The following is a 144,179-nucleotide window of genomic DNA, read 5'->3' on the forward strand; positions in this document are numbered from 1 at the left end:
TTTATTAAAAAGAACTAGAAAAAGAAAATATAATGGGAAGTTCTCCGTCTCTGACTTCAGAGTGATTTTCCAAAGGGGATGTGAACTTAGAACTGAAGAAGGAATGGATCATGTGAATGAGCAGCAGGAGTGGACTGTGTGTGAAGTTTAACAGGGGCTTCGACAGGAAGACTGGAGTTTGGTAAAAATACACAAGCCAATACTCAGTATTACTGAATACAAGATGATATTCAAATCATTAACGGCCAGTACTACATAAGGATCAATAGGCTGGAATGGTAGGCCCATCAGAACGATCGCCCTCTGTATATAGCTAAGATACTGCATACCTGATCAACTCTGAGAAAGCCGCACCCTTTAGGTAACGCTACTGATGGAGCTCAGGGTCTCCTGCGTGCAGATGAGCACTAACAACTGCAGTCCTTCAGACGTCAATACAGCAGGACACGCTCCTAACTTTAAAATGGAAAATTGTTGTCTTGATCGCCTGAGCCTAAAAGATTCTTTCATTAACATGTTTTCCCTAGACTTTAAAATATCTCGTGTGTTTGTACTCTCCTTTTGAGGGAGGCCATAACACACGAAATGATTATCATAACTCGCTACCCAGACCCACAGAGAAGGCTTGCACTTCTCTTTCAAAAACACTAGTTTCTTTCCCAAGTTCTACTTACATCAATTTTTCTAAACTTGGAATATGTGTCTTCTGGTTAATCTCCAATTCTCCCAATCCATTCACGAAACAGTGCCACTTGTCCAAAATGAGCACTTCATTAGTTGTTCAACTTAAATGCACCCGGGGAACCTTTTCTTTCATTAAAAAATATGTATAGCTTTCTAAAATGTAACTGATTTTAACACTGCTGAAAAACTTTCCGGAACTGTCATGCTTAGCTTAGGGCAATGATTTACTTTGAATAAGATTCTGAATCCTTGAGACTTAAATATAGAGGGAAGACCCCCACCCCAGTTCTAATGATGACACCTTGGGCAAATTTAGGTTGAAGAGCATATTTTAAGAATAGATTGAGAAAAACTATATTTGAAAAAATGTTTTCATTGTGCTTTAGTACCAAAGCATTCCATTCCAAACGGGCTTTATCAGCATGCTGTTCTGTACTTCATTCCTGTTTTATTCTGTAGTTTCATCAGTTGCACATTAAAAATGTTCTCATAACTGCTTTAACATTCATTACCTATAAACTAAAACCGTAAACAAATGACACTCAATGCTGGCCATCCTCTCTTAGAAAATATAGTAGAGAACAGTGTAGTGTTTAATTTACTAACAAGGAAAGAAGCTGCACGATGTTGTTCTCTCTTCCATATTTTCTGTCATTGTTTCTGCAGACAGGATCTCATATGTAGCACAGGTTGCCTTGGGCTTTGAGTCAATCCTGGGCACTAGAATTCCGTGTGGACCAGGATGTCTGGTTTTGCATTGGCATTTTCACTTTACAGTGGCTAGTTTACATAACTGATGACGACGAGCCTCTTTGCTGCTGCCTTCTATCAGACACGATAGCTAAGGGTTAGGAGAGTGTCTAAGAAAACTGTATGAAAATGTCCCATGAACAAAAAAATTATTCAGTTGTTTGAAAAATATAAATCAACCATGAAAACCACCTTTATTTTAACATTAATAAATAACAGTGGGCTTACCAAGGATTTTAATTACGCATACTGAAAAGAAACCTTTAAATGAAATCAACTACTCAACACAACCCATTTAGGCCCCCAAATAAAACTGTATTACTTTAATAATTAAACTTTAAAGTTTCCAAAAAAAATGAAGTTCATTCCTTCACCATGCTTATTTATTCAGAGTACCAGCGATTTCAGTTTACTGACTCATTCATTCTCTGCAAGTCTGACGCAGAACAGGGGAAACACATCCATGTGACCACACCACCACAGGTCGGGGAACACTGTGAATGTAAATGCTTTATAACATGTCAACAAACAGATAAACGAACAAAAACAAACAAAAACCCCAAAACAAACAAAAACGCTACTTATGGCAAACAAGAAAGTAAAGATCCAAATGCTGCCTTGTCTCCAGTGCGACTTCAGCTGTGCTTTCCACGAGGGCTGTCAGTGCTCCAGAAATAACTTCTTCCTCCCAGCACAGATACGGTGACTAAAGCTAAGCTAGAAGAACTAGTTACTGAATGATCAAATAATCAATCATGACTAATACTGTTCTTGAAGACTAATGAAAATCGTATCATTAGATAATGTGAAGACAGACAAATCTGCACAACCTAATGCCTATAAATAGTAAAATCAAAACATAATACTTCCTTATAGAAAGTGTTTCATCTATGTAACTATAAATGTTAAGGATTCTTGCATTTTATAAACACAAGATGGGCTCACTTTGATGATACCAATTTTAAAATTTATAAAAATGTCTAAAAAATTTTTTCCACAAAAGTTTATACAGTTTAAAGCTATACACCATCCATAAATCTCAGAAAATGGGAGGGAAAAATCTTATAAGATCACATACAAAAGAAGAACTGAAATGTGATTTTATTTAAGGCAATACTGGGCTACTTCACAAACCACCACCTCGAATATTTACACTGAGCCACTACTAGTTTCTATCACATTGACAAAGGATATCTTAAAATAGCAATGTTTAAAATCTTCCATGTAGTAAAGTCTTTATTCACATTTCCATTACATTTCGGGACTTGGAGTAGCTATCTGATTAGAAGCAATGGAAACAAACAAAACTGTAGCTGTATGAATAAAACCAAGGACTCTGCTCTGGTTTCACATGAACACCATCCAAGAGTGGGGGATGGCAAATTCACAAAGCAGAGTGCTGTAATGTGCCTACTGTGCGAAACACCTTGATATCATCTTGTAAATGTTTTATGTTAAAAAAAATTAGCTATGGCAGTTCTAGTTTTAGTTCAAAAAGTTCTTAATTTAAAACAATAAAAGTTTAAAAACTTGATCACTTCGTTAAAATTAAAATTGCAAATATAAATGTATCATTTACTCATTTTGACTTACAGACTGCTGGTGGCAGCAAATGATTTACAATAATAAATATATACAAACATATCTACAAATAAAGAGTGCTGCTATACACGAGTGGTGATCTGCTGAAGACACCAATCACACAGATAATTCAGTAGAGTTCATGGAAAGGACAACTGGGTGACAGAAATTTGAGGCTTAACTCAATTATTTACAATAACTGAAGTATTGATTCTGTTCAAGTCCCATAGGGATAAAATAAAGTTCTACATGACAAATGTCATGGCCTTTTTTCTCACTTTTTTTAAAGCTAGGTTAATCCATGTCAACAAATTAAAAAGCTCACAACAGCATGCTTGATGGCTCTCTATTTAAAATAAAACTACAAATGATATGTATTTATAGTACATAAGTTATCAGTACTGCCCTCTGCCTGTGGCTTTACCTAGACTGAGTTCTTTTAAAACAGTCCTATCAGGATCATTTGATAGTACTTCAAGTTTTTTTAGACTGACAGTAGGTTTCATTTCCTGAAGCTGTTTTAGGACAAGCTCAGAGCAATCTTTAAGAGTCTTGTCTAAAACAATTTTTACATTCTCACTGCACTGAAGCTTTGAGGGATTGGCAAACTGTACAAAGATTTCACTTTCTTTACAGGAACACACATGATTTCCACCAGTCACAGCAGTCTTATCAACATTTTTTCTGGAGTTTGAATGGGATCCTCTTTTACTTCCACTGTGGGAATGGTCTCTGTCAGTATTTTTCTTCTGCTTCACTGCAGACTCTTCAAGAAACTTCAGAAAGGACGCTTCAAATCCCATAGGTTTAAAGGAGCTCCAATCAAAGGATGCAGGGTGCTCCTCGGTGGTTTGAACTGCTACAGCAGTCTCTTCCTCTTTGTGTGTTTTATTTACCACTAATGGTACTTCTGGCTCAGTTTTATCAATCTTCCGTTTCTTATTCTGCGTGATGTTCTTTTCTTTATAGACTCTCTTCAAATTTCCAGTCTTTTGTCTTTCTGATATGCAGGAATCATGCTCCTGAAAATCGTTGTTTACCTTTAAAGTGGTACTGACTTGGGTTTCTGTATTTGTGCTGTCTTCATTTATTAACTTTGTAATAAATAATTCTGTTAACTCATCCATTTCATCTTTTTCACCTTTCATGCCTTCTTCCTGTGGAATGCTAGCTGGTTGTGAGTTATCGTTTTTCTCTAACACAGATGAATCAGGATCTTTTTTATCATTCTTTTCATCTTCTTGCTCAGAGACTTCCTTTTCTTGTGGGTTGCCATATCGCTTAAAGACAATAAGAATATTGCGATGTTGTGATGTAAATGCCTTGGACAATTTATGACACTTATAATGTCTAATTATATTGCTTTCACTTGTAACAACTGAAGTACACCCTTTTATCATACACGGATACTGTGTAACAAATTTGCTTGTACATTCTGACAAGGCATCATTCCTAGCCTTTATAGAATATACATGCTTTCCACGTTTTAGAGAATAAGGCTTATCTTCTTCAATTTGCACTATTTTTGCACTTTTGCTTTCTAAATTACTTTTCTTCTTCCGCTTTGTCTTTGGCCCTTTCATTCCATCTTTCCCAAATCTGTTGTGTTTTATTGCCCTATGTTTAGACTTTGATTTTTCTTGGTTTGCTTTACTTGATATATTTTCCTGGCCAGTTAATTTTCTTGGCCGAATCAAATGAGCTTTATGCTTGTCATTATGTTTATTAAAAATGTGTCGGAGAAGATTAGACCGAGTGGCATATATCCTGTCACAGCCTTCACAATCACACTTGTATATGCCATCTTCTTCTGTCTTACTTGTCCTTGTTCCAATTCCATGGTCTACCTCAAGATGAACAACATAGCTCAGATATGTCGTAAAAGAAGATTTACACTCCAGCTGATCACATGGAAACTTGCCAACATCCACAGCTGCAGTCATGCTTTCGATTTCCTCAGGTGTCATTTCATGAAGTTTCATATAGTGCTGTATTAGGCCAGTAATTGCTTGAAAAATCCTAGAACAGTCACTCACCTGACACCGAAATTCTTTCATTGATTGTTTAGGTTCAGTTTCTTCACTTTCTTTAACAGCTTCACTTTCCTCTTCAACCTCTGCAGAAAATGTAGGAAGATTTGATTTATGTACAGCCTGGTAGTGAAGAATCAAGTTTTGCTGTATTGTAAATGCAGCAAAGCACCCCTGGTGAACACAACAGTAAGGTCTGTATGAACTGTATCTTGTTGGAAACTCAAAGGACTGGGAAACTGGATTCTTTTCTCTTTTTTCTTCCTTTTCTTTTCTATGCCTTTTATTTTTCCTTCCTTTGGTTTTTAGGTTTCCAAGATTTGCATTATATTGTTCAGTAGAGGCTGTGACAGGCTGTGAAGAACTTTCTGGTTTCTCAGGACTTTTTTTTTCTGCAAGTTGGTTTTCTGGGATTACTGCTACATTATCAAGTGCATCCTCGCCTGCCACTGCTGGTACCTCAAAGGCTGGCTGTGACTCAGTTTTTGCTTCCTCTGCCATGGGTAGCTGTTTCTTCACTTGATTAATCTGTGGAGATGACAAATTTTCACCCTGTGATTTCCTTCCATAGGGCCTTTTTATTTTTAGTTTTACCATTTCTTCTATTGTAAAATGATGTACCAACTGACAGTGCGCCCGGAGATTAGAGTTTCTTGTAAATGTTTTGGTACATGTAGGTACTACACATTTAAATGGAGCAAATTTTAACTGATTCTTCTTAATTTCAAGAATCATCTCTGGAGTATACTGATGAATCTTACCATAGTGTTTAAACAGGGCATCCTTTGTCATGGCACTGTAGTTACAACCTTGATTTTGACACACAAAGGGCTTATTAACTCTGTCATTAAGCTGAACATGTATCACTTCAGAAACTGGTTGGACTATAATATTTGGAGTTGATTTAGTAGGAGTAGGGGACAGTGCTACTGATTTGTTTATTAGCGTAGCCTGGGAAGGTGGAGCAGAGATGTCAGTTTCTAGTTTTAAGTTTTGCAAACCCTCTAAAATGTCCTGTATTTGATCTTCTTTATGTAATGCTTCAGACTGAGGAATGTTATGTTTTGTTGGCATTACAGTTAGGAAAGAGGAACACTGAGAAGAATCAGGCAACTTGTTATCCGGGATAGAGTTTACTGAAGGAAGTTGCATACTGTAATTTATCTGAGCATTCTGTGTTGTCTCACCAGTACCCTGAGATCCACTTTTTACCTCAAGTATTTGAGAATTCATAGCAGTTTTAATAATTTCTAGAGTCTTCTCAAAGTTTTGTATAACATTATCTTCAGAAATCTGCAAATCAGAACTCACTGGTGTGCATGAATTCAAAGGCATCATTCGGGAATCACCATTTTCAGTTTTTAATGTTAAAGGGGTTAACATTGTATGGGGCTCAAGACTGGCTTTACAGCTCTCTTTTACGTCAGTTAAAAACAAATGATTGTCAATGTTATTTAATTTCTGTGTGAGATTTTCCACCAAAGCCTGAGGTTCACAATCTGGAATCATGTCACGTGTGTTGGTATCAGGGACTGTAAGATTCTTCGATGCAAGTCCCATTGTTAAGTCAGTTGGTACCACATTTTGGGATGTATTAGATACAATTACTGCAGGAGTAACTTTTTTTCTCTTCTTAGATGCACTATTTCCTTTTTTATTTAAATGATTGGATCTTGTATTTTGAGGACCACTTATAACAGAAACATGAGTGCTATTATTGGTAAAATTTTGTGGTGGCTCAGTAGAACTACTGAATGAATTGGAGCACAAGCCATTTTCAATAGTTTTTAGCAGTAAATCATTTGTTGTAAAAATAGGCAAACTGTTACATTCTTTGAGGTTGGAAGTTTTGGAATTTGGTGTTTGATTCTGGCTTGATGGTGAGGTGTTTGTGTGGCAAACAGTCTGTAACAAGGGTGTCACCGTCGGACCTGGCATCCCCTCGGCATTTACTTGTGCTGCATCGGAGACACTGCCTATTGGAACAACCTGAGAAAGCATTTCGGCACTCTCAAATGTGCTAGGAATGCCAGCAGTTTCTAAAGCCTGCTTAATAATTTCACTGCCTTCCTGACTAACACCAGCATTAAAGTTACTCACATCACATCTAGGAAATGTACTTGGCAAAAAGTTTGGACGATTTTCCACAGAAAGAAGTTGCAGAAATGATGGATCTTTAAAACATGTTTCTGGATTACAGTTAGACTGTTGTGGCTGTTGCATATTTACTGTACTTGTGGAGAGAATCATGCTGGCCAGAAGGGAAGGCTGTCTATTGGTCTGTAGAAGCTCCTGTGCAATTTCTGCTCCATCCAGTGGTTTGCAGTAAGATCTTTTAGACAGGTGTCCACCGAGGGACCTGGGGTTGGTGAAAGCCCTGTAACACCTGCTACAGATGAATTTCCCATCTCTGATAATCGCAGGCCACTTAGCCCTTTTGTTGTGCTTGGGCTTCCTTTCCTTCCCATTTGGGCCCCGACCACGATCTTTCTTCACTTTCTTAGGTGCAGACTGTTGGGCACTGGTGCTACTCAAGTCATCTGCAGTACTGACGTGGGAAGGAAAAGCTCCATTTTCACTGCTGCCTCCTTTCAGAAAAGAGGAATTTAGGTTTCCTTCTGTCGGTGAGGGATAATGATTTGTACTACTTTCCAGTTGGGAAAAAACAGAATTATTCTCACTGTGTGCTGGTGAAGAGAAGAGAGAGCTATTTTCTGTGGGTAAAGGAAGGAAAGGATCTGAGCCGCTGTCAATATTCAAAGGCAAAACCGTTTTGGTTAGATCTTCCATTTGTGCTGGTAAGGCAGCATTAGACAAGTTTTCCATTTGTGAACATAACATACCATCTTGTACATGTTTATCCTGAGAAGGCATGTTTGGACTTAGGACACTTTCCACTGAGGGTAACAATGAAGTTGATACACTTGCTAAATGAGCTGGAAAAATGGAAGGCGAGACATGCTGCAACTGGGCTGAACAGGCAGGGTTCCCACTGGCTTTGGTCTGTGGTGTAAAAAAAGCATGATTAGAGCTGCTCACTTGTGACGGCAAAAAATAAACACACTTTCCATGATCTGGTGTACTGAGGTTGTTAGATTTCTGACCTTTTTTTGTTTTGCGCTGCAGTTTGAAAGCAGCATATTGGTCAGGGTGTGCTGTCTTCATGTGTTTTCCAATACTCTGTGAGGAGTTGTATGTTCGAGTGCATCCCTCGACCTGGCAGCTGAACTTCTGACCTGGAGCTTTTGGAGGTACTGATGGAGCTCCCAACGGACTGCTCAGGTCAGGCTGTGATGGGACAAATGCAACACTTTCTAGTGTCTTAAGAGGTAAATCATAAAGGCTCGATGAGGTTTTAACATCACCTCCACATTCAAATTTGCAAATTTGTGAACTGTCTTCAAGTCCTCCCTCATTTTGTACAGAAAAGGTCGTCAGAGTGTTCACCTGTCTTTCTAAGCTTTGTGGGTTAAGGTCACCCATCTTCAGCGATTCCGAGTTTGCTAAAGAATTCTGAGCAGTCTGGGCTTTGTTGAGGCACTCATGATCTTTCTTCTCTTGGAAACCTGGATGACGGAAATGGACACCAGCACCTTCACCTGGCTTATGCACATCTGTGATCAGAGGCTCACCAGTGCCTTCCATGGTTAAGTTTTCTTGCTTTCCAAAGTCATCCTCAATCCCATGGTTGACAGACACCTTGATGGACACGGCTACTTCATTGGTCTGAAGAACAGTAGTATCACCAGGGTTTCCCAGACCATCTGACAATGGTATGTCAGCTTGCCTGAGTTCAGAGGCAGAGATCTGGCTGTGGGTAGTCACAGCTGACTCCGCTTTGTTTTTCTCCCAATCGCCACTTCTGTCTGGTCCTTCGCTCTTTTCAATGCTGTGCTCTGACCTTCCTTCCCCAGTCGTCCCTTCTGAGTTCTGAGTCACCTCATTTCCAGATGGAGTAAGCTGGTCTTCAGGAGGCAGCACTTTTTCAGGTGCACTGTGGTCATCCAGATGCTTTTCCATCTCACTCTGAGAACGATAAACTTTACCACAACCTGTGAACTTACAAGTATAGGTATTATAATGTTGTGCTTCGTGATCATACAGTAAATAAGCTTGTGAAAAAATTCTGCCACATTTTGGAAATAAGCACTTTGCTCTAAAGACTTGATGCTCCTTTCGGTGGGCTAAGAGCTCTGCATAACTATTAAAACCAGCCTTACACTTCATCTGTATACATATATATGGTTTACTGCCACAGTGCATTTGTAAGTGATCATTGAGATGAGTGACGCTTACAAAGTGCCTTCTACAGTACTGGCAGATGACTTTTTTGCTTTGCATTTCAAGAAAGCGTTTGGCATCTTCGCTATCCTTATGGCCTTTCACGTGAGCAATTAAATTTTTGAAGTACTTAAAGCCCTTTTTACAAAACGTCACAGGGCAATTAAATTCATTAACAGGAACTGGTTTCTGGACAGGGATCACCTCGGGCTCGTAAGACTTATCCTTGTCATCATTCTCATCATCTGAACCATCATTGTCATTAAACACTATGAAATCTGTTGAATAAAGACTATTCTTTTTTATGGGTCGTTGTTCCTGTTTTGCCACAGTATTAGTATTAGTCTTTTGATTTTCATGGGTGGCTGTGATTTTAGGAGGCCTTCCCAATCTTCTTAACGGTTTCATAGCTGCTAGTCTCTCTTTACTAGACTGTTTAACATGCAGTGTAACATGAGGGACAAACGATTCTTTAGAATTAAAATTCTTTGCACATATGGGACAGCTGTAAACCCCATCTTTGTAATGTTTTTGAGCATGTCGTACTATTCTGTGTCCAAGGAACTCTTTGTCACAGAGCAAGCAGTACTGCATGTAGGCCTGCCAATTCCTAAACCTAGCAGATATAAACCCCCTATCTTTTAATTCTTTTATCTCCTTCTTCTTTTGCTTTTCATCACCAGTATCTATCAGCAGGCTGGAATCAGTACCAAGCCCAGCAGAAAGGCCGTTGACAGATGTGTCTCCCCTTTCACCCTGGTAGTCTACTTTCTCATAGACTTCACTGTCATTCAGCTCATCAATTGAGGACACAATAGACGCCTCTTCTCCCATGAGTGCAAGACACTGGCGTTTCAAGGTTTTCCAATCCCAAAATTCTGGATCAAAGGGCCACTGAGTTTTCAAGACAAGTAGGAGCTCACAACGTAGAGAGTTTGGTATTGGAAGATTCTCTTCATCATATTTCTGGTCCGGCTGGTTGTATAGCATTTCCACAGCATAGTATGCGTCTACTGTTGGCTCAATAAGAAATTCACTCAACTGACAAGCACGTTTAACTTCCAGATCCTCAGGCAATAAACACGAAATGGTTTTGCAAATTGATATTTTCACTTCAGTATTTTCTGTAGATTCCAAGCGAAGAGCTTTTACACATAATTCTATGCAGGTAGCAAGTCCAGCCCCTTCAGTCTGTGAAACAAACAAAGTACAGGAAAGGTTACTCTACACTATCAAGCACAAATTCTTTTTCTTTTTTAAATTGGACTTTCAAGACTGGCATGTGCTGTTCTTGAATCTTAAAATAGCAGCACAGGAAAAGACACCCCGCCTAAAATCAACTCCATGTGAATATGGGTGTATAAGAAACAAAGAAATCCTTAAAAACACAAGTAGTAAAAAATAAGCAGACTTGTACAAAAAAAATTTCACTTTTCCAATCCTTTTTATAAAGCAAAGATCAAGGGGATGGAGAGAAAGTGCAGCGCTAAGAATATCTGCTGTTCTTCCAGGGGACCCAAGTTCAGTTCCCAGTACCCATATCAGGTAGCTGACAACCAGAGTCTGATTTCTGATCTCTGCAGGAACCCACATGCGTATATATACACACACACATATATACACATACATTCATATGAATAAAAAAATAAAATACAACCTTCTTAATTCACTTACAAACTCATTCCTCAGACCCCCTAACTTGTTAGTAATCAAAAACAATTATTTGAGTCTTAAAAACAGGGTTTCTAGTGCTACCATAAAGTAAACTGTGAACGCATCTATAGAGTACTCTGGCATTCTTAAGGAGAGACACATGGACTAGGAGTCTCAACACTACATGGTAGCTGAAAGGGTTGTAGCATATATTCATTTATATTTACATATATATATATTTATATTTATATATATATATATATATATATATATATATATATATATATATATATATATCCATGTCTCCCTCTAGCAACAGATGATAAAATCTTTAAGGACAGGGCTATAATTTTAAAGTCTAACTTTAAGAAGTATGAGAAAATCTACACTACTTGAATGGAGATGCACCAAACTGCACTGCTGGGTGTGGTACATACCTGTAATCCGAACACTTGGGAGGTAGAGGCAGGATGGAGCAGAGTTCTAAGCCGTTACAGATCAAGTTCCAGGCCAGCCTGGACCATATAAGATCCTGTTTCAATTGATCAAAGCACACTATGATTATGAGGATATGCTACAATCTGTGCTAAATAAATATACTGAGTTTAAACTATGGCTGTCATCATGGAGAAACACTCTAGGCAGAACAAGGGGCCTCCATACAAGAAAAGAAGTAGGGATGAGGCAGTCACTTTCCGCTATCCCTCTGACTCATCTAATTGAGAGAGGAAAGCCAGACTGGTTAAGCTAGGGGTGTAGTAATGAGTTCCAATTAACACCTAGTTACCAGTGCTTCTAGTTCAGAGTTCTTCTGCTCCGCCATGCTGCTCAGTAAGCTAGATGTTAAGTAGCAACACAGCTGCCTGCTAAAACTGCACAGCAATAGCCTCAGAAACTCACTGCCCTGTTTCAATCATTGTTAACTGTGACACCCCGTTACAGGACATAAAACGATAAATAAATAAAGATGAGTTAACAAGGGTGAAGAGAGAGGATGAGCTACAAAGTGGAAAGTTACACTTTGTTTTCACTCCTAAAAGAAAAATTATTTCAGGGCAAGATAGATACAAAAAATATATTTAAGACTTACTGGCCAAATACAGACAATAGGAGATATTTTAAAAAGAGGATTATTTTTGTTTTTATTTCATCTTTCAAAAGAATTTGTACAGGATTGTTAAAAAAGTTTTGATGCTGAACTTTTACATTCCCTGCAAAGATAGCACTTTTAGGGCATTTCTTCTGTACGCATTCTGTAGAAAAGAGCTGAATCTAGGTTACTATAAGAAAGTCAGTAACACACCGCTGGGGGTAGCTCAGTGATGGATTCTGATCCTGGCAAATGTGCAGCATCTGCTTGTCAGGCTCTATACATGCATATGATCTATGTGCTCTAGAAGATGCTTTTAAATTTTCCATTACTATGTTTCTGCATTCCCAAAAGTTCTGAACCTTTTAAAACTTGGTCATTTTAATAGTGTTGCTCTTTTGCATGCTTTACTATTTTGTGTCTTTTTTATAATGTATTCTCTTTACATTACCCATACTATTAGACAAGTTAATCCTGTTTCTCTCATTGCTAGTGCTCGCTATGCATTTTTGTGTTAACGTGTTCTCTGAACGTACGTCTTCACCACGTGTTCTTGACAACGACAACACAGCACAGCTCCCAAGACCTAGATTCACAGGTGGTGGTTATGAGCTGCCAGGTGGGTGCCAGGGATCAACCACTAAGTCATCTCTCCACCACCCAATTATTTTTAATTAGGTGTTTGCGTACATGAGTTGCAGGTACAAGAAGAAACTAGAGGTTCTGAGTTCCCTGAAGGTGGAGTTATGATTGTGACCTGCCTTATATGGGTGCTGGGAACTAACTCATGTCATCCAAAAGAACAGCGTGTGCTTTTAACATCGAAGCCTTACCTCCAGCCCTAATCCTACTATTCTTCAGGGAAATCATGCCACAGTTTTCCTTTGTGGCTTTATATGCAGTTTATGACTTTTATTTATTTTTTTATTTAATTAACTTGAGTATTTCTTATTTACATTTCAAGTGTTATTCCCTTTCCCGGTTTACGGGCCAACATCCCCCTAACCCCTCCCCCTCCCCTTCTCTATCGGTGTTCCCCTCCCCATCCTCCCCCCATTGCCGCCCTCCCCCCAACAATCACGTTCACTGGGGGTTCAGTCTTAGCAGGACCCAGGGCTTCCCCTTCCACTGGTGCTCTTACTAGGATATTCATTGCTACCAATGAGGTCAGAGTCCAGGGTCAGTCCATGTATAGTCTTTAGGTAGTGGCTTAGTCCCTGGAAGCTCTGGTTGCTTGGCATTGTTGTACATATGGGGTCTCGAGCCCCTTCAAGCTCTTCCAGTTCTTTCTCTGATTCCTTCAACGGGGGTCCTATTCTCAGTTCAGTGGTTTGCTGCTGGCATTCGCCTCTGTGTTTGCTGTATTCTGGCTGTGTCTCTCGGGAGAGATATACATCCGGCTCCTGTCGGCCTGCACTTCTTTACTTCATCCATCTTGTCTAATTGGATGGCTGTATATGTATGGGCCACATGTGGGGCAGGCTCTGAATGGGTGTTCCTTCTGTCTCTGTTTTAATCTTTGCCTCTCTATTCCCTGCCAAGGGTATTCTTGTTCCCCTTTTAAAGAAGGAGTGAAGCATTCGTATTTTGATCATCCGTCTTGAGTTAAGCCTGCATGCTTAATTCTATCCTTCTCTCTCTTTTGTAAGCCTTGATGATGGACTCAGCTTACTTATGCAGGGCTTTTTACATGAATCCTGTACTGACAGCACACCCCTTCAAAGCAGTTCTGTTCCTGTTTGCATAGCTATGTCACAGCCCAGGTTTCTCACCTCTTAAACGTTCACCATTTACTTGGCGCAGGGATTTATGAACTAAACAGCCCCCTAATCTTAACTTAACATAATTAAGAGTTATGGTTATCATTTCTTGGGGAAAGATTTACCTGTTTTGATCCAGAAATTAGCTGAGTATTTATTATCCAAGGCTGTCTATCATCTATTATCTAGTAAGTTTTTCAGTGAAATGGTACTTCACAGGTTCCAGACAGGGAAGAATTCACACTCACTCCCTAATTTGAGAGGGTTCAACACTTCATCTGATCTCTATATACTTTCTCTGGTCTCTCAGAGGATACCCATCAACTCAAACTTCCTTTCTCCTCTCATCTATTCCTCCCTCTCCTTCTCCCTAACAAGATCTGATGTATCTCAAGCTTGGTCTGAACTATGTAGTCACGGGTAAGTGCAATCTGGGACTACATGTGTGCACCAGCCACTTCTGGTCCATGTGGTGCTGTAGCTCTGCATGCTACAGCGAACACTCAACCAAATCTACAGCCAAGCCCCTAGTGCAGGCTTTCTGAGCCAGTTATGAAGTTACTGTGTGTTGAATCCTAGGAGGGAGGGGGACTCTTAACGTTCGTTCTTGTGATCTCAGCAGCTACACAAAGCATTGCTCTACTCCATCCAGTGTCTGTGGCTGTTCTGCAGTAGAGGGTTCTTAAGGGTATTTTCCTGACCCACTGTAAGCAATAGAATAATTCCCACATTCCTGTTTACACTTTCTAAACTTGCATAGAGCCAAACGACCAAAGCAGTATAACACATACTAGGACACTGAAAAACAAAAATGGGAAATATTGCAGATGGTAAGAGCAAGTCTTTTGTCTTTATATGAACATTTAGGTTTCTCTAGATCAAATATGTCAAAGGATTAATAGTAAAAAAAAAAAAAAAAAAAAAAAAAAAATCAAGGCCAAAGCACCAAAGTGAAAGAAAAAATAATAAAATCACCGAAAGTGTCAAAATAACAAAAGTAAAGCTCTTATTAAAGACAAGTTACACATATTATATTAAGGAAAAGTAACTTGATTACTCTTACCTCAGAATTAATAACTTTAATCAGGAAGAAAATGTGATATACAGTCTTCGTTAACAAAGAAAGTTGGCGACACCTTTCTAGGTACACTTGCACTGACGGTTCTACCCTTTGCTGCAATTTACTCCAAAACAAAGTGAGCTCCCTTTGAAAAGAAAAAGTATGAAGGATAAACAGGAGTAATGCAATAATCATGAAATAATCATATAGTACGTCAATATAGCCATTACATTTGAAATTAAAACTAATGTTAGATTCCAATTCTATGGATAAAATTATGTCTAAATATAAGATAAATTGGCACTCGAGTTTCTAAAGAATAGAAATTAGATGCAGTTTCTTACTGTATTAATCAGCATTTTTCAATCTTTTAATAAGAAAACATGTAACACTTAAACAAGTTATGTAAAAAAACCTTTGAGTCACATTTGAACTTTAGACTATGTATATAAAAATACAAAATCTGTGTGCATAACATCTAACAAGGTATAAGAATTAAAAACATACCTTATCTAGCTAGGATTAGGGGTGTTCCTCAGGGATAGAACCTTCACTGAGCATTCAAATTACACCATCACCCCAAATAACAGCTTCATAAAGCAAGGATCTTCTACATTAAAATCTATCCAGAAGGTTGTTACTATCAGATGAACAAAACTACCAAGGATGTTATAGACGCCAGAAGGAAAACACGCATTTGTAACATAAAGGTTAAATAAAAAGAAAATTAAATTCTATACTTATCTGGTATTAACATTGTTTTCACACAAAATAACTAAAATGGTGAATGTGCAGGCTATACCCACTTTTTATTCCATTCCTCATTTAATCCCCCCGCTTCGGCATTTTCAACCATAGTTCTCAAGAGCAGCTTTTGCTAGTGTTACTCCTTACATACTGTCCTCTTCACTGCTCACTTAGGGAGTGAGACACCCACGGAGGGCCTAACTCAGAAACTTTTTGGCGACGTTCTCCCGTCTAGTTCTGTAGAAGTGTCATCTACTCTGCTTGTTCTAAACCTGAGTCGTAATAAACTCCTGGTCCCTTCAGCAGCATGCTAATAACAGCAGGCCACATACAGCCTGATTGGTTCTGGCACAATATCCAACTCTCAACGACAAGTTCTTCAAACCACATATTTCTAAGAATGGATCTTCTCTCTAAGCAGTGTCACTGGATGAAAAGGGCGCCTGCCATTCTTCCTCCTTCAGCATCTCTCTAACAGAATCCGTCGTTCTCTCCAAACAGCCCAAGCTTTTTACTGTACTCAAAGCATGTCCACGTTTACTGTACATTCCTTGTGCCTCATGCCGTACGCATAAGGAAGGCCTTGTATGTGCTATTGGATTACTCACCTAAGCTCTGTGACTCCACTGTCTTCCCCCATGAGTCCTCTCTAGTCATTCTCCAAACAACTCTCACCTGTGCTTTCAAACTGTTTAAACATGAAGGCTTAATGCTGCCCTTCAGGGTTGGTAAGAGGCAGCTTCTGTGTGTCATATAAAACTCACTTCGATGTCTTTTTAAACCAACAGTGATTCCCTAGACATTATTGACTCTCACAGTGTCTTATGCCCAGAATATCTACTTGTCCATGATAAACACGCTGTGGTTATCCATGACTTGAAGAGCAATCATCCCTGTATTTAAGATTTAACTTATTCACAAGAAACAACTACTCAGAAAAGTTTGCACAGCCATTTATTTACCTTGCCTGCTCTATAGTCATTTACATGCCGTGTGAATGCAAATATTCTTAAAGGCCAGGAGGCTATAAATCAGCCTGTGTGTAAGGACGAGCTTGCCACTGAGTGACAGCAGCTCATCTGGAAGAGTAAGACACAAAGAGCATACCCGAGAAGTCAGCAGGGAGAGCAGTCTCTACAGTACTAAATAGACTGGACTCCACAGGCTGTAAGTGCTGTCATTCAAATATACGATATGTAGGTGGAAATATACTCTAATCACAGGTGGGTACAAAGAGCTGAAAACAAATTTAATACTGTCTGATAAAATAAACCTTTTGAATTGTATTGTCTTTAATACAAACAGTTCCTAAAACTAAAATATGAACTATTTGATAATCAGATTGCATAGAATGGAATACCTGAAAATACACTTTTTGCTTTGGTAAGAAAAAAAGATTTTAAAAATCCCTAAATTATATAAATATTTTTTCTGTCCCCATCATATCCATTCCACAGTGGCCAACCCCTTAAAAAACTGAGTCAGTCAATCAATCTCAATTTGTCTGTGTGTGTGTGTGTGTGTGTGTGTGTGTGTGTGTGTGTGTGTGTGTGTGTACGTACTGTTTCTCTTTCTCTCTTTTTTTTGGGGATTGGGAGTTGTCCCAACATCCTTCAATGCCATTGCAGCCATGGACACCAATTACCCAAAGCAGCAGGTGGCAGCATGAATCATGGCGTCCACGCGGACTCCATAGTAGTACAGACCATGGGCATCAGCATGGCCTCCAGCAGCAGCACACAAAGGGCCAGGTTACTTTCTGTCATCTCTCCTGCCACCAGAGGCAGTGTTAATCATGCTCAGTGTTACTGCCAGACGCCATGTAGAAGTCTGTGGTCCCTATTGCTGCTGGAGGCCATCTTGATAATATAAATTCTTAAAATCTACTTTGTATTCTTTTAATTGTTTTTATTTCTTTTTTTAGACTGGGTCTCCCTGTGGAGTGTTGGCTGTCTGCAATTCACTATGCAGGCCAGGCTAGACTGGAAATCATAAAGATCAGGTTACGATTCCACAGAGTAAGGGGATTAAAGGCATGTGCCATCCCACCTGACCTCTGTTTTCTAATTTAACAAAATCTCTTTAGAAAAGGAAAGCAACTCACCAAGCACAGTACATATCTCCTTGCTGGAGCTGCCGTGACAGAAAGGCAGTACATAAAACAAGGGCGCTTTTCTCATCACCCTCTGATTCTAAATTACAGATCATTTCTAATGCATCTTTGCAATCAACTTCCGAAATCTATAGAAAAAGGAAACAGAAATAGGACATGAAGTGGCATTAGGAGATATATATATATTTTTTCAATGCACAGAAATTCTCATCAGTAAAACATATTAGGTTATACACTATTAAATGATAAATGAGATAAAGACTTGGCAATGGTTTTTAAAAAATAACCATTCCTTATAACTGATAAAATATTAATATAATATTCTGAGAGTAGTAAAAAAAAAAAAAACCCACAGGATCCCAACTACCTTCAGAAGTGCATGAATGTTCAATAAATAACAGGTGTTAATTAATCATAAACATCTTTTAAATTGGATCCATTAGTGAAAAGAAGTATACAGCACTGTTACTCTGTTACTGTTACTCTTTGACTCACTGATTCAAATCATTACTAAAACCAGAAGGCACAGAGAATGTAGTGGATATAGACTAGTAAACTGTCTATTAACCTTACGGGAAGAAACAATGCAGAATATTGTATATAACTGTATCACTTTCAAAGTTGGCCACTCATCTCTATTTTCCTCTCCATAGAAACTTACTCCAACTCAAAGCATTCCTGGAGGTTCATATACTCTAAAGACAGCCTGAATCATTTAACCTAGTACTTAAGACAAATTTAAGATGTATCACTTTATTATTTATACATATAAAACAGAATTAGCCAATGATGTCTACAATTTGCTATATCAATAGATGACGTTATTTTTGTTTCACGAAATAGATTTACTGTCCCCTGATCTAATGAGACGGTGAGAAAAGTAAAGGTCACCAGCACCGCGCACCACAGAACCGTGCGCCTCCTGCTTGATAACCTTTCTCACAACTCATCAACCAAGGTCAGCAGACGGATGTGTGTTATGTGTTTAAGGCTGAGCGAGTGTTCATATGATTTTAAGGTTGATCAGTAATAGTAAGGATGAAGGCTGTGACAACTGCACTGGGAAACTAGAGGTCTGGCATGGCGGTGCTTGAAGACAAATCTCGGCACTCAGAAGGCAGAGGGGCAGGAAGATCAATTTCTAGGCTAGGGTGGATTACAAAACAAAAACAGAACAAACACTAAGAAAACCACCAATTTCCTCTTTTGTGATCTAACAATGACTTGTTCTTAAAGATGTTAAAGAGGATTTTGTTTTCGGTTATGTGTATGTATTGGTGCCTATATGTGCCATGTGTGTGCCTAGCACCAGAGACCAGAAGACAGAGTCTGACTGATTCCTTCAGACTGGAGTTCCGGGTGGCTGTAAATCATCATGTAGACGCTAGGAGCCAAGTCTAGGCCTTTGTGCTTAATCCCTCACTCATCTCTTTAGCTAGCAACAATCATTTTAAAATAAGGATGGAATTAGTAGCTTGTTCTGACAGAATCCTAAACTGTGTGTGGTCAGACAGACCCAGGGGAAAGGCTGAATAAAGACTGAGTGTGTCTGGACTTCCTGTCAGTTAACTCCAGTACAGAAGAGGAGTCCACTACTCCTGTCAGACATGCTGTAGCAAATCTTTACCTGAGCTACCCCATTTACACAACCCAACAAACAAGGGACCAAAAGATATATGTTTATACAATCATTGTTTTAAAATATCTATAACATGTTAAACACGATGTCAGACATTTCATGTACACTATAATTATAATTTTCCCACTAGGCGGGAAGTGTAATATTTTACAGATAAGAAATTATGTTATTTGCTTTCAACAATTAAGAATTAGACCTACAAATCAAACCCTGTCTGACATCAAAGATCTAAACTCTTATCATTTTATTACATTATTTTATAAGGGTTTTGCTAATTTTAATTATTCTAACACGTTCATCATGATAAATGTCAGTGAGATGAGCTGTGAGTTCTTTTTAAAACCATTTTTATGGTTCTTTTTTTTTTTTTTGGAGCTGGGGACCGAACCCAGGGCCTTGCGCTTCCTAGGCAAGCGCTCTAACCACTGAGCTAAATCCCCAGCCCCCAAAACCATTTTTATAACATGTTAATAAGTCATGAGAGCAAACTACCTATTAGGGCCAGCTCTTCAGAATTAGCATAGGTAATCGACACTACCAGAGCTGAAGTTCACTTACCTAAATTGCTTGGAACCAGATTTGCTTTACCTTTCTGATTTTTTAAATTATTTGCATATATACAATGAGATACTGGGTTTGGGATCCAAATTTGAACATAAAATTTCTTTTCACATCTTATACACATTGCCTGAAGATCATTATCCCATGCAGTATCTTTAGTGTACCTGTGTCTTGCTGTGACCCATAACATGATGGCAGATGTGGAATTTTTCATTGGTGATATGTCTGTGTTCAAAAAGTTAAGAGATTTGAGGAAAATTCAGACCTCAGATTTGCTAACTAGGGATGCTAAAAGAGATTTAAGCTACTCAAAATTATTAATTTATTGACAGTCAAGACTTCAATACAGGCTTAGATTCATCTCAGTACTCCACATACCTAAGCATATTGAGGTCCAATACATTGCTTTTTACTTTTCATTTATTTTACATTGTTCAAGTTTTTAAAAATTCATTATCTCTTGACAATATGATTTATTTGAATCTCATCATAGTTTCTAAAACCTGAATTCCTGTTGAAAGCTCACATGGCACCAATTGTAGATTATCCCACAGTACCTCCATTAAATCAACTCTTAATATTTTAAGCATATGTGTTAATGCATTTATTCCTCTTTTTATATATATATATATATATATATATATATATATGTATGGGTACATATAGGGGAAAAACATATGTATGTGTATGCATATCTAAATGCACACAATGCACCAACTGAAATATCTCGAAATATCCTCAAAATATACAGAAACTTCAATTACAAGCTTCTGTTGCTACTACGGTTCTCCAGTGCATGTGGAAGCATGGCCGTGCACTAGCATTCAGAGGAAACAGCTCTGTGGCCCTGCTCCTCTCCTCTCCCTCTACACAGGCATCAAGGAGTAAACTCAGCTCCCAGACTTATACAGTATGGACCCTTGCTCAAACTTAATTTTTCCCTGATTTGCCAGAAATTGGACTCTTAAAAAAAAGGGAAGCCAATAGAGATAACAGAACTAAATTTAAATTAATAAATAGATTAAATTTGTGGCAGTAAAATATAATCATTTGAACAATAATTGTGTTAAAACTACAAAGTACAAAGTAATATAATTCAGAAATTACCAATATCCCAATTTAGGGACTATGTCCTCTTTTTATAAAATAGACCACATTTCCAATGTAAGAGCAAACAGAATGGTCTATTTGTTAAAGATATACTATGCTAAGTCCTCTTATAAAGCAGAAATATAATATCAAATGTAAATAATGACTATCAAATGTAAATAATGACTTTATTTTTATATGGTTCTTTGTTCTGCTTAATAAAAGTATAAAACATTTAAGTAGTACTTCATGTTTACCAATTATATTTTAAAATATATTAGTTCTAAATATACATTAATAGTCTCAAGATTACAGTGTGCTCAGCAAAATAAGATAGTTTCATACAGAAAAGAATTTAAAAGCCAACCTATCATCATACCTAAAGGAGTGTAAAAACATTTATAACTAGCTGCTATTTCTCTATCAACACTCTGCAGTGTCAGGAAAGAATTTCACAAACTGTTCTCAGAGGGCACATTCACTGCCACGTTTTTTTGTTGTTGCTTTTCTGAATAACCGGTCTCTACCCTATTTACAATGTACAGATTCTTTGTTTTAATTCTTGATTTTTTCTTTTAAAGACTGAGCATAGCTTGTGTTGATCTGGAGCTTGCACTCTTCCTGCTTCAACCCTCAGTGTTGGGGTTACAGGTCTGTGCAACCATTCCCATGTCTATCATATGCAGATTCTTAGAATCAAGTCAACCTCTGTGAATTAAAGGTATCCGTATACTATCAAGGATTCGAGAATGTTCACTTACAAGACAACAATCTAAATATCCAACTGTCTGGTTAAATAGACCACAAATCTATATTATGGAATTGCAGTTATTACTGAATGAATTGGAATGAGGTCAGTTAAGGACTGTGTGTTTTAAGTTTATAAGATATGTATGTGTATTAGAAATGTAAAAGTATTTTGGTTATATTTCAGAGCTGATTATTTAAGGGGACTTTGAAAAAAATCTTTTACTGTGTGTGTTGTGGGGGAGGGGAATGAATGACATGGTGTCAGTTAAAGTGGTGCCTGTCTTCCCTGACTGTTTTTCTGCCTTCACCTGGGTCTGTTGTTCACTGCTGTCCCCATGTTGTGATCCTAGGCACACTGGAACTACAGACATGATTGGTACCCGTGTTTGACTGGGCTCATGGGATCAGGTTCTTGCACTCGTATGGCAAACACTTTATGTACTCTCTGTACCCCAGAGAATGTGAAGAGGGAAATGATGATTAAAGAGAAAAGGGCATTCAAAACCTTTTCCATGTTTATTCTAAAGATAGAATCAACTGATAAACTGGATGTAAACTAAAGTTGCCAACTGTTCTATTACCTCTGCCAAAAATCTAAGAAAAGCTCATTATTTAAAGAAATGTTAGATGAACATCCTTTTTGTTTAATAGCCCTCTAGGTCTGCCATCTAACGGAAAGCTGCAATTACTATTGGGAAATAGCTCATTTTTTGCCCATCGAGTCATATGGACAAGAATTTCCTCAGGATTATCAATCCAGACCACATATGACTTTTAATTAAATCTATCCCCGAATTCTCTAAGGAACATGCTTTTAAAATTCAAATCTTACACACACACACACACACACACACACACCCCAAAAGTGAAAGAAAGGAGAAAAAGAAACAAAAGCTGGGGCTGGGGGAGATGTATGTCTGTGAACACGATTCCTAAAGGGAGCCATGTCTGGGAAAGTTTCAAGGTGCAAGTGACATGAGTACTTTTTCCTTGGGGCAGAAATAGTAAGTCTAGTTGACAAGTCAACTTTAAAACCTTTTCCCCATATGGGACAAGAAACAAGTTTCAAATACACCTCTAAAAACAGTATTACCAAATCTATTTCTAAGAAAAAAAAAAAAAAAAAGACTTTCACGAGGATTTATCGATGCACGGAGACCCTAAAACTTGATCAGCGTGACTGACACCCTTCCTTGGTTGGAGGACACGGAGGTCTTGGTGAGCCATGTTTATTAACAAGAAGATAAAAACAAACAAAATAAAGCAATTAACTCGACGTGTTTGATGAAAGAACTACCTAGACTCCCCAAAGAGAATTTTTCTGGTATGTATCTCAGAGTAGGCCAGGCTGCTGCTGCTGCTGCTTGACTCTAGATAATTTTACCAAGAAGGAATAGGAATTTCGTATTTCAAGGTTGGGTTATTTAATAGAAACACGGTTTTTGAGACTATGAGCTCAGTCTTTAAGTTCAAAGGTGATCTAACAACCATGCTCTTAGACAGTCCTCCATTAACAAGCCTCACTAGTGCAGACACTACACGCCATTACTGTTACTGCCCCCATTGTCTGTAGAACTCACTGTGCATTTGTTGCCACAGACACTAAGAGGCTATTATAAGAAAATTTTACATGTCAGTTAAATTCTCATTTTCAACTAACAGGAAAGTTTCAGTTTTAGATTTGCTGTCATATATGGTGACTGAAAATGCAAGTTGTCTGTGAAAATACAGGAATCGGTAAGGAGAAATAGTTATAGGTTAGGCTATGTCTAAACTAACTGAATAAGGTCCAAGCCTGAAAGCCTACGTTTTACTCCATCCAGCTTAGAAACTGACTGAAATCACTCTGGTTTTCCTAAGGCTTTCACCATATGCAAGAAGCTTGTTTATCATCTTAGTCCAAATCCTTACCATGTAGTTTCTTCGTTTTGCAATCACAGGAAAAAGCAAAGAGCTATTATTATACAATCTTTACCCTCATGTAACAATCTCCTGAGGCAACCATGGTTCTGAACTCTAATTGGGCTTCTCTGTCTACTGGGGAGTATACCCAGAATGTAACTGTGTTCTCCATATCATAATTCAGCCTTCCCTTTAAAGTATCAAGTCCATCAAAGAGAAAGGTACTCTACCCTTGGCAATTTCCACTGGTATACAATGAAGTATGATCCTGACCACCTTCATTTCCTTTCTCCAATGTCCTCATGTCTTAAAAAAAAAAAAAAAAACAAACAAACAAACCAATCCAGAGTCCCCTGAGTGCTGCCATGTGTGTGGTGAAGCTATTCACTGGAGCATGGGAATTCTATCAGTAGCCAGCACCCTGGCCCCACCTCCCCGACAGTCTCCCTCTCAGCAAATACACACTGCTAAAAGCTCCTTAGTAAGAGATGGAACCTGTGGAAATCTCCCCAGTCTATACCAGAATTTTGAGGAATCTCCACAATTCCTTTCTTTTTTATCACTCTAGAGTCAAGATATATAGCAGAAATATAAGATATTTGAAAACAGTGCTCATAGAGTGAACACTTACAGTTCAATACACTATTAATTTTTATGTAAATTCTTTAAACACAAACTACTATATCAACTTTTAATTATAAAAGTGAATGCATAAAAATAAAGAATTTCCTTTTGGGTAATGATTATACTACCAAAACTCTGTGCAAATTCTACACTTGAATACAAATGAAGTATAAACAGAATCTTAAAATGAAGCTAAAAATTCACATAAAATATGCAAATAACATTTAATTTTTGGATGGTATATTTTGTTATATAACATGTATCTAAAGACAGTCTACACATAGAGAGATAATTTATATGACTTCTCCCTAGTCATATTCTTCTTGTTAAATTAGTCTAAAAATATTCCTAGATGTCAAATAAGAATGAAGTTATGACATGAATACTGCCAAAAAACCCCACTGCCATCGCACTGTTAAGGGCACCATATTCCCTTTAGCTTAATCAAACAAACTCGTCACATAAATCAGAAGGTCCAATCTGCCCCATGTGATTCCAGTTGCCCTTACCCAGAAGCATGCCATGGCATAAGGCAATCGCGTTCCATTACTTACAAACTAAGGAAGTCCAAAACATCCTAATTAAATTTAATTTATCCACTTTAAAAAATAATTACTAACAAAAAATATACTCACCTCTTCAATTAGCTTTTCACTTGGTGATGATGTGCAAAGACAGACAAGGTAAGTCTGTTTAAAACTACCTTTTGTACCAATCTCAGGATGATCAGAACACAGCTTTGCTAGAGCGGTTGCTTGACTTAACTGATTTGTTTTGATTAGATGTTTAATTCTCATATCCAACAAGATGGGACCCTCAAAAGCTAAAAATTCATTCACTTAAAAAAACAAGACATAATATATTATTAACATTTGGTAATTAATTTGCAACACAAATACTTAAAAAAATGTAAAACACAGAAACTCAAACTCGTTCCTTTTAGCAATTTTCTACTACTGTCAGTAAGGCTATCATAAAATATCTGGCTTTATAAATAAGTAAAGGGCTATCATACTGCGCACCTTGAGACAGGGTCTTAAACTGTACAGCTTCGGATGTCCTGAACTCTCTATGTCGCCCAGTTTGGCTTACAACTTGTGACCTGCCTGTTTTAGCTGCCCGATTGTTAGAGGGTTACAGGCATGTGACGCCATACCAAGCTTGCCAACTTTTAAAGTTATAGCAAAGGTTTTTATACTTAAGGCCTCATTTAGAATGGACTCAAGTTTTGTTTTTTTGTTTTTTTTTTTTTCTTTCTTCTCTTCTTTTTTGGAGACACGGTATCAACAGTAGCCCTGGAAGGTTTGGAACTATTAGAGCAGGCTAACCTTGAACTCATGGAGATCCTCCGGCCTCTGCCTTCAGAGTAAAGATGTATACCACCACACCTGGCTTGAATAAACCTCTTGCTTACATAAATAGTTCTGCATCAAATTCTTTTAAAATCACAGTGAATTTCCCAATGCAGTTATTCTTTTTGTTTGTTCTGTTTTTGGTGTTTGAGACAGGGTTTCTCCATGTAGCTCTGGCTATCCTAGAACTCACTCTATACACCAGGATGGCCTTAAATTCATACAGATCTGCCTGCCTCCTCCACCTCCTCTGTGCTGGGATTAAAGCATATGCAACCACTGCTGGGCCCAAAGCAGTTCTTAAACAACCCAAACAGCACCCAACTACCCATGTAATAATAAAGGGTATTCGGACAGTCTTGAATAAGAAATTCAACAAATATTTGGTTTAACATTGACAATGTACTTATTCTTTTACAAAGGGGAATCCTGTCTTTTTAATTGATATTTTAAAATAAATAAAATTTGCACCAAAAAAAAAAAATAGTAAGAAGGGGGAAAAGTCTGCCAAAGGAAAAAATCCCTTAAATGTACTTGGGATTTTATTTTATTTCAACATATTATGGCTAAGACACTTAAGTACAATAACCTATTCTTCTGAAGCCTGTGGTCTTTTTGGTTCTCTAGAATATGAAGTCATTTTGCATCTGTTTTAACAAGTATGAATTCAAATCCTTCCCTTAGATTTCTGTACCTGGATAAAAAAATCATGTTTACACATTTCTTTCTTGCCTTTAGAAAACTCCTAGTAACCAGTAACTGAAATATTCTGTAGATGACATACTGTATTCTCTGTGAATTCACAGAAGATGTCTAGTGAGTAGCTGAGAGATGGTCTTTCCTTTTCCCATTCAGTTCCTGCCTAGAACCTTTTAATCTACCCTTTTCTGCTCTCCTAGAAAAAGTCACGTCCATAGGCATCGTGACTGTGACTCTTCAGAATTAAAGTCACAAATACTCACAATAACACAGAATTCCACATCTACACCATTGCTTACGTCAGTCTACACCTCTGTCCTACTGCCCCTTTATCGTTACACTGAACTAAAAGTTAGAAAGTATAAAGACTAAACACGGATGAATCAAATGTACAAATATCTAGTATCTTTATCTGACATTACATTTCTTTTTTTAGTTTACATGATCTTATTAGGACACTGATATTTCAATATATTTTCCATTGAGTTCATTACCAAAACAAATTCTAATAAAAGTTTTAAATGACTATTTACATAAAGTTAAAATAAGGTTATTCTATGAGTAACTGGCATTAAGAAAAAAGGAAATTTTAGAGATACAAAGTCTGAGAATTATTACAAATTCTATCATGGAAACTCATAATCAATAGGATTTGAAAAATTACTGTAATGAATGAAATTTCAGAGTGGCAAGTATCTACCAACCACCTCTGTTCACAACCACCTCTGTAACTGCAGTCCTAGGGGATCTGATGCCCTCTCTGTCCTCCCCAGGCAATAGATAGACACATGGAGCACATGCATACATGCAAGTAAAACACAAGCATAAAACGATGTATTAAATGTTGTCTTAAAAATTCAAAGTCATAGGCACTTATGTTTAAATGATGGGAAACAATGACAAACTTAGAGAAAAACAGGTTTCTAGGAGCACCGAGCCCTGGAACAGAAGGGACTTGGTATGACCAATCTCTGCAGCCCCGTCACTTGGCAGAATGAGTACACTGAGGCTCTCACAAAGTGAATGATTCCCTTAAGCCACAAAATCATCTCAGGACAGAACCAAGATTAGAGCGTGTTGTCTGACTTCTAACTTTAGTATTTCTGTAGGACCAGTGGGGGTAAAGACCTATCTGAGTCGTGTACCTATTTCTAATTTGAAAAATTACCCTTTCTCGTCAATGAAGAGGTGTGCAGTAGCACGACCCTCTGAAGGAAGACTGCACACCTGAAGGGAAGGCGTCAGATGAGGGCTCCGATTCACTGCACTGCACTGCTCTGCTCTGCTAACGTCACTTCTCCCAGCTCCTAATCGCCTTCCTACTTCACCTCAAGTCATCTCAGGACTTGGCACCATTCACTATCTCCAGTCTCCGCCATGGCTCTCCTACAGGACTGTGATGTTAGAAGAATGTGTTTAGTGCTCACAGACTTGTTTTATGTTCGTTATCTCTGAATACCTGAACAAAGTGCCAAGTTTCACTTTCTTCTATGCTTTTCATACCCACACACCATAAAAAATAGTCAAATTGTAGTTGTGTTTAGTCTGTGTACTTTCTCTGCATCTACACTTCAAGAAGAAAAAAAGGTCTAAACTGGTTTTAAGCTTATCAATATAGCTAAGTGACAAAACTGCAATCAATGAAATGTAAATAAAGAAAATATCCAATAAAAGAAAAAACAGCAATCTAGGTATATTAAAAATATACAGTTTAATTAAAAATATTCTTTCCATTAGTGACACTTTTATAGATATTAAAAAATTATCCAGGTGTAGTGACACACACCTTTAACCCACACACTTGCGAAGCAGAAGAAAGTGAGTATCTGAGTTAAAGTCCAGACAGAATTACAAAGACCTTGTCTCAAAAGAAAAAAGGAAAAGGAGGAGAAAGAAAAAAAAGATATTTTTAAGGACAAATAAACCATAGCACAAATACTGTTGTATGTAAAACAATTTGTCCCTTCAATCTTGAATTCCCCACAAAAGAGTGAGGCCAGCTTATTTATTCACTAAGCACATGCTCTTGCGCCGGGTCTAACAACTGTCTCTGTCACATCTTGGACGCACCGCTCACTCGTCAAGAACAGTTAGTCAGCAGCACACAACGGAAGCTCCGCTGGACAAGACGGCGGCATGTGTAAGGCTAGCACTTAAAAGGCTGAAGCAGGAAGGCTGGCATGTGCTAGAGGTCAGTAAGCTGAACACAGTAAGTTCTAGACCCACCTGGGGTGTACAGTGAGACCATGTCTCAAAAAAGCAAATGAGAAATTCCCGAGGGGAAAGGGAGGGGGTGCTGTATCACACAATATATAACCAACATCTACTTAGCTATGTTCAACCCAGAAACAAGTCAGCTGCAAAAAAAAAAAAAAAAAAAAAAGTTCTTCTACAAATGAATAACCAATATATCCATTCATTTAGTCCTTCTGCTATTCATTTCCTTCTATTCTACCTCCAACCACTGACCTCAGCCCCATCATAAATCACTAGACCATTGTAAGGGGCCTCCTTGGCTTCAACATCATTCCTACTGCTTCAATCCATTCTTATGGAGGAATCTAGACTACTGAAGTCTTTAGCTGCTGCTGCTGCTTGCTTCAGCTTTTTAATTTATCCTGATAATTTTACACATGTATATAATATATTCACTCCACTTCATAACCTTGCCCATTCCAAATGGAAACTTTTTGCAACAAGTACTCTTTCTATTTTCATGTCTTGAAAAAAAGAAAGGGGGTAGGGGCAGCTGAAGAGATGGCTCAATGGTTAAGAGCACTGACTGCTCTCCCAGAGGTCCTGAGTTCAATTCCCAGCAACCACATGGTGGCTCACAACCATCTGTAATGGGATCTGATGCCCTCTTCTGGTGTGCCTGATGGCAACAGTATACAGTGTACTTAAATAGAGCAAATAAATAAATCTTGAAAACACACACACAGAGACACCTACTGAGTTTAATTAGAGCTGTGGTCATTTACTGGAATATGGACAACTATTCAGGGCTGCATCACGGGAAAAACAAACACATATAACAAGGGAGTAAAGGCAGAGGGAGACTGGCAAGATGGCTCTGCGGGTTAAGGGTTTGGCAAGAACTGAGTTAGATACCCTGAAGTCCCATAAAGGTGGAAAAAACTGGACTCCACAAACTTGTCCTCTAACTCAATACGTGAGAGAGCATGCATGCATGCACACGCACGCACGCACGCACGAGCGGACGAAACAAGTTAAACCGTTGCTGACAGGTGGAGGCTGCACTCTATCCTTTCCAGGACAGTTAGTGGAAGGTGGACAGCTCCGGCTGAGGAACAAAACTCCCTTTTTTAATGTGTGGCCACTAGCAGATCTCCCTCCACCCCAACAAAGCCAATGTGATGCTGACATAAACAAGCTCACAGATCTCGTAACAGAACAGAAGTCAGGAGAGACTTTACCACCTACACCAAAGGATCATCAAGAAGTGTTCTTAAGATACAACTCAATGGACAAAGAAGAGTCTCTTCATCAAATACTGTTAAAAAAAAAAACCAACCCACATGCAAGAAGAATGACACTAGACCTTTAATCTTGTACCATCTATGAAAATTAATTTTAAAAGTATTAAAAATCTGAACATAAGACCCAAAACTATACAAATTCTATAACAAATCATAGGAAAAATTCAAAATGACATTATATTTTGAAATTATTTCTTAGCTATTACCAAAAAGACAGGTAATGGAAACAAAAACTAATTAGGAGTCTTTAAATTTCTGTGCATCAAAGAGAACAATCGATAAACTAAAAAGGCAAACGACAGAAAGCACTTACAAATCATACATGTGATAAAGGATTAGTACACAGACTAAGAACTTATAACTCAAATATGTTCCTATTTTAAATGGCTATGCAGTAAGGAGCTCTTTCTCTAAAGACGACATACAAACAACTAATAAGCATATAGAACATTAAAACTTAATCGGGAAAATGAAAGCCTAAATGACAACATGCCACTCCGTAACAGCAGAATAGGCTAATGAAAGAACTAAAGGTGTTGGTGACAATATGGAGAAACCAGGACTGTAAAATCTTATAACTTCCAGAGTAAACAGTACAGCAGCTGGTCAAAAATTTGCAACAAATCATCGTAAAATTCATCCATTTCTGGATAGTACCTCAAATGAACAGAAGGCATGACTTCTGAGATAATAGTTCCCAGGTTTATAGCAGAAAGTGCTAACTAGTTTTGTGTCACCTTGAATTAGGCTAGTGTCAGGTTGAAAAGGAAACCTCAACCAAGAATAGAATGCCTCTGCAAAACTGGGTTGTGGTATGTCTTGACTGACTACTGGGAGGGTAGCTCACATCAGATGGCCCCAGCTAAGCTTATGGTTCTGGGAGCTAAGAAAGCAGGCTGAGCAAACCAGGAGGAGGAAGCCAGTAAGCAGCACTCCCCCATGGCCTCTGCATCGGCTCCTGCCTCCAGGTTCCACAAGCTATAAGATGAAATAAAACTTCTCCTTCTCAAGATGACTTTGTTCATGGTGTTCTATCGCAGCAGAAGAAATCCCACTCGGCACAGTACTAACTAACCGTGAGGTTGAGGGATGGAAGCAGCATTTGAGCAAGCTTTACACTTTAAAAGCTTCCTTTGAGAAAGCAAGGAGAAAAGAGAATTACTGGATTCCACATTCAGCAAAAGGTTGACAAGCTGACAAGAAGACAACTAAATTATTTCAACAGAGAAGCACAGTGAGAAATGCTGAAGAATTCAGTGTGGCAAAGTTTTGTTTTATAATTAAATTTTATATTTAAGAATGGTAGAGAAGAAAAACAAGTTCATGTCTAAAGATATGCAATAAGTGTCAGAACTCAGTGCTAACGTGTAAAATATTAATAAAATTAAAACCCCAAAATGAAAATCATTCAAAATGTTAGAGCACTAAAGCTGAAGGAGGTGGTTTCAAGGGAAAGGCCTATTGCTCAAAATTAGGTATTACTTAGCACAAAAGGAGAATTTATCTCTTATGAATTGCAGTAAGACTTAAACTAACAACAAAAAGAATAATTTGAAACTGATAAAAACTATAATTAATGCTCAAAAAAAAAATGAAGCTGATGGTACATTTTCAAAGCAGCAAAAAGGAGATGTTTTCCTAAATACAAGTCTGCGAATGGCTTCTGACTAATTAATTCAATATGTGTAAGTTATAATTTTCAAATAAATTATCTCAAAACACATGAAAAACCCATATGAAAAACCTGAACTCTGACATCTAGAGAAAAATACAAAAGGAAAATCTCTATGATGCTGATCTGCTGTGGCTGTTTTAGATGAAAACATAAAAGACCATGACTCATGACTGAACACTGAGGAGCTGGACCTTTAATGGAGACCTCATCTACCAGTGGCTGTTAGCAGGAAGGCTAAGGCCGTGTGAAAGAGCACACCCACGAAACTTCTGACAGAGCATTTGTATGCTACAACTACTAACGTTCACCAAGAAAACAAGTCCAAAAAAGTAGGCGATGATATGAATTGATTCTTTATAAAAAAAAAAAATACAGATGACAAATGCACCTTTGAAAGGATATTGAGTATCATCACTCAATGCAGAAACTCAAATTACCATAAAATACTGTGTACCTCCTCAATACCTACCAGATGGCCCAGCTAGACACCTGCTAGTAAAGAGCTAGAGTCACCACAGTCATCTGACAAAACACAAAACTCTATACAAGTATTTTATTGGCCTGACATTCTCTAAGACAGCTAAACAGAGTTTACCACCAAGACCATGTAACTAAACTCTATGGATTTGCCTAATTCATGTGGAAACTCACAGAAACTTACATGTAACATTTACAAGTAGCTTTGTTTAAACCACTAAAAATGATGATGGCCAGGGCGTGAATCAATCACAGTACGTAGGTACAAGGACATCCTAACCAATAATAAAATGGATTACCTATTACATCATGCAGAGACACAGAGAAATGTTAAACGGATATTGTTATGTCAAAGACATCAAATGAAAAAGGCTGCAATTATTCAGTACAGAAAAGGCCAAACTACAGGCAGCAGCACGTGGATCAGTAGGTGTCAGGTTTTGGTGAGAAAGACAAATGGCTGATACATAGATGTATTTTTAGAACAGTAAATCTATTATGGATGGACATATAACACAGTTTTTGACAAACTATAGAACTTTATAGCAAAAGGAATGAATGTTAAGGTGTTTAGATACCAAAGTTTTGGAGGCGTGATAGTCCAGGAGTGACCTGAATGTGCCTAATGGTGGAGCTGGTTTATCTGCCTGACAGGAGCCTGGGGCTTGTGAGTTCTACAACTGAGAAAAACCAACTTGGGGAGGGAGGGAAGGAGTCTAGGTATCTGACAATGTCTACAGATCCCACACTAAGAGATGGAGAAACAATAACTAAGAGTGTAGTAATGCATTAGTACCGTAGCACCCTAACATATTCATAATGTACTACACAAAAGTTACTTTATCTGTGTGAATCTGTCCAGTGATGCACATAATTGTTTCTGATACTATTCTCCAATAAAAGAAGGGAAACATGCAAGACCATCCTGGAACATCTTGTAATAGGAAAAAGCAAGGAAGTAGCTCAAATAAAAACCAAAACCCACGATGAAAAGGTTTCATCAATGCAATCAGGAAATTCTCACCAAAAGCTAGAGGAATTTGAGCAACAGAATACTGTAGTATTAGACTCAGATCAAAGTATTATTAAATGTCCATGAGTACACACTAATGAGCAACTAAATGGGGAAGATATAAATATCTGCAGAATTCTGAACAGAAGACATATGGAGTCTCCTCTCTCAAGGAGGTAGAAGATAATTTCCTACCTCTTAGGTGTGGGATTTACATAGGAACATCCTTGAAAGGACATGACATGGGAAGAAGATCAAGCTCAGAGTATAGAAAACTGATACCCTGCTCTGCTAGGCAGACTGTTAAAGGTCACTTCAACAATAAGTCATGCTGACATATGTGATGACAGAATGGTATTGTCCCTCTGTGGTCCTTCTTCCAAAGCCTGAATCCTCATGTGATCATAGAACACTGAACAAGTTTCAATGAGGACACTGCACAAAATGTCTAAACCAGTACTCTCGAAACTGTCAAGCTGGTCAGAAGGGGGAAAGTCTGAGAAGCTATCCATCCTACCAGAGGGACTTAGGAAAATGACTAGTGTAGTGCAGTGGACTAGCCTGGATCCCGGGACAGAAGGACGCTGTAAGTAAAGACTACGGGACTCTGAACTGGATTCCACTGATGACACTACTTATCCTGGCTTGTTAATTTTGTTCAATGTACTATACTAACATAAGACATTAACACCTCACAATCACTCTATAAATGTGTGATTAAAAACAGTAAATGAGGCTGGCATTGAGGTTCACAAGTGTTAATCCCAGCATCCAGGAGGCAAAGAAGGATTACAGCAAGTTGGAGGCCAGCATATCTCAGAGAAAAAAGGCAATACCCAAATGATGCTTCAACACATAACAAGGACACATGCTCCACTATGTTCGTAGCAGTCTTATTTATAATAGCCAAAAGCTGGAAAGAACCCAGATGTCCTTCAACAGAGAAATGGATACAGAAAACGTGGCGTATTTATACAATGGAGTACTACTCAGCTATCAAAAACAATGACTTCATGAAATTCATAGGCAAATGGATGAAACTAGAAAATATCATCCTGAGTGAGGTGACCCAATCACAAAAAACACACATGGCACACACTCACTGATAAGTGAATATTAGCCCAAAAGCTTGGATTACCCAAGATACAATCGACAGACCACAGGAAGCTCAAGAAGGACGACCAAAGTGGAGATGCTCAGTCCTTCTTAGAAGGGGGAACAAAATATTCACAGGAGGAAATACGGAGACAACATTTGGAGCAGATACTAAAGGAATGGCCATTCAGAGCCTGCCCCACCTGGGGATCCAGGCCATATATACAAACACCAAATCCAGACGATATTGCTGATCCCAAGAAGTTCATGCTGACAGGAGCCTGACATAGCTGTCTCCTGAAAGGCTCAGCCAGAGTGAGACAAATACAGAGGTGAATGCTTGCAGCCAACCACTGAACTGAGAATGGGGTCCCCATTGGAGAAGTTAGAGAAAGGATTGAAGGAGCTGAAGGGGCTTGTAACCCCATAAGAACAACAGTACTAACCAACCAGAGCTCCCAGGACTAAACCACCATCCAAAGAGTACACATGGACAGACCCATGGCTCCAGCTGCATATGTAGCAAAGGATGGCCTTGTTGGGCACCAATGGGAGGAGGAGCCCTTGGTCCTGTCAAGGCTGGACCCCTGAGTTTAGGGAAATGTCAGGGCAGAGAGGCAGGAAGGGGTGGGTGGATGGTAAGGAACACCCTCATAGATGAAGAGGAAGGGGGGATGGGATAGGGAGTTTATGGAAGGAGAACCAGGAAAGGAGATAACATTTGAAATATAAATAAAAAATAAATCCATAAAAAACTATAACTTAATAAAGACATTACCAAGATGAAAAAAGCTATATATGATAGTAGATCTACAACTGATAAAAGTGAGAAAGAAATATAGCTTAAATAATAAATACAGTGCCCCAAGGATCTTGGCAAGTGGGGGAGACAGGATGGGTGGAGTACTGAAGTTAGCTTTAAAAAATTATTTATGAGGGACTGAAGAAAAAGCTCAGCAGTTAAGAGCACATGCTGCTCTTCCAGATGATCCAAGTTTGTATCCCAACACCCCTTATCAGCCTCATAAAAGCTCTAAAGGATCTAATGGGACTCTTCTGGCCTCCACAGGCAGACACACACATAAATAAAATTTAAAATAATTTTTTAAAACATCACTTATGCATTTAAAAGAGTTTAAGAATGCACACTGGGGACAGTAAGTGGTGCTGAAGAAGTGATTCTACAGTTAGGAGTTCACACCACTCTTGCAGAGAACCTGAGTTCAGCTTCCAGCATCCACACACATTAATGCCTGTAACTCTAGCTCCAGAAAGTTTGAAGCCCCTGACCTTCTGGGGCATACATATATGTACATAACCATAGGCACACATACACATATAAAAAACTTAAAATAAATTTTAAAAAGAAAACCAATCTTGTATGACTAGCAATTTCAATGACTTGCCAAAAACATATTAACTTAAGTATACATTATTATAATAAACAGGGTGACCTAAAGCTCATCATATCATATTTGGAATAAAAAGTAAATGCTGACAGAATGATTCAGTAGAAGAAAACAGATATAACTAAGGAATTATGACAGCAGATATCTATGCCGCATCAGAATTTTCAGATTATATTAGAAACAAAACTAAGCACAACAATTATATTAGCTTTTGACAATCTCAATTGCGGAGGTCAGGGAGACGTAAAGTACTTGCTGCTGAAGCATGGAGGACTTGAGACTGACCCTTAGCGCCTGCAGAAGTTGAGCATGGTGGTGCATGCTTATAAGCTCAGTGCTGGAGAGGAGAGAGATCCCTGGAACTCACTGGCTCAACAGTCTAACTGAACAATGACCCAAAAGTCCAGATAAGAGAACCTGTCTCAAAGAATTAAGCAGACTCTTGCTTCTAGGTCCTGGCATACATGTCCACTGATAACTATACAATATATGTGATTTGTGGGACACACACACAATTGCAGACTGCGGATGAAGCGCAAATGGTAGAGTGTTTTTTGTTTTTTGTGTTTTTTTTTTTTTTGACTTAACAAAAAATGTGTGCGTTTAGCAAAATGCTACTGAGAAGGTAATCCTTCATTGGATGCAATTTTACTTTTATTGCACTAGTTGTAATAGGACATAAAACTATAAGTTCAGGACTAAACTTTAATTCTTAATTCGGCCTCACTGAATCACTAAAAATGGGATTCAGAAGTCAACCCATCTCCCCCCCCGGAGCTGGGACTGAACCCAGGGCCTTGTGCTTGCTAGGCAAGCGCTCTACCACTGAGCTAAATCCCCAACCCCTTCAACCCATCTTTTTAAGCCTCCACTTCTTCATCTGTAAACAGACAAGGAACACTAACTAAACTCCACCTGTATCAGAGGGCCATTTTAAAAGTTATATATTAAATGACACATAGAAATAAACACTTGCATGCTATTATGAACTATATCCAAAATAATTTGGTATTAAAAATAAAGATGTCAGCGTTAACCTCTTAGAGAGTAATATACTATGTCAAAAGCAAAGAATCTAAGACTCACTACTCTAAAACTGTTGTCTAGGTAATGAGGTTCAGTCAGAAAGGGTGACTTTTGACTGTAACTCCAGCATTAAACCTAAATTCCAGACCACTCTCAACTATAAGATCCTACCTAAAATACCACCACCACCACCGCAAGTAGAAAGTGAGATACTTTCCACTTCTCTAAGGTCTCAATGCCACAGAGACCTGAAAGTCCTTGAAGGACAGAGTAACACTAAAGGGCAGGGTAGGAACACGGGAGCAATCAGGAAAGCATGGTGAAAATGCCAGAAGGAGGGAACCACTTGTCTCAAGAATGTTTAGAGGAACAGGAAAGCCTTCTGTAAATTTCAAACTATCAGTAGAGATCAGTAGCACTGGCTTATATCCCATCTCATGGCCCCATACCTTACTGTCGCAGTGATGAAAGAGGCATGCCCTGTCTACTGGACATGCTAACCTCTTATCACTCCAGGCACCTATTGACACAATACCTTAGGTTGTGGGGGAGAATCTAAACAGTGTCCATTGGTCATTTTCTTTCTTCTTATTTTACTTTTCTTGAAGAAAGGGCCTCACTATTTAGCCCCGGCTGCCAGGAAACTATCTACATAGTCCAGATTGGCCTCAGACAAAAATCTGTACCTCTACTTGCCAGGGTGATTTAAAGGAAAATACCTTAGAGACAACTGTGCTGCTGTTCTCCATAGTACAGGCACTATAGCACTCTAATTAGTACAAGTACTGGTATTGGTATTAGTATCTAGTTTTAGGACTTAGCCACCTACTTCAATGGAATATCTGCCAGTTTTAGTCTTACTGAGATCTTCATTGCCTGAGCTCATAAAACAAAATACAACTGAACAGTAATCTGAGAGGATTAATCTTAGAAAAGAATACTGAAGAGTTCCAGCAGAGACTGCTTGCTCTGTTTTCAGGAAAATCACTCACTGCCTTATTTCTGCTCTTCATCTGTTACATGAGTTCATCATTACATACAAATGATTGCTATCTGTCCAGGCACTGCAGAAAGAATGCTTCTGATGAAAAGAAGTTGAGAAAAAAATTTGCAATTTTGGTTATTCTAAATTCCTATAAATACATCTTCCTCCACAAAAAGTTTATGTAAGGCTTTAAGGTCTTCACATAAAAGCATACGAGCTTCATTTGATACATCTTGAGAAAAGACATATCCGAACAAATTTAAATATTTGTTTTTCATAGTTAATGACTCTTGCTTTCTTTGTCCCTCTGGAAATTTACCTTTCTCTTTATCCAGTGGTTCCTGGGAAAGTATAGTGGACAGGACAGCGTTTTTCCACACCCCCGTCTCCTGAGCCAGAGTAGCTAGGAAATGCAGCTCACAGCTGCCACTCTCCATCAGGGTCTCATGCGCTACCTAGAACAGTAAATAAACACACCACTTAGATGCTTGCAAGTACAATCGAATAAGCAAAACTGACTAAATGCATATATATTAAATAGGTAAGTAATCTTACCTGCACCAAGGTCTGAAATTGTTCCCACTGCTTATCTGATAACTCAACAGGGAGACACAGTAAAAGTTCAACACAGCTTCTAAAAAAGAAAAGGATACAAATGTTTATGGAAAATAAAAATAAAAAAATCCTACGATTAGAGTCTTTATTGATTATCTTAAATAAATCTATTTTAAATTAAATATTATAAGACATGAAAACACAAAGTTTAAGAAAAATTAATTATTGTGTTTGATTCATTTTTCAAAGTTCTACTCACAATGCCAAGCGTTCCAGAACCAAGGCTACACTTTCACATTCAGAGGTAAGGTATGGTCGAGCTTTAACATAACTTTGGATGGCCACTGTGTATACCTCCAGTAAAGGTAAAGGGTCTTCTGAAGTTTTCCATTTCTCTGCATATTCAAGGAGTGTCTGTTTTGGAAGGAATAATAAAACAGTTAAATGTAAATAAAAAATATACACTGACTGTCAATCAATGATGGTTTTTCTAACTGTTTTGAACAAAAATGTCCCAACATGTCTCCAACATAGCTCTATCTCATGCTGGCAGCTAAACTTGGTAATGTATCAATTTCCCAAGTCATACTGGTTTTGAAGGCATGCAAAAGCCATGCCATAGTTGAAGGAGAAAGACAAACATTCTATGTTATGAACAGACTAAAAGAATTCATGTCCAAACAAAAGTCCTTCAGAAAATACTATTAGGAACACATAATACTGAAGAGGGGAATAGGCATAGCCAAGAGAACAGACTAGAGAAAGAAAAGAAAGGAAACCATAAGGACAGAACAACAAGCACTTTGATGATACCAACAGCAAATGCACATGCATCCGCGTGCACACACATACTCTACTGACTAATGGTCTCACCTAGCCAATGAAGAAACACAAGTGAGATGAATGGATTGACAAACAAAATCTAGGACAGGCCTGATAGCACAGGCCTTTAATCCCAGGAGGCAGGAGCAGGAGGATCTGTGCGTCTTGACCAGATTGCTGTATACATAGCGAGTTCTAGGACTACAGAGACTTCACAAACAAAACAGCAACTACAACAAAAACCAACTTCCTGTTGTTTACAAAAAACATTAAAGATACCTTGAAGACAAAGGATGGAAAAATGTATCCCAAGCAAACGGGACCAGGAAGAAAACAGTTGTCACTATCCTAATTTCTGACAAAACAGGCTTCAAATGAAAACTAATCAAGATTTAAAGAAGGACACATCATCCAGTCAATGGAATTAACAGGGAGACTACTAAATGTACACGCACCAAACTCTGGGACACCCAATTTCATAAAACAAATACTACTGGAATTAAAGATGACGATTAGCTCTAATTCAGTACAGGAGGTGATTTCAATACTCCATTTTCTCCTATACACAGATCCAGATAACATCAGAATTAAATGACACCAGACATCAAAAAGACCTAGCAATTATCTACAGACTATTTCACCTAAATGCCAAAGAATATACATTCCACTCAGGAGCCTACAGAAGCTTTTCTAAAGTGGAACATATCCTGGCACAAGTCTTAACAAGTTCCAAAAAACTCAAACAATTCTGAATTCTGTGTCCTATCTGACTACAATGCAATAAAGGTTTAAAAATTCAACAGCAAATGAATGTGTAGTAACTATACAAACTCATGGAGGTCAAACAACATATTACTAAATGATAAGTGAATCAAAGAAATCAAGAAAAATTTTAAAATCCCAGAACTAAAGGGACATGAAAGCACAACTGGACAGACACTCTGGAACACCGTTCTAAGGGGAGTTATAGCTGTAAGTACCTACATTTAAAATCAGAGAGTACACAAATAAATGACTTGATAGAACTCAGGAATTTGGAAAAAACATGAAGAAATAATAAAAGTCAGAGTATACATTAATGGAATAAACACAAAGCAAACATTAAAAAGAATCAATGGGGGCTGGGTTCGGTCCCCAGCTCCAAAAAATAGAAAAAAGAAAAAAAAAAAAAAAAGGAGTGAAGAATCAATGGATCAGAGAGCTATGGGGGAGAGCGGAGGATGAGCATGATCAGCAGACCCTTGAACTAATTAACCAAAAGACAGAACCAAAATTAACAGAATTAGAGGTATGTTACAATAGACACAAAAATTCAGAATATTAATAGTTTTTAAAACTATACCCATTTAAATTAGAAAATCTAAAAGAAATGGAAACCATGGAAGAAAAACCCAAGAAGAGCCCAACAACTTTAACAGACCTATAACAAATAAGGAGATCAAACAGTAATAAAGTCTTCCTCGAGGCTGGAGAGATGGCCTGGTGGACAAGAATACCTTGCCTGCTCTTCCAAAGAGGACCAGCATTTGGATCTGAGCACAGAGCTTCCTGTAATCCCACTTCTCGTTGATCCAATGCTCCTTTTTGGCCTCCATTATGGTGCTCAAATACACATGGACATACATACAGACAGAAACACAGGAATAAAAACAAACACCTTAAAGCCTTCTGATTAAAACAGGCCTGGGTCCATAGGAATTCACAGCCAAATTCTACCGGAATTTCTACAAAGAACTACAAACAATACTTCTTAAATTGTCAAGAGAAACAGAAAGCATTTTTAAACCCCCTCTATGAAGGCAGTACTACCCTAATAACCAAATTCAGGTAAAGAAACAACAACAGAAAACTACAGGCCAATATCCCTGATGAACAGATGCAAAAATCCTCAATAAAATTCCTGTGTGCTTAATACAGGCATCAAAGATAATTTACCTTGATTAAGTTGGCCTTATCCCAGACAGAAAGGGATGATTCAGCATATGTAAACTAGTAAAGGTAATAAAATCACCCAAAGGGCAAAAATCACATGGTCATTTCAACAGATACAGAAAAGACAGCTAGCAAAGAGCCAACGTGCCTCCATAACAAAAGCCCCAGAAAAGAGCAATGTCTCTTTGAAGCCACTATGCAGTTCCCTTTGCTGCACATCAGGTAAGTGCCAAGCGTCAGTGCTGAGCGCAGCAGTGGTCCTACCGCCACATACTACAGGGAAGGTTAAGCTGCAGTGCACCAACAGCATAGCAGGCCACAAGTATGTGTCCCATGCTGTGCTTATGGACTAGAGCCCCACACCATGGATTCCGTGAGCTCAGGGCCCTTCTGGAAGATCATCACCAGGCCCAGTAACTCCTTAGGACAGCGGAAGGCTGGAAACAAATGGATCAAGGCACTACAACAGAAGGCGCAGAGCTGCTTGAGTTGGTACTGGACACTGAGAGGAAGGAAGCTGAGAGCTGTGACTGGCTGCAGGGCTTTGGGGCTGGTACAGTCCCTGGGAGGGGGAACTGGCTCTGAGATGAGTATCCCTCCTTATTGGCAAGATCAGAGAGGAGTATCTAGAAAGAAACATGAACACCTTCAGTGTGGCACCTTCCCCCACGGTGTTGGACACAGTGGTTGGGTCCTACGGTGCTACCTGTTCAGTGCAACACAGATGAAAACACAGGTGAGACCTATTGTACAGATAATGACATGTGACTGGCTTATCATATGTGCTTCCAAGCCTAACGCTGGCCATACCCACTTATAAACCACCTCCTATTTGCCACTGTAAGTAGGGTAACCACTTACCTGCAAAAAAATGGTACCCTCTTCCTGACAATACTTCTTCATGCCTGGCTTTGCTCCCTGGACCAATTGGAAAGCCAGCAGTATCCCACATTGATAGTGCCTGAGCTCAGCCAGCAGATGCCTCATGACAAGAACATGATGGGTATCTGTGCCTCCCATTGCTTTGTACTGCTGTGGTTCTAACTGACAACGCTACCGTGTTCAGGTACCATGTGTACACGTAGGAGGTGCAACAGATGCTTAACATCCAAACCTGAACAGCAGTGACACAGTGCAGTGGGTCCCCAATACTGTGAAACAGCTGTCTGAAACATTACACCGCATGGACTAAATATGTCTCTACCTTCCCTGGCAACTGCACCACCATCAAGGAACTGTTCTAAGGCATCTCAGAGAAGTTCACAGCAAATGTTCTGGTGCAAGGGCTTCATGCACTGATGGATAAAGACACAGAAGGGGTGGTGTTGTCCGAGGTACCAGGATACAAGGCAGAGGAGGAAGTAGCCTAGAGCTGTCTTAGCAGCTAAAACATGGGAGCACCGTGAACTCTATTCACGCAAGAGCTCGTCTGCTAGTCACGTCCAATGTTCATTTGCTGCCCTATTCCAACATCGCTTGTATAAATTCAACCATCAAACCAATTTCATGGTGTGAAGCCAAGTCCCAGAGAAGGCAGAACTTCAGGAATCTTCACCATATAAAAAATAAAGTCTATAAATGACAGGCCCACAGCCAACATCATCATAAAGAAAGAAACTTCAAACAGTCCCATTACAATTAAGGCTCGGAGAGAACCGCCCACTATCCACACTCCTTTTTGATAGAGTGAGTACCCAGCACATGAACTGAAGCAACAAGGCAAGAGAACAAAATCAATGAGAAACAAACAGGAAAGAAGTCAATCAACTCTATTTCCAGATGATAGAAAAGACACTCACATAAGAGATCCTAAAATTTCAACAGAAAACTTCTAGAAACGTCAAACACTTTTAGCAAATCTGTAAGAAACAAAAACCAACTTAGAAAAACCAGTAGTCTTCAATACACCAACAGCAGACAAACTGGAGAGCATCGTGGCACACTCCCATTCAGAACATTCAGACACATGATGGCACAAAGTATAAGTTATGGAACAGGTTTCGTCACCACTTGGCAATGTGTATAAACAGATCGGACTTGCCTTTCTCACAGCTCAGAAAGTTTTCTGGATGCCATCAAGGTTGTGTATTATCATATACTCCTAACTATTCAAATTAGAATAATTGGGTTTTATTTGAAGTCACAAAACTCAATGTATAATAACTCACACATATTCTTTCACAAACTGTATGGTCTTTATCTCACCTGGAAAGTATTCAGGAAGTCTTTACAAATAATGAAATTTCATTTTCAAAGCCTGTGACGAGTCCTATAAAGAGCGCAATTCAGCAAGATTAATGGTATGAGTAACTTTATTTTAGCATTAAGTAGTGCATTTTCTTGGAAGTTTATGCTAAGTTATCTATACATTACTCATTTTAAAGCAAATATACAAATAAACATCATCAGTACTTAAGGCAGAAAGAAAAAAGGAAACAAAGTATTACCTTGTACTTGAAAAATTGAATAGCCACTTTTGAAAACGTATGCACATAATTAAATTAATTTTTGTATATATTAAAATATATGTGAAGATTTGTATATGCTTGGCCCAGGGAGTAGCAGTAATATAAGGTGTGGCCCAGCATAGACTTTGTCCTTCAGTTCACTCTCATAAAGAGCATTTTGATAAAGTGTAGCAAGCTTAAAAAAGAAAAAATACAAAATGTTCGGTTCAAGTGTTAAAGGGGCACCAGGAAGTAGAAAGGACCTGAATCTTGAGTTCAAGGAGATAAGCAGATTAAGGGAGTGGTAACTTCAAGGCAGATCCCACCCTGCTAAGCTTATTGTTTATGTTTACAAAGGCAAGTTGATCTCTGAGTTCAAGGCCAGCTTGGGACAGAACAAGTCTTAGGTGAAGAGAAGCTAAGTCCAGGCACGGTGGTGCATGCCTTTAATCCCAGCATTCAGGAGATAGAGCCATGCGGATCTGAGTTCAAGGGCAATCTACAGAGCAAGCTTCAGGGCAGCCAAGCTTAGGCAGTGAATGAATTGGAAAACAGAAAGCTGGTGATAATGTAATAGAACAAGGGGGCCATGTTTCAGCCACAGCAAGCAGCAGAACTTGGCAGCTTCACCCATGTGGCTCTGGCTTTAGAGTCCAGAATAGAAGGGAATGCTGGGCTGGTTAGCTGAAGCTAAGAAATTGTCAGTGATTAAGAAGAGACCAGCATCTCTGAGATGAAATCTTCTGGGAAGTGTTTTCTAAGAGCACAAAGAAGCTGTGCTCCAGAGACAGTCAAGGTTGTACCTCATGCTGCAGCTGTACTTGGTAATGGGTAAGAATCACTCAAGTGGTACTGGTTTTGAAGGCATGAAGGAGTCATGGTGAGCAGCTGAGGCTTGGCACTATAGGAAGCCAAAAAAAGCCATTGGTGAAGGTGCAGCCTCAGCTGTAGTTGATGGCCCAGGACCGAAGGGGTCATGCAAAGAATTTGAGGCTTGGCACCATGAAGAGAGCCTATAAGAGGCAACTGGTAAAGTCTAGTTGCAGCAACAAATTAGAGATGCCAGTACCACAGGCATCTAATCACCTAGAACAACAGCAGCAGCAGCAGCAATGAAATGGGAGTCAACCAGAGCCTAGAGTGCTATAGAGGGCACAGCTGGAGATGGGACCCAAGCCCTTTTGAGAAGTCCCAGAAAATCATATATGGATTCCAAACATTGGAATAAGAAGCTGTAATACTGAGGTTGCATTGGATGTTCGAGATGCTAGAGCCATGAGATATTTGCTGAGGAAAGCTGCTGCTATCAGGAGTGGAACCACCCAAAAAGAAATGTGCTGCAGTCAACAAAACAGGAAGGAGTCTGAAGAGCACTTTGACATCAGACATGGAGATGCAGAATCTGAAATTTGCCCAGCTGTTTTTTGGACTTGCTTTGCTCCAGTACTTAACTCTGACGTTTTCCAATGGTAGTGTATAGTCTGTTATTTTGAAGGTATATAATCTGCTTTTTTATGTTGATTTTATAGGGGATTTTAATATCTAATTATGATTTCATGAGCTGTTAGAACATAACAAAATGCTCAGCAGAAACTAAGCACGCAAAGGGGTGACATATTCCAGCTCCATGGGAACAAGGAACTCCCCCACCCCAGACTCTATGGATCTGTGTGTCCTTTACCATGGTCCAGAATGGTCAATACTTTCCTGAACTCTTAGTCATTCTAACAAATTTTTCCACCAAATCAACTAAGCAACCAATCAACTAAACTATGTGGGCTCACAGAGACTGAGGCAGCAAGCACAGGCCCTGCCTGGGTCTGGAACTGGCCCTCTGTGAATGTTACAGCCCTTAACTTGATGGGTTTTGTGAGCTAAGAGTAAGAGAGGTGTGTCTAACTCTTCCTCCTTTGCGGTTGCCTGGTCCAGCCTTGAAGAGGACTTCGGCCTTGCCTTACTATATCTTGTTTTGTCCTGTTTCACTGATGTCTCTAGAGAGCCTGATCTAGGGGAGGGGGATGTGAGGGCGGGGACTGAGAGGAGTGGAGAGAAGGGAAAGGGGAAATTGTGGTTAGGATGTATTGTTTGAAAAAAGCAATTTGGGGTTGGGGATTTAGCTCAGTGGTAGAGCGCTTGCCTAGGAAGCGCAAGGCCCTGGGTTCGGTCCCCAGCTCCAAAAAAAAGAACCAAAAAAGAAAAAAAGAAAAAAGAAAAAAGCAATTTACTTTCTTATTCCATAAAAACTTTTTTCATTAACCTTTTACCATACAAAATTTATTCAAATTACTTCCATTTAAAGTGGAAAGACAACAGCAAGAACAAGTCACCTTGTAACAAATCTATTTACAAACTCCACCATAAAAGCTGCTTTTGAGCCTATTTTACATTCCCACACCCTGCCAGCTGCCACCAAGATTTTCAGCATGGTGTCTTCCTTCGGATCCCTTCTTTTACAACACAACTTGTCATACACACACTTGGATGCTGACTTGTTTTTCTTAAAGCTAATAAGGCATAAGAGCACAACTCAATGGTGCTGGGGACCTGCGTTCTCAGGACCTGAAGTAACAAAACCACTATACTACTCACCTACTTTGTGGGCCACATACTGTGAGCACAGAAAGTGCCTAATACACAGTAAGGGTGTCTTATCTGTGTGTCTTAAACCCATTAACTGTAAGTCTGACTGTGCATAAAAGAACCATTGAGGACCCACTAATATTCCTTTCATTTTTAAGAACAATAAATACAGTATTTTATTACATAATTTGTAATTACAAATACTGGGAGGATGGAGGGAGGGGAAACTATGGTAGGGCTGTATTGTATGAGAGAAGAAGCTAAAAGAATGTCAAAATTCAGAGAAAAAACAAAATCAAAAGCCAAACCAAACAAAAACAAAACAAAATTAAAAAAAAAAAAACACACCTCAAGAGGAGACTGTAGGAGTTCTTAACTTTGGAAGGGTGGACTCTAAACCATAGGTAACTCTGAAGACACACCCTTAGCCTGTGGAGCCTACTGCTAGGTAGGCAGTATCAGAATTAAACCAAACTAGAAGACATTGATTCAGTGCTGGACAACTACAGACTAAAAGCTAGTTGAAACGACCTTATGCTTTCAGCAACAGCAGCAGATGTCAAGAGGATTAATAAAACTCTGAATTAAAGAGATGTAGTATTATATAGCTGTGGTCTCAAGTAAAATGGAAGATTTAGCTGGAGGTTGGCTTGAGGCAAGAGTTCAAAACTTTCTTTAATGAAATAATGAAGCCTTTTTCTCAAAAATAAAATAAGTCAGCGTGGCAGTGCATCTCATGCACTTAGTACTCAGGAGGCTGAGGCTGGAGGTCACCTCAAGTGAAAGACCAACCTGAGCTACACAGTAAGTATACACAAGCGCGCGCGGGGGGGGGGTGGGGGGGAGGCTGGGGATTTAGCTCAGTGGTAGAGTGCTCGCCTACCAAGCGCAAGGCCCTGGGTTCGGTCCCCAGCTCCGGAAAAAAAAAATATACACAAGCAAGATATGCCTAGGTACATAAGAATACTCTATTTCAGTGGGGGAGGGGAGAAAAAAGAGCCAGGCATGTTGGCTTTAGTCCCAGCACTTGGGAGACAGAAGCAAGTGGATCTCTGTGCTCAAGGGCAGCCTGGTCTATGGAATTCCAGGACAGCCAAGGCTCCCCCCCCCTCCTCCCTCGCTCCCTCGCTCCCTCTCTCTCTCTCTCTCTCTCTCTCTCTCTCTCTCTCTCTCTCACACACACACACACACACACACACACACACACACACAAAATATAGAAAATTTAGAGTTAATGCCTATAATCTGTATAGTTTTAAGAGTTGACATCCATAGCAAATAAGTATATTGACAGCACAGTATTAGTTATTAAAGCACCCTTCTGTAATCTGTAATATCAGTAAAATGGAAAATATCTACAATATAATGTAACAAATTATGCCTTATTTAACTAAAAAGTTATTTAACCTACACAGCTTTTAGGGAGGAATAAAAAAATGATTAGATTCATTTCAGTAAAAAGTAATTTTAGAAGTCATTTAATCTAGATCTGGTCTTGGAAGTAAAATCCTGTAGTCCCTATTACTTAGGAAGCTAAGTCAGTAATATCATGAGTTCAAGGCTAACCTATTAAAGGGCAGCTAAGAACACTGTCTTGGAGAGTTTTACTGCTGTGAACAGACACCATGACCAACGTGAGTTTTATAAAGGTCAACATTTAATTGGGGCTGGCTTACAGGTTCAGAGGTTTAGTCCATTATCATCAAGGCAGGAGCATGGCAGCATCCAGGCAGGCATGGTGCAGCAGAGATGAGAGGCCTACATCTTCATCTGAAGGCTGCTAGGAGAAGACTAGCTTCCAGGCAGCTAGGGTGAGGGTTTTAAAGCCCATGCCCACAGTGACACAGCTACTCTAATAAGGCTGCACCTCCAAATAGTGCCACTCCACTCCCTGGGCTGCGCATGTTCAAACCACCACAAAGACCCTGTCTCAAATTTTAAAACAGGAAGTGGGCTGGAGACACAGTTTTGTCTTGCCTAGCATATCCAACACCCTGGGTTTAATCTCCATCACTCACTACTGGAAAGGACATTTAATTCTGTTTTATGGTGTTGTCATCAGGGGGTACTGTGATATGCAGTTACATGTAACAGGTAAACAGCCACAACATGCTGCCCATTCCCTCTGCAGCGTTCAAATGATTCTTCTGGCATTTTTGCTATAAAAAATATATATCTTCTGGTAACTTAGCTCAATTGTAAGTTGATGGAGTTACAAAGTAATCTTTACTTACAAAACATCAATGTAGGGGTTGGGGATTTAGCTCGGCGGTAGAGCACTGGGTTCCGTCCCCAGCTCCGAAAAAAAGAAAAAAGAGAAAAAACATCAGTGTATTCCCCTTAAGTCTAAGAGGCAAGTGCTTCTTCCACAATGTGCAGCTACCATTGCACTTTGTCAGCTGAAGTGGGAATTTCTAGTTTCCTTGCAGACTATGTTATGCCATGTGATGTTTCCTGGAGCAGAGGCTTGAGAGGACATAATGTTTGGAAATAGTGTAACACAACAGAGTGGACAGCGCTCTGCACTGATCCGTCCTGCTGGGGACACTCTGGCATTGGCTGATTTTTGCTTATCATGACTTCATAAAGAGATGTGCACCAAAGAACTTCGGGAGACTATTTCCTGCCACTTCAATGGACTCCTGTCAATAGGCAGAGCCTTGAAGTTTCTTCCGGATTCAGTGGCTGCTGCTAATTCAGGTGGACTGGACTGCTGACAATGAAGACTGGAATCACCCCAAAGAACTACTTGTAAACAGGTCCATATCCCCCTTGCCCTATTAGCCATCTTCCTCCCCTACCTCTGGCCAGTAGGCTATAAGGGAGGGCGAAGCATTTAAGAACCCTTACTAAAGTAGGTTTCGAAAACTAAGCCTACAGTAGGTTATGCTCCCTTACTTTTACTAAGAAAATTCAAACCAAAGCAGTTTAGACAGTAAGAAAGTTTTCACAGAAAGAAAACCTACTAAGAGAAAGAGCAGGTCCAAGATTACTTTTTTAAAACCCTGTTATCATTACCTGGTGCCTCCATCATTCAGGAGTGAAACAAATGGGCTTTTTACTCAGGTTTAACAATAACCAGGAGACAGTCACCTCCTTATGTGGATCTCTTTCAGGAACAAGGAAAACTTTCCCAGAAACATTAAACCCAGCTCCAGTCAATAGACTTTTATTTTCTGGACATGTCATCAGTCAAAAATACACCATGAACAGAATCACTCTGCCATGACTGGGGGGGTGGGGGTGGGGGTACTTTGGTGGTATAGTGCATGCATATATGTGGGATCCTGCAGTTTTTAAAAGAAAAGTTCAGAGGTAATGATACATCCAAGATACAAAAGATACAGTGTATGCTTGTTTCAACAGCAGTCACACATAGAATCCTGGTGGGGCTTGCTAGGAAACCTAAATGAGATCACCAGTGGCTTGCTGAGGGGCACTTGGCAAGGCCAAGTAGTAGTCTACCTACAGCATTCACAAAGGGGAGAAGCTCGACTGTGAACCAAGTCCATAGCTTTAAAGGGGTTTGGCTGAAGAAAGTATACATTGTACTCTATGTGGTAGGTAGAGCTTCCACTTGAGGAAAGAGGAATGGCCTCATCTAAGCTCATATACAATCAGGCCTCAAGCCTAGGCCATTGCTATTTTCAATTAAAACATCAAGGGGCTAAAGAAAGGGCTAAATGGCTAAGAGACTGTGCTGTTCTTTTATAGGACCCAAGTTCAGTTCACAGTGTCCACACTGGAAGGCTCACAACCAATGTGAATCCGGTTCCAGGAGAATCTGTGTGTCTGGCGCCACAGGCACCTGTATCGTGTGTTTATCCCTTCATGTGTACATTATTTTCAATGCTGCTAACTGGACTCAAGTGAAAACTTTAGGGTTCTTTGGAAAGTCAGTTCTGTTGGACAGTGTTTTACTGGGACAAACACGTGAAAGAGTGTTCCTGAAGCAGACACAGGTCAAAGGTTAAGGCAGACTTGTGAAGGAGCATTTCCTGAAGCAGACATACAGTGAAAGGATGTTCTGCTAAAGCAAGCATGTGAAAGGACACATGATGAAGGATTCTTCACTAATGACACACATGTATTGGTCTGCCTTACACTGAATAGCTGAGCTCCTTTTGTCTGGACTCCATTGAGAGTAACACACCAAAAACTTCTGGTGGTGTGCCTTGGCTTCTTGCTGCTTCAGTGATGGAGGCTGGGCTAGGCTTACTTATAGTTACCTGTACAACCCTTGCTGGTCTCCCATCTTCACAGATTTATGATTCACTGAGAGAGACATAGCTGAGAACTTTTTCCAGTGTTCCTGTTGGCCCTGGTCCCTCATGCTGACTTGTGCCAAGGCTGAGGCCTGGCTAGGTCGTGCCACTGCTGCTGCTAATCCAACTCTATATATCCATAAAGTGTTTTTGCACATGGACTGAGCTGCCACTATTGACCTATGAACTGAACTGCCAATTCCCAGACAACACAGATGGGAGTTACTTCAAAGAACAGGTCCACTTCCCCTGTATCTACTTTCCCACTACCTCTGGTGCATCATATACAAGATGGGGCAGTTCAAAACACAGCATATATAAAAGGGAGGTTAAAGTGTTTATGAACCATCATTAAAGTAACCTTTAACAAAATTAAAGTTACACTGCACTGAGATTCTTGATTCTCAGCTTCAACACTCTATGGTACGGGCTCCTCTCCCTTGCCAGGTCTCCTAGTTTTCTATCCTGTCTCCTCCCTTCATAAAGACTGGAAGAAAATGAGTCAAAACAAACAAACAAACAAACAGAAACAACCTACACTTACTACCAAATACATCTCTTAAATGAAATACTGGTGCTCTATACCTAGAGTATTATGGATATTTTATTTATGGGATGTTTACATCTTAGCAGGGAACACATTTGGCTTAATGAAGAAATGTATTACTTCCTGCTGCTACGGTGCTGTTTTGTACAGTACATATGGACCTCAGGTGTGGGCACTCCTTGTGCCTCGGCCTTCCCAGTGCCTGCACTTCAGGTTTACGGCACCTGCCCAGCCCTAAGACTTTTATGGTATAAACTATCTCTAGTTTTCTTCCCCCTCATGAATTTACAATTACTAACCAAAAACAAGTTACACTTCTAATCTTTTAGTAGTAAAGTGGAAAGAACAGGCTTTACTAATCAAATGATGCCTTAATTTTCTAAAGTGGATTTTCAGTTTTAAATGAGATAATTTTAACACTCAAGTGGTTGGAGAAAATTATATTATGCTGTGTTTTGAACTGCCCCATTTTGTATATGGTGCAGCTTAGTTCTTCCTTAAGTTCCTTTACTACATAGCTGTACCGTTAAAACCCATGTATCACACCTTAATCCCAGCACTTGGGGCAGAAGCAGGCAAATTTCTGTGAGTTTTGGTCTACATAACAAGTTTCAGAACAGCCAAAGGTATACACTGAGTCCCTGCTTCAAAAAAGGAAAACCAGGCCCTGGGTTCGGTCCCCAGCTCCGAAAAAAAAATTAAAAAAAGAAAAAAAAGGAAAACCGGGGCTGGGGATTTAGCTCAGTGGTAGAGCGCTTACCTAGGAAGCGCAAGGCCCTGGGTTCGGTCCCCAGCTCCGGAAAAAAAAAAAAAAAAAAGGAAAACCAACAGCAAAAATCACTTATTTTATGTCTTTTTAAAAAATGTTTAAAGTTGTACATGGTGGTGTTCATCTTTAATTCCAACAATCAGATATCTGTTTCATTAAAAGTTGGCATTTCTGGCTTTTCTGTTTTAAGAATGTGGGAGGTTTGGCTTTGGGCCCACACTGCATGCTAACTGATAGTGTGGAGGGAGGACTGCAAGTCCTCCCCTGAGACAAGGCTCGACTTTGAGTACCATACATTGTATATAGTTCTTTAAAAGGCAAACTCAACCCCTCAAAGAGTCTGTCTGCCCCAGAGCGTATATTATGGGGTCAACCTGAAACAGGACTAATACAAGCAAAAAGGATATGGGACCAAACTCCACCTAGAACTCAATGTTTCTTAACCACCTTTCATTACTTCTACTAGAAGACTTGTCCTTTCACCTAACTGTACACCATGCTCAGTTAAATTTGATACCAATCTCCTGTACCCGCTTATGGCCATAAGGCACAGGAACAGCTGAGGTCTTTGTCACTAAGAGCTTGTGTGTACCCCTCTGTAAAGTTTGCCTGCCGACTTTACATTGGCAAGGATTAAAACACGTACTTCCTGAGGAGGACATTACAGGCTAAGTTTCCACAGCTTCCTTTAGTTATCTGCAGAATCACTAAGAATTAAAACCACAGCTGTCTCATTTGACAAGTCAAATGGAATGTCAGAAACAACTCATATTCCAGTTTACATCTGAGCACAAGTTCCCAAATGTTTTTATTTCAAGATTAGTCTCTTAACATTACAAGGGATCTGGGACCTTCTTTTATATGGATTATGATGATTGATAGTCACTCAAAATGAACATTAGTTTTTAAATGGTCCATCTACAAGTTAAAATAAACTGACTACAGAACTGTAAGTAGTTATTTTTAACTAAAGATATGCTTTAGTAAAACAATGCAGAGTAAAACCACATGGCTCTCAGATCTCCAATGACTTACAGAGCGTACTGACATTGGTTTCCTAACTACGATCAAGGAATCTTTCAAAACTGCCACTGTGCACAAATGAAAAATGAACAGAATCTTACACCTCTGACTTTTACCCTCAAGCTTTTGATAATGTTATTAAAATTTATTTTGCTAGATGTGGTGGCATATGACTGTAATCCCAACGCCTGAGAGGTTCAAGGAGTTTGAGAGTACTCCAGACCACATGGTAAGCCGTATTTCAGAAATACCCAGAAAAATTATGTAATAGTTTTATATGGAGTGGTACAGTAGATATATTTAGAACTTCTACTTATAGCCCTCATTAGAAGTGTAATAATTTCCACAGGCCTACAGTAAATAGGAAAACTGGAATAAACCAAAGACATTAGGAATATAGATCAATGGTAGAACGTGTTTGTCATGTACAAAGACCCGTGTTCAAACACCAATAGTGACCACCCCTATAAAACAAACCGTGAAAACAAAAACAACTGTAAAAATCATAGGTGGTGGTATGAATGAGAATGTCCCACACAGACTCAGTTGTTTGATGTGTAGTCAGTCATCAGGAAGTGGTGATATCTAAGTAGATGAGGAGTTATAGCCTTGGGGGAAATGGGAGCTTTGAGGTTTCAAAAATCCATGCATGCTCTCTCCTCCCGCGGCCTGTGGATCAAGATACAGAGCTCTCAGCTACTTCTCCAGCACAATGTCTGCCTGTGTGCTGTCATGTCCTTACAATGATAGTGGACTCCTAAGTCTCTGAAACTGTAAGCCAGCCCCAGTTAAATGTCTTACTCACTTAATGTGTCTCACAGCAATACAGTGACTAAGACAGCATATGTAATATTAACACTCCAAGAAAAAAAGTGACTTTCAGGAAATTTTATGTCTAAAAATTGGGGGCTGACAAGAGGGCTCATTGGGTAAAGGTGCTTGCTAACAAGTCTGACAACCTGAGTTTGATCACTAGAACCCGAAGATAAAAGGAGAAGAACAGATCCGACAAGCTGTCCTCTGACCAGTGCACATGTGTCACACACATGCGTCCCCCCACAAGGAATAGACAGATAGAAGGACGGAAACAATATGATAAAAGCAAAAAATGAAATTACTATGGTGATACATTCTTGTCAAGCCAACATTTGGGACACAAAAGTAGAGGCAGGAGGACTAAGACCAGCTTGGGTTATAAAGATCCTATTTCAAAAAACAAAATTAAACAGAAAGTGCTTAGTGTAAAATTACCAAAGGACTCAAGAATTGGGAGCCCTAGGTGCCCACAGAATTAAGGGTGAAGAAGAGTTGACAATGAGAGAAATTTGGAAACTTTTCTTATTAGCCAAGTCTCCCTTAATTTGTTCCTTATCCTCTACAATGAAGAGACGCAGGCTAGACAGTATTCATGCCCCTCCCCAGCACAGTCTAAAAGGAGTGTGGACAAGACTGAAAGGAAGTGCCTCTTATTTTCCCAGTATTAAGTCAATGGTGCACAGCAAGAAGGACAGTTCTAGTCTCACTGCAGAACCTTTCATTGTTGATTGAGTGCTTTCCTGGGCTCACAGAGACTTTAATGGGAACCGGACCACTGGGTCCTATTTTAGTAAAAATTACAACAAACAAACAAACAAACAAACAACCTACAGCCAGGCTTGGAGCTTGAAATAAGCTTTTTAGCATTGTATGTTTAAGTGAGGACACCTAAGGGCCACTTGACATTTAAGAAAAGCATAACACGAGGAATTCAAACAAGATGGTAAAGTGACTGAGAGGGAAGCAGAGATACGTGCTGCAAGGGGAAATAAAAATACAAGAAACTGTACTATCAAACGGGTGTAAATCAATTTTATTTTTGAACAAAAAATATCACATAACAAAGAAATATTTGTAGGGAAAAACTAGTAAAAATGAAATCCCAACAAGAAGAATTAGAAAATGAATTGAGAGGGATCATCCGGTTACCACGTGGCCCGGGCAGGCTGCAGACACCCAGAGGCATGCCCACCCCCAGGCAACACAGAGTGGGAGGAGGAAGACATCTAGAGTGCAGTCCGATGCCCACAGAGCTACACCTAGGGGCACACTTGCCAGCTCTCACACCCAGACACACACTAGCCCAAAGCCCACCCAAAGCAGGAGCGACCACCATGTGCAACTATGTGGTGGAGAGGTAAGAGAGAAAGAGGAGCAGAACGGTTTGAGTATCATGAAGAGAGATGGAACTGGACACAAGAATGGAGAAGAAAAGTTTGTTGTAAGTAGTCGGCCCTGCCAACTGAGGCCATGGTAAAGTCCCATGCTACTATTGCAGGATGTCATGGCCATGCAGCAGCAGGAGTCTATGCCAATGTCCGTGGCTCTAGTACACTAGAGACTGTGGAGACATCCCTGGTCTGAGCTGCTGCCTGGGAACACATAGATTTCCAAGGGCTATGATCATTGACCCCGCCCTTCACCAGCTGCGGCACTCAGAATAATAAACCCTGCACCTCACCAGGGAGCAGGGGAGCTGGCTCTGGTGGCATGAGCATGGGTGAGCCAGCCCAGGGCTGCAGCCTTGGGTAAGTTAACCAGGGCAGTGCTGGAGAGCTCACCCTGGTGGTACAAATACAGGCGATCTGGCTGGCTCACCAACTCAGCTAACACCCTACTACCCAGGACAGGATCCACTGCTTGTACAGTTGCCTACCCCTTTCCCTTTATTTCTGGAGCATCTCTCACAGTTCCCCAAGGCATTGTTCACAATGCAACATCCTTTGACTGTGTTCCAACAATTAACACAAAGAATACTTCTATCTACAAAGAATAATTTTAAATGCAAGTGTAAGTCATAGATGGAAGAAAGCATAATAGAAATCGGAGTACCCCTAGATCCAAACTGTAACTGTCTGGGTGTGTAGGAAGACAAAACTAGAGTCACGTGCGCTCCTCCTACCAACTATCAGACTACTGACATAATGCACCCCACAAAACTGGAACTTCTTATGCTCTGAGAAGGAAATGCCCAGCGTCCTGCTACAAAACAGAAAGAGAAGCCTGTCTGTTGGACAGATGTCCATATCGCTTTGAGAACTTGTAAGACCACTACGATGGAGAAGATCACACCTTAGCCTACTTATATATATCCTTTCTCTCTATTTAAATCTAAACCTGTGTCTTGAAGAAGGACTTGGGAGCATGACTGATTTCTTTGTTGTTCTTTCCAATGTAGACACAGTAAATAAATTTTCTTCCTCTCTTCAACCATTATTTGTCTAACCAGGCCTATAGGATGGGTAGCCACCCCTCGATTGTTAAAGAGATATCAAAGCTCAGGCTCTGACCCTATCTATCAACTCTGGTCTCAAAAGTTATGACAGGGGCTGGGGATTTAGCTCAGTGGTAGAGCGCTTACCTAGGAAGCGCAAGGCCCTGGGTTCGGTCCCCAGCTCCAAAAAAAAGAACCAAAAAAAAAAAAAAAAAAAAAAAAGTTATGACAGCACAATCACAACTTCAGAGTCTGTCAGCCTTAGATTAAGCATCTTTAGAGAGGAACACAGATGTGGTGCTTATACTATCGTGTCTGCTAGTTTTTAGATTCGCTTTTTAAAATTTCATTGTATGTACTTTATGTATGCTTCAGGTATGCAAGTGCACACAGAGGCCAGAAGTAGGTAGCAGACCTGGAACTGGAATTATATGCAACTGTGATCTACTTGGAAGCTAGGATCCAAAATCAGGTCCTTCTAAAAAAACAGCAAGCACGCTTCCCCACTGAGCCAGCTCAGCAGACTCATATATTAAAGACAACAATAAAGTTCTTTCAATACAATATAAGCATCACATAAACTTCTTACTTATGTGTTGCTTCTTCTGGGGGTGCAGTAGGGGGTGAGATATGCTCTCACATAGCCACAGTTAACCCGATTCTCCTGCTTCTGTCTTCCAGAGTGCTGAGATTGCAAACTGAGCAAGCAAGCCCAGTTCTTTCTCTTTTTATGGAGAGAAGTTGGATAAAAGATAAAAATCTGTGCACTGGCTGGTTTTGTGTGTCAACTTGACACAAGCTTGAGTTATCACAGAGAAAGGAGCATCCCTTGAGGAAATGCCTCCATAAGATCAAGCTATAAGGCATTTTCTCAATTAGTGATCAAAGGGGGAGGATCCATTGTGGGTGCGGCCATCCCTGGGCTGGTAGTCCTTGGTTCTGTAAGACAGCAAGCTGAGCAAGCCAGTAAGTAATATCCCTCCATGGCCTCTGCATCAGCTCCTGCTTCCTGACCTGCTTGAGTTCCAGTCCTGACTTCCTTCGGTGATGACCAGCAATGTGGAAGGGTAAGCTGAATAAAACCCTTTCTTCCCCAACTTGCTTCTTGGCCATGGTGTTTGTGCAGGGATGGAAACCCTGACTGAGGCAATCTAGGTCCTATAGAGTTGAGATCATAGATGTACACAACAGCCCATACACTAACTACTTACCTCACTTCATTATGAATGTTACTGACCATACATACTTAGAGTCTAACTTCCTTTAATATCCCACAGATATGATATCCCACGGAAAGCAATTTAAGGGAAGAAAAATTATTTTGGACCACAGTTTGGGAGTAGTTGATCATAGTGGAAAAAGGGATGGTAGCAGGAACTGAAGGCAGCTAGCCTCTAGCAACTATAGTACGTCTACCAGAACACAGAAGAGAGAGGAGCGCTCACTTTCTCTTCTTTATACAGCCCACAACACAAGCCTACCCGTGACTGCTCACAACAACAAACGTTATCAAGATAATACTATCATAGCATGCCCAGAAGATAACCAAAATAATTGCTCCCAAACACGTCCCAAACGTGTCTCCTAGAGGATTCCTGAACCTATCAAGCTGACCATTAGCCATAAGCATCACACTGTGGAGGGCCATTAGAATGGCCCTCATGTTTTAATGCTTGGTACCCAGTTTAGTGGGAACTACTTGGAAAGGATTAGAAGGTGTGGTTTTGCTGGACAAGGTGTGTCACTGGGGATACCATTCCCAGTTAGCCTTCCCCCTCCCTCATGCTTCCAGATCAGAAGCAAACTCTCAGCTACTGCTCTAGCGCCATGCCTGCCTGCCTAGCGCCATACTCCACAAGGTGATATACACGGACACATCCTTTGTAAGCAAGGCTCTAATTAAATGCTTTACTTTATAAGCTGCCTTGGTCACTGTGTTTATTCATGGCATTAGAACAGTAATTAAGATACTTGTTGATACATTTCTGTTCCATTTCAAAGCATTCTTTCTACCATCTTCACAGAAACAAACTACATTCTGCTGACACAATTTACTTCTAATGTCCACTTTCACAAACGACAGTATTTATTGCAGTATTAATATACGAATAACCACTTTTTAATAGGTATAAACATCTTAGTCTTTCTGTCATTTCTGAAGAGAATACAAGAGAATCATTAGAGTACGTTCCTACCAGATAAACTGCAGTAAATGAGCATTTTTAAAAACACAAACACCAACACCTCGAAGCAATGCTAATGAAATTCCTCTGGGACGTTTTTTAAATAGAATTTGATAATTGCTTGTTAATTTCACACAAAAAGCTAAACCAATTTTGAAGAGCCAGGAATGAACACTTACATAAACAGACACCAAGAATCAACTGACAGCTACTGGAACTAAGACTGCATGGGCACAGATGACAGAGGAGATGAAACAGAGCTTTGAGAGGAGCTAAGTACAAAATGGATGGCTCAGCAGTGAAGGGCACTGGCTGCTCTTGAGAACCTGGGTTTGGTTTTCAGCATCCATATAGCAGCTCACAACCATCTGTACCTTCAGTTCCATGGAATCTGATGCCCTCTTCTGGCACTGCATGTATACGGTACACACATATACATAGGGCAAAATACTCACAAAATAATCTTAGAAAGAAAAAAATCACAAGGCTGGAGAGAGGGCTCGGAGGTTAAGAGCACTGTCTGCTCTTCCAGAGGTCCTGAGTTCAATTCCCAGCAACCACATGAGCCATCGTAATCATCTGTAATGAGATCTGGTGCTAACTTCTAGCCTGTAGTTATGCATGTAGGCGGAACACTGTATACATAATAAGTAAATAAACCAACAAACAAACAAATAAAATGAGGAATGTCCAAGTACCTGATAAATATTGCTGAATCTGCTACTCCTAGGCTACAGTTTGATTCTGGTGGCCCCCAAAAAGTAGGTACAGTCACCAATCCCAAACAGCAAATGGAAAAAACTAATGGTAAAACCCAGGAAAGGGACTTTAATCGTTATGGCTGTACTTGGAAGCAAGGAGATTGGCACCCTTAGTGTTCTTTGCTACTGTGGGGATGGGAGAGTGCGGGTGGGCGTCTGGCTAGACAGTGTTAGTCAAATCGTGGTCTGGTTGGTTGGATAAGAAAGTTGTTGCAACCTCCATAGTCTGACTCTTGCCATATTGTTTTTCCAAGAACCCAAGGCTCCTATACACAAGAACAAAGCAGATTTTAAAAAAAGATACTAAATATATTTATCATGTTAGGTACCAATCTATAGCATTTCCCCAAAACCATAGAGGAAATGAAGGACTTCTTAAACTTTTCATGTAATTTAAAAAGTGGCAGAAAGATACGAACTACATTAGAATTTAAAACTTCTGTGCACCAATGGCCCTGAATTATGGTTAGGCAGAAACAAGAGCAGCTGCACAGCTGCACAAAAGCTCTCCAGCGCTCATGATAATGGGCAGTATCTTTGGCATATGGACGGACGGACGGACACACACACACACACACACACACACACACACGGAAAGGTATGTACATGTTTCCCAGGGAAGCCTTAATGCTGTGACTCGCCTGCCTGCCTCACCCTCCTAAGCAGTTAGACTTACAGGCCTGCAGGTCAGACCCACAGACTTACTTCCTTTCAAACACTGATAAACTATATATATATATATATATATATATATATATATATATATATATATATGTACATGTATATACATATATATGGATTTCTGAATGCAATCAAAAAAACTCCAAAAAGAAAACCAAATCTGAAGAAAAGGCTCCGCCTCAGTTAGAGTACTGGCCACACTTGCAGGTCACCTGGGACTGACTCCAAGCACCTACGTGGAAACTCACAAGTCTTTAAGCCTGGGACTCAGCAGACAGAAACCTGTGGTTCTCTTTTGAGTTTGAAGCCAACTCCTAAGTAGGGAGTTCCAGATCAGTCAGGGTCACAAGATCCAAGGAGTGCAGATAATACCAAATGTTGGCAAAGATATATAAAAAATAAAAATAATAATGATGATGTGCCCATGCACTGTGCTAAAGAAAGTGTATAAAGCTTTAGAGAGTCTTGTTAGTTTCTTTAAGTTAAACATAAGTTTCCCATGCCTGTGTGTGCAGGACAACCTAAGGAGTTGTTCTAAGATTCTGTCCACCTTGCTTTTTCAAACAGTCTTAGTAAACTAGGTTTGCAGGCCACCAAGCCCCAGGGTTTTGTTAGCAGTTTTCCTAGCAATGGAATTACAAGCACACTACCATGCCCCACCCATGTTTGGGGTTCAAACTCTGGGGTTTGCTTTTGAGGCAAACATTTTACCAAATGAACTAACTCTCCAGTCTAATTTGCTACCGAAAGCAGCAATCCAACATCTAGTGATCTATCCAAAACCTAGTGACAAGAAAGAAATTTCAATATCCACTATTCAGAACCAAGAAAAGGTTTGTCAGTGATGTCATGTCCACATGGTTAACCATTATTCAGCAATAAAAGGAATGCCCAAGGGACCTGAGAGATGGCTCAGAAGTTAAGAGCACTCACTGTTCTTCCTGAGGTCCTGAGTTCAATTCCTAGCAACCACATGGTGGCTCACAACCATCTGTAATGGGATCCAATACCCTCTTCTGGGGTGTCTGAAGACAGCTACAGTGTACTCATACAAATAAAGTAAATAATTCTTTAAAAACAAAGGAATGTCCAGGCATGATGGTACTCACCTCTAGTCCCAGTGTTTGGGAGGTAGGGTCAAGGCCTACCCACAGTTCAAAACCTTTGAGGACAGCCTGAACTATACAAGACACCTTGTCTCAAAATCAAGATTATTCACATGCTCTGTTGTCATTTACGGGTTCATAAAAAGAGGGACTCTTTATGGACATTGTGTAATTTTATATATACCAAATCACCTCTTAGAACGACAAATCATTCTCAATTCTCAATATTAGCTTCAATTTCATGTGAAGACTGGGGACCCACAGATAATAGGTTCCCAAGCCCATCTAACACGTGGATATCTTACACTTTACAATAACTTAACTAAGCATCATCCACTTATTGACTACTATCAGTTTGTATAACACTTTTATCTCTTAAAAAGGCTGAATTTCAAACACAGAATAAAGCATTTAATAATGACTTGGTTGGTTAGGATTTAAGTTTAAGCACATTGTGTTATTTATATTTAGTACATCTCTAGCCATATGAGTTTTTGTGACTTTTAGGACTCAGATTTACATAACTAACAAACCCAATGGAAAAAAAATTACTTGAGCAAACATGTTTCAAAATGCAGTTTTTTTTTTCAGAAAAAATTAAATAAAATCCCAAGGTACCTGTATAAAGACATTTAAAATATTCTTAAAGTAGAAATACTTTAAAATTTTTAATTGTTGCACCATTATAATCTAGAATCAAAATGGAAGACATTCACATTGAAATCTAAAAATGAGTACATATCTATGAAATACAACTAATAAACGATAATTCAAAACTAGTTACAGCTCTATACTTCAAGGGAAAGATTTGTTTTATGTGTATGAATTTTCTGCCTGCACGTATGCTTGTGTCTCATGTACATGCCCTGAGCCCCTAAGCCAAAGGTATCCAATCCAGCCATGAACTGGACTTATGGGTAGTTGTGACCACCATGTAGGCGCTGGGAGCTGAACAACTCCTCTGCAATAGCAGCCCTTTGCTCTTAACAGATAAACCATCTCTCCATCCTTCTGTCCAATGCTTTAAAGGGGATAAAACAGAAGCACTACAGCCGAGGATATAGCTCCTAAGTGCAGTGCCAATGCACAGAAGGCCAGGGCAAGACCACAAACTCCAGGCCAGTCTGGGACTCACAGTGTCTAGAGACCTGTCTCCAAAAACAAAGAAAATGAGATAAAGTGAAATGAGAGAGGAGACAAGATATATGTGGGGGGTGGGGTAACAGCTAATGCTAAAAATCTAAAATCCTCAAGTTACGTATCACTTTCAAAAACACCCATGCTATCTCTTTCTTTACTATAGTTAATTGAATTACTGAATTTTCTACTACAGGATACACTCCCAGATGAACAGAAACCACTAGGATAAACAAACAGGTATGCGATTTTACTGACACATATTGATCAAATTGCTTTCAAAAAGTGGTTTCTCATTTCATCAAAGTTTGAAGTCATCTTTCTAGCAAACAGTGGTGTGTACCCAAGGACGACCTCACACTTCTGGCCAACGGCCTCCACTTCTTCAAAAGTGAACCACCTCCTGAGCCTAAATACTAATTAATGCTCTACACAAACCAGCAGTCCACTTCTACTATCCACCCAAAACCTGCTGACAAAAAAGGAATTTCAACTGTACACTACTCATAACCAAGAAACCATCTGTCAGTGATGTAATGAGACAAAGCCTACCATGTCCACATGGCTAACCATAACGTGCACACTCAGGCAGGTGCGCACTCAGGCAGGCAGACATTCAGGCAGGTGCGCACTCAGGCAGGCAGACATTCAGGCAGGTGCACACTCAGGCAGGTGCAACTCAGGCAGGTGCTGTAAATCTGTTTAACTTTTAAGGAAACTGGCAGTACTGGGATTATAGGTCTATAGCAGCATCTGACTGCTGAGGATCAAACACAATGTCCCCTGTGCTGGACAAGCTCTGAACCAACTGAGCTGTGTGTGCTGTCCCCAGATCTCCTTTGCTGACAACCGAAGAGTCTGATTTTAAATGTTATGAAGACTAACCTTTTTTTCATCAGCAGTTTTTTTGGTTTGTTTGCTGGCCCTGGAGTAGTGGAGTGACAGCTCACATTCTGCATTGCTGCATCTAGATCTACCACCAACTTTAGACTTACCTTGTGAACCATTCTAAAGACTGTTCTTTCCAGCCCCATATAAAGAGTTTGCTTTCTCTTTATGCCATCTGGATTTCTAAGTCTCCATTAGCAAACAACCGCAGACTCTGACATTATTGTTCAAAAACTCTGTGTATGTGAGTGAGCATATACATGGTCAAATGTTGCCTTTTATATGGTTTGTTTTACCTTCTGTATTTTTCTACTATTTTAATTTAGCTAGACAATTTAAGAACTAGCAGTGTACTTATGAAAGAACATCTGCTTACCTATCCCACATAAGGTTCTGAGTTTAATCTGTACCAAAAATACAATCAAATGATTTAAAATACTTTAAAGCACTAAATTGTATAATTTTGGTATATTTGAATGTACAATTATAATGACTATCCATCTGTTTACCCATTTACACTAACGGTAAGAAAGTTTTTAATAGTTTGGTTAAAAAGATTAAAGGTCACAAGACATCTGTGCAATTTCCCATCCATAATAAGAACATTCTGTGGTTTCAGTATTTGTAGGTATTTGTACGGTGTCTCAAAGTGACACGAGGCAAATGGTGTGTTATGTTATGCATATGACAGCTTTGCCTGCATGTACGTACGTGCACCGTTGTATAACTGATGCCCTCAGAGGTCAGAAGAAGGTATCTCAGACTCTCCTTCAACTCAAGTTACAAGGGCTGTGATCAAACATGTAGTTGCCTAGAACTAAAGCCGGGTCCTCTGCAAGAACAGCAGGTGCTCTTAAGCACAGAGCCATCTCTCCAGACGTGTACCACTGTGTCTAAATCCTCATCTCAACCCCAATTTGGTCAGACTTGTCACATAATTATTCTCCTCAGGAATTATTTTTTCTGCTGGCCATGATGGCTTATGCCTGCAATCACACCAGGTGGGAAGCTGAAGCCTAAGTTCAAAGCTAGCCTCAGCTACATGGAAGAAACCCTAGCTCAAACACCACCCCAACCCTAATAGCAACAGAAAAAAAGGGAATTATTATTTTTTAATCCTTGCTCTATACTGCTTCCCCCTCATTAACTTCATAATCTACATCTACTAACTCTCCTGACTTTGCTTTCACTCTCTTATCTTAAGAATACTGGGTAGAGATGCTTAGCAGTTAAGAGCACACACTGCTCTCTCAGAGAAGCCCGAAGTCTGGTTCCCAGCATTCATGCTAGGGAACTCACAACCTCATATTCACCTTCAGGTGAATCTGATGCTGTCTTCTGGCATTTGAGGATAATGCATTCATATGTATACATAAAGAGGTCTGCATACATTCACATAATTTAAAAAGAAGTTTTGTTTTTTTTCTTTTAAAGATAAAAGCTGGAGAGGTGTATGGCTCAGTGATAGACAGGCACAAAGCCCTGGATTCCAGCCCCAAATTGAGAAAGAACAAAACGGGGGAGGAATGTAACATAACTAAATCTCATTCTCTCACTGTTTTCAATGAGAAAGTTCTGTGAACAGCAATTTTCACTGTTTAAGGGCAGACTTCAGGTGGGTGTGGCAGCACAGGCTGTCAGCCCCAGCACTTGGGAGGTAGAGGCAGGCAGATGTCTGAGTTTGAGGTCAGCCTGATTTACACAGTGAGTCCCAGGATAGTCAAGGACAGTAAAGAGACCCTGTCGAAATAACGAAAGAATGAAGGAAGGAAGGAAGGAAGGAAGGAAGGAAGGAAGGAAGGAAGGAAGGAAGGAAGGAAGGAAGGAAAGAAAGAACGAACGGGAGGGAGGGAGGAGAGAGGTAGAGGGGGAGGGGGAGGGGAGGGACGGGACCCCAGAGAGCCCTTGGGTAAGAAGGGTTCCCTCACCCTTTTCCATATGCCATGTGTTCTTCTTCATCACTGCCACCAAGGTGCTTTCTATTTCCCACGCTCTAAGGAGTCTATGGTTTTTCATCCTGAACAGAGATGATAACTCAGTTTCCCACATCCAATATCCCATCCTCCAACTTTCCCAGCTCTCTGAAGATGAGAATACGCTTCCTTCTCCTGCTTTCCTCTGTCCTGTCAGACCTTCTGGTTGTTTTGTGTCGCTTCCTTCCTATTTACCTCATTTCAGCTTCTCCTGTTTTGTGATCTGCATTGTTTAGGGTTTCTACTACTGCAATAAAGCACCATGACCAAAAGCAACTTGAGGAGGAAAGGATGCATTTTATCTTACAGTTTGTCCATCCATCTTCCAGGGAAGTCAGGGCTGGAACTCAATAATGCAGGAGCTGATGCACAGGCCATGGAGGGGTACTGCTTACTGACTTGCTCTTTATAGCTTGCTCAGCCTGCTTTCTTACAGAACCCACAATGGGCTGGGCCTTCCCACATCAATCACTAATTTAAAACTTCCCCAAAGCAGTGGTTCTCGACCTTCCTAATGCTGAGATCCTCTAATCCAGATGCTCTTCTTGTGCTGACCTCGGGCATAAAATTACTTTCACTGCTACTTCATAACTGAAATTTTGCTATTATGAATTGTAATGTAAATGTCTGTGTTTCCCAATGGTCTTAAGCAATGCCTACGAAAGGCAGTTTAACCCTCAGAGGGGTTGTGACCTACAGGTTGAGAACCACTGCCCTACAGGCTTGCTTCCAGGCTAATTTTATGGAGGCATTTTCTCAGTTGAGGTTGTTCCTCTCAGATGACTTTACTTTGTGTCACACTGCCACAAAACTAGTCAGCATGTATGTGAAACTGAGAAAATTACACATACAGCATGTAATGTTTGGAAGCGCTAGAAAAATATAAGGCTCAACAGGTTAAGACTGTGTACTACTCTTTCAGGGGATCTGAGGCTCAATTCCCAGCACCCAGCACCCATACCATGGCGGCTCACTCTAGCTCAAGGGGTTTTGATAACCGACTGCTCTGCAGGCACAGTCTGTCTCTCTCTCTCTCTCTCTCTCTCTCTCTCTCTCTCTCTCTCTCTCTCTCTCACACACACACACACACACACACACACACACACACACACACACACCACAAAAAACCTTTACCTGGGCAGTGGTAACACATGCCTTTGATCCCAGCACTCAGAGGCAGAGGCAGGCGTAACTCTGAGACCAGCCTGATCTACAAAGTGAGTTCCAGGACAGCTAGGACTACACATAAGAGAAGCCATGTCTCAAAAAAGAAAAGACACCATTAAAAAATGATGAAAAAAGGGAGAATCAGCAAGACATATGTATAAACTAGAGAGATGGTTCTGTAATTGAGAACACCTAGTGTGTAATCAAGAGGCCGTTAGTTCAGATCCCAATGCTGGGCAAAGTACGGAGACAAGAAAAGGGTCACTAGGGCTTGCTAGCTAGCTAGAACATAAGATAACTCCAGGTTCAGGAAGAGGCCCTGCATCAGAGAAACAAGACTTATAGGAACCCTGTATCCCTCTTGACCTCCGTGTACCACACACACTCACACACACAAAGACAAAGACATTGAAGTCTCTGTATATTGTATATGAACAATTTGAAGTCCTTACATAAGTCATAAAAGTTATTTCGGTTGGGGATTTAGCTCAGTGGTAGAGCGCTTGCCTAGGAAGCGCAAGGCCCTGGGTTCGGTCCCCAGCTCCGAAAAAAAAAAAAAAAAAAAGAACAAAAAAAAAAAAAAGTTATTTCAAGGGGTTGGGGATTTAGCTCAGTGGTAGAGCGCTTGCCTAGGAAGCGCAAGGCCCTGGGTTCGGTCCCCAGCTCCGAAAAAAAGAACCAAAAAAAAAAAAAAAAAAAAAAAGTTATTTCAAGTGGAAACCTCAGGGTTCTTTGGAAAGTCAGTTGGATGGTGTTGTGCTGGGGCAAACATGTAAAAGTAGACACAGGTATAAACGGCTCAGGCAGACTTATGTAGGAATGTATGACTGACACAGGACAGAGGATGTTCTGCCCCCATACATGCCTCTACATGAAGAATGTCACGTAGCCTCAATTAGTTTATAGGACTGATTTCCTTTCTCCTGACCAAACCTGTTCAGCCAGCACCTGAGACCCCTGAAATGTTCCCCAATGCTATTGAGGCATTCTAGGTAACCTGAGCCCCCAGCCAGTGACCTTTGCCCGTCCTGGATGTTCCTACCTTCGGTGTCCCAAAACTTTATAAGCCTTCAATCACCCTAAGTAAAGTTGGTCTGCCTACTGACTGCAGGTCCTGGTGGGTTTATTCACTGTAGTTTCTCACAGGGCTTCCAAATTCCCTATTCAACATCTCTACTCTCTTTGCCCTTGTGGACTGTATTGGCCGAAGAGTCATGAGGGTGAAGAGGCTCAAAATAAAATGAGATGCTGTAAAATGAGAGCAGGGGCACAGCTTGGTGGGAAAAACACCTGTCAAAGGAGGTGGTTTCACAGCTGATTCCTATGAATCGGTCTGACACTGGGGTACTTCCCTACTGTTCTGATAAAACCCCAGTGACAAGGCAACTTACAGAAGGAAGCATTAACCTGGGCTATGATTCTAGAGGGTTAGAGTCCGTGATTGCAGAGAAAAGGCCTGGCAGCAGTAACCAAACAAGAGGAAGAGCTATCTCAGAACATCCTACGTCATTTGACACTCCAAAGCCAGCCCCAGTGACAGTCCTCCAACAAGTCCATACCTCCCAAATCCTGCTGAACAGTTCCACTGAGGTAGGTACTCAGACACAGGAGCCTATGGGAATCATTCTCATTCAAACCACTATGACTGGCTTTTTGTTGTTGTTGTTATGCTGGGAATTAAACCCAAGACTTTACAGAACTAGGTAAATACTTCATAACTGAGTTATAGCCCCAGCATGTATTTTTAAAAGTTCTGTATTAAGTCAATTTATAAATCACATATTTGATTTGCTTTCGAATGAAGCAAACTTTCCAAAAATAATGGTTAATATGACTGCACATAGTAAATTTAAATTTGGTACAAAATGTTAAAAAGATTAACTAATTTTAACTATGAATATTTAAACATGTTTGCACCTATACTACCAGCACTTAGGAGATGGAAACAGGAAGATCCTGAAATGAGTTCAATGTCTATCTCAAAAGAGAATAAAATTTAAATATTTAATCATCTCATTTTCATGTTAGCAGCTGCAAACTAGCGTTACCCCTGCTCTCTTATCCTTCCCCTGAATTACTTATAAAACCACCACTGAAGACACTCGATGTTTACACAGTTGTGAGAATGATGCTGGTTTTTGTTTGTTTGTTTGTTTAATTAGGAGACTTTAAGTTAAATTAAAGCACAGAAGCTAGTGCATAAATCAGCTATGCACTTCTTAGGAGGAGTTTCTCTGTAACTGTCTGTTACAAAAGAAGTTTCTTTGATAAATGGGATTTGCACTTATCTAATGAGTATCAAAATGAATACCCAGAAGGTAGTTAGGTACTAAGTAAATGATACAGTAATAAGTTCTCCTCTAGGGTTGATGTGGGTTCTTGGCTACGCTTACAGTTCCAAGTATATTGCGTCCTACTACTGAGCAGGCCTTAAGTCCAACCAGACATCTGCTGACTATCCCTATGATATTACCTCCAACAGCTACTGGGAACAGCCTGAGCCCAAAGAAAAAGAACCTGGAGTCTGATGTAGAAAGGTTGAGGTAGAAGCAAACTTTAGGGAAAAAAGGATTAAAGTGAGAAAGAACAAGTTGCCTCTTCTTCCTAGGACAGTGTATCACAACCTTCCTAATGCTGTGACCATTTAATACAGCCCATGATGTAATAACCACAACCCTAAAACTATTTTTCGTGCTACTATGAAACTGTAATTTTGCTGTTGTGAATCTTATTACAAATATCTGATATGCAGGCAGATATGTGACCCCTTGAAAGGGTTCAACCCCCTTGTGCTGAGACATATAAGTTGACAAATTCTGCCCTAGGGGCTTCTAATCAGTAGATTGCTGCCACCACTCTGCCACCTACTCAGTTCACTAACTCAGAAACCATTCTTCTTCCCTGGAAACACCAACACAGACATACTCAGGACAATCTGTCATAACAAAACAGTCATATACCACACTTTACAGCTCTTTTGCACTGCTAGTTCTGAAGTCAAGAAGCCACAGGCACCCAGGCAGTGGTGACACACAACTTTAATCCCAGCACTCAGGAGGCAGAGGTAAGTGGATCTCTCTGAGTTTGAGACAGGAGTAACTACCTTCCCACCCCCAGCACAGGATGGTAATTTGTGTAATTGTCAGACAAATTGAGTTGCTTTCCTCATATGGAAAAGGAGAATCATCTGAACAGCATATGCACACAAACTACCAAACAGAATTGTGAAAGACAGCCTACCAGTTTATGGTACAGCCCTGTTGTTAGGCTTCTTGATAGGTTTAACATGGACACAAATCTAAAACAGCCAGGTGGAAATGACTGGAGATGAATACAGTGTAGAATGCATCAGAGGCCAACCTGGTGTCTTCCCCTGCTATTTAAATGCAGGCCTTGTCAGGGAGAGAAAGGGAGGCAGGAAGGGAGGGCAGACTAAGCGACTACATGTGTTTGTAGGAGTTAATGTCCATGTGCTCTGAGCTCTGGAGGGGTCAGCTTTGGGAGCTATGTACCTTTATATTTTTCAGACAGGATTTCTCATTAACTTGAGGCTCACCTTTAGCCATCAGTACCATAATCTACTGGTCTTTGTCCTGCTCCCTGCCCCTACATTGATAGAATAACATACGCACAGTATACCATCTTTTTATATGGGGACAGGAAATCAAAATTCAGATTCTCACATGTCTTAGTTACTTTACCATGGCTGTGAAGAGACACCAGGACCAAGGCAACTTACAAAATAAAACATTTAACTGAGGGATTGCTTACAGTTTCAGGTGAGTCCGCAATCATCACAGTACGGAGCATGGCAGCACTCAGGCAAGCAGACAAGATGGTGGAGCAATGGCTAAGAGCTTACATCCTCACGTGCAAGTTGGAGGCACAGAGAAAGACTGGGCCTGGTGTGGACCTTTGAAACTTCAAAGCCCACCTCAAGTGACACATCTCCTTTGATAGAGTCAATCCTTCCCTAGTCCTTCCCAAACCATTTTCACCAACTGTGAAGCAAGTGTTCAAATAGAAGAGCCTCTGGGGGCCACTCAAATTCAAAGCACCACTGCCGAGCCACCTCTGCAGCAGCGGCGGTGTGATATTAGCATGTCCCTAAATTTGATTTGCATCAAGTTTAGCATCTATGTTTTTAAGAGAAATTGGCCTGCACCTTCATCTGGTTTTGGTATATATACTGATTTCTTTGGATGAACTTAGTAATGCTACTTTCCTTTCTACTTCATGGAGCAGTTTGAGAAATCTATGAAATCTTTAAAAATCTGACAGAAGGCCGACCATGGTGGCCTTTAATCCTAGCATGAGGCAGTTCAAAACTACTCTGATCTCTAATTGAGTTCCACAGGATTACACAATGAGACCCTTTCTTTAAAGGAAGAAATTGGACAAAGTTAGTAAGTGACTCCACCGAGTTCTAGGCTTTTCATTGTGGGAAGAGTCCTAGTTACATATTCAATTGTATTGCTTTTAATGATCTGTCTGTCTGTACACTCTTAGTGTAGTTTTAGTCGATCACATTAATTTATAAGCTGTCTTTTGTAGAGGACCTACGTTTGGTTCATAGCATTCACATGGTGTCTCAAAAACACCTACATCTCCAGTTCCAGGGCATCTAGCTCCTCTGTCTTCTGTGGGTACCAGGCACACACATGATATACTTTCATACATGTAGACAAAACTACTCATATACATAAAATAATTTTTAAAAAGTAATTTAAAAAACAAAGAAAATGACAAATGAGAAACAGGGGCAGCAGCCCAAAGTGTAATCGCAGGATTCAATATGCTGAGAATTGCCATGGCTTGAGGGAAACCTAGTCAGAATTCACTAATTCTAAGCCAGTGTAAAGCTATAGTCTCAAAAACACTTGTTTCCCAAAAAATTTTCCTTCTCTTTACCCATCCTGCAAAACACTGTATTGATCACTCTTTAGAGAGCATTAATTTTCTTGTAATACAAAGTTAGAGGGAAAAGCAACATTTTTCTTCTGAGGTTCAACCAGAAATACTAGAGGAGCACTTGGGAGGTGAAGTGGGAGGGCCAAAACCTCAAGCTCATCCCCCTCTGCTGCACAGCAAGTTCCAGGCCACACTGCCGCCTGGCTCAGAAACAAACTCCTGCTCTTGGTACTGTAAGGGAAGGTTTCTGGGGCTGAGGCTGTAAATCGCTGCTGGAGGACTTCCAGCAAGTGCAAGGCGCAGGTTTGGCTCCCCAGCACTGCAAAGTCAATAAAGCAAGAAACAAGGGTGTGAAGGACAGCTACAGAACACTTTTCTCATCCCTTCTTTTAATTTCAGACCAAAATGTATAGGGCAGCAGAAGTTTGCTCAAGTTTTCTTCTTTGCAAAAACTGACATAAGCACATTCGAAAAGGTGGTAATGAGAAGGCTAGGGTGACTCCATGACAAACTTCAAACTGGCAGTTCAGGAGACTAAGACTAAATCTGTTTCCAAGAACTGGGCAATTCCAAGTAAGTCCTGACCTCAGAAGCTGCCCTGCCACCTGGCCTAAGACAAGGACAAGGGTCAGCAACAGTTCCCAGGCCCCATGCCCCAGAATGCCCCTGGAGATGGAGTAAGATAAAGGTCACCTACCCTGGAATCCCCTAACATGCTTTAAATCTGGCCTGCGAGCTCACTTGGGTGTCTCCCTATGTTGGTAATGGGTGACCCCAGCACGCTGGACTTCTGCAGAATAAAACACTCTTTGTGTTCACATACTATTTGAGTCCGAGGCATCATATTCAGCAAATCATGGACCCTTACAGTATTTAATGTCTTCAGTATGCAAAAACACACTAATTATGAACAGCTAAAGTATTTTCCATGAACATTATTTAAGTTTTTAAATGATGACCAGTTATTCCCTCAATACCTAAAGCAATTATCACTAATTAAGAAGCAAGCTGTCTTATATTCTGATTTAATGTGTTCTTCACATTGAGATAGCCTCTAATAATCAAAATTAGGCTAGTTTCTTAAGGAATATTTTTACGCAATTTCAAACACTTTGCCCTTATATTTCTAAAAATTATAGATTAAAGCTTTTGTCCTTCTAGTCAAAGACTCTACCACCGAGTTGCATCCAAAGCCTTTTTCTGGCCTCCAAGGGCACCAGGAATGCACGGTACACATATGTACATGTAGGGAAGAAACCCAAACACACAAAAATAATCACAATAAAATTTAATAAATTGATAAACCCTTACTCTCCTAAATATCTACCAATAATTACCTAGTTAAACACAATTCCAGAACACCATTATTTAGGCAGCTTTTATTGTTGTTGGGGTTTTGTTTATTTTTATTTTCTTAGACAGTATTTCACAGTTTACACTGAGAGATGAGACTAATCATTACACCTGAGCAGGTAAAACACAAAGCCAAAGAGTTATATGATTTGCTATGAAATTATTATCTAGATAGTATTTTTGAGTGAAATAAACACACATAAAACAAGTCAGGGCTGGGAATGCAGCACAGTGGTAAAGGGCTTGCCTAGCTGACACAAGGCCCTACTTCTACCTCTCAGTATGCAAAAGAGAAACTATTTTGTAATTTAATGATGCTGTGTATCACAGCATCCTGGCATGTGATGGTCATGAAGTGGTAATTAAATTTTGTTGTATTAATAGTGTACTATAGTCTCTTGCATCTCCTATAATATCTAAACGTAGGTCCTTAGCTATAAATGATGTACTTTTGTCTTTTAAGAAATGCTTTACTTTCATTTTTACGTGTGTGAATGTATGTCACATGTGTAGATGCCCACGAAGGCAAGAGGACACTGGATCCCCAGGAGCAGGGGTTACAGAAGGTTATGAGTCACCCAACTTGGGTGCTGGGAAGTGAACTAGATCCTCTGGAAGAGCAGCAAGCAGTCCCTCCCCACCTGCGCTAGCCTTGAGCTCTCCTCCATCCCTCTTCTCTGGAATGCTAGGATTACAGGCACAAACCACAATTCCTGGCTTAAATGATTCATTCCTTCTCCTTTAATCCCAGAACTTGGGAGGCAGGGGTGGAGTGTGTGTGTCAGAGTTCATCTAAAGACTGAGTTACAGAACAGCCAAGGCTACACAGAGAAGCCCTGGTTCAAAAAACAAAACAGAACAAAGAAATTTAAAAATTTCTTTAATCCAGTAGCTGAAAGGCATATCCAGATGCTATCTGGGTGGCTGAGGTCAACCTGGTCTACACAGCAAGTTCTAGCCAGACAAGCACTGCAGAATGAGACCGTTTCAAAGAAGAAAGGAAAAAGAAAAGTTCAGTTTTTCAATTATGTCAGCTGGAGAGGGAATGTCTTATCATGTTGCCCAGGCTGGCCTCAAATTTACAGCAATCATCCCCTGCTCAGCTTCCTCACTGAAGCTGAGGGCCACCACTCCAAGCCACAGATTTTTTTCTTTTTATTATTTACTATGTAATCTGCATTGGAGCCCTGCTAGGTCTCCAGACTTCAGAACTGCTTTACACTTAGCTCTGCCAAGTGGCTGGAACTCAGTGGCAGACAGCTGTAAACAGCTGTTTAAATAATTGCTTGCGGGGTTGGGGATTTAGCTCAGTGGTAGAGCGCTTGCCTAGGATGCGCAAGGCCCTGGGTTCGGTCCCCAGCTCCGAAAAAAAAAGAACCAAAAAAAAAAAAAATTGCTTGCAACTGTGCTAAGTAGGAAGTCTGTTAACTCTCATGCTCGGTATAAACTATATTTAAATTTGTACCTGTTTCTAGCTGGCTATGCTGCTGTGACTTAGTTATCTAAATGCAAAAACCCCTCCCATTCACCGTTCCTCAACAGCACAGTTCTTTTCTGGGAAGAGGACAAATATCCAAGGACAGGACTCCTACAGCTAGCTATTTCAGGAACTCAGAGCCCAAGATTTTAAGACTAAATGGCACTACCACAAATAATGAGCTCTGTGTGTGTGTGTGTGTGTGTGTGTGTGTGTGTGTGTGTGTGTGTGTGTGTGTTTTAATGACAGTTTTAAAACTCCAATTTAATCTTTAAAACAGAGGCTAAGCTGAGGATATGGCTCAGTGGTAAAGCACTTGCCTAGGGTTCAATCCCCAATACAGTCAAAACAAATAAAATGTTTAAAAACAAAGTCTTGAAACAGTCACAATCAACCAGTCAACCAGCCCAGTGTACATCGTTAGCAAACATTATACCCAAGCAAACCACTCTTCAACTAAATTGGCTTCTTTTTCAGTGAATAATTATCTTAAAGAGCCTTTAAGAACCCTGCTGGAATGTTTCTATTTAAATTCCTAAACAAATAACTTCCCATTATACTGTATTCATCTTAGAAATAAAAAATACAAATCACATTCAAAATTACTTGTCGGTCTTCCAGAGATTGTTAGGTACTTGAAACCAGGAATCATGGCCACCCATAATAATAAGTAGTCAATAAAAGTACAGTCAGTACCATTCAAAACCCTCCATCTAGACGGCCAGATTTTATATCAGTAACTAGAGAAATTATTCTGAAACAATGTAACACACAGTCCCTGAGGAATCCTGTGATCTCACTGTAAGCCAATGTTAAGAAACTATGGAACATAATTAAATACTACAGTTACATAAAAATAAATATATGCTAACTTTCAAATAACAGGAAAATTAAAGATCTACAACAGGTTCTCTTGAAAGTCCATGTTCTACTACTCTGCACTCCTCCCATCAAGTAAAACTTGAAGCTATTTTTTCCTCTTCACATGCATAGCAGGGAAGGAGGGTGACATAGAGGCCACAGCCTTCGGCATCAATTAGAAATTGCTCATCCTCATAAGCAATTTCTAGTTCTGTGTGTTCACTGTATTCTCTAGCACAACTCCTGCTAAGGTAAAAATTCAAAATGTAAACAAATTCATCTTTAGCTCACACATCTACAGCTAACTAATGTTCTATAAGGTGCCAAGAAAATAAATTAGGGGTGGATACTGTCCTCAGTAAGCGAACTGGGAAAATCCAACATCCGTAAGGAAAAAAATCAAGCTGAAATGCTTTCTCTCACTATATACAAAACAACTCAAAATAGATTAAAGACTTCAGCATAAACATAAAACTACAAGAGGCCTATACATACTGGGTGTGGGCCTTTTGCATATAACTCTAAAAGCAAAAATAGGTAGCTGGTGTTACATCCTGCTAAAGGCCTCTGCAGAACTTTCTATACAGGAAAGAAACAAGAAAAAGAGAACCTTCTGAATGGAGGAAAAAGGGGTTTTACAAACTGTACTTCTAACAAGGCGTTAATATCCAGAATATAAATAATCCAAACAAACAAAAATTTAAAAAATCTAACTCATAAATTTAAAAAAAAAAAAGACCTAATAGGTTCTCAGAAGAATCTATATATGTATTTTTTTTTAAAAGTCCTGAACTCCACTAACTATTAGGAAAAATGCCAACTAAAACCACAATGAGAAGGCTGGTATCGAGGCTAGCTGATTGGAAATGATTGCTTAGTTTCTGCAAGGTCCTGGGTTCAAATGAAAAAAATAAAAATAAAAAGAGTAACACCATGGGATCACCTCACCCCAGTCAATGGTTATTACCAAAAAGATGAACTTAAAAACAAAAATTCCCTAAGAGCCAAAGCCTCAATGCTGGGTCCACATCCAAAAGAAATGAAATCAGTGTGTTGAAGAGGCGCCATCCATCCACGTCAGGATCAGTGGAGACTATTGAAAACAATCAAGAAAGGAAATTAACCAAGTGCTCATCAGTGATAAATGGATAAGAAAATGTGAGCAACGTACACATTGGAATTCTATTCAGCAATAAAATGGTGAAATCCTGTCATCTACAAAAACAGGGACTAAACTGGAAGACATGAAGTTCGGTTCAATGAACCCAACACAGAAGCACAAAACAAGTCATCTCAGTCATATACAGAACCAGAACTGTGGAGCCGGAGACTTGGGAAAGAGGAGACAAACGGAACTTAATAATAGTAGAAACTTACAATTACGTAGGATGCCCTAGTACATGTTAGAGTAACAGTAATCATGTAATGTGTTTTCCAAAATAGCTAGCTAGACTCGGGGATATATAGAATGACTTCATTATAAAGAAAACTATTGATGTTTTGAGGTGACAGAGCTGTCAATCACCCTGATTCACTATATAAACACAACAGTAACATACTATCCCACAGAAATGTACGATTACCTTGAGTGAAGGGAAGGGAGGAAAGCAATGGAGCCACCCGCCCACGGTGGTCTGTACTTACTATAACTCCAGCACTTAGGCCAAGGCAGGAAGACCCAGGCAGCTTATGTGCATTTTGAGACTGTGTTTTGTTTTGCTTTGTTTTGTTTTGTTTTAAATGGTGGGGGGAGGAAAGGGAAGAGAAGGGAATCGGGAATTGGGAATTGGTTTTTGATATTATTGGGATTTTTGCTGTTGTTGTTATTCTGAGACAGGTTCCCCTAGCTGGTCTAGAACTCAGCAATCTTTCTGCCTCAGATTCCAGAATGTAGGGACCTGGCTTAAGCTTAAAATACAGAGCTGTAGGAATGGCACTGCAAGTAAAGGTGCTTGCCACACAAACCTGACCATCTGAAACTGATCCTGGATCCCGCTGTGGACAGACAAGCCTATCTTGAAAGAAGTATTCAGACTTTCACTGCATTTACAAACACATGCAGAAACATACAATGCTGCTGCTGCTGCTGCTGCTGCTGCTGCTGCTGCTGCTGCTGCTGCTGCTGCTGCTGCTGCTGCTGGTGATGATAATTTAGAAGTAAGCAGGGCTAAAGAGAAGGGTTCAGTGGTAAAAGCACATGTTGCTCTTGAAGAGGACCTGAGGCAGGAACCCAGCACTCTCCTGGCTGCAGCTCCAGGTCCTATGGAAGGCAAGGAGGTTCTTATGATCACAGATAAGCACTAAGAAACCAGGAATGTCAAACTCCTGGGGTTGTCCCATCAAAGGAAGGAATGCATAATCCTCTTATCTGCCCTGAAGGCCAGGAGTGGATGTGGGTAACAGTCTGGTGACCACGCCTCTTACTGTGAGTTTGTCAATCTATAGAACCTATCTTTATGAAAGGTGTCTTATGTTCAAGGAGTTTAGATGCAGTCTTAAACTTTATTGTACACATGGAATTGAATCAAGTATCACGGAGAAACCTTTTGCCAAACTGTGCTGTGCTTAAGTATGTCTAAAATAAACTACTTAAGGCCAGTCCTGATATTTAGCCCTGTTGAACTGTGGCATCCCTTGGCTTGTTACTCTGCTGGCCATGGTGATTGAAGAGACCGCCCCACGAGGTTCAAAGGATTTGACACTCTTTCAAGCTTCTGAGGACACTGTACACAGGATACAGACATAAATGCAGGCAAATCACCATATACATAAGATAAAATGAAACCTTTAAAAGTATTTTTTAAATAATATATAAATAAAAACCAGGCTAGCAAGATGGAGAAGTCAGTAAAGGCCTGAGTTTGATCCCTGGGACCCACAAGGTAGAAGAGAACTGTACTTGACACAAGCTGGAATTATCAGAGAAAGGAGCCTCCCTTGAGGAAATGCCTCCAAGAGACCCAGCTGTAAGGCATTTTCTCAACTAGTGATCAAGAGGGGAGGGCCCATTGTGGGTGGTGCCATCCCTGGGCTGGTAGTCTTGGGTTCTATAAGAGGAAGCTGAGCAAGCCAGGGGAAGCAAGCCAGTGAGTAACATCCCTCCATGGCCTCTGCATCAGCTCCCGCTTCTTGACCTGCTTGAGTTCCAGTCCTGACTTCCTTTGGTGATGACCAGCAATGTGGAAGGGTCCCCAACTTGCTCCTTGGTCACGGTGTTTGTGCAGGAATAGAAACCCTGACTGAGACAGATTGATAGCAGCATAGTGGGGTATTCCTGTGACATTCTGACCATGTTTTGGGGAGGATTATGGAAGGACTTTGGGCTAGAAGAGCCATTGGATGTCAGGAGCTCTGTGGGGTGTTCTGTAGGAGCTTGGAAGATGATGTTGAAAACAATGCAGAAGATGGAGGCCTGGCTTGTGAAATTTCAGAGGGAAGACTAAAGACTCTTATCAGGGCCATTGCTTTTTTTATTGTAAAGATTCTATGATTTTGGTTAGCTGGAGCTGAAGAATCTACTGTGATTAATAAAATACCAGAAAACGAAAATCTTTTAGTAGAAAACAAAATCTTCGTGTTACTGGGACAACTGATGCTGGTTAGCTGGAACTAAGAAATTAGTGGTAATTAAGAAGAGACCAGCATCACTGAGGTGAAATCTTCTGGGAAGTGTTTTCTGAGAGCACAAAGAAGCTGTGTTCCAGAGATAGCCAAGGTTGTACCTCATGCTGCAGCTGGACTTGGTAATGTGTAAGAATCACCAGGTAGTACTGGTTTTGAAGGCATGAAGGGGTCATGAAGAACAGCTGAGGCTGGGCACTGTGAGAGGCCATGGGAGGCCATTGGTGAAGGTGCAGTTTCAGTTCCAGCCGATGGCCCAGCGCAAAAGGGATCATGCAAAGGATTTGAGGCTTGGCACTATGAAAAGAGCCCATAATCGGCTGTTAGTGAAGCCTAGTTGCAGCAGAAGACCCTAGTGCTTGGAGATACCAGTACCATGGGATGATCACCAAGAATAGCAGCATCAGTGGAGTGGATCGAGCTGAGCTTAGAGTGCTACAGAGGGCAGAGCTGGAGAAGGGATGCCATCCCTTTGAGCCCAGAAGATTATGAGTAGATCCCAGACATTGGATGGTTCAAGTTTGATTTTGATTGTGACTGTGCCCTAATATTTTTCCCTCTTGAAGGAACAAAGTATTTTAGTAGAGCCCACGGTTAAGAGACTTTGAAATATAAAGACTTTGAATTTTAAAAGAGATTGGATATTTTAAAGAGATGAAATTTTTAAATATGGGAGAAATTGTAAAGACTGTGAGACTTTTAACGTTTAGATTTGGGGGAAGAATGAGAAAGGGTTGAGGCCTAATAGTGATGTGTTTGTATGTCAAGTTGACAAGGGGTCGACTGTACTGGCTGGTTTTGTGTGTCCACTTGACACAAGCTTGAGTTATCACAGAGAAAGGAGCATCCCTTGAGGAAATGCCTCCATAAGATCAAGCTATAAGGCATTTTCTCAATTAGTGATCAAAGGGGGAGGACCCATTGTGGGTGGGGCCATCCCTGGGCTGGTAGTCCTCAGTTCTGTAAGAGAGCAAGCTGAGCAAGCCAGTAAGTAATATCCCTCCATGGCCTCTGCATCAGCTCCTGCTTCCTGACCTGCTTGAGTTCCAGTCCTGACTTCCTTCGGTGATGACCAGCAATGTGGAGTGTAAGCTGAATAAACCCTTTCCTCCCCAACTTGCTTCTTGGGCATGGTGTTTGTGCAGGGATGGAAACCCTGACTAAGACAGGAACTCCTGCAAGCTTTCCTCTCACTTCTGCATGCTGTGGCACATGCACACATAAGACACACACAGACACACAAATAAATGTAAATATAACAGAACAATCTTTAAATAAATAAGCTCAAAATTGAGGACTTTAAAACAATTGAGCCTCAATGCTGACAGAATATTAGCTCTGAAGTCCAGTGACTGCCAAAAGTTTATTTATCCTGGCATTCTTGGAGCATGTGGACAGCCCAGGTCTACAGGAGAAAGACATAAAAAATGTTGAATGGTAATTCCAAGGTTAGAAAACAAGACTTAATTTCTGGCTCCTCCTGCATCTAACATTGAATCCCATGTTAAGTAAGGTAGATATCCAGACAGAATTCTAAAGAGTCTGAGTTACAGTGCAATCTAACTCTCTCTTCTGTCTCCTACTACAACCTGAAACTCACTATGTAGCCCAGGTCTTCAACTCTGACCTGCCTGCCTCAGCCTCCTAAATGCAGGACTAGAGATCTAGAGACCACTTTTATAATTTGTAACTTGGGAACAGGGAGCATAAACTAATCTTTAGAGAACAAGCCTAGCACCCAAGCATGGACTAACACCCAACAACATGGGACACACTTGGAATGCCCACACTGTGAGACGGAAACAGGAAATGCTAAGGTTTAAGGTCCATGGAGTTTGAAGCCAATATGTCCTCAATAGGAATTACTACTTGTAATTTTTTGAAAACCACTAATGATTATTTCATTACTATTCAATTTTTATCAACAAATTAATAAAAAAATGATTTCTATACCTTAATGACTTATTATATTACTTAATAAAACCACTATAGGAAATTATTTTTAAACTGTTTTATTCATTAGAAGTAACTTTAAAAGGCCAGTCAGTGGTGGCACATGCCTTTAATTCCAGCACTGGGGAGGGGCGTGGGTGAGGGGAGCAGGTGAATCTGTGTGTTCAAGGCCAGCCTGGTCTACAGAACAACCAGGGAGACACACACACACACACACACACACACACACACACACATCCTGTCTTGAAAAAAACAAAACAATAAACAAACAAAAAGAAGTGATGTGAAAGCTGGTGATGGTACCTAGAGTCCCTCAGCTAAATCCCTAATACCATTTTAAACACACACACAGTGATACTTTTCTATCAGTCTCAAAAATGAAAGAGAAACCCTGTAGTCTTCATTGCATGAGGCTTCATTTTCCCAATATTATCAATCCTTAAAAACCATCAGTGACTCTACTAAGAAATTAATACTCCGATCTAAAATAGACCCCCCCCCCCACAGATTAAAAAGCTGACTCCAAACTGGTCATTGTGTCACAGATCTGTAATCCTAGTATTTGGGATGGTAAGAGGTAAGAGGATGGTAAGTAAGAGGACCACCCAAAATTAAATGCCAGCAAGGAGAACATGGTAAGACTGTCTTAAAACAAGTCTCACCCCAGGAAAGCCTTATTTGTAAATCCTACTAAAATAATTTCTCAGGTTTAAAATAAGTTTTCTGCATATAAAGACCTAGTAAGAGATAGGCGATTTCAGGACAGAGAAAATAGCGAATTTCAAAGATTCTTTAATACTAAGGTTTAGAACATTGACTCTCTAATGCTGCCTCCGGATCCGTTATCTTACCTGATGAACTTTCTGACTGCATATATTTGTAGACAACTCATCCTTGATCCTATATATCTTTTTAAAAAAAAAATGAACCATCGAATAATGCATGAACATAAAGTACATATAGCAATGGAGACTCTTCTGTATGTGAACAGAAACCCTATATCTGATCCTATAAAGAAAGATTTCAGAATCTGGAGGCTGTTAACTGTAAAATGCTAAACTGCTCCACCATTGTTCAAATTTCAGTGTTTCCAAAACAAAACCTCAAGAATGACACATCCATTAGGTCCACTCTTCATGTTAAAAACGGCCTCCTCAACTAGGCAATTTAATCGATGTACTCACTCCATAGCCAGCAGCAGCTCCTTGGAATCTCCACACATTAACTGGGGGAAGTCATAGTTAAGACCAGATGTAGACCCAAACTCTTGATTCCTGTCATTTAGGATGCATTCTAAACCCTAGCTAGAACATGTTGCTGAAAAGCAATGTCCTTGGGTAAGAAAAGAATGGAAAGGTCTAAAACTGACCCAAGCACAAATCCCTTGTCAACTAAAGACACTTAACAGGAAAGAACCCAAGAAATGTGAGGGTGGGGATGCATGGGGGGCCGGAAATCGTACTCTTCCGGAACGTAAAGGCGAAACAGGCACTGGAAAAGCCGCCCCCAAGGGACAACTGACTACGGAACGGTGACAGCTCCTTTGCACCGCGGAGAGCAGCCAGCAGCTACGGCCGCAGCGCAGACGCCGCCGCCACTCCCAGCTTGCAGGTCCGGCGGGATTGGCTCAAGAACATCAACAAAGACCCTACGGTCGCAGCCTAACCCAACAACAAAGGCCGAGCGACTGCGCGCCGCGGCCGGGACAGGGACTGGCGCGCGACGGCTAGCTGGGCGCCCGCGGCGCAGCCCGGGAGCGTGCACAGAGCCCGAGGCTGGCCGGCCCAGTCCGGCCTCTGAACACAAAGGCGCGGACCGCCCGCGCTCCGGCCGCTGAGGCCCGCGGAGGGGGAGGGGCTCACCTGGCACAGCTGCCGGCAGTAGGCGGCGGCGGCCTCCACCGCGGGCTCCCGGCTCTCGCACAGCCGCCGCTCCAGCTCCTGCAGCCGCTCGCCCAGGCGCCGCAGCTCCGCCGCGCAGCTGCCACCGCTCAGGCGCTCCTGCTCGGCCTCGTCGTCCGCCATCTTCGCAGCCCGCTCCGTCGCGTACGCACCTGGGTCACGTGATAACACAATGCCACGTTCGGCGGGGTCACGTGCCGGGTGCGCTGGCACGCCTGGGCGCACGTACAAAGGCCGGGTGTGGGGCTGACGACCGCCAGTGCAGTGCTGCAGCAAGCTGAGGCTTCGGCGGCCGCGGTCCGGGCGAGTGCAAGGTCTGCGGAACAACCGGAGGCCAGGGCAGGCTGCTTGCTCTGATTCTGGGCCAACCCGAGAATGCCTCCTGCAAGCACTTTAGGTGTTGGAGGCCACAAAACACACACACACACACACACACACACACACACACACACAATTGGGTCAGAACAAAATGAGAGGTTCAATTCTCATTCTGGAAAATCTAGCAGCTAACCCGAGAAAAGGATAGTGTGGAGAGAATTCAAACAGTCCGAAATGACTAATGTTGTAACCCGGTGGTTTTTAAGGCACAAAAGCTCTTCTAAAATCCGGTTACTGATAAGCGTTACAAGAATCAACACCGAGTGTAAGTTCGTGAAAATAGGTCGAGGAAAAGAACCCTACTTAAGGATGCTAAAGTTAAAAGGGAACACGGATATCAAATACTAGCAGCGACCCTCCTCTTGGTGCCGCAAAACAGGTGACCTTCTAAACCATATTTTGCTTGCAAGATGAAAACAATATTAGGCATTAGAATAGTAGAAGAGAGCTGTGTGTTGTGTGCACCGTTGTGATCTCAACACTTGCAGGCAAGAGGTTCAGAAGTTCATCCTCTGCTACGTAATACTTTCTCTGCCAGCCCATGGCAGATGAGTCCCTAAACCAAATTTAAAGGGGATGGGAGGTGGAATAAGAAGTACTCGGGAAATCAATGTGCTTAACCATAAATTTCATAATTAAGCTAGTAGCAAAACCAATGTTTGAGGGCTGGGGATGTGACTTAATTGATAGAGTGCTTGACTAGCTCTGTTCAGTACAGGACACTGCTTAAGTCAGGCAAAAGGCACACAGCTGCACGCTTAATCTCAACACTCCCCTGACAGGACTATCGGAAGTTCAGAGACTACACTATATAGTCAGTTTCAGGCTAGCAAAAACAAACAAAACAAAACACCCCACAACCTAATGTTTATGTAAGAGGCACGATATCTGTCTTACAACTGAATCCTTTTAAAACAAGAAATAGAGTTGACATACCTGGTCATTTTACTATTGTGTTCTGGCTGAACTATATTTTTCTTAAGTATAGTTATCTAAAACAAAAATACAGCCTGGTGCTTCACGTAGAACTGAAGCACAAAGGAAGCTAGAGTTGAGGGTCTCCTGTTCCAATCCAGCCTGGGCTACATTGTAATACCGGGTCTCAAAAAAAAAATAATTTTTAGTGTATACAGTGGCCTTTTCAGAAAATTGATATAATAAAGCCAGATGTAATCCTAGTACTTGGGAGGTGAAGGGAGGAGGACATTAAGTGGAAACTGTTCTAGAAATACTGTGTCGCTCAAGTGAATGTTTTGTAATGCATGTTTTCAAATCATTACATAAGATGAACAAGCACATCCAAACCTTCCAGAAAACAGCATCAATGTTGCATATTAACAAGACAGAGGGGCTGGGGATTTAGCTCAGCGGTAGAGCGCTTGCCTAGGAAGCGCAAGGCCCTGGGTTCGGTCCCCAGCTCCGGAAAAAAAAAAAAAAAAAAAAAACAAGACAGAATCTCCTAATGTTTGCTTATGCATGAGACCAGGGGAGCACACTGTAGGACTAAGGATTTCCCCTACTGGATTGAACAGTGAAAAAAGAGTTGAGGAGACCAATGAACATAGCTGTTTTGTCTTTGCCTGGTTCCCGTAGACACTCTATCACTGAGTTTTACCCTGCACCCTCCTTGCTTATAATTTTAACTTTGCAGTTTATTTTCCCAAGTTATATATCTGAAGTATTGAAGTTTAATAAATGTATGCTATCTTAGTATTAGTGAAAATATGAAAAGAAGTATGTGCTTAGCCAATATACCAGTAAATCCAAGGGCTGTAAAATAAACAAAGATTAGGAAGCTCACTTTTCCCGCAATTCAATGGTAATGAATTACACCACACTTCATCTACAGGAAGGAAAGTGTGTAGAGGCAGGTGTGGAGAGAAATATCCAAAGTGAAATGTGCTTGAATGTTTATTTTTAAATGATTATTTAGGGCTAGGGCGTAGCTGAATGGAAGATCATGTTCGTGAGACCCTGGTAATGGAGGAGGGGGAGTTACCTAAAAAAATGTCCTTCCTACCTTTCAGGCCATGATACCTGAATGAATAGAGAAGCTAGAGAGATAGGCTCAGTGGTTAAGAGCATTTGCAAGTTTTCCAGAAGACCAGAATTGGAGTCCCAGCACCAGGTGGCTGCTTCACAGCTGTCTGTGAGTTCGGTTCCAGGGGATGGCACCTTCTTCTGTCACCAAATATGCAAGTGGTGCACAGACCTCATTCGGGTATAATACCCCTACATATAAAATAAAATTTTAAAGGAAGCTGGAATAATAAATTGATCTGAGTACTAGTACAGCCATATAAATGCAACTGTGCCTTCCACTTTTATGTAGTGTCTGTGACTATTAAACTTGAGAATTGTGAGGAGAAAGACTGTCTTGTTAGAGTTTTATTGCTGTGAAGAGACACCAGGGCCATAGCAACTCTTATAAAGGACAATATTTCGTGGGGGCTGGTTTATAGTTTCAGTTTAGTCCATCATCATCATGGCAGGAGGACTTGGTAGCTAAGAGTTCTCCATCCAGGTCTGCAGACAACAGGAAGAACAAGGCATGCTAGGCAGTCATCCTCACGACCCACAAGAAAGACAATCAATAAGAACAATGAATGGAAATGAGGACTTGATTGTTCCTCCCTGTGGTTGTCTAAGGAGAAAACAGCCAGAGGCATCTTGGGAGGGTACAGACTGAACATTGCCCTCAGAATGGACCAGACCATAGAGGATGGAGGCTGGGAAGCAAAAAGAGGAGACCAAGAGAGAAGAGGACCAAGAGCATGCACCCAGAATGGCTAAGTTCCACAGGAATCACAAGCTGGGAGGAGGGAAGCACACACACACACACATGCATGAAAAGACCTCCGGAGAGGACCTTTCCCTCAGGAGGAGACCCCCAAGCGCCCAATGACCGAGCCGAGGCCACTCGGATGCAATCAGCAAGAGGGTTTATTGGAAAACACAGGTACCTGCGGGCACACAGTCTCTTCGGAGGACTTGCGCGCCCAACAGCTCCAGCATGGGGCTTTTATAGGGTTTGGGGAAGCAGAAGCGGGCGTACAGAAGCAGATGCATAGTTACGGGGATTGGTGGATTTAAACGAAGCATATAGACATGTTCACATATGATTGGTTATTTCACAAGATGAGGTAATAAGGTATAGCTACACACATTGGCAGGTTTGAATCATATTCGAATGAGGTTGTAACATGGTAAGAGTACGTGCGGGCTGGGACGTCCTGAATGTCGGGGGGGAGGGGGCTAGGGACTTATCTCTTCCTGCCAGATCCGGTACTCCTAGTCTGTTCTGTATTCCTTTCCTTTTATGGTCTGTTAGTTTTAACGGTGACTCGGCCCTAGGTATCTGGGCGTGCCTGGGCTTGTTCAAGCCTGTTGCAACTCTGAGTTAAGACTCATGGGGTGGGTCTTTCATTTTCCCCCATTTTCTTTTAGACTTGAGTAAAATCCTTTACTCAAATCGAATTTTAAGGAATCTCTTCCTGTTGTCTTACCCTCTGGTATTGTTGGGTGAGAACAAGCGTCTGAATGACTGAGAGTCTGTTCTTTATGAACTGCATCAATCTGTTTAGAATGCAGGGGCCAAAGAGGAGGATTAGGAGGAGGATGATTAAGGGTCCCATCAAGGTGGACACCAGGGTAGCAAACCAAGGGGATCGGTTAAACCACCCCTCGAACCAGCCTTGTTGGGAATCAAACAGCTTCTGTCTCTGGGCCAAACGTTCTCGGAGCTTAGCCATGTTATCTCTCACTAATCCTGTATGGTCTGCATAGAAACAACATTCTTCTTTTAGAGCAGCACATAGCCCTCCTTCGCGAAGGAACAGCATGTCTAGCCCTCTCCTATTTTGTAAGACTACTTCAGACAAAGATGTTAAGGACTTTTCTAATGCACTCACGGATTCCTCGATAGCTTTTAGATCTGCATTCATGGCTGCTTGTAGCTGACGAAAGTGACCCGTCTCGATGAGGGCGGTGGTCCCCGTCCCTATACCTGCAGCCATTCCTCCTAAGGTGATTCCTCCCAAGAGTAGAGCTAGGGTCATGGTGATGGGTTCTCGCCTGAATCGAGTCAGCCTCTCAAAATGTGAGTATATGTACTCGGGCCCATGGTAGGTGACCTTAGGCCAAATTTCTACCAGTACACAGTAGTCTGAGGATCTGCGGAGGATTGCGGCGGAGATACAAGGTGTCAATCCAGTGTTACAGGCCCAATAGGTGCCTGTAGGAGCTGCTAGGTAGTAGCTTCCAGTGGGGATCCTCTCGGTGGTAGCGCAGAGGACCTGGTGAGTGGGGGGTATGGTCCCTATACAGAGTCCCTGTCCTGAGACTTCCGGCAACGTCAGCCTATGACTAGGGAGGGTTGTGCAGCTGGCCGGGGCCGTAGTCTGATTAGTATAATTCCCCATGACTGCCACACCCTCATAATAGGGCGGGCTAGAGACCAGGCACAGCCAGCATTCTTGGGTCTTGTCAGGTTCTGAATAATTGAGTGCCAAGTATGCCCCGGTCACTAAGTTGATTAGCCGGTCTCCCGTTCCTAGCAGCTGAGGGGCCGGTGTGGAAGGGTCCCTAGTCGGGGAGGGAGTTGTCAAGATATCCCCGGAGTTCTGAGTGGTGTTTAGCCATAGTGGGGGTCCGACCGGGGGCAGTGCTGGTGCTGGTCGGGAAGGGGGCTTTTGATCCATGAGGACTGGGTTTGGACCAATCTCTTGTGTGACCCGTTCTCTCACCAGTTGGAGGGAGAACAGGAGTCCTGGGTTAGTTTGGCCAGGGGTATACAACCGTATCCCCCACCTACGCCCCACCTTCCAATCTATGTTTTTACCTTGATCTGTGAATTCTATTGTAATTCGAGATTCGCCTGGAGTCTCAGGGGAGAAGGCCACTAAGTCCCCCTTCTTGGTCCCCCACCATCCTCGAGTGTAAGTCTCACACCCCCACTTAGCGCAGTAGAAGGTCTCAGGACCTCCGCACTCCCGTGTCCTCTTACCTCCGGGACAAGTATACCAATCAGAGTGTCTGCAGGGTGGGTATGAGTTGTGGGGAGTCCGCTCAGTATGCTCCCAGGAGTCCTTAGCCAGTTGACAAAGGTCGAAAGTCAAAGGGGGCCACCAGGTTCCTTCAGCATGCTTACCATTAGCTAGGACTTGAGACCAGCCCGTCTCTAAATTAGTTATTATCCAGGACATATTATATACCTGGTGGGGGCTAGCCCCCAGACTCGCCCCACCCCTAGTCCATAAGACAGTTAAGAGCAACAACGTGAAAATCTTAGCTTTAGGGGGTTTTGAGTGCGTTGAGCCTTCCATGTCTGGGGTGCGATGTTGTGATCTGCCGTTTCCTCAGGTCGGGCTGCCTTGGCATGAGATGCGTGGATCCAAGCCGCAATTCCGTCTACCTTCAAGGCTGTCGGGGTAGTCAGGAGAACTGTATAGGGTCCTTTCCACCGAGGCTCGAGATTCTTGGTCTGATGTCTGCGCACCCACACGGTGTCTCCGATCTGGAACGGGTGCGGCACCGTCGGTTGTTCAAGCCTGTCTTGGTAGGCCGCGGCTAGAGGTTTCCAGATGTCTCTCTGCACGATTTGTAGGGCCTGAAGATGTGCTGCCAAGGAAGGGCTATTAGCGAATTCAGCGATGTTTGAATCAAAGAAATTGATAAATGGGGGTGGGGTCCCGTATACTATTTCAAAGGGAGTCAGGCCATGGGAGCCTGGTGTATTCCGGGCCCGGTATAGGACTAGGGGTAGTAGGGACGCCCAATCCTTTGAGCCAGTTGCAAGCGTTAATTTAGATAAAGTCTCCTTAATTGTTCTATTCATGCGCTCTACCTGTCCTGAACTTTGGGGTCTATAAGCACAATGTAACTTCCAATCAATCCCCAATAACTTGGCCACCAACTGACTTACCTGGGAGACGAAAGCGGGCCCGTTATCTGACCCCAATACTTGGGGCATTCCATACCTGGGGAAGATTTCTTCGAGGAGCTTCTTGGTCACCACCTTGGCCGTTTCATGTTTCGTGGGGAAAGCCTCTACCCATCCGGAGAAGGTATCTATGAACACTAAGAGGTATTTGTGTCCGTACATACCAGGCTTGATTTCAGTGAAGTCAATTTCCCAGTGGGTACCAGGCCGATGTCCTCGGGGACGGACTCCTTGTCCAATTTTAGCTTTTCCTGGGTTTACCTGAGCACAGGCCCTGCAGCTTTCAGTCACCTCCCTCAAGGCCTGATCTCGTCCCAGGAGGTAGGTGTCAATCTCTTCTCGTCTTAAGAGGGTCTTCATCTTCTTGAGTCCCAGGTGTGTTAGTTTATGTAGGTAGGAGATTAATTCAAAGGTCATCTTCGTAGGCATAACTGTTTTCCCTGTGTAGACCCACCGTTTTAGTTGTGGGCACCAAACGGCCCCCATTTTCTGTAGGAGCTTTGTGTCCTCCGTGGTGTAGAGCCAACCGGTCTGTTCTGGCTGTGGAGACGTGGGTTGATCTTGGTCTTTTAAGGACAGAACTTGGGTGCCCATGGCGGCCTCACGCGCTGAGACATCAGCTAGCCGATTTCCCCGTGCCTCGGGGCTGTGTCCCTTCTGATGCCCTGGGCAATGTATAATGCTCAGTCTTTTTGGTAGGAACAGAGCTGCCAGGAGGGCCAGAATTTCAGTCTTGTTCTTAAGGTCCTTACCCTCAGATGTGAGCAGCCCTCTTCTCCGGTAGATCTCTCCATGGATGTGTGCTGTAGCAAAGGCGTAGCGGCTGTCTGTATATACATTCAGCCTCTTACCTTCTGCCATTTTGAGCGCCTGGGTTAAGGCAATGAGTTCAGCCCGCTGTGCGGAGGTACCAACAGGCAAGGCGCCTGCCCAGATCACTTTGTCCTCCGTAGTGACCGCGGCTCCAGCTTTCTGTTCCCCGTTCACCAAGTAGCTGCTACCATCGGTATACCACGTATGGTCAGCATCCTGGAGAGGTCGGTCCGATAGGTCTGGTCTGGTTCCATGTACTTCTGCGAGGATCTGCAGACAGTCGTGCTGTTCTGCCTCCTCTGGCAAAGGAAGCAGAGTGGCTGGGTTGAGAGCGACCACAGGCCCAAACTGGACCCGTTCCGCATCCAGTAGCAAGGCTTGGTAGTGGGTCATGCGGGAATTGGAGAGCCAGCGGTCAGGGGGCTGTTTTATCAAAGCCTCCACTGCATGGGGTGCCAGGATGGTGAGTGGCTGCCCCAAGGTCAACTTCCCAGCGTCTTTAGTTAGGACGGCAATGGCTGCCACCATTCTCAGGCATGGTGGCCAACCAGAGGCCACAGGGTCTAATTTCTTAGACAGGTAGGCTACCGGGCGCTTCCAGGGTCCCAGTCTTTGTGTTAGGACCCCCTTAGCATACCCTTGCTTCTCATCCACAAATAGTTCAAAGGGCTTGGTGATGTCTGGGAGACCCAAGGCAGGGGAGGACAGCAAGGCCCGTTTAATGTTATCAAATGCCTCCTGTTGTTCTGCCCCCCACTGGAAGAGCACCCCCTGTTTAGTGAGAGGGTACAAGGGGGCTGCCATCTCGGCAAACCCAGGAATCCAGAGGCGGCAGAATCCCGCCGTTCCTAGGAATTCCCGTAGCTGTCGGCCATTTCTTGGGGCTGGGATGTTGGCCACGGTCTGTTTCCTAGCCGGAGTCAGCCATCGCTGTCCATCCCTTAGTTGATAGCCTAAATAAGTAACCTGGGTCTGGCAAATTTGAGCCTTTCTGGCAGAAGCTCGATAGCCCAATCGCCCCAAAGTCTGCAAGAGGGATTCTGTTCCCTGGTGGCATGCTGTCTCAGAAGTGGCCCCTAGAAGAAGGTCATCAACAAACTGAAGAAGTATAAGAGTGGGATGCTGGACTCGAAAGTCAGCCAAGTCCCGGTGTAAGGCCTCATCAAAGAGCGTTGGGCTGTTTTTGAAACCCTGTGGTAACCTTGTCCAAGTCAACTGTCCCGAAAGCCCCATTTCAGAGTCTTTCCACTCAAAAGCAAATAAGGGCTGGCTTTCTGGGCTCAGCCGGAGGCAGAAGAAAGCATCCTTCAGATCTAAGACCGTATACCAAGTATGGGTGGGAGGCAGGGTGCTGAGTAGGTTATAAGGGTTTGGGACAGTTGGATGAATATCTTCTACTCTTTTGTTGACCTCTCTCAAATCTTGTACTGGCCTATAGTCTCCAGTGCCGGGCTTCTTAACAGGTAGCAGAGGCGTATTCCAGGGTGACCGGCAAGGGACTAGGATGCCTTGGTCTAAGAGCCTCCTGATATGTGGCTTTATGCCCTGATAAGCTTCCCATGACATGGGGTACTGTTTAATGGAGACAGGAGTCGCGGTGGCCTTTAACTGGATAATTAGGGGAGGCTGTTGGAGCGCCAACCCCATCCCGCCAGTCTCTGCCCAGGCCAGTGGGAATTTCGTGACCCAAGAGTCTATTTCTGGAGATTTTGGCTTGTCCTGTTCTGGTTCATATAATCTATATTCATCTTCTAACTGAAGGGTTAAAATCTGAAGAGGAATACCGCGGGGCCCGGTTACTCGGGTCCCTCCTTCTTCAAAATGGATCTGAGCTTTTAATTTGGTAAGCAAGTCACGGCCCAGCAGAGGGTATGGGCAGTCCGGAACATGTAAGAAGGAATGGGTCACCTTACCAGTAGCCAGCTGAACCCGTCGATCTGTAGTCCAACGGTATCTCTTGCTGCCAGTGGCTCCTTGTACCCAGGCCGTCCGGTCGCTGAGTTGTCCAGGGGCCTGGGTGAGGACTGAGTGCTGGGCTCCTGTGTCCACCAGAAAGGTGACTGGCTGCCCCCCAACTTCAAGAGTTATCCTGGGCTCAGGGGGGGGCTCCTGGCCCTGACCTCCCTAATCTTTATCTAGGGCCAAGAGGGAGGTCTGTGGGCGGGGTCTTCGGAGCCCGCTGGGTTTCTTAGGGCAATCTCTGGCCCAGTGTCCTCTTTCTTTGCAATACGCACATTGATCCTTATCTAGCTTTGGCCCCTTTCGAACTCCCACCCTCTCTCCCCTTTTCTCTTGACCCTGAACTACGGCGGCCAAGATTCGACTCAACTCTCTGCTTCTTTTTCGGTCTCTCTCATCCTTTTCTCTACGTACTCTATCTTCCTTTTCTTCTTGTGTCTCTCTCTTGTTATAAATTCTTTCTGCCTCCTTAAGTAAATCCTGCAGTGTATACCCTTGTAAATTTTCTATTCTCTGTAGCTTGGCCCTGATATCTGGTGCTGCCTGCCAGATGAAGGACATGGAGACATTTGTCATTTGTCCTGGATCATCTGGATCATAAGGGGTATACATGCGATAAGCTTCCTTAAGTCTCTCTAGGAAGGCTGAGGGAGTCTCCGCAGCCTCTTGTACCACTTGTTTCACCTGAGCCAAATTGGTGGGGCGTCGTGCCGCCCCTCGGAGACCCGCTAGGAGCAACTGGCGATAAAGGCGTAGGTGTCTCCTACCTTCAGCCGTGGTGAAATCCCAATCAGGTCTTGTAAGTGGGAATGCATCATCGATCTCTTCCGGGAGCAAGGTGGGGCGTCCATTGTCCCCCAAAACATGTTTCCTGGCCTCTAAGAGCACTCTCTGCTTCTCCTCAGAGGTCAGGAGGGCCTGTAAAAGTTGCTGTATATCATCCCAAGTGGGCTGATGGGTAAGCAAGACAGATTCTATCAGGTTGGTGAGAGCCACCGGATCCTTAGAAAAGGGGGGGTTGTGTTGTTTCCAGTTATATATGTCGGCCGCTGAGAATGGCCAGTATTGCATCTGGCCGCCAGCCCCTTGTCTAAGCGGAAAGGCCTGGGAGGTGGAGTCTGGCGCCACCTCGCGTCGTCCCCGAAGTCTTCCAGCCACAGGGGAAGGGGCCGCCTCGAGTCGAGGTCTAGCAGGCGGCTCCACTTCCTCTTCTCTTGGCGGGGCTGTAGGTACAGGGTACGGAGGAGGTTCTTCCAACAGGAGATCTATAAGGGGGGAATTTGGGTCCTCTGGGAGGACAGGTTTCGGGGGAGGGACTTTGGGAGATTCTTCCTTAGTTAGAGCAGGATAGAGAGAGGAAGAAGCAACCAAAGGGTCAGGTGGGCTCGGGGAAACAGGTTTAGGGGAAACAGGAAGCCAATTCGGGTCCACAAAGGGTTCTGCCCAAGGAGGAGGGCTAAATGCCAAGCTCTCCCAGGTGACAATGTAGGCCACCTGGTCAGGGTGTCCGTACGGCTTCTGGCGGAAAATCAGGTCCTTAACCTGCAAAATAGTGGTCTTGTTAAAAGTGCCGTTCACCGGCCATCCTACATCGTAAGTGGGCCACTCGGACGTGCAGAGGGTCTGCCATTTTCCTTTCTTGATCTCGACCGACTGATCACGTGCTCGGTCTCGGACGTCCTTCCAATGGTCTAGAGTGAGACTCAAGGGGGTTGTTAGCGATTGTCCCATGGTAGCTTCAAAGAAAATTAGGGCACAGATTAGACAGACAAATCCAACGATCAGACAAATAACAGACAGACGCGCCGCGCGGCTTCGACGTAAAACCCAAAACAAAGAGTCAGATGGAGGTGCCGAGGGTCCTGGACCCTCTCCTCCAACCAAAACCACGTATCCCTCCGATACGGGCTGAGCCCCAAAGAACCGGGCTCCAGACACCCTTGGAACGTCTTCCAGGGCTGCGGGGGGAGAAGTCCGAGCTCGTCAGCTCCTTCTCTGACCCGCCCAAACGGAGGCGCTGAGGGTCCTGAACCCTGAGACACCGAAGGCCCTGGGCCTTCTCCTCCGACCAAAACCCAGATCTGAGTCCAAAACTGAGACGAACTGAACACGCGCACAGGACAAGACAAGACAAGACAGGGCAAGACACGACAGATGCCGGCCGGCTTACCTCCCGGTGGGTGGTCGGTGATCTCTGGGCGGAGGATCTCCAGATCCCGGACGAGCCCCCAAAATGAAAAGACCTCCGGAGAGGACCTTTCCCTCAGGAGGAGACCCCCAAGCGCCCAATGACCGAGCCGAGGCCACTCGGATGCAATCAGCAAGAGGGTTTATTGGAAAACACAGGTACCTGCGGGCACACAGTCTCTTCGGAGGACTTGCGCGCCCAACAGCTCCAGCATGGGGCTTTTATAGGGTTTGGGGAAGCAGAAGCGGGCGTACAGAAGCAGATGCATAGTTACGGGGATTGGTGGATTTAAACGAAGCATATAGACATGTTCACATATGATTGGTTATTTCACAAGATGAGGTAATAAGGTATAGCTACACACATTGGCAGGTTTGAATCATATTCGAATGAGGTTGTAACATGGTAAGAGTACGTGCGGGCTGGGACGTCCTGAATGTCGGGGGGGAGGGGGCTAGGGACTTATCTCTTCCTGCCAGATCCGGTACTCCTAGTCTGTTCTGTATTCCTTTCCTTTTATGGTCTGTTAGTTTTAACGGTGACTCGGCCCTAGGTATCTGGGCGTGCCTGGGCTTGTTCAAGCCTGTTGCAACTCTGAGTTAAGACTCATGGGGTGGGTCTTTCAATGCACACTCTTCTTTGCCTAGAGGCTCTAAGGAAAAATTAGAGACCCATTCCATAAAGTGACAATAGACCACTTGGGCCACAAGACCACTTGAGCCAGAAGCTGCAGGTTTCTGGGGACAGCATTTTGACAGAGCAAAGCAGTTCGTGGGCGTGGTATCACAAGGGCCCGCACGCAGTAGAGCATTTTCCCCAGCCACCAGTTACACTTCCGGCACTTTGGGCTGAGGAGTCGTGCTTCCGGGTCGCGCCAGCTTCCCGGGTCCTGCGGGCTGTCTCCCAAGTCTAGCACATTCGCTCTTCAGGAATTCCTAGACTGCAGGGCCTGAAGAATGGAAGGGAGGATGCTTGGTGCCTGCTGCACGCTGGCATCACAGATCGCCTAGTGACGGCCGTCGCCACGCTGCTCCCCAGCCCTGTCTGCACCCCGAAGCCCACAGAGCGAGGGCTGGCGCTCTGGAGCTGCAGCAGCTTTTCAGGCAGCGCTACGGGTGGAGCCGCACGTTGGCCACGGGGCGCGGCCCAGCAGCTCCAGAGACTGTCGCCCGCGGGCGCGCGGCCTCCAGGACCCGCCCTAATGAGCAGCTCCTGCTGTGCGCAGACGAGGCCGGGCGGCCCGGAGGCTCGTCCTGCAGGACCTGGCCGGCTTTCTCCAAAGAGCTGAGCTGCATCCAGACGCAGAGACCTGCAGCCTTGTGGACGCGAAAATTGGCGTCTGCATCCAAGAAGACTCTAGGGAATCTGTGTTAAGACCACTGACTCATCTGCTAAAAATATTGCACTTGTTTTAGAGAAGACTTTTTTTCTGAGAGACAACAACCTCATCAAATAAAGACGCTGGAAACTTAAGCCAGGCTCTGGTCCGCTTACGTACACAATTCCAAAGAGCCGGAAACACGAAACTCACGAGTAAAAAGATTAATTTTAGTCCTTAAATTCTTTTCATGGAGGGAAACAAGAAAGATGTTCTTACTATCTATCTGGCTTTTTTTTTTCCTTTTTTCCCTGTGAAGAAAAGCCAAATGGAAAACGAGTAATGATATAAAAAAGAAATGTGGTGTTTTTGAGATAGGCTCACTTTGCAGCCCATGCTTGATTCGAACTGCCTGGCAGAAAACTGATTTAATTTTATTTTCCTACAGTCCTTCACCATCCCACTTGTTTCGTTCAGTACTACGGATGAAACCCGGTGCTTGGTGCACGCTTGGCAAGCTCTCAGTCAACTAAGCCAAAGCTAATTAATTATTCCACTTAACCAAAACGAAAGCAGTCGTAAAATAAACCAAAAACAAGACCTTGGAAACCAGCTCCACAGAGTATCCTTGAACTGGTGCGCACCATTTCTCCAAAGAAGCAAAGAGAAATACAGAAAATATTTTTCCTTCTACCCTCCTCGTCCCACTCCCCACCCCCGCCTTGTGCACATGCTCTATTAACTAGGAGATGCACTCCCAGCCTTACAGTTCTAAATTCTAGTCATTGCACGTCATTCACAGCATATGTAATATCACACCGTTGTAGCATTTGGATTTTAAAAAATAGCAATGTTGAGGTGAAATGAACTTAGAAATGCACAGGTCTCTTTTCTTGCTTAGGATATCAACTTTTGGAATTTTGTTGATTTTCATGAATCTTGTAGACCAGGGAAAGGGCATCACAACACATGTTTGTGAGCCATCTGATGTGGTTGCTGGGAATTGAACTCGACCTCTGGAAGAGCAGTCAGTGCTCTTAACCGCTGAGCCATCTCTCCAGCCCACCCCAGCCCTGGAGATGAGTAGTAGTAGTGTAAGGAGTCCATTCTTCATATCCTATTCAGAAACTAAGTCATGGACCACTTAGACCACTTGCTATCTATCCTGGGTGAAAGGTATTCTGCTTTTACAGTTCTGCATGCAGCTGATCCTCGTGACCCAGTCGCTTTGAGGCTGGCTTCTGCAGCCTCTGGTAGCCTCTGGTTAGCATCTTAAAGTGACACAGTGGGAGGCTAGGTAAAGCCCCGGCAGGGAATTGAGCTTCTCCTAGTTGAAGTCTCAGGAGCAAAGGGGAGAGGGACTTATCTCTGCCCTTTGTTCTCAGTACTTGTTCGACTCTCAGAGTGTGTGTTCACGTCGTGGAAGGAAAAAAAAAAAAACTCACGGCAGGTCCACACATAAATCCAGCCATAAATTGGGTAAGAGGTTATAACAGAGAATGCCTACATGCATATTCACTAGGAGTAGTTATCTGGCTTAGCTTTCACCATTTGTTACTAGCTTGCAAGGCCATGGAAAAGTTTTAGACTGTAACTAAGCTGTCCTTGAGGTCTTGTTTAGACAAACTCGGTCAATATCTTATCTCCTGTGTTTGCACCTGGCGTTCTGTGGTGTATATATTGGTTTTTCTTTAATACAAGGAGTTTATTTAAACAAGACACTTGGCTTGAAGGGAAAACTATCTAGGATCATTTTGTTCAGGAGTAATTTATTCCTACTTAAAGACAGATTACCCTACATGTAACAGCTATGTGAAAAAGAAAGTCATAAAATGTCCTTGGCTTTACAATGATAAATGAAAAACAGTAAGATTCTCCAATCGAACAAAGTATGCAAGGATTTTGTGCTGTTGGGTTCTTTTGTTAAAACAATGAGAGCAAAGTAACTTACTGGGATAGAAAGGCAAGAGTTGAATGGCCGTGCCACTAGTGGAGAAGGGGGATATTGTCACAGAACCAGTACTGTCCCCCATACCCTCTCCATCTGATGTCAACCAAACAGAACATGGACCGTTTAGTTTTAAAAAGGAAAAGAAAAAAGAGCAATATGCTTGTGCACACAGACCAGTTACTTTATGGACAATAAAGAAATGGGGACAGGGAACTGGAAGGAGAGAGAAAAGAATAGTGCAGTAGTCAGGATGTGGCGGGACCAAATTGCGGCTTCCTATTCGAGAATGTACTCTTGGTCCACAACAAAATTCTGGAGTAAAGTAGCCGGTTCCCTTTTCAGTAGACAGCTTCCGTCTGCTACTGGAACACATCAGTGTAGCTTCATCCTCCATCTCTAACTGTGCAGGTGTGTGTTTCGTTGATTGGTTGACTATCAAACCGGAATCTGCTCTGCCTCATTGACAAACCCTGCTGTTCACAACAGGCTTTTATTAGTTTATCAAGCGCTGTATGCCTCTTAATCTTATACTGCACCACAGAACCATCCTGTCCCTCCACCTTCAAATTAATATGGTCCTTGTTCCCAGTCTTGACTCCTTCCTTGGGTTTCTCGCCTGCCATGGCGAGCGCAGGAGTCTCCCCAGCTGAGGCTTCACGAAAGAGACAACCCAGGTTCCTCGGCTGAAGGAGCACACCAGTGTATATATTCTTTACGACCTTCAGCTAATGGTTCCTGTAACCCCTTGGAAGGCGCCCTGAGTTTTAGAAGTCTGCTATAATCTAAGAAGCAATTAACCAGTCCTGTTATAACGGGTATGGCCATTTGGAAACAATGGTAACCCTTGCTTGCTAGATGTTTCTGCAGAATAAATGCTCTTTGTCTTTGCATACAATCCGAGTCTGCGGTCTTCCTTCAGTGATTTTCGGGAGTCTTGACAGGGAGATGCCTGACCTGCAAGAGCAGGAAGCACTCCTAAGTGATGACTCATCTCTCCAGCCGATGACCTCGTTTTTTTTTTTTTTTCAAGGCACTGCAGTCTAGCAGAGTTAAACCTCTCAGATCTGTCATTAATTTAATTATGTATCAGGGATCGACTAAACCTTCCGGTCCCATTTCCTAATTCCTTATTTGTATTTCCTGCAGTGTTAGTCCCTCCATCCTAGGTTGATGGGACAGACTGACATGTGTATATAAATTACTGAGTAGTCAGCAGACACTGGTGTCATTATCAGATAAGTGTAAGTCACAGCTGTCACACACACACACACACACACACACACACACACACACACACACACACACACACACGCTGCCCTCTAGCCTGCCTTCCTAAGGTTAAGTCATGGTCAGACTCATACTTTCTTTTTGGCTATGCATGCTTAAGGGTTCTATATACAGCTCTGAAGTGAGTTTTACGCTCTAGCTTGCCTTTTGGCTTTTTTTTTTTTTTTTTGCTTCATTTCCCTATCTTAGAATCAGTTAATACAGTGAACTTACATACTTCTTCAAAGTACATCATGTGGAAACAGAGAAAAGCATTCGTTCACATGCAAGAACTAACCGCAGCCTGGAAATCAGCGTATGAAATATCAAATATAAGTCTTTCTACCAAATACTAGGAAACTTGTATTTAGAGCAATGAATTCAAATCTTTTTACCCACATCCTCCACCTTGTAAAACTTTTATGGAAATATTTCAGCCTCACCAGACCTTGTAAAACCTTTGTTCATACACAAGTCCAGTACTGTGATCCAGGAATTTGATGGCTTAGAGATCCTTCTCCCCTTCCTTCATTTTCTGTGTACCAATTCTTATCAGTCTAGGTAACTGAATTAAGACAGGTGAGGCCCAAGCCAATGGGGAAAAGCCACAGTCACCACCCGAGTTAGAGTCAAAACTGATGCAACCCCTCAGAGCGTTTGCCCTTCCCAGAGTACAGCTTGCCTGTCCAGACACTTCAGTTGGAACAGTGGTCTCTTTCTTTGTTACCTCAAACTTAACATTATATAATTTTTTTTAAATTTTTTATTTTCTAGGCAGTCACAGGTAAGAGGTAGCTTGGCCTCGAAAGCAAGTTTGGACTTAGGACTTTTGAACAAGGTTGAGAATGTGTTTGACTAAACTCATTTTTCATTGTGATACGGCCATGAGATCTTGGTGGCAGGAAGTAGACTGTGGTTGCTTGAGTGATAAATGTCCTTCCTAAGCTCATACACTAGGAACACCTTTTCCTCAGTTGGTGATACTGTTAGGAGATGTTTTGGAACTTTGAGGATGTGGAGGCCTGCTGAAGAGAGTTCATCACTGAGGGCAAGTGTTGAGAACACGCAGCCTCTCTCCACTTCTAGTGTACTCTTCTGCTTCTTCTGGAGCTGTAAGACAAAGTAAACTCTCCCTGCTTTAAGTTGCTTTTGTCAATTGTGTTACCACAGCAACAGAAAAGACCTGATACACTTGGTGTGTCTGGGAATATATTAATTGGAATTGTCCATGTGTCATTAATACTTGCTGGAGCCATATAAACTTACTAAATTGTTCAAAGTCAGGTATATGTGCAGGCTGGGGTCCTGGGGTGCTATTCTTAGGAGAGATGTGCATATGTACAGTATATATAGGTGAGGGACTCTGTATTGCCAAAAGCATTGTTAGAAGGGGGAATACAAGGGCTGGAGTGATGGCTCAGTGGTTAACAGCACTGACTGCTCTTCCAGAGGCCCTGAGTACAAATCCATCAACCACATGGTGACTCACAACCATCTGTAATGGGATTTGATGCCCTCTTCTGGTGTGTCTGAAAACGCTACATTTTACTTGTATACATAAAATAAACAAATAATTTTAAGAAGGAGGAGGAGGAGAAGAGGAGGGGGAATTCATGTATAGGCCAAGCCAAGTGGATCCAGGTTTTCCAAGCTACTCCCTGCGCTTCCCTCAATATGAAGTTAGACATTAGAAATGGGATTCTTGGGCTGGAGAGATGGCTCAGTGGTTAAGAGCACTGACTGCTCTTCCAGAGGTCCTGAGTTCGATTCCCAGTAACCCACATGGTGGCTCACAACCATCTGTAATGGGATCTGATGCCCTCTTGTGGTGTGTCTGAAGACGGCTACAGTGTACTCACAGACATAAAATAAAATCTTAAAAAAAAAAAAAAAAGAAATGGGATTCTTTCTTAGTAAGCTACTTTTGCTTCATACTGACGGTAGTTGAAATTCTTTTCCATAACATCACCAAGCATCACAGCATTGGGCTGGTGTGATGGCTCACCACTCACCGCTCACAAGCCTGAGAACCTGAGCTTGAGCCCCGAACTCACAGAACCCACATGAAGTGGAAGGAGCAGACTTGCCTCCACATACTCACAATAGAACTTGTGACACACACACACACACACACACACACACACACACACACACACACGCACTAACGCATAAAATAACTTAAAAAAATAAAGTCAAAGGTTTTGAAGAGCTTTCATTCAACAAAGTAAGAATAAAGGATTCTTTAAAGAGAGAAAAGAATCATGTCACTTAATTTTTCAGAAAATTTAAAATTTTTATTTTTTAAATTATGTACGTGTATATGCATGCGGGTACACATACATGAGAGTGGGATTCTGTGGAGGTCATAGATATTGGCTCCTCAGGTAGATGGAGTTACATGTGAGCCTCTCAACCTGGCGTGAAATCAAGTCCTCTGGAAAAGCAGTACATGCTCTGAACTACTGATCCATCTCTCTGGGTCCTAACAAAAGTTGATTTTTTAAAAAAGTAATTCTTAAGCTGCTGTATGGGACTGTATAGAACACAGATACAAACACACACACACACACACACACACACACAGAGACAGACAGACACACAGAGACACAGACAGACAGACACACAGACAGACACATACTGTATGGGACTGTATAGAACACAGACACACACATATACACAGAGACACACACAGATAGACACACAAACACACACACACATATCTACTGAGTACTACTCAGTCCTTCTCAGGATTACCTCATACCTTTCCATGTATCTTTATTAAATCCAGATGCCTGTTAAATTTAAGAAATCGAAGCGAGTGTTTTACTTTTCTGTTTCCTGTTGGAATAACGTAATCCTGAAATGTTTTTCTCCTGCTTTATGAAAACATCAGGCACTTAGCTAATTAAATGTGCTACTCTTAGAATCCTGTTTATTTTTAAAGGTGTCAACTTTCAGAATGTTTTGTGCAAGTCTCAATAAAATTACGTAGAAAATGGCCAAGTGCTCTCTCTCTTCATAAGCTGTCCTTGAGGTCACCACTACCTCCAAATGTCTAAAAGCAAAACTAACCTGAGGGTTGCAATGTGATAAGATCAAACTGATGTCATGGTAATTATACCAAGTACCATCCAATCACCGGGTGGAATTTACTGCTGATCCCTGGGCTTAGGTGCAGGTGGGAGCATGCAATTTGTATTACTCTGCTGGTATAAAAGACGTTATTAACTGCAGGCACTGAACAATCGGAGACCAAGTTCCCCTCAGATCGACAATCAACTGCCCAGAACACATCCTTCCAAAGATCCAGAGGTAGGTAATATGATGAAATCATTTGGGGGATTTTAATTAAGGAGTCAAACACTTGCGACCGCAGGAAGGAATTTTCTGCATCTATCTTGGTAAGAAAATAATTAGGCATTGGTTGATTTTCTTTATGGTGCTCATGACTGAGTTGGGAGGAGCTCTGTCAAATGTAGCTAAGGTGGTTTCTAACAGAAGCCAGGATACAAGTATCTCCTGTCAAAATCTAAAATATTTTCTCAAGAACCATTTGAAGGGCCTTCATTTTGCTCATCTTTCAGCAAGTAGAGGGCAAGTAGACATTATAGAAGTGGCTGAAATTATTTTATTATCAGTTCTAGACGATGCACATCTGACCTTACAAGTTGGCTATCGATAAAACAGCCCGCTTGTTCAGTGAAACGACCACACGTGCTAATATGTTTTGAATAAATGTTTCAGGGTTTTCAATTATACCACTGGAACTTGAGCACTGTTCCCGTTTTCTTTTCCATAATATTCTATAAACTAATAGTTGTTGATGTTTGCCAGCCATTGCTGACGATAATAAGTCACTTTCCAAGGCTGAGTGGGTGGTTCTAATGAGCTTTTGGAAAGTTCGACTAGTTTACAACTGGCGTATTTGTGTGAGCACAGCACATTCTTGGATCCAGCCAACCTCAAATTAAAATACAAATAAAAAATTGTCAATTCAATTATTCCTTGAGCAATGATGTAGAACAGGTGTCTACATACTACATGCATTCTTTTAAATGTTCTCAGTAGTCTGGAGATATTTTAAAATGCAAAGGAAGAGGTTGTATACCAATACGCCATGTTATAGAAGGCACTGAGCATCTGAGGATTTGGTATGGGAGAGCCCCTTGGAACCGTCTCCTCACAGATACTGAGGAACAATTGTAGTTATATTTATGTTAGCATTAGTCGAACTACTGATTGGCTGGTAAACTGGAAATAGATAATAAAAGGGTTGCTTTTGCTCTTCTTTCTCAATATTGACGAGTGGAATTTGAGTATTGATGAAGAGAGACAGACCTAGTGCACAATGAGAGTTACTCGGGCATGCAAAGCAGCCGTTGTATTTCAATAGGACTTTTTGTTTCCAAAGGACTATCATTTCTTTCTATTCAAAAGTATGATAGTTTACATGAAAAGAGGAATTTGGTTTTGGACTCAGGTTAGTTAAAATTGTTCATACTGGCCTGGAACTTGCTACGGAGCTGAAGACAACCTTGAACTCCTTACAGTCTTTTCTCTAACCCCCAAGTGCTAAGATTACAGGTAGAAGAGGCATCTTTTGAATTTCTGAAGATTTCTCTTAAACCCGAGAGGCTGGAGTCGTAGCTCAGCAGAGAAGAGCATCCACCGCTCTTGCAAAGGATCCAGGTTTGGTTTGCAGCACCCACATTGGGTGGCTCTTTCCAGGGGATCTGATACCTTCTCCTGGACTTGGAGGGCACCTGCATGTATATGGTGCACAAAGAGACAAGGAGGCACACACGCATGAAATAAAAGGAATCTTTAAAAGGTATTTCTTGACACAGAGCTGGCTGTGGTTGTGCACCCTTACCATCACAGCACGTGGTGGCAAAGAAAGGAGTGTAACTGTGAATCTGAGGTCAGGCCAGCCCAGGCTACATAGCGAGATCTTGTTTCCAAAACCAAGAACCAAAACAAAACAAAGACATCATTACTTTGGAGGCAGGAAGATAGCTCAGTAGATAAGAGTGATTGCCACCACCAGAGAGCCTGAGCTGGATCCGAGGAACCTACTCGCTGGGAGAGAAGAACTGGCTCAGAGATTTTCCTCTAATCTCCTGTCTTACACTGGGTCACATGATCATACTCCATCCCACCAATAAAATTAAATTAAAATTATTTTCTTTAATTAAAAAAAATTTTTTTAGTAAAGTCTCATTCTTTAGCCCAGGCTGGTGTCCTTGAATTCCTCCTCAGCCTCCTGAGTACTGATTTTATAGATGGCAAAACTCACTGATTTAATAGGCGTTAAAATTCAAAATATTGATCATTCAAAAAGATTTACTATCATCATTATTATTAGTCTATCTGTCTGTCTGTCTGTCTGTCTTTCTTTCCGTTTCTCTGTCTCTGTCTCTGTCTCTTTCTCTCTGTCTCTGTCTCTGTGTGTGTGTGTGTGTGTGCGTGTGTGTGTGTGTGTGTGTGTGCATGTGTGCGCGAGTTGGGCATGTGCATGACAAAGGTACATGTGAAGTCAGTTTCCTCCTTCTAATTCTGTGTAGGTTTTAGGGATGGAAGTCAGGATTTAGCCACAAGCTCTCTTACTCACTGAGCCATGTGGCTGTCCCTTGAACTGACTTTAAAATGTCAAGAACAGTCATCACTATCACTCCTGAAAGGTTTCTGTGAGTTCCATTGCCCTTTCATTTTCAGCTTTTAACCTTTTATTAATTAACGTGTGTCTTTGTGTGAGGGCACATACATGTCCCAGTGTAGTGTGAAGGTCAGAGGGAAACCTTGGGCCTTTTACTGTTCATTGCTACCTATGCCAGGCTAGCTGAGCTTGGCTATGAGCTTCCAGAGGTCCTATCTCTGCTTCCTACCTCCATCAGGAGACTGAATAATCCACAACGCCATCCCCTTCCCCCATTAGTGAAAACCTTGCAAACCCAACGTATCTTGACATTTAGCACTTCTCATACCCCAATACTGGGGATTGAACTCAGGACCTAATAAAATGTTCAGGCAAGCATGAACTGCCATCTTACCCTTTGGGACGTCCCACACTGCTGCAGTGCTCTGTAAGCTCTCTACCGAGTAGCTACAGGTAGTTCTGGAGACTGAACCCGGGACCTCCTGCACATCAGGTAAGTGCTTTATCACTGACCTATACCCCTAGCTCTCTCTTTAGCACTTTAAACGAGCTGCTTCTTGATTTAAAAGGTGGCATTACATCAGCTAAAAAAATGCAATGCATAAATGTAAGAGGCTACGAGAGATTCTTATATTTATGTAATATAGTCCCCGTAGAAAATTTCTGGTCTTTAAAGAATTTGGTGGTGAGTGTATGTGGAGTGGAAGCCTCTTAGGAGCTGGCCATGGGCGTCTCTACCACTGAGCTGTATCTGCAGCTGACTTCACTTTTCATCTTGAGACAGAGTTTCAAGCGAGCCCTGAACTGCAGAACCTTCCACAGCAGCCTCCTGAGGAGCTGGAGTTAAACAGCCTCATCACTAGGCTCTCTATTCGGTCTTTGCATGTTTTAGTCTTCTGAGAGAAACTGATGTTATCTACAGTTTTATTCCTAATGGATTTTTCTAAAAGATAGAGTCTCATATCGTAGCTGTGGCTATCCTGGATCTGTCTCCCTCTGCCTCTTGAGTGCTAGGATTACTTAATAGAATTCTAAATCGTGTTGATTTTTAAAGTCTATATAGTAGACTGTATCCTGCCTACGATATACATACATATACACACACACACACACATACACACACACACACATATATATATATACACACACACACACATACACACACACACACACACACACACACACACACACACACACACATTAATGTATTATCCAGAAAAAATCACACTGCAGGTTCAGAAGTTTTCACAGAGGTTTAACTGAGGAGAACAAATCTACTCTAGATATAAGGGCCACCATCTCTCTAGACTGAACATAACAGAGAAAATGGTCACATTTGGCTAAACACTGGGATTCCTCTTTCTCTGCTTCCTGGTGGGCACTAAGGACCATCCCACCCCAACCCCCACTATGCCTTCCTTGGATGGTGGACTACATCCCTTTAAATTTGGGGCCAAAATAAACCCTTAAATTAATTTCTATCCAGTATTCGATTATAGCCATGAGAAAAGAAACCTATGTGGTCAGGGTATATATAAGTCTCTAGTGAAATTTTCTGAAAACATTTTACCGAACATTTTTAAAATCGTGGCTGAGCTGTTATTTTATTTTATATTGTGAATTACTCTATTATAAACTCATAAAACACTTTTATTAAAATAGTTACTGCTGTTATTGCGTATGTGTGCCTGATGTGTGTAAGTGGGTACATATATTATGGCGTGCAAACGGAGGCTGGAGGGTAATTTAAGGAGTCGATTTTCTTCCAGCTTTAGGTGAATTCTAGCAATCAGGCTTGCATGATGAGTGACTTTATCCACTAAACTGTCTTGCTGGCTTCTGTTGGCAATTTTTTTTTTTTTTTGTATTTTTGAGACAGGATTTCTCTGTGCAACAGACCTGGAGGTCCTGGAACTCACTTTGTAGCACAGATAGGACTGGAACTCACATAGATCCTCCTGCCTTTGCCTTCTGAGTGCTGGGATTAAAGCCATGAGCCACCACCAGAATTGCATGACAGCAAATTTTAATTCTTACTGTACCATTCTAAAGTTCAACTGAGCACCGATTTGCTGAGTGGACTGAGGAGAGGAGCATGATTTTGTGGGCAAGAAGCTTTTAAATTGGGCATGGTGGCGCACTTTTTAAATTCCAGTAATCAGGCTGAACTAGGAGCATCACGAAGGTTCAAGGCTAGCTTTGACTATATAGTGAGTCAGCAGGGTTACCTGACAATGCCTGTCAGAAACAAACAGGGCTGGAGAGTTGGCTCAGTGGTTAAACTCACTGACTGCTCTTCTAGAGGTCCTGAGTTCAATTCCCAGCAACCACATGGTGGCTCACAACCATCTGTAATGGGATCTGATGCCCTCTTCTGGTGGAAGACAGCTACAGTGTACTTATATACAAAACATAAATAAAAAAGTTTAAAAGACAAACGGACAAATAAACCAACCAGACAATAAAAGTTTTCACCTGATTGGAACAACCATGTGTACTGCTAGCTGGCTGGCTGTGACAGCCCCTGAGAATTACGAGATAGGAGAACACAGTGGAAGGAATAGTTTCTTATGGCTTTGGCATTGAATGCAGCCTTCATCTTGGAGCGGGATGCTCAAAATCTGGAATGGATGGACTGAGGAGGTCTTAGAGACCAAGTTGAAATAATAATTATCTTCTTAGATTTACGGTCTTTCTTTTAAATTTACCTATTATCTATGTTTTATTTAATTTAGACACGATCTTACTATATGGCCTTGGTTAGCTTAGAACTTGATTAGGTAGACCAGGCTGAACTCTGACCCAAAGACTCTCCCGCCCTTGCCTTGGGAATGCCGGGATTAGTGGTGTGTGTCACCGTATTCACAATTTTGATGTGGTAAGTAGCAGGTGGTGAGGGTATGAGGGTGAAGTAAAGATCGGTTTGGGATTTTATAAGCAGAGCCTGTGATTTTGGGGGCGTATTCCTTCAGAGTACCGAAATTGGTTAAGATTAGTAAGCCTAAGTGTAAATTTATATTGATCGTAGTTTAATAGCACAGGTGATCATAGTTGCATAGTATAAATTGCAACTGGATTTAATGATTATTTTTTTCTGCTCCAATTCTTAAGTTTTTCTTCCAAGTTGTGACACGGAAAAATGCAGTCTGTGATGGCAATCCCAGCAACCTGAGAGGAGGCAGTACTTAAATTTCTAGGAATTCAACCCTAGTCTGGACTGTGTAATGTATTCCAGACTGGGCTGGGCTACAGAGTGAGACCACAGAAAGCATTCAAAATTGTTGGCAATTAGGGAAATGTGAATTAAAGCAATTGTGAGATTTTTATCTGATCCCAGACAATGGCTAAGATCAAGAAAACAACCCACAACAAAGGCTGTCTCAGATGTGGGGGAAAGGGAACTCCTCCCTCACTGTTGGTGGGATCGCAAACAGATCCGGTCACCATGGAAAACAATGTGGGGAATTCTTTAAAAATTAAAAAAAAATAAATCTACCATACAACCCAGCTATACTACTTCTTGGTACATAGCCAAAGGACTCAGCATCCTACTCCATAGATGATCTGCCCAGAGGTTTTCATTCCCACTTGATTCATAAAAGTCAGGAAAAGGAAGCTACCTGAATGTCCTTTAGTTAGTGAACGGACAATGGAGACATAATGGATTCCTATTCAGTTTTAAAGAAAAATGAAATAATAAAGTTTGAGGGTAAATAGATGGAACTAGAAAATATCTTACTGAATGAGACAACACAGACCCAGCAATTTTTCTCTTGGCTCTCAATGCTAAGCTCTGGGTCTTTTGGTATATAACCTGGAGTAATTACAATACCAGGAAAGAATGAGGGACCATGGAGGGACATCGGGGCTGGCAGGAGCACTAGAAAGGGGAACAAGAGTTGCTGTGAAGGTAAATGGGAAAAATAGAAGGGGAGGAAGGAGGAGGGTAGCACAGAGGGAGTGGAAAGGAGGAGGGATATTTGGAGAAGCTATAGGAATTTTATTATTTTATGGCTACATAAAATAGCATACAGTCTATATCAATCTACCTATCCATCTGTCTATGTATGTTGTGTGTATGTATGTACGTGTGTGTGTGTGTGTGTGTGTGTGTGTGTGTGTGTATCTAGCTATCTAGCTTATTGTTATGCCAATTGGGTGACGCATTCTTTCTTAAACCACAGAATAACAAAAACTCAAGTTTTTATATGTCTATCTATCCATCTCTTTACATATGTTTTGTGTGTGTGTGTGTGTGTGTGTGTGTGTGTGTGTGTGTGTGTGTGTGATGTTCAGGAGGCACCTCAACAGCTTAAGCTATTGCTGTTTCCCTTGGTGGCTTCTAGAAAGAGACGGTAAGACCCTGTTGCTACGGATACCACACATTTCAGGCAATGGATTTGGAGAAATCAATCTGAGCCTCCCAGGGAAGCCTCTGCCCTGAGGACTAGCTTTCGAGGTTTGAGAAGGAGGCATGTATACGGCTGAGAGGAAAAGCAGTGAACAGTGCTATCCAGTTGTAACACCAGCAATGACCAGTGCAAGATACTCTGTCAGAAGGTGGCACTTATAGCCTTGGCTTTGAAGTTGTGTTAGAAAGTCTTGAGAGGCTGGTACGGTGGCTGAGCTGATGAAAACACTTGCTGTTAAGCCTGGTGACCCAAGTCTGACTGATTCACAGGACACATATGCAGAAGAGAACCAACTCAGACAAATTGTCCTGTGACCCTCACTTATGCACAGTGGCATGTTCTTCCCCAACACACACACACACACACACACACACACACACACACATACACACACACACACACACAAATAGTTTTTTATTGTTGTTATTGTTTTGGGTTGGTTTGGTATTTTTTGAGATAGCGTTTCTCTGAATAGCTCTGGCTGTCCTGGAACTTGCTCTGTAGACCAGGCTAGACTCAGACTCAAAGATCCCCCTGCCTCTGGTGGGTGCCACCACTGCCTGGCTGTGAAAATCTTCCTGAAGTTTCAAAATGGTTCATTCAAACAGCAGCAATAAGCTGGTCATGGTAATGCATGCCTGTGATCCCAGCATTTGAGAAGCTGAAGCAGGAGGACGGATGAACTCTTGTGGTGTGTCTCAGATATATAGTGTGTGGTAGGCCACAAAGCAAGACCCTGTGTCAAAAAACAAACAAACAACAAACACACAAACAAGCCAACATTAAAACAGAAGTGAAAAACTGAAAATGGGGAGTTAGCATATGGTAGTATGATGGTTTCTTAATTTTATTTATTTTGTGATGGTTTCTGATTTTATTTGTTTAATTTTGGGGAGACACATTTGCTCTTTAGTAGTGGCTAGCATAGAAGTGTGATGATCCCCTTGTCTCAGTTTGAGGGCCCTCAAAGTGCTGGTATCATGAACTGAAGCCACTGGGAAACATGACAATTTCAGTGAGAAGAGTGGCATTGCTTAATTTTTCATTTTATTTTATTTTTTGATTTTCAATGTCTGGTCTAGGGAGAGGCAGCTTTGCTCAGTCTGTTTCACTATCACACCAAGGATCTTTAAGGAAAAATGCAGAGAATTAGTATTTTTGCTAATTGTTTTGTCCTCACAGACCCACTGAAGCTTTCTAGGGTCTTTCCACTTCAAGAATCACTGACTTAGAACAAACAATGGTTTCCTGTAGTTAACCATGTGTGTGTGTGTGTGTGTGTGTGTGTGTGTGTGTGTGTGTGTGTGTGTGTGTGTGTATGTTCTGCTCTGCTCTAGACAGCTTTTTCTTGCTATTCTAAAACTCTGGTTGAGACAGCTCTCTTCTAGTAAAAATTCTAAAAGCTATCTGGATAGTCAGAAAAGCCAGAAAAGCTGCTATAAAAATTTTTTGGATCTTCTGATGAAGTCAGAAATCCTGTTAAGAAAAAATTCTTGAAGAGTTGTGTTCTCCAGAGATTCCCAGATATCTCAGCACTGTCTAGAGAAAAATCTAAAGAACTGTTATTGCTTTCTGCTAGCTCATCTCATGCAGACCAAAAGTCCAGCTTTTAATTTACTTATCAATCCAGTCATTTATCCAGATTCCCTTCTGATTATCTGATGAACCAACATCCCCCGACCCCAGTCATTTGCTTGTCAAGAGACAGTAAACATAAATTGCAAAAGAATTTAGAGATCTATTTGCCTTTGGTACGCACAGATAATAAACTAGTTGGGTGGGACCCTGACCTCAAATGACCTTTTCTACCGCACCTTTGTCTAACTGTGTCCTAAGATGACCTTGAACTCAGGAATCTTTGTATCTTTCTAACAATCTATGTATCTTTCTAACAAGCTGGCTCACGGAGGAGCTGCCTTTGTTCCTTTACATTCAGGAAGCCCCTTATAATTCATATTGCACTTTTATACTTTGCATAGTCGAGGAATTATTTATGTCTTGGTCTCCTGTATTTAGAGCTCTTTCCAGTAAGGGCTGTCCTGAAGGTCCCAGCCTTTATCGTTTGCTGGGAGGTTAGCCACACCCTCGACTCCTGGATGTTTCGAATTCTCATGGAGTCACTAAGGCTAACAGGGAGGACAGTCCTTGGAGGAATGTGAAAATATGTACATTGTTATACAAATCAGCCTTAAGCCCACAACAGTCATTAACACTCCGCAGGCTCACACTGGGGTGCTGTCTGTCACTCTGTCCCCACCGGGGCCACAGCAGGCTTGGCAGCTGGGATTTGAACTCAGGACCTCTGGAAGAGCAGTCAGTGCTCTTACCCGCTGAGCCATCTCTCCAGCCCCGATGAGCAATAATGTTAAACTTACTGGTTGATGGTAGCATGCCCAAAGTCAGCACCATCAGTTAAAAGAACTATCCCACTAAAACGGCTGGTTTGTGTTACGACTGGTACGCTCAGATTACACTGTTATTATTATTATTTTTTTCATGCGCAGTTTGCAGGAGAGCTATGGATTGCTACAGAAGATATGCGGCTGTCATTCTGGTCATGCTGTCCATGGTCCTGCATATTCTTCATTCTCTTCCTGATGGAGACCTTATTATTCAGGGTATGTATGTGACTAAGCTCCCAGCTTGTGTTGAAAAGGAAGACTTGCTTCTAGATGCACATCAATAATCATTAATTCATTCCTACCATCTTTCACACATGATACACAGTCACTTCTGGATACAAAGCTAGGCACATTGTAGCCTGTGTGCACAGAATTCAATCGGGTTCAGAAAATATGCAGTGAAAATGGTGTACTCCACGTTCACTTTGACGGCCTCCTGAGCGTGTTCGTCTGAGGTCACTATAGTTCTGCCTCTGAGGTTTACAAGGAGAAAAGTTGTTGTCCCTACTCAGCTCAGTTGTCTTTTCACATCGCTTCCAGATTTCAGAAGAGTTTAGCACTGCTTTCTCAGATAAAGTTTCATATCAAGATAACAAGCGAGGAAGACAAAAACCTGCTTCATGCATATAATCCGTTTCCCTTTGCTGCTTGACTGTCTCTTACAGTGCCGGACATAACCACCGGCTTTGAGATTGTGAACTGCTGCTCGTTAAGGTTTTTCTTTTGCAAACGGTAATGTTTGTATCTCAGGTTCTAAGCACAGATGCCTTTTGTGTGATCAGGCTGTCTAGACCTGCAAGCTTTCTTAATTCTAAGGATGGTTTTCTGTCAATATTTGGAGTATTGATGGGGAAAAAATACCAGATTCGCCTTGGAAAAATGCTTCTTTTCAAATGAATTTATGGTGTCAAGCTTTTGGGTCCTCTCTAAGCATGCTCTTAGCGTTGGGATTATCTGTCCTTCAAGAATGAGAAATCACTATAATGAACTCCCTACGTAGCCATGCAAAAAACGGTTTCTCTATGAACATAGCTACAATAATTAAAAAGAGATTCTATACCTGAAGATTAATAGGCAAAACTATTTATTTCCTTTTTTATTGCCAATGCAAAAAGCATCTGTCATGTCGTACCCAGGACATGAAACCTTTCTGGGTGATTTCCCCCTTGTCTTGTTTCCTGGCTAGGTTGTCCAGAATGTAAACTAAAGGAAAACAAATACTTCTCCAAGCTGGGTGCCCCCATCTATCAGTGTATGGGCTGTTGCTTCTCCAGGGCATACCCGACTCCCGCAAGGTCCAAGAAGACAATGTTGGTTCCAAAGAATATTACCTCGGAGGCCACGTGCTGTGTGGCCAAATCATTTACTAAGGTAAGGGCTTCCTAACAGTCCATCCAGAGGCAGCGTGTGCTCGTGGCATGTCAAGTCCTAGTGGTCTAGTGACCTGTATTTGTTTCTCCTTTGTTCAGGCGAGACCTGCATTTATTCTCTTTAATTAAATGAGTAAAAATAAATGGAAAATGTTGATGACATGGAAGTAAGGAGTACAGTAGTTGCTACAGTCTAAAAAGCCAGTGGATGTGCATAAAAGGAGGTTAGAAAATGATAACAGGGACCCGGCTCAGAGGTTGACAGCACTCACTGCTCTTCTAGAGGTCCTGAGTTCAATTCCCAGCAACCACGTGGTGGTTTTCAACCATCTGTAAAGGGTTCTTCTGCCTCTTCTGGCCTGCAGATGTATGTGCAGCACAGTGCTTACACATTCAATAAAATTTAAAATGATTTAAAAAACGTAGCACGAAGCATGGAGTTACCTATGGCTGGAGCTGGTGAGATGGAGGGTAGTCTGAGTTGGACCTCCCTTCCCTTCCATCCCCTCCCCCGACAGAAAAGGCCCACCTGGTTTTTACAGTGATCTAAGTTAGCTAGGTTGGAACATGAGCTTTTGATCTTAAGAGGGGTGTGAATGTGTGAGTGGTGTGAGTGGTGTGAGTATGTGAGTGTGTGAATGTGTGAGTGGTGTGAGTGAGTTGTGTGAGTGTGTGTGTGTGTGTATGTGATATCAAGTTAATAAGTATTTTTTTAAGATTTATTTATTTATTATATATGAGTACACTGTCACTGTCTTCAGCCACACCAGAAGAGGGCATCGGATCCCATTACAGATGGTTGTGAGCCACCATGTTGTTACTGGGATTTGAACTCAGGACCTCTGGAAGAGCAGTCAGTGCTCTTAACCACTGAGCCATCTCTCCAGCCCCATAAGTAATTTTTTTAAAGGATAGAGGATATAGTTTGCTTAAGAAATGCTGAGAGAGAGAGAGAGAGAGAGAGGCAGAGAGAGAGAGACAGACAGAGAGAGACAGAGAGACAGAGACAGAGAGACAGAGACAGAGACCAAAGCTAAATAAAAGCAATTTTTTAAAAGCATAGCTTATTTTGCAGTGGAAATCTCACTGTTAGAGTGAATCTATCCCCTGAAAGTGAACAAGGAAAATACCAAACATTTATTAAGTTACACTGGCTGCTATTTTACTTGCCAGTTTGTAGTTTGTGACTGTCTACCTACCCACCCACCTGTTTCTTTGCCCTTTAGGCCACAGTGATGGGAAACGCCAGAGTGGAGAACCACACGGACTGCCACTGTAGCACTTGTTACTACCACAAGTCGTAGCTTCCATGTGTGCCAAGGGCTGCGCTGACGACTGCTGACCCGTGCGATGGCACTGAGTGTCGCCACCTCCTCCTTACCAGACTTCTGACACGCTTCAGTCATACACTGCTGCTTTCCTGTCACATCCCTTATACTTCAGTACCATCGACAGTCTCTTCTCATTAGGGGAAAATGTGTATCTACCATGGTCCCATCAGAAATAAAGCCTTTTCAATCATCAGTCATAGAAGTGCCGCCTTCTTTAAAAGTCAAGCTTGTTTGCTGTTGACAAGTTTGATCGATGGGGATGATCTCAGGGGCTGAATTGGGACCCAATGCACTCAGTGGTCCATCACTGGAGACTCTGTCATCCATTTTACCTTCTGCAAGCAAGCTGTCTATTCTGCCAGTGGGCTGTTTATCAGAGAGTTCACTAGGGTGGGAAAAATGGCATGGAAGTTCTATTGTTACTCAATTTTTATATCTCCTTTACATCTCTATTTTAATACCCTGTATCAAAATACAGATATCCTATTATGATAATACATGTATGTAATCTATAGGTATATACACTACAAATATATCATATATTATGGATATTTCAATTGAAATGTTTTCACTGGTGAAAGATGTACAATCAAGAAACCAAAGAGTATGGTATACTTCTTCAGGGATTGAGAAAGGCAAGATCTCTCTATGCCTGAGATTTCTACTTGGTTTATGCCTCCCCAAAATAAAGTCAGCCTCTGTTAGTCAGGCTGTGTGGTTGGGAATAGGCATTACTGTCCTCAGCGACAATTAGATAGTGCTGTAAAGTTCCAGGAGACCAGATTTTTATATTACATATTCAAGCAGTTCTAGGTGCATGAGTAAATGACAAGAGTAAGCTATCACTGAACACTCTCCGTGGGGGAGGAGCAATACCAAGCACTTTCATTCAGTTGTAGCAAGACTTGCTTGAGACCAAGGACATTGCTCTGTAGAGGAGCATGCGTAGGGTCTTGAGTTCGGCCATCAATACCACAAAAGCAAGCTGGCAGACAAATGAAGTGCTTCAGAGTATTGTCAGGAGTCACGGTCACATTTCCCGAGCGTTTGTATCCACTGTGAACCTTACCCTGAGGGCAGTGGATGTTCGAATTAGCCATACCCACCACAGATAAAATTTTCAAAGATGAATTCCAAGCTGCTCATGGTGGGATATGCATCTAGTCTCCATACATGTGACACTTGTCAGATGGGGGCACAGGAGTTCAAGGCTAGCTTGGACTACATGAGACCCTGCCTCAGAAGCAGGACACACACAAAAAAGCAAAATACATAATATCAGTCTCAGCTATCACACATGCATTGCTGTATCACTGACTGACCAATCCGTTCCTTAGCAGATTGGTAAACATTTCAGGTGCCATGGTAAAAGGTAAAATAGGTGAGTGTACTTTTTTTATTGGTTATTTTTTTATTTAAATTTCAGGTTATCCCCTTTCCTGGCTTCCCATCCATAAGCCCCCTATTCCATCCCCCTTCCCTCTCCTTCTATGAGGGTACTCCCCCATCCATCCAACCATCCCTTCTCACCTCCCTACCCTGACATGTCCCTACACTGGGGGTCCAGCCTTGGCAGTACCAAGGGCTTATCCTCCCATTGGTGCCCAACAAGGCCATCCTCTGCTACATATGCAGCTGGAGTCCTGGGTCTGTCCATGTGTAGTCTTTGGATGGTGGTTTAGTCCCTGGGAGTTCTGGTTGGTTGGTATTGTTGCTCTTATGGGTTTGCAAACCCCTTCAGCTCCTTCAATCCTTTCTCTAACTCCTCCAATGTGGACCCCATTCTTGGTTCAATGGTTGGCTGCAAGCATCTGCCTCTATGAGTATACTTTTGATGACACATCAAAGTACATGAAGATTGGTTGTTGTTTCGTTTTGGTATTGTAAGGGTCTGAAAGTCACTGAAGGAAGACCCCCAGACTTAGAGAGTATGCAAAAACAAAAACAAAGAGCATTTATTCTTTAGAAACATCCAGCATACAAGGGTCAACTACTCTCTAAAATGGCAACCCCAGACAAAGGCACACAGGCCTTCTTATAGGGAAGGAGATCTTATGGGAGTACTCTCTAGAAGGGTTAAGTAATATAAAATCTTGCTGGTGGGTGTTAGGGGGTCACAGGTGGTCAGTGGTCTGCATTCCTATGTCATGAGCATTCAACCATGTGATGAAATAGGGCTGCCCATCGCAGATGGCCCATTCTGAGAAATTTCCCCATTTTTGTGGTTGTTCCCAGGCTGTTCTTTGGGGAGGGGGGTTTATGATCTTGTTCTGGATTTTATGGTCTGCCCCTGGAGCTCTTGGCTTATAGCCTTTTTAAAAAATCAGACCTGGTCCTTAAATGGAGCCAAACAGGGTCTGTAAATGGAGACAAATGGGCTTATGTAGCCCTTGCATTATGCTCTCATTTTGTAGCTCAGGCTGACCCAGATTTTATTATGGATCCAAACACTAGCCTTGAATTTGCCAAAATCCTTCTGCCTCCATCTTCTAGGCAATAGGATGATAGGCATGAGCCACTGTGCCTCACTTACATTAGTTGTTTTATTGATTCGTTTTATTTATTTTACTGGACACCCAATAAGTGTTGATGCTTGGGGCATGAAGATTCAGAGATACAGAATTTTATGAAGCACAAAGTTTTGAAAAGGTCATAAATACAGCCTAATCCAGGAGAATAATGGTGTTGATAACTGGTTCACTCAAAAGTTTAGCCGATGATCATTGAGTATACACACTGTGTCAGGTCTGAGAGGTTATTTGGAGGGTAAAGGAGGAGGAAGGCTACAGACACAAGCTTGACTGGGGTAATCCCAATTAGTCTGAGGCCATCCTGTGTTACAGGGGAAATTGAAAGGATGCCCAGGTTGTAATGAGAGAAAGAGACATCTCCATGGTCATCCAGATCAGCCAAGGTGACCTTGTGACAGTTAGGATGAAACATCACAGCCAGCCTGGTCTCCAGTGCTAGGTACAGTGGTCGATGACACAAACAGACCTTGCTCTGGGTCAATTCACACACATAGTTTGTGTCTGGAGAAGAAAGACACTAACTGCAGCAGTGTGGTTGGTGGGTCTGATGTTGGCTAGGAGACGGAAAAACAACAGCAGCAACAACAAACCAAACACATGGGCTGCTCAGCGTCCATGTATGTACACGAGGCAGTGGTTAGCATTCTAATGGGGACATGTGATTCAACCAAGTCTCTCCTGTAGTTCCTCCTTCTCCCCCAAGTCTATCCTAGTCATCACCACTTAGTAGTATGAAGTATCCAATCAAAATGTAGGTAGACATACATGGGAGACAAAGAAGCCAAAAGTGTATGAAAGACTCATTATGCAATATTTGGTACTCTAGCCTTTGGAAAATGATGTACAGGAAGCCTATATCGGCTGACACAAGAAATGATTTCCTGGTGAAAGAAGCCTCGGGGACCTACTTCATGAACTAGAAAACCTACATTTCTGGGGGCTTGTATCAGAACGAAGATACTCATTAAATAATTAAAATTAAGTAATGCATTTTAAATGAGACATTTAAGCAAACCACAAGACTAATTAGAAATAGAATTCAACCAATTAATGTTAATTATATCAAGAAACTAGGACTGGAGAGGTGGCTCAGAGGTTAAGAGCACTGACTGCTCTTCCAGAGGTCCTGAGTTCAAATCCCAAAAACCACATGGTGGCTCACAACCATCTGTAATGAGATCTGATGCCCTCTTCTGGTGTGTCTGAAGACAGCTACAGTGTACTCATATATGATAAATAAAAAATAAAATATTAAAAAAAAAGAAACTAAACTAACGATTTATTTAATGATTTAAATATAGGGACAAGAACAAACAGTAACATAGTATTGTTTGTAAAACAAAGTCTATAATAAATACGGTCCAATTCCTAAATAAACACAGGATTAACTGAATTCAGAGATGGATAAATAAGTCTTCTTTGGACGCTTTTCTATCCTGTAAATGGAGTTCATTACATTTCACTTTTATTGTATCTCTGGCTATCACTTCTGGAGTTGCCCACACACAACCTCAACTTCCAGTGCATCCCCAGCAACTCCAGCTCCAACCCCAACATCCACTGTAACCTGAGCCCCTACAGCAACTGCACCTCATACACAAACCCCAATCCCAACTACAACCCAAACCCTGAAATCAACAATAACATAAACCAAACCTAATAACCACTCAAATCCCAACCAACCCTATCCCCAACCACAACCCAACACTGACCTGATCCCCTCTTTCAGACCAACCCACGTACACAATGCCCATTCTCAACCCAACCCACTTCCACCCCAGACCCAACTTAAACCCCAACACCCACCTTAACCCTAAATCCAACCTCACCTCTGATCTCAACTCCAAACCTAACCCCAACTCCAACTGCCTATCCCCACCAGTATATTCACGTCAAACCTGATTTAAGTCCTGAATCCAGCCCCAGTATTCATCCTAACCCCAACCCCAATCCCCAGTTCCAAATCAACCCTATACCCAGCATACCAACCCCAAGCCCAGTCCAAATACAACTTCAGTCCTAACCATAAGCCCAGTCACAACCTTAACCCCCAAACCCACTCCAAACCCTAACCACAAACCAAATTCTAAACCTGATGTCTTAGTTATGGTTATTATTGTTGCAATAAAACACCATGACCAAAAGTAACTTGGGGAAAGCTTTGCTTCACTCACAGTTCCATACAACAGTTCGTCAAAGCAGTTAGGGCAGGAACATGGAGGCAGAAGCTGATGCAGAGACCATGGAGGAATACTGCTTACTGGTTTGCTGCCCTGGCTTGCTCAGTCTCCTTTCTTTCCCCCTCCTCCCAACATAATATTTCTAATGATTATTTGGAAATTTTCACATAATACACTGGAAACACACTCACTCCCTAACTGTCCTGGGTCTAGCCCTCCACCCTGTGACCTATCCACCAAGCGAAAAGAAAAGAAAAAGCAAGCAAGAAAGAAACCACCAACATCACCACCACCACCAAAACCCACAAGTTTAATTTGTGTTAACCATATACTCATGGAACATGGTCAAACTCCTAGTGACCGGACCCTTGATGAAAACTGAGTCCTTCCCCACCGGCATGCCGCCAGGAGCCATGAATTGTGGAGAGTTACACATCAGCATCATGGTCACAATTTTTAAAGAGTTCTCTTTGATGGCTTCCTGTCTAGGCTGTTTTTTATTTTTCAGGGGTAGGGTACAGGTTGTCACAGGAACCTTCTATGTCCCTCTTTCTCAACTATTTTAACCTCAAGCAATCCCCACCCTCAATCCTACCCCAATATCAAGCACAATTATGACCCTAACCCTAGTGTCATCTGCAATCCCTACCTCAACCCCAAACCCAACATCAAGTTTAAAACCCACCCCAATTCCACATCCAAGCCAACACAATCCCAACTCTAACACCATCTCCCACCCTACTCTAACCTCAACCCCAAACATATCCCTAAACTCCATCTCGCCCCTGGCCATCTCCTTGCCCAAGTACAACCTCAAACCCATCCCTAAGGCCTGCCCCCACCCCATTCCCAACTAAGTCCCCAATGCTAACTCCAAACCTAACCCAAATGCCTACCCACCCCTAACCCTAACACCAACCACAAACCACCCCTACACTTACCACAACCACAACCCATGCACCAAAGCCAACCCTATCCCCAAACCCAATTAACCACAATCCTAACACCAGCCCCAACCTGGAATCCAGTCTCAATTTTGTATATTGGAGTACAGCCATCTAATGCTCAACAAAGATGCAAACAAAACACAGAAAAGACCGCATTTTGGACAAAGGGTGCTGTGAAAACTGGAGTTCTAAGTATAGAAAATGAAATTGGATATGAATCTATCCCCTGGCACAAAAAGTCACTCTAGATGGACCAAAGACCTAAATGTGAAACCTGAGACACCGAAACTGTTAGAAAATGTAGGCAGAGCCCTACAGAGTATAGGTCTGAGAACGGACCTTCTGAAGAGGACTCCATTTGCCCAGGGATCCAAAGCAACAACTGACAGATGGGACTCATAACACTAAAATGCTTCTGCAAAGCCAAGGAGATAAATATTTTATTTCTCCCCAGAAAAGCAACCTACAGAATCAATGCAGTCGCCATCAAAATTACAAAAACCATTCTTCACAGGCCTTGAGTGGACAATGCTCAACTTCTTACAGAAAAGCAATAAACTCAGGATAGATAAAACCATCATGAACAACGAAAGAACTGTTGGATGTCCCACCATTCCCAATTTGAAGTTGTACTACTTAGCAGTAGTAATGAAAACCATGTGGTACTGGCATATATACAGACATGTGGATCAATGAAATCAAATTGAAGGCCTAGACATGAATCTACACACCTATGGACACTTGATTTTTGATAAAGAAGCCAGAAATACACACTAGAAAAAAGACAGTATCATCCACAAATGGTGTTGGTCAAACTAGATGTCTACACGTAGAAGAATGCAAATAGATCCATATTTATCACCCAGCATAAAACTCAAGTTTAAGTGGATCAATAACCTCAACATAAAACCAGATACACAGAACTGAGAGAAGACAAAGTGGGAATAGCCTTGAACACATTGGCACAGGAGACGACTTTCTGAACAGAACATTGTTAGCAAAGTCACTAAGATAAACAATTAATAAGTGGGACTTTAAGAAACTGCAAAACTTCTATAAACCAAAGGACACTGTCAATCAGACAAAGCAGCAGCCTACAGAATGGGAAAAGATTTTCACCAACTCCACATCTGAAAGTAGACTAAAATTCAAAATAAAGAACTCAAGAGGGCTGGAGAGATGGCTCAGTGGTTAAGAGCTCTGACTGCTCTTCCAGAGGTCCTGAGTTCAATTCCCAACAATCACATGGTGGCTCACAACCATCTGTAATGGGATCTGATGCCCTCTTCTGGTGTGTCTGAAGATGGCTACAGTGTACTCAATCTACAGTGTACTCACATACGTAAAATAAATAAAAATCTTAAAAAAAAAATAAAGAACTCGAGAAACTAGATATTGAAATACCAAACCGTACCATTTTAAAAATGGGTTACAGATCTAAACAGAGAATTATCATTAGAAGAATCTCAAAGGGCTGAGGGATACTTAAAGAAATGTTTAACAGGGGCTGGGGAGTTAAGATCACTGGATCTGGGTTTAATTCCTGGTACACAATGGCAGATTATAGCTCTCTGTATAGATCTCCAGCCCTTGGGGGAATCCCACACCCTCATATGAACATACATTCAGGCAAAACATAAAGGCACATGAAATAAAAATAAACAACTCAAAAAATGTTCAACGTCCTTAGCCATCAGGAGAAAGTGAACGAAAACTTCTTTGAGATTCCATCTTATATCTGTCAGAATGACCAAGATCAATAACACAAGTGACAGCTCGTGCTGTGGAGGATGTGGAACCAGGGGAACACTACTCCATTGCTGGTGGAAGTGAACACTTGTACAGACACTTTGGAAATCAATATGGCGCTTCCTCAGAAAGTTAGGAATTGATCTGCTCAAGATTCAGCTATACTGCTCTTGGGCATACACCCAATGATGCTGCCACAAGGGCACTTGCTCAACCATGTTCATTGCTTCTTCATTTGTAATAGTGAGAAACTGGAAACAACCTAGCGGTCCCTCAATTGAAGAATGGATAATGAAAATGTGGTGTGTCTACACAATGGAGTATTACTCAGCTATTTTAAAAAATGACCTGATGAAATTTGCAGGCCAATGGATGGAACTAGAAAAAAACCAACCTGAGTGAGGTATCCTAGAACCAGAAGGATAAATATGGTATGTATCTACTTATGTGTGAATATTAGCTGCTAAGTAAATGATAACCAAGCCACCTACAGTCCACACACCTAGAAATGTTAGGTAAAGCTAAAGGGCTGGAGGGGGGCACATGGATCTCTGTTGGAGGGGGAAATAGAAAAGATTTTTACTGAGGTACTGGGGACATGGGAATGATAGGAACCATGATTATATAAATGCTGTCTCAAAAACTACGCAAGACAAAATGCATTCCACGTGTTTATTACTGGAAATGCTGCTACTCTACTAGACACGTATATCAGTTCCAGTCTTTGGCACAGTGAGGAAACGTACTGCATTGCGGAACCATGCAGATTTAATTTTGTGTCTTTGAACCTGACTGCCTCTTGCTGCCTCTCTTCCCCGACTTTCATTGGGACTCTGCTGCCTTGTTTATAAAAATCCAGCAGTGGTTTTACATTTTATTTTGTGTGCCAGGGGTGGGAGCTATGTATGAGATACTTTTTGATTTATTTGCTTTTTCAGTGGGTGGAGGGCATGGCATGTGTGTCACAGTTAGCATGGACAGGTCAGAGGACAAACTGAGTTGGTTCTCTCCTGTAATGTCTTGTAATTCTAGCTCCAGAGGGTTCAACACATTTTTCTGGCCTCCAAGTCTCTGTCTCTCTGTCTCTCTCTCTTGCTCTCTTCCTCCCTCCAATCCTCCCTCTCTCCTCTCTCTCTCTCTCTCTCTCTCTCTCTCTCTCTCTCTCTCTCTCACACACACACACACACACACACACACACACACAGAGCTGCAGAAAAGCAAAATTAAATATCCATATCTTAAGAGTCCAACTCCAACATTTAGGAACTATGTAGTAGGTTGGTTTGGTATAGAATATTTGGGCCAATCATCTAATATGTGATTTTTTTTATGGTGAAAAAAAGTGTATATTTAGAATTAACCACCTGGACTCACTTTAGATGATCCCAGTTTTGTTGGCAACATCTAGAGCATCATAGTCAGGAGCCAAGTGAACACGCGCCTTCTACTCTCTGTCAGGCAATATCAGGGTATTGACGGTGGCCACATCAATGTCATAGAGTTTCTTCATGGCCTGCTTGATCTAGTGCTTGTTGGCCTTGACATCCACAGTGAACACCAGCGTTTCTATTTTCTTCATGGCTGACTCGGTGGGAATTTGATGATAGCGTAGTGGTTATACTTGTTTCTCCTGGGTGCACTCTTTCGAGGATATTTTGGCTGCCTCTGGAGCTGCAGGGTCTTGGGCCACCAGAAAATGGGTAACGTTCGGATCTTCTTCCTTCTGTGGCTGTGATCCCCTTTCAGCACCGCCTTCGTAACTTTCAAGGCCTTCACTTTGGCTTTGGCTTTGGCAGGGGCAGGAGCTTCCTTCTTCACTTTCGGCGCCAACTTGGCGAAAAGGCCAGTATGTGGTCTTGAGATATGCGAAAAACAACTTGGTTGAACCAGCTGCCTACACATCACCTTCTAAGCCAGCCGGAGCGACATCATTTGACCCCACATTAAACAATTAAGAAGTACATAAGTGGGGCTGGGGATTTAGCTCAGTGGTAGAGCGCTTGCCTAGGAAGCACAAGGCCCTGGGTTCGGTCCCCAGCTCCGGAAAAAAAAAAAAAAAAAAAAAAAAGAAGTACATAAGTGAATGGAACACACTTTATTGAATACCATTGAGGAAGGCAAATGGGTTGATCAGTAAGCTAACAGCTAGATTTGCTGGTGTATAATTCTAGGATCTTAGAGTGAGTTTGAGGACAGCCTGATCTATATAGTGAGCTACAGGCTCCATAGTGAGACTCTGTTTTGTTTGTTTGTTTGTTTGTTTTAAGTTACTATAAAGATAGGACTTCCCCATCCCTCCTTGCACTCCAGATGCTGAAATAAACTGATCAGATTTATCAGGCCAGTGATGTATATTTACAGGACATTAATGATGAGTTAGACCCATGAATCAAAGAGGCTTAACAAAACAGAACATAATCCAAACAGTAAAGGTAAATATAAGCATATTTTGTATGACAGTTTCCTCCTAGGTTGAGACATACCATCCAGCAAGGAAAAGTAAACAAAATAGCTTCAGGAAGTCCCTGAAATTGACCAGATTCTCCTGACCCCCCCCCCCCCCCGCCATTCCTAGAATAAGCAATAAAGCTGCTAAGAGGCACGCTCAGAAAAGCCAAACTGCAAAGAAGGCTCAGACTAGACCAATTGTCCAGAAGAAGCAGAAACCAGCTGAGCTTCTTGGAAGAGGTGTAGGCCAAAGAGTCACTTAGGAAGGACACTTACCAATCTGTTGAGCTGCCTGCTGGTTGTGTAGATCCATGGTTCACACAGGAGTCCCAGCTCCCGTGAGCCATGGTGAAGCAGGCTTGGATGGTGAGGCTGTCCTTGAGTCATTCCTGCGTCTGTAAGTAATCCCTCATCTATATGTCTGTAAGTAAACCTAATAGAACTCGGTTCACAGATGACATCCATACTTTGGTCTGTTGTGGACTCCCTATCTGGGGTGAGTAGATGTGTATGTGTTGCACCTCCCAAGGAAAAGTCTTTTTACACAGTGACATATCCGTTCCTTAGAACAATTCAGATGTGGTGATTGAGCAGAGCACGAGAGTATCTTGTCACCTTCTGTCCCCATAATTAAAGATGCTGATGTATGCTATGAAAACATGCAGCTTAATTTTGTTCAATACTGCCTATCAAATTAAATCTTATTCTCCATGTTTTAAGATGTGTCTGCATGTAAGTTTGATTTGCTGAGTGTTCTAATTTGTTTACAATTAGAATTTGCTTGACTTTAAAATCAAATGCAAGCCATGTATTGTATTTTATGTCTTTAATCCCAGAACTATGGAGTCAGAGTGGGTCTGGGGTGGAAGCTGAGAAAACCCTAAACCTTTAGAGACAGAAGCTTTAAAAAGAAAGGCTTTATTTTCTGAGTGCTCAGGAAGGTGGCCAGTTTGAGATCTGAACTGAGTCCCAGGGAGGGGGAGTGGGGGAGAAGCTATATTGCATTTTCAAAGGGTGAGACTGCAAAGGGGTGGGGTGGGGCTTGGGTGAGCTGCAATGCTATCCGATTGTATTTTGACATTATAGGTCAAGCAAGGGATTTCCCGTTGGAGACTGGGCCATATCCAAGACACCTGGCTTCAAGGCCCTTAATTCATTCTCCTAGACATTATGTCTGGAGCTCAGAGTGATAAGGGGAGAAAGGAGCAGGCCAGCTGCATGTAGGTAATTAAGGCAGAACAGGCAACTGGTTATGTATTTTTACAACGTATGCACTTTGCTTTAGATATCAGCAGTTTCTATATTCTTTACTGGTTAACAGACGATTAAGGAAACATTTGGACAGGTGGGATAGGCGTTCATCCCTGGGCCTGGGAACATGAACTTGTTTGACCCAGCCAGCAAGATGGAGAAGTTGTCCTTGAGATGTCTGGACTCAGACAACTCTCCTTACAAGTTGTCCCTGAGATGTCTGGACTCAGACAGCTGTTTACAAGAGAAACTGTTCAGGTATGGAGAAGTCCCCAGCTCCCATAGGACCTGGGACCTTGAATTTAGTTTCTTCCTATGATTAAATGGAGTCTGAAAACAAAATGGTAGTGCTTAGAATACATTTCTTTTGCTTGTTCCCAATATGAGGTGGATGGATTTTGTAAGCCAGACTGGTCTACATGGTGAGACCCTGTCTCAAAACAAACAAACAAACAAACAAACAAACAAATAAACAAACACTAAATTAAATTAAATGGACTTATGGAGTCTATAAGTCCCACTTTGGAATACTGGTCAAACCTTACCTGCCACTCCCTGGAACTGTGTTGTCTACACAAGCTAGGAATTTACTTATTAGCATTGGTGTAGATCCTAACAGTGCAATGGACAAGAATCGTATATGTCTAGGCATTTGCATGAAGAGCATCCTGGAAGTTATGACAATTAAGGCTTCCTTAATTTACAGATCCTGGAACAGCATACTAATTATATTCTTGAAAAGCACTCAGTTACCGAAAAGATAATGTGTTAAGCCACTTTCTAGGTGTTATTTAGAAAATAACAATTTGTGGCATCTGCTTGCAGGATGAAAACAAGCACATCGTAATGGAGTAACATTGTTTTCCTTCAAGGTCAGTGACGTTTCTAAATACCAGATATCTCGTGTGGTGTTTAAATTTTGCCTTTATTATCTTTAATTTTTGAAGAAGGGAGTCACTTTATAGAGAGCTTGCCTAAAAATTACAGAAAATATATATCATAAAGGAAAATTAGGGAGATAAAAGAAGAAAAAAAGGAAAGAAGAGAAAAAGAAAGAAAGAAAAGAAGAAAGACACACAGACAAACAGACAGACAGGCTGATTCCTGGTAAACCCAGATGTGAACAGCTGCTGCTTCTTCTCCTTCTCCTTCTCCTTCTCCTTCTCCTTCTCCTTCTCCTTCTCCTTCTCCTTCTCCTTCTCCTTCTCCTTCTCCTCCTCCTCCTCCTCCTCCTCCTCCTCCTCTTTCTTCTTCTTCTTCTTCTTCTTCTTCTTCTTCTTCTTCTTCTTCTTCTTCTTCTTCTTCTTCTTCTTCTCCTTTTTCTTCTTCTTCTGGATCAATATTAGTCTTTAATTAAAAAGACATTTAAGAAGGAGATTTATAAGGAACAGGCGTACCGAATTATAAAGACAGCTAGCCAGCAGGAGACTCAAGAGACAAGAACAGTGTAGTTTTCATTCAAATCCGAAGGTTGGAGCTGATGGTGTCAATTCCAGATTAAAACCCAGCAAGCTCAAGGCAAGAAAATCTGCTGTCCCAGAGGGTCTAGGTGGCTGGCAGAAGTTCCCTCCTTGTTTGTCTTTGCTTGTATTCAGGCTCTGTTCAGTTGATTGCAGAGGCCTACACTCAGAAGACAGAACAATCTGCTTTACTGTCCCATCAAGAAGAAACACTTCCATAGACACATATAGATTCGTGATGGTTCACGTGTGTAGGCCGAGGAATTTTAATCTCAAGAGCTGTCACAAGTGCCCACACACTTAATTTTATTAACTTTTGCCATTATATTTCACGATGATCTTATTTTGGCCACTAAAATAATTAAGTTTTTACTTGTTCACCTGTTGGCCATTATTTCTTGTCTTGGTGAGAACAAGCTTACCCATCATAAGCCCAAATTAACCCTTTCTCCTTCTGGTTATCTGAAGTTGCTTGGTACATCTTGTTATCAGTCTGGAAGGGGTGTGATCCTCTAAACCGACTGTGGTGCTGTGCCCTCCAGCAGGGGTCCTAGGCTATCCCTGGGCTCATCAAAGAGACAAGCACGGTATGCCTGTAGTACCTGCGTGCCAGGGCGAGGAGCAGCAGGAATTTGCCTAGCTTGCAGTTACGCCTTGGGAGTCATAAACAATTGAACTGTACATCAAAAAAAATTTTTTTTGTTGTGACTGTAGAAAAGAGCAAGTTTAAAAATTTGGAATGCAAATTATTTCCCTACAAATGGAAAGTTAATTCTTGCAGTAAGTACGAATGTCAGCCTCTTTGGATTATACTGCGTTTGTAAGGGACCTCATCTTGGTCCCGAGGTGAGGTTCCAGATGAGATGATTCAGTGTGTGGTCTGTGAGGACTGGTGCCATGGCAGGCATCTCGGTGCTATTCTCCCCAGGAGTGGGAATTTCCAAGAGATGGTATAGCGGGCTTGTATGACCCACTGTTCTTTCTTGTACTGCCCACTTGGCAGGATATCTGCTGCCGTTTGTTGACAGGATGAGTGACCAAGAAGTTCTGAAGCCTTGAAAACGGAGGTCACCCGAATAACACTCTAAAAGAGAATGCTCTAGAAAGGAAGTTAAAGCTGTGCAGAATGATGAGCCCTGAACCAGCTTTAGCTCTGGATCGGACTTCCAGACTGTGTTGTAGAAGTGAAATGCCTGGGGAGGAGAAGGACTGATATTGGGATGTAAAGCAAATAAATAAATAAATTAAGGGAAAGAATGAAAGAAAGAAAAAAGAAAGGAAGGAAGGAAGGGAGGGAGGGAGGGAGGGAGGGAGGAAAGAAAGAAGGAAGGAAGGAAAGAGGGAGGGAGGAAAGAAAGAAGGAAGGAAGGAAAGAAGGAAGGAGGGAAGGAAGGAAGGAAGGAAGGAAGGAAGGAAGGAAGGAAGGGAAGAAAGGAAGAAAGCACAAATCCGAGTTGCAGACTTTCGGCGTGCCAAGCTAAGCAGTTTGGGAAGAAACATGCTGCCCCCTATTGGCCCTGAACAGGCGCCGCAGGCTGTGCCCCTGCCAAGACTGTATGCAAATGTATGGAGAGCTAGATGTCCTATTCCAGACAGATGAATAAGCTATGCTTTTAGCTCATGAGAACAAAGACAAGAGCGACCAGGCAATTGATAGAAGGACCCTTAGCAGCGTTGGTAGAGTCTATCAAATTGGAGCTCATTTGTGAATACAATGACAGAGAGCTAAACTTAAAGAGTAGCTGAAGAGATTTGCTGGTGACGGCGCGGTTAAGAGAGGGCATCCGGCAATTCTTTGAAGATTCTCAATCAAAAAAGAGGAGAGTGGATGGGCCGATGATCACTGCAGTGAGGGTGAGTGTCATGCTTCCTCAGTCAGGTCGGCCAGAATAGAGAGACCCGGGTCACACTTGGTCCCCTTTCCATCCTCCTGTGGCTTCAAGCTCCCTTCTCTTCTCCCTAACAGGTGTTTTTGCCTGTCTCTCACCGAGCACCCTCGATGGCTCAGTTAAACCTACCTCACTCCACAGATTCGCTTTCCTCTCCAGGATATCCGGGGCTTTTGCCAAATGTGTGTTCACAGAGGTGTTGCCTTCTGGGTCCTCCGTTGTCTTGAGGACTCTCCTGCTGTCAGCCCGAAGCTCCCTAAGATTTCTGTGCCTTGGGTCAAAGCTTCCTCATAGGGAGCTTCGGGCTGACAGAAGGAGAGAGCTTGAGAGTAGTGTTTTCCATGGTCCAGCATGTCCTCAAAGTCTGTATCCCCCTGCTGTTTGATTTAATTACTGAAGAGTTGCTGTCTGCCTGTGACAGGTCAGAACCCAGGCTCAGGGGGAGTGTCGTGAGGAACATTGGTGAAGAACATCGGGGAGGAGCGTGGGTGAGCAGTAGCGAGAGTATACATGTCCAGTGCTGAAGGGCTTGTCTGAGAAAGGCTGTCCTTCCTGTTAACCCCTCTTTGCACATACTCACAACTAGTTTTCTTACTGTCTGTATTGGGCAGTCTCTTCTTGTAGAGATGCTTTGGGCCAATAGACGGCAATTCATATTAATGCATATTTTATGCAAAACAAAAACGTGATACTAGTTGCTTTTAAGAAACTCTGGTATTATACTTCAATAAGATTTCAATCAGGTTTCTGTAAAATCCAAATACAACCAATTAAAAGAAATAACAACTTGTGGCAGCTTCTTCCGGGATGAAAATAGACCAGCGATAATGGAGTAACATCCTTTCCCCTTCAAGGTCAGTGGCTTTCCTATGTATCAGATACCTAGTGTGGTGGTTGTTATTATCTTTTTGAGTCCAAGTGTCTTTCTGTAGAGAGCTTGCTTAAAAATTACAGGAAGTATACATATAAAGAAAAATTAGGAAAACACACACACACACACACACACACACACACACACACACACACACAGAGAGAGAGAGAGAGAGAGAGAGAGAGAGAGAGAGAGAGAGAGAGATTGGCTAAGAAAACCACAGGATTTGCTGTGCTTCATAGTCCTCCTTCCTATGCTGAGGGAAGCTTGTGCCACCTCGTGTCCGTTATATGCAACGACTACAAATTAGGTCTCAGGTTGTTGGTTCAGCCCCTAGCAAAAAAACAAAAAACAAAAAACAAAAAAAAACAAAAAACAAAAAAACAACAACAACAAAAAACAAAAAACAAAACAAAAAACAAAACAAAAAAAAACAAAAACCAAAAAACAAAACAAAACAAAACAAAACAAAAAAAAAAACAGGAAGCTTCTCTGTCAGATAAAAGAATGTAGCAACATAGATTCCATGTTTAAGTCAACAGAAAGTACGGATTAGCCGGCAGGTGACTACACTGGGTGTTTGGGTTCCCAGTGCAGGCCCCAAGCCTGCCTTAGTGCGACCTATGAAGCACAAAACCAATGTTCTGAGTCCACCTACTTCAGTCAGCAAGAACAGTTAGCCAGAAGCAGAACTAAAAGTCAAAAGGCAAGGTCAGTACATTTAGGTTCTTTCACAGAGCCGCGGTCATTCAGTGGATTAGGACTTCGTTTTAGTTTTGACTGAGGTGGTGCTGTCAACGTGTGGAGTCTCACAGCCTAAATGGCTCTTCTATCGTGGAGTCGCTCGTGCTAAGGTCTGGGGCCGTTCCAGTAGGTGCTGTGGGTTTTGTGCTGACAATGACGATCCCGCGTCCTGGGATTTACGGAAGGAACTATACACTTTTCACTGGTGGAATCGCCAGAACGGAAGCCAGGAGCGAACCCACTGCGTGGAGACCAACTGCTGTCGTTTCTTCAGATGGACCGTTGAGTTCCTTTTGGGGATTCAGACCTCTATTGGTTTGGTCAGCTGTCCGTTTGTTTATTCTGAGCTGCTTAAAAAGACCCCACCTAGACAAATAATATCTTTGGTCTGCTTTCAAAGTACTTGGCTTACATGATCAGTTTGCTGTCTTTGCACACATTTTGGTCTTGACATTTGGTATTGTTTGCTTGCCTGCTTGCTTTTAGATCTCTAAAGGTGTTTTTGGTCTGTTTTGAGTGTTCTCAGTACTTCTTTGCTTTTGGAACTTGGAAGTATTTTGTTTCTGTTCTGTTTGTCTTGGTTTTCGTCATATTTGAAATTGCCTGATTTGGCCTTTGTTTCCTGACACACCTCAGATTCATCATTTTTCATTTTTCAGTTACTTTTCCTGTGACCTTGCCAAGCTTTTACTTCAGGGATTGTATGAGCAACTGATGGTAGTGACTCTGAAGACAAGAAACAGTTGTTCCTTCCCACCCAACACTGTGGCAGTGTCAAGGGGAACAACACATGACCAGCAATGACCCCATAAGGAAGCATAACAAACATACCCGTTCCTGGGTCACAAGGAAGTTCACCGAATCTCCTAGGTAACTATGCATGTGGGATTGGTCATCCCCTGTCTTGAGTCCTTCCAAATTTGCAAAAACCTGAAGGATAATCCCAAGACTCAGTGGGAGAAGAGGTCTCCTGGTAAAGGCAGAGAAAGTTGATACAAAACCAGCACAGAAAACTGACCCAAAACAAGTATCCCCTGGCTAGCATAGATAGATCACTAGTCAGGAAAAAGAAATGTGCGTACACACACACACACACACACACACACACACACACACACGAATGCATCTACTCATGGCACACACATACATGGGGAACAAGGCTTCCAGAAAGGAGATGTATTCAGAGATTAAACTGCCATCGGGTATTATAACTGGCTTTATATGTAATAATTATCAACATGAGAGTATTTGGGCAATATAACTATTTACTGCATCCAAACTGGTTTACCTTGCATGGTTAACAAAATCCTAGGGTTAACGTTATTAAAGGTTAGGTGTAAGCTTGTGGTTAGGAAAAAAAAAGCTTGGGGTTAGGGTTAGAAGGCTAGGGGTTAGTGTTAAGATTAGAGTTAGAGACTAGGATTTAGGGTTAGACAGAGAAAGAATGAAGCCAATTGCAAGGATTCACCTTCAGGCTTGTGGTTAGGGTTAGGGGTTAGTGTTGGAGTTATGGTTAGCTTTAGAGAGATTTAGGGTTAGGGCAACTGGTTAGTTAGGGTTAGAGTCAGAGGGTTAGGATTAGGCTTTGGATTAGGAGGTTAGAGTTATGGTTTGGGGAGAATTAAAGTCAAATGATCCTATTTTACATCAATTTAAACATATTTTAACTCCAGCCAGTTGTTTGTGTTAAGGTTTCATCTAGACTGGAATGATGTCTCAATGGGTAAGACCATTGTGCTCTTACAGAAGACCCAGTCTCAGTTCTCAGCAGGAACATGGAGGTTCACCCCATCTGAAGCACCAGTTAAGGGATCTGACTCCCTCCTCTGTTGTTGCTGGGAATGAAGCATCCTTGTGGTACACATACATACATTCAGGCAAAGTACACATTCACATAAAAGTAAATTTTAGAAAATGACATCACCCACATGATTTCAGTGTCTCCAGAATGAGTTTCTGGTGCTCGAAGGAATGACATCAAAGTCAATTAAAAACAATTAAAAACAATTGTCTTAAAACAATAGTATATGGCCAGGAATCATGAGTGTTTGGAGCCTTGGCTGGATCAGTCCTCCACGTTCAAGGAAAGAATAAATCAGATTGCACGAGTGATTGATACTGTTACCTGCAGGGCTGGGAAATCAGCGGAAACATTATCCCTGCTCTTGCCTAGTCCTCCCAGGTAGGTTCCTGTCCCATTCCAAGCCCTCCTCCATACCTGTGGCACTCTGCCAACTACCCTCACTGTCATAAAATCTATCACTGAACTCTAAAAATCGTATATCACACACTGACACATCACATATGCATACATTAATATAGTGTGATTTTTTAAGTTGTGTCTTATTCCTTGCTGGCAGCTCAACACTTGAAGTTTGACCTCTGTTACAGGATGGCATATCTTTTGTTGGAAGATCTCTAAAACAAGAGATGTGTGTTCTTATTTGGAACAGTGGTGGTTCAGGGTTTCCCAATATATGTTTCCTATTCTTCCCAAGTATGGTTTTGGTGGGTAACGTTCACCAAAAACGAAATCAGAAATTAGGATTTGTGTGTGGTTGTTTGAATATGCCTGGCCCAGGAAGTGGCACTATTAGGAGGTGTGGCCTTTTGGAATAGGTGTGGTCTTGTTGGAGTAAGTGTATCTTTGTTGGTTTGAGCTTTAAGACCCTTATCCTAGTTCCTTGGAAGTCAGTCTTCTCGTATTTGCCTTCAGAACAAGTCTCAGCTGTTCCTATACCATACCTGCTTGGATGCTGCCATGCTCCTGCCTTGATGATTATGGACTGAAACTCTGAACTTGTAAGCCAGCCCCAATTAAATGTTGTTCTTATAAGAGTTGCCTTGGTCATGGTGTCTGTTCATAGCACTAAACCCCAAACTAAATGTACTAGCTCGAAAGTTACATTCATTTACACTTTGCAATTAAAGTTGTCAGAGTAATTGGGTTCCCAGGAAATAACGATTTTTAAAGTACAGAGGTAAGGATAATTTTACTTGAATATTTTACAACATAGGGAATATTTTAACAGTGTTTTGAACTGTCAGATGATCAAATGACCTTTAAGCCTAGTGTTTTTTTAACCTATCCACATTCTCTTTTTCTGTATGTCTATTAATGTAATGTCTCATGACTGAAGTCTGATCTTTTGGGCTGGAGAGATGACTCAGCAGTTAAAAGCATGAACTGCTCTTCCAGAGAATCAGAGTTCAATTACTAGCAACATGTTGGCTGCCTGTAACTGTAACTCCAGGGAATCCAAGTCCTCTGGCCTTTTCAGACACCTGCATGCACCCAGGTTCATACACATGAAGACACAAAAACTAATAACAATGAAGAAGAAGTACCTTTCTTCATTTTTAAAATAATTCATTTCTGGCTGTTGTATTTGAGCGTGTATATCAGGTTTATTTTGTGGTTTGGCTCATGTATGCATTAGGTAGTCATCAGCTCAATGTAACAGTCTTGTTCATCACCCTACACTTTTGTCCTTTCTTGGTGGTATGTACCTTTCTAATTCCTCTTTCCCAATTTTGGCACTATTATGCTCTTACAGCATGTTGTTGAAATGGTTAAGGGGGTTGCAGGAATGTATGCGTTGTTTTCATATTATGAAAAAATAACTTAAGGGCATTAAACTCAACATATTGTCAACTTAGGATTCACATACATTATCTTGACTTGTCCTCTCCCATTCACCCTATCTTCTAAGCCAGTTACGCTATCTAGCATTTTATAAGTAATTTAACGAGGTTAAGTTCAGTAGTAAACACTGGTAGCCCTAGAACTTCAGACAAGGGAAGCAGAGACTCACAGACTACTTCGAACTGTCATGTGGTGCTGGAAACCAAACCTGAGTTTTCTGCAAGAACAAGTGCTTTAAAAAAAACCAAAAAACAAACAAACAAAAAAACCACTGATGGTTCTTGCCAGCCCAGCCTCCTTCACCAACTTCTTACAACACATCTCTCTTGCAGGTGGAATAAAGAATCCCACCTGCAATAGAAGATTATTCTGGGTAATCCAGGTAGACCCTAATGTAATCATAATTGTATGATTGTGTGGTGTGTGTACATGTGTATATTTATGTGTATATCTATGTCTTTGTAGATGTGTATTTTTATGTATTTGTTGTTTGTATATCTCAGTTCATTTACATGTGTATGTATGTGTACATGTATGTACTTATGTATGTGTACATTTCAATGTTTATGTATAAATGAGTATGTTTATGTATGTACATGTTTATATGTATCACATATAAACATATGTATTTGTGTGTATGTGTGTCTGTTTATGTGTTTTTGTATGTGTGTACACCTGTATGTTTGTGTGTATACATGAGTATACATGTGAATGTTTATGTGTGTATGCTTGTGTAAATACGTGTATATATGTATGTCATTTTTATATATGTGTATACTTATATCTGTTTATGTGTATGTTTGCATGTATGGTATTTGGTGACTTTTCCTATGGTAAACTAATGCGTTGTGAGCATGTGCAAGCATGATCCAGTTGCAATGTTCAGTATGTTGCAGTAGTTAAATGTGTTTTGTTACAGTGTATTCACTCTGCGATGGGTGTATCTAAACACAACCCCACGGAAAGCTAAAGAGATTTGTAAATAAGAAGCCACTTTGCATTTATTCAATTATTCTATCTTTGTTGTGTTCTATATTAGTCTATTAAAATTTTTGAAATTACCTGAATTAAAAATAACACATATTTTTCATCATTCTTGGGGTCATATTACAGACAGAAATCATGGCATTGGCACAGGGGGTTCCTTCTGGAATATGCAGGGAGAACCTATGTCCTTGCATTTCCAGGCTCTATAGTTACCCCCATTCCTCAGGCTTAGTTCCACATCCCATCATCTTCTCTTTCCTCTCCTCTATCCTCTCACCTTCTCACCTCTTGAACCTTTCTGCCTTTCTCTATAATGACTTTATGATTACATTAGGGCCTACCAGGATTACCCAGAATAATCTTCCATTGCAAGTGAGACTCTTCATTACACCTGCAAAAGGGCTGTGCTGTAAGTAGCTAGCGAAGGAGGCTGGCAAGAACCATCAGTGTTAATAGCCTTACCATCAGTTTGTGGAGAGCAACCAATAACTTTGGCAACAGCCTGGGTTGTTTGAGGGTTCCTGTGGGACCTCTTTGACCATCTTTGATTAGATGTAACTGATTCCTGGAACTGGAGGCTTCATTTGGTGAGAAGAGATAATAAGTTGGGTTTCTGTTTCTCCTGCTAATGCCAGTCCTATTTAGATATCCTTCGTGTGTGTGTGTGTGTGTGTGTGTGTGCGTGCGTGCGTGCGTGCGTGTGTGTGTGTGTGTATGAATATTAGAAATGTTTTACTGCATCAGCTTCCCATATGATTCCTCAAGTGGTCCTTTGTTTTAGCTGTCCTACCTGTATCTTCTCCATCGATTTACTTTTCCCTTCTCCTCTCTGTTCCAGCCACCACCTCCTTCATCCATAACGATCTATTCTAATTTCATTCTTAGGGACAGCCATTCTTACCCTTAGTCCTGTATCTCTGCGATTATATGGAGTCTAACCTGCTTATTGAAATAGTAGCTATACTACTTTCTGACATATACCCAAAGGACTCTATAGCCTACTACAGAGTTATCTGCTCAATCGTGTTCATTGCTCCTCTATTCCTCATGGCCAGACATTAGAAACATCCTAGATGTCCATCAGTGGATGGACAATGAAAACGTGGTACATTGATACAAATATTACTCAGTTCTTAAAAAAATTCACAAAACCATGAAATTTGCAAGTAAATGGATGGAGCTAGAAAAAAAGTCATCTTAAGACATAACCCAGGCTCCAAAAGACAAATGGTATGAATTCTTTTGACTTCTTTGCTTCCCATTTGTATCTACTGGATCCTTAGCTAGAGCTAAGACTTTAAGTACTGTACTGAATAAGTATGGAGAGGCTGGGCACCTTGTTTTGTTCCTGATGTTAGTGGGAATACTTGGAGTTTCTCTCCCTTTGGGTTGATTCTGACTGTGAGCTTGCTGTAAACTGTCTTTATTAAGGTCCTTCTATCTCTCTAGTCACTACAGGATGTTCGTCAAGAAAATGGTACTGTGTGTCAAAGGCTTTATCTGCATCTAAGGAGATATTCACGTGGTTTTGTCTTTCTTTCTCTTTATATTACTGATTACATTTATCAGTTACCATGCTGAACTGGCTCTGAAACTCTGGGATGAAGCCTACTTGATCATGGTGGATGGTTTTTTTTTTAAATGCTTTTATTTATTTTCTTTGCAAGTATTTTATTGAGGAGATGTGCAACTATGTTAATAAGGAAAGCCGGTCTGTACATTTCTTTGTTGGGTCTTTTTGTAGTTTTGATAACTGTGATCTGATAACTGTGGATGGATAACTGTGGTCTGGTAAAAGAATTGTACAATGTTCCTTCTGTTTCAGTTTTTGTGGGGTAATTTGATAAGTATTGGCATTAATTCTTCTTTGACTTCTGCACAAAACCATCTCACCTTAGGCTTGTTTTGGTTGGGAGACTCTTAATTACTGCTTCTATTTCACTAAGGTTGTAAGTTTGCTTAAATTACTTGTCTGATCTTGATTTAACTTTAGTAGATGGTATATACTAAGAAAACAATCCATTTCCTTTAGATTTTTCAGTTTGGTGGAGTACAGGTTTTTAAAGCATGTATGTGTGATTATTTTGGTTCCTCTATGTCTATTGTTATATCCCTCTTCTAGTCTCTAATTTACTTAATTTGCATCTTCTCTCTCTGCCCTTTAGTTAATCTGGCTAAATCTTAGTTAATCTTGTCACTCAGACTGATTTTTCTCAAAGGACCAACTAGTTGTTTCATCAATTCCTCACAATTTTTTTTTTGTTATTTGCTTTTATTTTTATTGATTTCAGCACCAGGTTTGACTATTTCTCGTCATCTACTCCTTTTGAGTGTTATTACCTCTTTCTGTTCTAGGATTTTCAGGTGTGCCACTATTTACTATTGTGAGATCGCTCCAACCCCTTCCACCCATCCTCTCTTCCCAGTCCCACCCTCACAGCATGTCTCCTTCTGTTGTCACCTCTCCTTCTCACAGGAGAAGGGGAAGTTCCCCATAGGCACCAACTGGCCCTGGCACATCAAGTCACAACAAAACAAAGCGCATCCTCTCCCATCGAGACCCGATAAGGCATCCTAGCTAAGGGGAAAGGATCCAAAGGCAGGCAGACCTAGAGTCAGAGACAGCCCCCCTTCAATACGTAGGGGACACACATGAAGACAAAGCTGAACAATGCAACAAACGTGTAGGAGGCCTAGGTCCAGCCCATGTAGGTTCTTTGGTTGGTGGCTCAGTCCCCATGGGCCCAGGTTAGTTGACTCTTGTTGCGTATAGTTTTATACTGCTGCCTTTACTCCAGGAAGGTGGCTGTGCTATCAGCCCCCATCCAGCTTCCCCTCAATCCTCGGACAGAAGACACACACACAGTTTGTTCCTCTACAACTTACCTTCTTGACATAATTTCTGGGCGCTGGAAAAGCATTGTCCTTATCAATTTATTATCTCCATCTCTCCACCTGCCCTAAACTTCAGTGGCTGGTCCCACCTAGCCCCTGTCAAACATCCCTGACCACCCACTTGTAGTAGTGGCCACAGGTCCTAGCTCTCCCTGAGACCTCACATGGTTGCTGTTCTTCTCCCTCTGAAGCATGGCAGAAACTCCTCTCTCCTTCCTTGCATCTCCTTTCCCTCCTGGGACCTGTAAGTCTCTCTTGTACCTTCCACAGAGCAATTGGCACCCTGGCCTTCTTGACTGACAACTCAAGAACCAACTGGGAAACAGGACCTTAACATCAGAACCACCCCCTTTAGACTCTGTAGGTCGTCTTCTGGTGTCCTTGACCCCTCTGACTTGCTCAATACCGTCCCCCACTCTTCTACAAGGCTCCCAGAGTTCTACCTAATGTTTGGCTTCTGGTCTCAACATCTTTTTCTATCAGCTGCTGAGTGAAGCCTCTTAGAATACAGTTGTGCTAAAAGAGTATCATTTATAGTGTCAGGGGTTTGCTATCTCTCCAAGTGTCTCAAGTTGTGCCAGGCATTCGTTGGTTGGTCATTCCCTCTTTTGGGTAGAAGGTTTTGTAGGTATGTTGGTGTCCCCCTCCCTCCAGTGGAAATCCAGCCTGGCTATAGATGGTGGCCACTTCAATCTCCATATCCCCAGTTGCTAGAAGTCTCAGCTAGGGTCACCCTAGACTCTAAGGAGCTTCCCTCATCTGAGGTCTCCAGCTGGTCCCAGAGATGCCCCTCCCAATCATTTCCTTTCTCTATTCCAGTCCTCTCCCAGTGCTCCTCCCATTCTCTCCTCACCTGATCCCCACTCTTCCCCCTCTCTCACACAGTTCACTCTCTCCATCGACCTCAGATGTCTATTTTATTTCCCCTTCTGAGTGAGATTCAAGCATTCTCCCTTTGATTATAGAATGGTTATCCTATACTTTATGGATAATATTCACCTATAAGTGAGTACATATCATGCATGTCTTTATGGGTATGCCTTACATCACTCAGGATGATATTTTCTGGTTCCATCCATTTGCCTGAAAATTTCACCTCTTTGTTTTTAATTTAATTTAATTAAAAAAATTTTATTAGATATATTTCTTTTATTTTTATTTATTTTTTTATTAACTTGAGTATTTCTAATATACATTTCGAGTGTTATTCCCTTTCCCGGTATCCGGGCAAACATCCCCCTCCCCCCTCCCCCCTCCCCTTCCTTATGGGTGTTCCCCTCCCCACCCTCCCCCCATTGCCGCCCTCCCCCCAACAGACTAGTTCACTGGGGGTTCAGTCTTAGCAGGACCCAGGGCTTCCCCTTCCACTGGTGCTCTTACTAAGATATTCATTGCTACCTATGAGCTCAGAGTCCAGGGTCAGTCCATGTATAGTCTTTAGGTAGTGGCTTAGTCCCTGGAAGCTCTGGTTGCTTGGCATTGTTGTACATATGGGGTCTCGAGCCCCTTCAAGCTCTTCCAGTTCTTTCTCTGATTCCTTCAACGGGGGTCCTATTCTCAGCTCAGTGGTTTGCTGCTGGCATTCGCCTCTGTATTTGCTGTATTCTGGCTGTGTCTCTCAGGAGAGATCTACATCCGGCTCCTGTCGGTCTGCACTTCTTTGCTTCATCCATCTTGTCTAATTGGGTGGCTGTATATGTATGGGCCACATGTGGGGCAGGCTCTGAATGGGTGTTCCTTCAGTCTCTGTTTTAATCTTTGCCTCTCTATTCCCTGCCAAGGGTATTCTTGTTCCCCTTTTAAAGAAGGAGTGAAGCATTCACATTTTGATCATCCGTCTTGAGTTTCATTTGTTCTAGGCATCTAGGGTAATTCAAGCATTTTGGCTAATAGCCACTTATCAATGAGTGCATACCATGTATGTCTTTCTGTGATTGGGTTAGCTCACTCAGGATGATATTTTCCAGTTCCAACCATTTGCCTACGAATTTCATAAAGTCATTGTTTTTGATAGCTGAGTAATATTCCATTGTGTAGATGTACCACATTTTCTGTATCCATTCCTCTGTTGAAGGGCATCTGGGTTCTTTCCAGCTTCTGGCTATTATAAATAAGGCTGCGATGAACATAGTGGAGCACGTGTCTTTTTTATATGTTGGGGCATCTTTTGGGTATATGCCCAAGAGAGGTATAGCTGGATCCTCAGGCAGTTCCATGTCCAATTTTCTGAGGAACCTCCAGACTGATTTCCAGAATGGTTGTACCAGTCTGCAACCCCACCAACAATGGAGGAGTGTTCCTCTTTCTCCGCATCCTCTCCAGCATCTGCTGTCACCTGAGTTTTTTATCTTAGCCATTCTCACTGGTGTGAGGTGAAATCTCAGGGTTGTTCTGATTTGCATTTCCCTTATGACTAAAGATGTTGAACATTTCTTCAGGTGTTTCTCAGCCATTCAGCATTCCTCAGCTGTGAATTGTTTGTTTAGTTCTGAACCCCATTTTTTAATAGGGTTATTTGTATCCCTGCGGTCTAACTTCTTGAGTTCTTTGTATATTTTGGATATAAGGCCTCTATCTGTTGTAGGATTGGTAAAGATCTTTTCCCAATCTGTTGGTTGCCATTTTGTCCTAACCACAGTGTCCTTTGCCTTACAGAAGCTTTGCAGTTTTATGAGATCCCATTTGTCGATTCTTGATCTTAGAGCATAAGCCATTGGTGTTTTGTTCAGGAAATTTTTTCCAGTGCCCATGTGTTCCAGATGCTTCGCTAGTTTTTCTTCTATTAGTTTGAGTGTGTCTGGTTTGATGTGGAGGTTCTTGATCCACTTGGACTTAAGCTTTGTACAGGGTGATAAGCATGGATCGATCTGCATTCTCCTACATGTTGACCTCCAGTTGAACCAGCACCATTTCCTGAAAATGCTATCTTTTTTCCATTGGATGGTTTTGGCTCCTTTGTCAAAAATCACGTGACCATAGGTGTGTGGGTTCATTTCTGGGTCTTCAATTCTATTCCATTGGTCTATCTGTCTGTCTGTGTACCAATACCATGCAGTTTTTATCACTATTGCTCTGTAATACTGCTTGAGTTCAGGGATAGTGATTCCCCCTGAAGTCCTTTTATTGTTGAGGATAGTTTTAGCTATCCTGGGTTTTTTGTTATTCCAGATGAATTTGCAAATTGTTCTGTCTAACTCTTTGAAGAATTGGATTGGTATTTTGATGGGGATTGCATTGAATCTGTAGATCGCTTTTGGTAAAATGGCCAATTTTACTATATTAATCCTGCCAATCCATGAGCATGGGAGATCTTTCCATCTTCTGATGTCTTCTTCAATTTCTTTCTTCAGTGTCTTGAAGTTCTTATTGTACAAATCTTTTACTTGCTTAGTTAAAGTCACCGAGGTACTTTATATTATTTGGGTCTATTATGAAGGGTGTCGTTTCCCTAATTTCTTTCTCGGCTTGTTTCTCTTTTGTGTAGAGGAAGGCTACTGATTTATTTGAGTTAATTTTATACCCAGCCACCTTGCTGAAGTTGTTTATCAGCTTTAGTAGTTCTCTGGTGGAACTTTTGGGATCACTTAAATATACTATCATATCATCTGCAAATAGTGATATTTTGACTTCTTCTTTTCTGATCTGTATCCCCTTGACCTCCTTTTGTTGTCTGATTGCTCTGGCTAGAACTTCAAGAACTATATTGAATAAGTAGGGAGAGAGTGGGCATCCTTGTCTAGTCCCTGATTTTAGTGGGATTGCTTCAAGTTTCTCTCCATTTAGTTTAATGTTAGCAACTGGTTTGCTGTATATGGCTTTTACTATGTTTAGGTATGGGCATTGAATTCCTATTCTTTCCAGGACTTTTATCATGAAGGGGTGTTGAATTTTGCCAAATGCTTTCTCAGCATCTAATGAAATGATCATGTGGTTTTGTTCTTTCAGTTTGTTTATATAATGGATCACGTTGATGGTTTTCCGTATATTAAACCATCCCTGCATGCCTGGGATGAAGCCTACTTGATCATGGTGGATGATTGTTTTGATGTGCTCTTGGATTCGGTTTGCCAGAATTTTATTGAGTATTTTTGCATCGATATTCATAAGGGGAATTGGTCTGAAGTTCTCTTTCTTTGTTGGGTCTTTGTGTGGTTTAGGTATAAGAGTAATTGTGGCTTCATAGAAGGAATTCGGTAGTGCTCCATCTGTTTGAATGTTGTGGAATAGTTTGGATAATATTGGTACGAGGTCTTCTATGAAGATCTGATAGAATTCTGCACTAAACCCATCTGGACCTGGGCTCTTTTTGGTTGGGAGACCTTTAATGACTGCTTCTATTTCCTTAGGAGTTATGGGGTTGTTTAACTGGTTTATCTGTTCCTGATTTAACTTCAGTACCTGGTATCTGTCTAGGAAATTGTCCATTTCCTGCAGATTTTCAAGTTTTGTTGAATATAGGTTTTTATAGTAAGATCTGATGATTTTTTGAATTTCCTCTGAATCTGTAGTTATGTCTCCCTTTTCATTTCTGATTTTGTTAATTTGGACACACTCTCTGTGTCCTCTTGTTAGTCTGGCTAAGGGTTTATCTATCTTGTTGATTTTCTCAAAGAACCAACTTTTGGTTCTGTTGATTCTTTCTATGGTCCTTTTTGTTTCTACTTGGTTGATTTCAGCTCTGAGTTTGATTATTTCCTGCCTTCTACCCCTCCTGGGTGTATTTGCTTCTTTTTGTTCTAGAGCTTTTAGGTGTGCTGTCAAGCTGCTGACATATGCTCTTTCCTGTTTCTTTCTGCAGGCACTCAGCGCTATGAGTTTTCCTCTTAGCACAACTTTCATTGTGTCCCATAAGTTTGGGTATGTTGTACCTTCATTTTCACTAAATTCTAAAAAGTTTTTAATATCTTCCTTTATTTCTTCCTTGACCAGGTTATCATTGAGTAGAGCATTGTTCAATTTCCAAGTATATGTGGGCATTCTTCCCTTATTGTTATTGAAGACCAGTTTTAGGCTGTGTTGGTCCGATAGCACGCATGGGATTATTTCTATCTTTCTGTACCTGTTGAGGCCCGTTTTTTGACCAATTATATGGTCAATTTTGGAGAAAGTACCATGAGGAGCTGAGAAGAAGGTATATCCTTTTGCTTTAGGATAGAATGTTCTATAAATATCTGTTAAGTCCATTTGGCTCATGACTTCTCTTAGTCTGTCTACGTCTCTGTTTAATTTCTGTTTCCATGATCTGTCCATTGATGAGAGTGGGGTGTTGAAATCTCCTACTATTATTGTGTGAGGTGCAATGTGTGTTTTGAGCTTTAGTAAGGTTTCTTTTACATATGTAGGTGCCCTTGTATTTGGGGCATAGATATTTAGGATTGAGAGTTCATCTTGGTGGATTTTTCCTTTGATGAATATGAAGTGTCCTTCCTTATCTTTTTTGATGACTTTTAATTGAAAATTGATTTTATTTGATATTAGAATGGCTACTCCAGCTTGCTTCTTCTGACCATTTGCTTGGAAAGTTGTTTTCCAGCCTTTCACTTTGAGGTAGTGTCTGTCTTTGTCTCTGAGGTGTGTTTCCTGTAGGCAGCAGAATGCAGGGTCCTCATTGCATATCCAGTTTGTTAATCTATGTCTTTTTATTGGGGAGTTGAGGCCATTGATGTTGAGAGATATTAAGGAATAGTGATTATTGCTTCCTGTTATATTCATATTTGGATGTGAGGTTATGTTTGTGTGCTTTTCTTCTCTTTGTTTTGTTGCCAAGACGATTAGTTTCTTGCTTCTTCTAGGGTATAGCTTGCCTCCTTATGTTGGACTTTAACATTTATTATCCTTTGTAGTGCTGGATTTGTAGAAAGATATTGTCTAAATTTGGTTTTGTTATGGAATATCTTGGTTTCTCCATCTATGTTAATTGAGAGTTTTGCAGGATACAGTAACCTGGGCTGGCATTTGTGTTCTCTTAGGGTCTGTATGATATCAGTCCAGGATCTTCTGGCCTTCATAGTTTCTGGCGAAAAGTCTGGTGTGATTCTGATACGTCTGCCTTTATATGTTACTTGACCTTTTTCCCTTACTGCTTTTAAAATTCTTTCTTTATTTTGTGCGTTTGGCGTTTTGACTATTATGTGACGGGAGGTGTTTCTTTTCTGGTCCAATCTATTTGGAGTTGTGTAGGCTTCTTGTATGCCTATGGGTATCTCTTTTTTTAGGTTAGGGAAGTTTTCTTCTATGATTTTGTTGAAGATATTTACTGGTCCTTTGAGCTGGGAGTCTTCACTCTCTTTTCTATACCTATTATTCTTAGGTTTGATCTTCTCATTGAGTCCTGGATTTCCTGTATGTTTTGGACCAGTAGCTTTTTCCGCTTTACATTATCTTTGACAGTTGAGTCAATTATTTCTATGGAATCTTCTGCTCCTGAGATTCTCTCTTCCATCTCTTGTATTCTGTTGGTGAAGCTTGTATCTACAGCTCCTTGTCTCTTCTTTTGGTTTTCTATATCCAGGGTTGTTTCCATGTGTTCTTTCTTGATTGCTTCTATTTCCATTTTTAATTCCTTCAACTGTTTGATTGTGTTTTCCTGGAATTCTTTCAGGGATTTTTGTGACTCCTCTCTATGGGCTTCTACTTGTTTATTTATGATTCCTGGAATTCTTTCAGGCATTTTTGCGATTCCTCTCTGTAGGCTTCTACTTGTTCTCTAAAGGAGTTCTTCACGTCTTTCTTGAAGTCCTCCAGCATCATGATCAAATATGATTTTGAAACTAGATCTTGCTTTTCTGGTGTATTTGGATATTCCATGTTTGTTTTGATGGGAGAATTGGGCTCTGATGGTGCCATGTAGTCTTGGTTTCTGTTGCTTGGGTTCCTGCGCTTGCCTCTCGCCATCAGATTATCTCTAGTGTTACTTTGTTCTGCTATTTCTGACAGTGGCTAGACTGTCCTATAAGCCTGTGTGTCAGGAGTGCTGTAGACCTGTTTTCCTCTCTTTCAGTCAGTTATGGGGACAGAGTGTTCTGCTTTCCAGCGTGTGGTTTTTCCTCTCTACAGGTCTTCAGCTGTTCCTGTGGGCCTGTGTCTTGAGTTCACCAGGCAGCTTTCTTGCAGCAGAAAAGTTGGTCTTACCTGTGGTCCCGAGGCTCAAGTTTGCTCGTTGGGTGCTACCCACGGGCTCTCTGCAGCGGCAGCAACCAGGAAGACCTGTGCCGCCGTTTCCGGGAGCTTCAGTGCACCAGGGTTCCAGATGGTCTTTGGCTTTTTCCTCTGGCATCCGAGATGTGTGTGCAGAGAGCAGTCTCTTCTGGTTTCCCAGGCTTGTCTGCCTCTCTGAAGGTTCAGCTCTCCCTCCCACGGGATTTGGGTGCAGAGAACTGTTTATCCGGTCTGTTTCCTTCAGGTTCCGGCGGAGTCTCAGACGCAGTGGTCCTGCCGCTCCTGGGCCCTCCCCCACGGGAACCCAGAGGCCTTATACAGTTTCCTCTTGGGCCAGGGATGTGGGCAGGGGTGGGCAGTGTTGGTGGTCTCTTCCGCTCTGCAGCCTCAGGAGTGCCCACCTGACCAGGCGGTGAGGTCTCTCTCTCACGGGGTCTGGGAGCAGAGAGCTGCTGCGGGCCGGGATCCGTGGTTGTGGGACTCCTGGTAAACACAGGGAGTGCCCGGTCCTAGAGGAATTCTGCCTCTGTGTGTCCTGAGTTCACCAGGCAGGTCACTTGCAGCAGAAAAGTTGGTCTTACCTGTGGTCCCAAGGCTCAAGTTTGCTCGCGGGGTGCTGCCCATGAGCTCTCTGCGGCGGCAGCAACCAGGAAGAGCAGATATATTTCTTTACTTACATTTCAAATGTTATTCCCCTTCCCGGTTTCCTGTCCATAAGCCCCCATTCCTTC

The 144,179-nt window shown here is 41.7% G+C and overlaps 3 protein-coding genes and 3 pseudogenes across 7 annotated transcripts; 2 read left to right on the forward strand and 4 right to left on the reverse strand.

Annotated features, from left to right (window-relative positions):
* Positions 1-1,594: 1,594 nt before the first annotated feature.
* On the reverse strand, positions 1,595-81,875 carry Zfp292 (zinc finger protein 292). 3 transcript variants are annotated; one of them, XM_039110672.2, is made up of 9 exons: positions 81,669-81,807; positions 43,059-43,122; positions 38,359-38,513; positions 38,100-38,178; positions 37,864-37,999; positions 24,950-25,152; positions 17,741-17,877; positions 14,893-15,034; positions 1,595-10,517 (listed from the first exon to the last, which is right to left on the reverse strand). In XM_039110672.2, the coding sequence occupies exons 5-9, from the start codon at positions 37,979-37,981 to the stop codon at positions 3,411-3,413; spliced, it is 7,707 nt and encodes a 2,568-aa protein (XP_038966600.1). In that variant the 5' UTR covers positions 37,982-37,999; positions 38,100-38,178; positions 38,359-38,513; positions 43,059-43,122; positions 81,669-81,807; the 3' UTR covers positions 1,595-3,410. The 3 variants fall into 3 exon arrangements, with proteins under 3 accessions (XP_038966600.1, NP_001008879.2, XP_038966601.1); XM_039110673.2 differs by lacking the exon at positions 43,059-43,122 and adding an exon at positions 11,417-11,511 and having other exon boundaries at positions 5,316-10,517; positions 81,669-81,875; NM_001008879.2 differs by lacking the exon at positions 43,059-43,122 and having other exon boundaries at positions 81,669-81,859.
* Positions 81,876-87,489: 5,614 nt separating this feature from the next.
* On the reverse strand, positions 87,490-90,486 carry LOC134486924 (uncharacterized). Its single transcript, XM_063288523.1, has 2 exons — positions 88,064-90,486; positions 87,490-87,704 (listed from the first exon to the last, which is right to left on the reverse strand). The coding sequence occupies exons 1-2, from the start codon at positions 90,484-90,486 to the stop codon at positions 87,629-87,631; spliced, it is 2,499 nt and encodes an 832-aa protein (XP_063144593.1). The 3' UTR covers positions 87,490-87,628.
* A 5,978-nt stretch (positions 90,487-96,464) lies between these two features.
* Positions 96,465-97,219, reverse strand: LOC108350953 (small ubiquitin-related modifier 2 pseudogene; annotated as a pseudogene).
* A 3,310-nt stretch (positions 97,220-100,529) lies between these two features.
* Positions 100,530-112,885, forward strand: Cga (glycoprotein hormones, alpha polypeptide). 3 transcript variants are annotated; one of them, XM_063287072.1, is made up of 5 exons: positions 100,530-100,833; positions 102,092-102,210; positions 110,094-110,207; positions 111,178-111,362; positions 112,588-112,885. In XM_063287072.1, the coding sequence occupies exons 3-5, from the start codon at positions 110,108-110,110 to the stop codon at positions 112,663-112,665; spliced, it is 363 nt and encodes a 120-aa protein (XP_063143142.1). In that variant the 5' UTR covers positions 100,530-100,833; positions 102,092-102,210; positions 110,094-110,107; the 3' UTR covers positions 112,666-112,885. The 3 variants fall into 3 exon arrangements, with proteins under 3 accessions (XP_063143142.1, XP_063143143.1, NP_446370.3); XM_063287073.1 differs by having other exon boundaries at positions 100,530-102,210; NM_053918.3 differs by lacking the exon at positions 102,092-102,210 and having other exon boundaries at positions 100,761-100,833.
* An 8,521-nt stretch (positions 112,886-121,406) lies between these two features.
* On the reverse strand, positions 121,407-122,001 carry Rpl23a-ps17 (ribosomal protein L23a, pseudogene 17; annotated as a pseudogene).
* Positions 122,002-123,925: 1,924 nt separating this feature from the next.
* Ubr7-ps1 (ubiquitin protein ligase E3 component n-recognin 7, pseudogene 1) lies at positions 123,926-126,440 on the forward strand (annotated as a pseudogene).
* Positions 126,441-144,179: the final 17,739 nt, after the last annotated feature.

The sequence above is a fragment of the Rattus norvegicus genome, chromosome 5 (genome assembly GCF_036323735.1).
Source record: "Rattus norvegicus strain BN/NHsdMcwi chromosome 5, GRCr8, whole genome shotgun sequence".
Taxonomy (NCBI): domain Eukaryota; kingdom Metazoa; phylum Chordata; class Mammalia; order Rodentia; family Muridae; genus Rattus; species Rattus norvegicus.

Coding starts and splice junctions, on each gene's coding strand:
- LOC134486924 (XM_063288523.1), bottom strand. CDS start 90,486: ATGGGGTTGGCGCTCCAACAGCCTCCCCTAATTATCCAGTTAAAGGCC. Junction 87,705..88,063: donor CTCGAAGAAATCTTCCCCAG/GTATGGAATGCC, acceptor CTTCCTTGGCAG/CACATCTTCAGGCCCTACAA.
- Cga (XM_063287073.1), top strand. CDS start 110,108: ATGGATTGCTACAGAAGATATGCGGCTGTCATTCTGGTCATGCTGTCC. Junction 110,208..111,177: donor TGGAGACCTTATTATTCAGG/GTATGTATGTGA, acceptor TTTCCTGGCTAG/GTTGTCCAGAATGTAAACTA. Junction 111,363..112,587: donor TGGCCAAATCATTTACTAAG/GTAAGGGCTTCC, acceptor TTTGCCCTTTAG/GCCACAGTGATGGGAAACGC.
- Zfp292 (NM_001008879.2), bottom strand. CDS start 81,830: ATGGCGGACGACGAGGCCGAGCAGGAGCGCCTGAGCGGTGGCAGCTGC. Junction 38,514..81,668: donor ACTGCCGGCAGCTGTGCCAG/GTGAGCCCCTCC, acceptor CTTCCAAAACAG/ACACTCCTTGAATATGCAGA. Junction 25,153..37,863: donor ACCACTGGATAAAGAGAAAG/GTAAATTTCCAG, acceptor TGTTTTTTTAAG/TGAATGAATTTTTAGCTTTT.